This window comes from Manis javanica, chromosome 10, assembly GCF_040802235.1.
Source record: "Manis javanica isolate MJ-LG chromosome 10, MJ_LKY, whole genome shotgun sequence".
NCBI lineage: Eukaryota > Metazoa > Chordata > Mammalia > Pholidota > Manidae > Manis > Manis javanica.
The window spans coordinates 30,066,863-30,190,283 of record NC_133165.1 but is presented as its reverse complement, the minus strand read 5'-3'; the positions used below and the strand labels follow the sequence as shown (position 1 = coordinate 30,190,283).

The following is a 123,421-nucleotide window of genomic DNA, read 5'->3' as shown; positions in this document are numbered from 1 at the left end:
CATGACACTTACACTTGCCAAGTTTCTTTCCGCATTCCGTAGGACGTAACACTTGGTTTCCTGAGAGACGCTTGGCAAGGCCTGTCAGTCTAGTAGCTGACAGCAGCAGGCCTCTTGCTAGAGAAATGCAATTGCATTCCGTGGGAGGATAGTCCACACGTGATTTCCCCACACCCAGAGAATTGCAGAGCAACTCATCACTTTGAGAGGAGGAAGGGGGCAGGTGCAGACAGGCTCAGTGACTTGCTCAAGACCATTCAGTTAATGGCACAGCTAGAAATTCTTTGTACCATGAGATGAGGTGAGGTTTCTGACCCAGTATTCACTTAGCTACACATGCTATTTTTACCTAAGGACATGTAATTTCAGAATGGCTTGAAGACCTCTGTGGATAAAATGAGAGTTCCTGTGGCCAGGATTCTCACCTGGCCGTGGTTGACTAGCTCACTGCACACCTGTGGGCAATACATGGCTGTTGACTCTATAAAAAGAGCTCCACCCAGTGCTCTGAGTGCAATACGCTGGCAGGGCTGCAAGGCTGCAGGAGAGCAGAGCAGAGCAGAGGACAGAGGCCCAGAGGACGGCTGTGCAGGACGACTGTGCAGGCAGAGAGGCCCAGAGGCATAGACCAGCTTGCTGCATGCAGACTCGCTCTGAGTGAATGGGATTCTAGTGACTGACCTGCCACCTCGAAATAAAGTTGGGTATAACTCTTTCACCCCAAGAGTGTTTTGCTGTCATTTTCTTTGGTCATATTGAATCCATAGCGAACTTGCCTGGGGCTGAAACCCATTGGCAAGACAACCTCAAAGATTATGGCCTTGCAAAACAGTAACACTAGCTAGTGTCCATGATGATTGAAATCAGGGCACTGGTACCATGTTCTACAGAGTAAATGGAGCAAAGACCATTTAAATAATTTTGCTAAATGTTTTGAGCTGACTTTGAAGGCCGCTAATATCTGTATCACTAATTGTATTAACTGTATTTTATTTTCTGTATTCTTGATGCTCCAGCACCTGGGGGCCTCCCTGACTAAGGAGATACTGCCTCTTCCAGGGCTAGCCAATTCTTAAAAAGATTAGAAACAGCTTTCACACACAGACTAACCAAACTGGAGGCCACACTCCTAATCACCTCTGTCTAGCTCTCATACTCTAGGAGGCAATTCTCACCTGCCCTAATTATCCCAGGGCCAAATACCAAGGCAGGTAGGGACAGCCCCTATATACCTCAGAGCCTGATGAAATTATCCAAACTAGCCAATTCTAAACCTGCTTACCCTGCCTCACCTGGTCCTTCCCAAGAAAGCCACAGTAAAGGTTTGTGCCCATGCTTTCTCCTCATGCATTCTGCCTCCTGACCAGCCCTGGTGCTTCCCGACGTGGCCCTCAGTGGCATGCCATGCTGTGCCTCCTGCTTCCAGGGATGGGTCTGTGAGCATAAAAACTTCTTCCCTCAAGACAATAATTTCCATGTCTGTCTTACCTACCTGAGTAAAACAAATCCAAGGTACATTTAAAAACACTAATTGCCTTCCTCCTCCTTTCACACGTGAAGCAATCTTGGGTCCTTGTGGGGAAACCAGCAAGTTTAGGGTCTGCCCCACGGACCCTGTGGAGTACACCTTTAGGTGTGACAAAATTGTCACAAAGATTCCCTGACCCTTTCACCTACAAACTACCAGGAACTGGGGTTGGAGATCTGCTGTGAACTCAAGGCCAACTTTGAGTTATCACAGAATCACAAGGCTGAAACGGAACCTGCTGGCTATTATAAGGGACCGTTTTCCCCTACTTCCTGAACCAGCCTCATGAAAAATGTATCCTGTGACTCTAAAGCAGTGATTCCATAAAACTTTCTCTAGACATTTTAAAAAACAACCTGTAAAAATAGGTAGCAAAATAGTAGCAAAATAGTAAACAGATGTTTAGACCAGGGGAAACCTGTATTATGAGAATTAGTTTAGCAATTAGGAAAGCTACTGTGGGGTAGGTACAAGATGCTACAGGGGAGGCACTAAGCCCAGTCCTGAAAGATAAAGGGAGGTGTTATGGAGGAAATCATGTTTGCCAAAGTCTAAGGATGAGTACGAGTTAGGCATAAAGGGGAGGAAGAGTATGTGGGGACAGAAGGTGGGAGTAGGACCAGCTAATAGGGTACTCGGTGGCAGGAAATAGCACACAAACCAAGAGTGGCACAGCCACAGAGGCACTTGGTGGTCTTACACTCTGTGGGGAAGTTGGGGTTCCTATGGCCAGGATCCTCACTGAACTTAAACCACCTGATGATGTAACTGGCCTGTCACTAGGCTACCGCTTCCACACCTTTAGGCAATAAGCTCTTATTGCACTACATAGAGAGCTCAGCCCAGTGCTGTAGGTGGAGGCAGAGATGCTAGTGCTTGACCTACTGCCAGGAGAACATGCCGGGTAATAAACCCTTTCACCCCAAAGAAACATTCTACTGTCATTTCTTGCCAGGGGCAAGACACACTCCAAACCCTACAGTCAGTTTCAGAGTTAGTGCAAGTCAAGGACTCCAGTTTCCATCCTCCCGCATCACTTTATTCTTGAGTTTGTCAGTACAGCTGCCACAGCTCTAAGCATCATATCTTCCCACAACCATTTTCAAGACAGGAAAAAGATAAGACTTCCTCACCATCCTTTTTATCAGGGAGCATATTTTCCCCACAGAAGCTCCCCAGGAGACTTCCTCTTAAGTCCTGATTGACAGAAATGAGTCACATGCCCATTCCTAATCAGCAGCAAGTGGTAGTGGGGTTGGACCGAATGTGGTTCATTCCCTGGACTAGGAAAGGGCCTGACTTCCCTGAGGGCCACCTGAACAAAAGTGGGGATGCCAAGGGAGGAAAGGTGATGTGTGGATAGCCAGAGTGTGTGTCTGCCACAAAAAAGACATGGTGAAAGTCCTTGGTGACCTATTATGAAGTGTGGACTTTATGCAGAAGGCAAGGGAGGTTTGTCATGATTCGATTCAGGTCATGTATTTTTGGCAGGAATACTATGGAAAGCAGAGCTGTTTTCCACCACCACATCGCTGGATGACACATGATGTCAGTGGGTGCTGTTGTTAGTGATGTCAGCTGTGATCTCTCAGTGAAGGTGGTGTCCACCCCAGTTGAAGAACACCTATAACAGGTGTGAGCTCTTTAAGACTATTTGTGTCCTGAAAGGCAAAGAAGAAAAGGCTGAGAAACTGTTTCAAATAAGACTGAAGAAACATGCACGACATGCAACAAACGATCTTGGATTGGCTTTAAGATCAAGAAAAAAATTTCTCAAAAGGATATTATTGGAACAATCAGTGAAATTTGAATGTGAACTTATAATTATGTGTTATATAATTAAGTTATGCAGTTAGCTTATGTTAATTATTGTTATACTAAATAATACTGAAATAATGTTAAATGTCCTGAATTTGACCATTGTGTTGCGGTTACATAAGAGAAGGTCCTTGTTGTTCAGTTACATACTGAAAAATTTAGGGATGAAGAGTCATGATGTCTTTGACTTTCAAATGGTTCAATGAATAATAAAAATAATAACCATTGTTGTTATTTACATATATGTATACATATAAGATAGAATGATAAAGCAGATGCGACAAAATGTTAACTGGTGAATCTAAGTAAACAGGTATACTGATATTCATTATACTATTTCTGCAACTTTTCTGTAGGTTTGAAAGCTTTTTTAGGGGGAAATGAAAGAAATACATAGGTGGTAGATGTGATGTGATATGACTTGGTGACTGACTGCCTGGGAGGCAGTAACCAATCTATGGTAGGGGATGACACCTTGAAGTGGGAGGTAAAGAAGAGAGTAGACCCTGAGGTGGGAAGGAGAGGAGAAATAATGGGTCTTAAACATATTGAACTGAAGTGGGAGCTGATGAGACACCAGGCAGAGCAGCTCAGTGGCAGTCAGAACTATCAGGAGTCAGGAGTGAAATGACATGAGGATCAGCAACCTAAGGGTGATGGTTGAAGCCAAGAGCTTGTGTGATCACTTAGGGTGTGTGCGGGGGGAGGCGGAACTTGGGTTCATATGCATTATCGTTCAGGCTCACAGCAGGACCAAACACGAACAGCTATGCTCAGGAGCAAACCAGCTGTTTCACTCAGCACTCTTGCCAAATAATCACTATCCTGATTATAGGTAGTTTTCTGCTACCTCAAAACTTGTTCCTGAAGAGACACTCTGTGTTGGTTAACTTCCCCTCAGGTGTGGAATTACTCAGCATTTGCCAACATCTTCATTTGGGAGTGTGACATAAGAAGCCTACAAATACATGCACATAAAATCAGAGGCATGCTATATGCTACAGAACTACAGTCATCCCAGGTTAATGTATTCCTGAAAGCAACTCTAAAATCAAAGGAACCTATTTTACATTATATTAAATAAGAAATTAAGAATGCATTCACCGCCTGTCCAAAAACTCCAACCAATTTCTCTAAATATCACTAAAACCCTCAACACCTATAAAAAATTCTTCAACCATTTCTGCACAATATAAACATTTTAAAACACCAATTACCTAATTATTTAACACTTAATGAACTCCATAGTGATCACATTTGTGAGCAGTACACAGTGATATGCACCATATCAGATAAGAATTAAACTTCTCTTTTAACAATCACTATACATATACTGCAAAGCAAACAATGTAATAATGTGTTAAAGACATATAATTCATGCAATCAAATCTGGCAAAATAAAATAGACAAATACAGTAATTTTTTTAAATGGTTACTTACCAAATAATTTTGGTAACGGAGGACTAGGACAACAGACAACTCTCCCACTAATGGTAACTAGAAAAGTGGACAGAATATACAAAACATCTACTCAAAGATAAGAAAGAACTAATAAGTAGTAAATACAAATCAATACCCAAGAAGAAAAAGAACATCAGAGAGTGAGCGCAGCATTTTAGGAATGCTTTACCTAAATGGCTATTTGCTGATTTCAGAACAAATGGTTGAGAGGCTGAGCAATACTTTTTAACAGCTTATCATATCTACAGACACAAAAGGTATAGAGTCCAGAGCTCTGCAAGAACAAGGGTCCAGCTAAGTATGTGTTACATTAGTCAGGGTTTTCCAGAGAAATTGAACCAATAGGAGAGAAAGCAAGAGTGAGAGGGAGAGGAGGAGATAGATATAAAGAGATTTATTATAAAGAATTGGCTTAAGTGATTATGGAGGCAGGTAAGTAAAAAATCTGCAGAGCTGATGTCCCAGTTCAAGTCCAAAGGTCAGAAGCTGCTGTAGAACTAGAAAGAGACAATGTTCCAGTTTAAAGGCTGTCAGGCAGGAGGACAGTCTTTTGTTCTATTCAGACCTTCAACTAATTGGGTGAGGCCCACCCACATTAGGGAGAGCAATCTGCTTTATTCAGTCTACCAATCTAAATGCCAGTCTCATCCCAAAACACCCTCACAGAAACACCGAGAATAGCCTTTCACCAAATATCTGGGTATCCCATGGCTCAGTCAAATTGAAAAATAAAATTAACCATCACACCTGTTGGTTGGGACACTAGGAGTAAGGGTGAATTAGAAGATGAATATTCTTCCAAGGATTGGAGCTTAGCTTTGACTCATCTGGATGACCCAGAAAATCTCAAATCCTAAAATTAGGTAAGGGTGACCCCAGGTTGCTGACATACTCAGGCACCTTGCAAAATGAAAATGGAAATCTTATCTGGGCAAAGATAAAATCATTTTAGGTCTCAAATTATTCCTACACAATTATGTTAGACACAATGCTGGCAACCAAGCATAGGAGAAGACAAGAACATAAATGAGAACTAGTCAAAACAACATGTTGGTAACAAAAACAATCCCACAGGACCTCAAGAAAATGGTAAATATATAGTATTTACTATAGAATTAAAATACATGAGAAGAATAGCATATAACTGTGGGGAAGGATAATAATGAAGTGAAGATACTCTAAGACCTTTGCATAAAGTACTAACCATGGGTATGCTGGTAAATGTTGAACAACCAGCTCTCTGTAGGACAAAAGTCCTATAGCCTTTGCCACTCTCCATGGTGTAAATGCTCCCACCATGGCCAATTTCAACAAGTGGTTGTTGAACATGGAGTTGGGAAGAGATGGGCACAATCAGCTGTCCTGAGTCAGTGTGAGCTGGCTCCAGCACACCTTTAAATTAGTCCTTGTAAATGGAATAATTTTAAAAAATCCAAAAGAAGGCAAGAAAGGAGAGAAGACAAGAAAGAAGAATAGGCAGGACAAAAATAAAGCATATAATAAGACGGTAGAGTTAAACTCAAATATATCAGTAATTACTTTAAATGTAAATAGACTAGATATTTCAGTTAAAAAATATACAATAAAAATAAAAAGCAACTATACATTGTTTATGAGCAATACATTCAAAAACATAAGGTAATAGAAAAGTTGAAAGTTTAAAAAGAGAAAAAAATATACTAGGCAAATACTAACCAAAAGAAAGCTGGTATAGCTGTATTAATATCAGAGGAGTAAACATTAAGACAAAAAACACTGTTAGAAAGGAATATTTCATGATAAAATATTTATCAGAAGACACAGAAGCATCTATAATATAGCCTCAAAATACATAAAGAAAAAATGATAGAATTAGAGTAGACAGAGAAATCCACAATCATTTGGGAGACACACCTTTCTTAGTAACTGAAAGAAAAGCAAGCAAAAATAAGTCAGTAATTAAGCTAGAAATTATGCAATTAAGGCAGAAATCAGTAACAAAACGTAACGTAAAACTTCCATGCTTAGATATTAAGAAATGGCAATCCTACACAAACTCTTCCTAAAAATTTAAGAGAAAGTAATACTTTTGAATGCTAAAATGCCAGAATTATTCTTATACCAAAACTAGAAATTACAAGTAAACTACAAAATAATATCCTTCATGAGAAAAAAAGTTAAATAGGATTTAAAATTGTTAGTTTCTTACCAAATCGTAGCAACTGAATACAATAATGTGTAAGAAGAATAATACATCAAGACCAAGTAGGACTTTTCCCAACAAAAGTTTAGTTTAACACTGTAAATCAATCAATGTAAAAACTATAAAACCTCTAGAAAACAATAGGAGAAAACCTACCTGACCTTGGGTTAGGCAAAGATTTCTTGGGCATGATACCTGATAAATGGACTTCCTCAAAACTCAGAACTTCTGCTCCCTGAAAGATATTAAGAGAATGCCTGGAGAGAAGCCACAATTGGAAAATAATTGTGACAATCAACTTGGTACAGTATGTTTAGATAATAATTGCCACAATTTTTTGACTGCTTCTAATGTCCCAAGAACTGTCAGGCACTATATATACATTTCTCCATCTTAATCCGTAGAACAACCCTAAGCAGTGGAATCTATTATCCTCATTTGACAGGTAAATTTTGAGTTGATTGACTTGCCCAAACTCACTGAAGCTGGTAATCTGCAGTCAGAATTTGAACCCAGTTTTAGTTCTTTCTAAAGAACTCTCTTAAGCACTCCATCACACCACCTTTTTATTAAAGTAATCTAAAATTGCATAACAACATGAAAAAAGTGTTAGAAACAAAACGTTTAAGTGGGCCTTCCTTCCAGGAGATTTACAGGCTAGTGCACTACAGACTTCACTTCCCAATTTAAAAAAACAATACCTGGCATTCAGATGTATGCATATGTGCCTGTCTTATAAGTACGGTATTTGTAATAGTGTGCTATTTATATACCATCAGGACTACCTTATGCTCCTACACCCCATAAACTGGTCCCATCCCTGTGCTATGGAAATGAACTGGGTAAACATCTTAGAGTGGAAAACTGCATCCATTCTTCAGTCCCTCTGCACTGAATTGTACAAGATCCTTCCTGCAGGAAACTTACCCTCCTTGGGATCATATTGGGACAATATCTAAAGCTTAAGGATTATTAAGTTTTAATACAGAGTATGCATTTTATATTTTTGGCCTTTTGTTTACTTATAGCTTTTATAGGCATTGATTCAATAATATTTCCAACAGTCTTTGTGGTAAGTAGGTGGTAGACATCAACCCATGTAAGGGACAGGAGTCAGATTGGCAGTAACTATTCACTATTGTTCAGCTGGTAGCACAAGCAAGATCCTCTCTTCTAAATCAAAGCTCTCCTGAGCAGAAGGAAATCCTTAGGCCTTTACAAACACACCACTTTTCCAACCCTTGAGTAATTTTGTTCCTGATGGGTCTATACAAGCTCCTCCCATTTACAACTGATTGTAATCTCTGTTCTTTGAAATTCCATTATTTCATTTATACGTAGTTTCATTCAACAAACATTAATTAAGACCTTCCAGATTCAAGGAACTGCGCATATCTTTGTATTAAAATTATGTGAACTGGTCATATTCTAGTCTCTAAGTTCCCGACAGAAGGATCCTACCCAACTCTCCTGTAAATTGCATAATGCTTAAAACATACTTGGCACTTGGTGAGTACTCCTTAAATATTGATGACTTCAAGTTTGACAAATTCCAGTTCAACCCTGCTCCAATGCCAATAAAATCAATAAAGCAAACAAAATCCTGCTCCGACAGTCTCCAACCCTTCTTCTTCCCATTTCCCATTGCTAAGTATGTTCCCTAGTACTAATTGTTTTAAGGAGCCCTCATTTTGGATGTGAAATCAGTGTCATTATGCAAGTCTGAAAATCGAAACACTAAAAATAACTCACCATCCTTGGAACTCCAATGGTTCTTATACCAGGGCATCATGGTATAATGGGAAATGCTCTGGGATAGGCGTCAGGAGATCAGCCCTGGCACTGACCTGTATTAGACTTTCATCAGGTCTCAAAATCCTATGGTCCTGTTTCCTCAGTTACAAATAAAGCGGTTTCACTTAAACCACTCATTTAGAGCTAAGATTCTACCAACTGGAATGACTCAAAATACGAAATGAAATGTATCTAATGACAAGTTCTGTTTGAGCTAAAATGCAAAATACCAATCGAAAAATAGAACTGGAGATTAGTATTAAATGTCTTACTGTTACTTTCCTGGGGCTAAATTACTTTTCTTGTTACTTACATACAGAGTCTGGCATTATTGATTTGTATGTGTTATTCTCACCTACCCAAACACAAACGCCTTCAAAGGAACTGTCCTTTGTAAAGAGGTGGGATGTAAAAAAAAAACTGTTGGTATTTTGACTCTAGGTGCCAACTCAACACTTCTGGCTTACTTTCCGTTAACTTGCAGGCACACAAGGAATTCTTGCTTCCATGGGTGCTGCTGCCTCTGGAAAGGAGTAATCAATTCAACATTATCCTTTTCGGCTCTCAAACTGTCCTCCATCTCCCTAGGGTCAAAAACTTTGCGGCCATGGGTTTTCCGGTGCATTAGTGCTCCATGAACAGCTGGATAACTACCCCCAGAGAACACAGTGTGGCTCTGGACTGGAAAATCTTGACAGGTTCATGACCTTAGAGCCAAGCACTGGGGTCAAACTCATAAACCAGGAAAGGGAACGAAATAAGGGCTCAGTTAGCGACCTGCAGTGGCCCCGAGGACCTAAGTGCTGCTCCAGAATTTCTACTGGCTTGAGGGCGACTGGAATTGGGGTTCAGGACAGTTGGTGGAAGCTGCATCGGTACGGCGAGCACGGTCTTCACACGTTTGCGGGTAACTGCTGGATTCCCCCAACTCCTCCGTCCTGTGGCGCCATCTTGGGAGCAGAGAACAAGCGATTCTGACTAAGGGTCGACAAAGTTCCTCGAAGACAGCCTTTAGGAGACTGGCTCTGACGGGAGCTCCCTGAGGGGAGAAAAACATAGTAGTTGGTTGGGTCCTTGTGGCTCGAGAGGCCCCAGTTCTCATTCATTTCCTGACAAGCACTTGTGAAAGCGCCAAGGTTCTACACTTCTGTCCGCGAGTCTGGGAAGTTTTTCGAAGAAAGCAGTAAGACCGCTTGGCCACCACCATTAGCTGTTTTGTAACGCCGCCCCACAGATCGGCCGCACCCGCCTGAACGCTCAACCTTCCTTCCCAACGGCTCCGGATATCGGCCGCGCGCCCATGGCGCGCGTGCGCAGATAGCCCGCGCAACCGTGCTGCGCAGGCGCCGTGGCCATTTCCGGGATATGTCAGCCGCTCCCTCTGGGCCTCGGTCCTCGCCCGCGCCCGCCGGAGCCTGTTCGCGTCGACTGACCAGAGTCCGCGAATTCTCCGCTCCGAGCCTGTCCGGACCGCCCCGATCCCAGGTAAGGAGCGGCAGGGGTGAGCTTCTGGCCTTGCCGGCCTCCACGGGGTCGGCCTCGCACAGGGCTTGAGCCCGTGGGGGCGATCAGGCAGGGACTTGGGCCTCGGGGCCCGGAGGCTAAGGGGCGGCGGTCTCCTTGCCCGGCCTCTGCAGGGGAGATCCCTGTTCTTCTTGGGGTTCCGCCGAGCCCCTGCTGTCTCCGCGCGCACAGGTTGCTTCTCTCAAAGACCTTGGAACTCCGAGCTTCCTCCGGTGCCAGAATTAACGGCCCCTTCTGCACTTCCATAGCCCCATTTCCACTTGTATTAGTGGGCGTTTGTCACGATCTGTAAAATTTTGATAAACAGACGATCTCCCCCTAATCAAATGTCACTAGGAACATTTTTTTCTTTAGTACTTAGAATAGGTCCCTGCATACAGTAGGCGCCATGGGATGTTTGTCTCCAGCCTAGCGCAGCCCCCAGCCCTTCAGTTGTTGGGGATGGGGAGGCCTCCTGAGCTCGGGAAAAACCTGTCCCCGAGTTCTTTTAAGATTTCCCCTGCTCGAGCCGTTTTCCCCTAAGTCAGAATTGCCCGTATTCGCCTCCGATCGCTCCGTGGAACCTTTTATGTAGCGACTTTTCGTGTTCAACCCTCCAGTAGGGATGCCAAAATTCTAATCCTGGCACCGTCACTTCATTAGGTGGCCCTGGAAAGGTGGCTTCTTTGAGGCCCCGTTTGCTCATCTGCAGCAAGACGATTCTTAGGACTTTTCTGAGGACTAACTGAGTTTATTTGCATAAATTTTTAGGAATAATTCCTGGCCCCGAGTAGGTGCTCAGTAAATATTAGGTATTATTGCTGCTTTTGGACATTCTGTGCTTGTAATTTCCTACCCCCCTACCCCCACCCCGAGATTTGAGGACCAGAAAAGTAGCAGATTTATTTGTTTCTGGCCCCAACCTGGTACTTGACTACACTGTTGGGAACATGGCAGGACTTAATAAATTGTAGCTTAGAATCCTTGAGTTATAAAGCCATCTGTTGTCATACTGTGCCTTTGGAACCTGAAGGAAATGCTAACCTACTTTTTTTACCTCAATTCATTGCCTAAATTACTAAATTATACTAGTTCTGCCCTCTTTCATCAATTTTATCTAACTTTTTGGTTTAGAGGAGGCCCTGGCATTTTTAGGTAAAAGAAAAGAAAAGAGGAGAGATCAATCAGGAGGGTGTTTCTGCTCTGTTAGGAAGTGGGTGTAACTGGCTGTTTCTTACCACAAAATATTAGGGTACCTTCCAAGGTTACTTTATCTACTTATCACAGTTAAAGGAGGGGATTGTCTAATATGGGTGAATGTTGAACCGCTGTGTTGTGTATGTGAAACCATCATAAGTTTGTATATCAATGATACTTTAATTTTAAAAATAAAGGAGGAGATCACCTTGGAATATTAAAACTCCTGCTTGGAGGGAGAGTAGCAGTATTTTGATCTAGTTAACTAATCCTATGCTGATACAAATTCTGCATAAAAGGTCTGCTGGTGAGGTGCCTGGTATCGGAACCTTGTCTTTGGACGCTGTGGAGGGTGTGGTGACCTTGTTGGAATACCTGGTATTGCTGGGTTGAGTAATCATGCAACTAGAAACTGGGTGAATCACAGTCTTGAAAATTAACCCTCAACAGGGAACTGAAATTCCCAGTGTACAAAATACTTTAAAGCTCCAGGGCCAAGAATTTAAAGCATATGTAGACATTTCCAAGTTCAGATAGACTAACTGGTGTGTACTTCTAGGGATGATTCAAAAGCCTTGGGTCAAGGAAGAATGGGAACTAACTTACTGAGTATCTGTTTTGGGCTTTTTCACATGTTACTGCTTCCTGCCAACAGCCTTGAGATGTCAGCCTTCTGATGTGTCCATTTGACATGCAAAAAATGAGATTTAGAGATACTGGGTGATCTGCCTGGGTCTCATAGCTAGTATGTGTCAAAGCCAGGGTTCAAACTAGGCGCCATTGGCTTCAGAGCCCATTGCTAACCAAACATCAGAATAACTGTATTCAAAGTGATAGGTTCAAAAAAGGAGTTGGGAGGTGCAGGGAGTTCCTGGAATCAGACTATGCTATAAATCATTCTCTCAGTGCTGGACAATAAAAGGTCATCATTAGAAACTCAATAAATTTAATGTCACCACCTTTTTGCCTGTCTCTTTTTCTTCTCTCTACCCTTGCTAAGACAAAGATTTTCAGATTTCACTTAAATATGAATCAGACTTTCGAAATGGTAATTATTATCCTATGACAGAAGGTATCTTTTTCTTGGTACAAAATTCAAGCTTTTATTCTGCATTCAGTGAGTTTGATGAATACAGGCTGTGTTCCCTGGGTGCCTTATAAATTTGACAAATGTTGAGTGTTGTCTTGCCCAAGAGACTTAACCACATGGTTATAAAAAAAGTACAGGTCCGACTGTATGTCCACATAGGGAACTTGAATGAACTTAGCAATGCAATTTTGGGAGTAATTATGCCAATGTGTAAATGTTTACATCTTTTGAAGGCTTTGCTACATTGCTGATAAAAATGAGTTAAAGAATGAGAAAGCCTTTGTCTGCAACTGTTCTTTTTTAACTGTATATGAAATATGTGCTTTTATTACATGTAGATATTCACATACTATTAACTTGCAGATCAGTTTTGTTTCATTTAACAAGTGTACCTATATAGTGTGGCTTTTGAACTAAATTGCTTGTACTTAAGGAGATATCTGTGACACAAATGTGTTATTTTGAGTAACTATGAATCAATCCTTTTGTGATGGGTGAACATTTTGATACCAGAAAATTATGCAGTGAGCATAATTATCTGGAAGTTTATTTTTTAAAAAAACAAATTAAGTGGTCTCATTTGAATTTATTTTTTTTAAGTGTTTAAAATTTCCAGTTAATGGGTTTTTCTTCATTTGTGAGTTGCAGTTTGCTTTCTAGAACACATAAAAGTAAAAGATTAATGACCAAAATACCTTGACTCAGAATAGAATGTGAAACACTGACATTTCTCTCTGCCAGTTCAAGATATCAGACGTTTTATTTAAGGGTGCACTTTTCTCTTTCTGACCCTTGGGTTTCTTTACAACAGCAGAGACATGTCTTCTGCTTTCCACTGAGATTGGTTTCTGCTCTATCTGCTGAACTTCATTGTTCACTTCACAACCTTCTGGTGGCCCTTCCATTCATTTCGTGTTTGCATCAGCTTCCTATCTCACATTTCAGTCTCCACCCTATGATTAACATGACTTGTCCTGAAGTGTATTGAAACTTCAGCGTGTTAGGAGAGCTAGGAGAGCAATGAAAAAGGGATGGTAGGGGTGCCAGGGCTGGCTGCTTTTTGAACAATTTCTCCTATTTCAGGTAATGGTTGCTGCTTTAGTGGGTCTAGGTTTGGGTACAAAACAGAATTGTATTTGATTTTTAATTTAATGATGTTTCACAGATCCCTGCTTTTCATTAGTTACAATAAAATGTTTAAAGAGTAATACAACAAACCCTGCATACTCTGCCTAGATTCACCAGTTATTAAATTTTTGCCCCATTTACTCTTTACATATTTGCTTGTCCTGAATGATTGAAAATAAGTTACAGAAGACATCATGGCACTTCATCCCTAAACACTGTCATGTTTATCTCCTAACAGGGCATTCTCCTATCTAATGGCAAGCCATTATCATAGTTAAGAAATTGACAATAATACCATACAGTTATGTAATAATGTAGTCCAAAATCAGATTTTCCTTATTGTACAAAATACATCTTTTATGGCTATTTTTAAAATACAGATTACAATCAAGTTTCACTTACTAAGTTTGGTTTTCATAGTTTTTAAATCTAGAACAGTGCTTCCTCAACCCTGCCCCAACCCCCTTGCCTTCTTTGAGTAGTCCAGGCCAATTGTAACAGTTTATTTCCCTTTGTGTTATTTAACTCATCGCATCCCCCTTCATTTCCTGTAAACTGGAAATTTGGTCTGGATCTTGATTGGATTTAGGGTAAATATGTTTGGCATAGATACCTCATAGGTAGCTTGGCCATATTACCAGGTTTCTCCACAGTAGTCCTGTGACTTGTACAGCATAATTATTTAGAGTGCCCCTTTTCACTTGCTTAAAATTATTCTGGGCTGGATGGTAAATTCATTGGTTGCCATTTAAAAGCGATGATGGGCACTTCTTGCCATCCATTAGGAGGCCCATCAGATTGGATTGTTTCACTATCTGTGATTCTAAGTTTGATTATTTGGTTAAGGAGGTGACTGCCAGATTTTCTTTTTACCATAAAGGCATGTTTTTTCTCTTTATAATTAGTAAGTAGTTTGTGGGATGATAATTCAAGACTGTGAGTATCCTATACCCCAACAATCATTAAACCATGGTTTTAGGGCCCCTCTGTGATGCTTGACAGACTGAATTATGCATTGGTAGTTACAATGCCAGTCATATTTAAACATTGTGATTGATTCTTTCTTAATGGGAGAATGCTGTTTTATTGATCTCCAGACAACTTAAATATGGGTTGCCTGCCATTTTTTAATTTTTTTTTCTGTTGCCTTTTGCAGCTTTCTATCCTTGGAAAACACTAATAATAATGGCCCTGCATCAGTTTTTACTTGAGCCAATCACCTGTCATGCCTGGAACAGGGATCGTACCCGTAAGTCTGCTCTTAACTTGGCCCTTTTACTTCAGTGCCTGTGATACTTTCAGATGAAGGCACTTTCAGGGATCACTTACTTCAGTGTCACTTATGAAAGGACATAGACATAGACTCAGAAGGGAACTAGGTCAGCCCTTTGGCTTACAGATGGAGAAACCAAGGCCTCAGGTGTTTGAAAGACTTCCCAGCGGCTGCACACCAAGCCAGTGTCATTGCCATTGGTAAGCACCTTGCCTTCTGGCTCCTCGTACACTTCTTTTTCTGCAGCATTGCTTGGACGACAGACACCTTGTACTGCCCTAAGAGCCCAGTGTATGAAATAATTGTGCAATAACACCACACTCATTCAGCATTTAGTCAGCTTACCAGGACCTAGAAATAAGCTGTTACAAGACATACGGTTACTCCTGAGGCACTGAGAGCAGCATCAACTAGCATTTACTGTGTTATTTGTAATAAGCTTGAGTTTCTAGTTTTCTAGCTCCAGCAAACTAGAAAGGGATGGACAAGATTCTTAGAAGTAGGCACAGAACAACAAGCAGAGTAACAGGATGACAAGGAAGAGGCAAAAAACATTAAAAAAAACAGAAGTGTAGTATTTTGTCCATGAGTTACTTTAAAAAGTTAAATTATATTCACTGTCTTTTATTCAGTTCAGCAGGTTTTAGTATGGTCCCAGAGTTATGCAGAATCACCACTCTCTAGTTTCAGAATTTTGCATCATTCCAGAAAGAAGCTCTATACCCATTAGCAGTCACTCCCAGTTTTCTTCAAAACTTTCAGTCCTAGGCACCTACTAATCTACTTTCTGTCTCCATGGATTTGCCTATTCTGAACATTTTATATCAATGGAATCATAAAATATGTGGCTTTTTACATCTGAGAATAATGTTTTCAAGGTTCATCCACATTGTAGCATATATCAGTACTTCTATTCCTTTGTATGGCTGAACAATATTGTATAGACATACCGTATTTTGTTTATTCTTCAGTTGGTGGATATTCCCCTTTTTGGCTAATTGTGAATAATGCTGCCATGAACATTCACATACGAGTTGTTTTTTGTCTTTTTCTCCCCTGCCGGACTGAACGCCTACAATGTAGGGACCATATCACAGTCTGTTTTCTATCTTGGCCTTTGACACAGCACTTGGTGTGTATCACCAGACTTGCTACATACAAGTTTTTATGTGCACACGTTTTCACTTCTTGAGTATATACCTAGGAGTTGAACTGCTAGATCATATGGTATCTATGTTGAGCATTTTGAGGAACTGCCAGACAATTTTCCAAAGTGGCCACACCATTTTACATTCTCAATAGTACTGTATGAGTGCTCCAACTTCTCCACATACTCATCAACACTTGTTATTATCTGTCTTTGTTATAATAGCCTCCTATCACTATGCTAGTGAGTATAAAGTACTATCACATTATAGTTTTGATTTGCATTTCCCTGATGACTAATGATATTAAGCATCTTTTCACATACTTATTGGCTATTTGTATATCTTTGGAGAAATGTCTTTTCAGATCTTTTGCCCATTTTTAAAATTGGTTTAGCTGTCTTTTTATTGTTGAGTTGTAAGAGTTCTTTATATATTCTGGATACAGGTCCCTTATCAGATATATGGTTTACAAAATCTTCTCCCAGTCTGTGGGTTGTCTTTTTTATTTTCTTGATGGTGTTCTTTGAAGCACAAAAGTTCTTAATTTTGAAAAAGTCCAAAATACTTGTTTATTTTGTTGCTTATGCAACAGATAATTGGAGTATTTCTAATCATTTTTAATAGAAATGCAAGTTACTGTTGTATCTAAGAAACTGTTGCCTAATTCAAGGTCACAAAGATGTGTAACTATGTTTCCTTTGAAGAGTCTTATAGTTTTAGCTCTTACATTTAGGTCTTGGATCCATTTTAAGTTAGTTTTTGTATAAGTTGGGAGGTAGGGGCCCAGCTTCATCCTTTTACTTGTAGATACCCAGTTGTCACAACACCATTTGTTGAAGACTATTCTATTCCCATTGAATTATTTTGGCATCCTCATCAATAATCAATTGACTGTAAATGTGAAGGTTTATTGGACTCTTTAATCCAATTTCATTGATCTTTATCCTAATGCCAGGACCACACTGTCTTGATTCCTGTAGCTTTGTAATAAGTTTTGAAATTGGAAAGTGTGAGTTCCAACTTTATACTTCTTTCTTAAGATTGTTTTGACTCTTCTGGGTCCCTTGCATTTCCATATGAATTTTAGAATCAACTTACTAATTTCTGCAAAGCAACCAGCCGGGATTTTGGTAGGATTGCTTTTAATCTATAGATTCACTTTCTTTTTTAAAACAGTTCAGATATGGTTCACTCTTTTACTTAAATCCTTGGTATATAAACAGTACACTCCCAAGTTACTGCTGGGCAGAGAGACAACCTAGATACAAGCATCTCTATTGTGTATTTCAAAATATGTAACTTGGCAGGGTGGTGAACCTAGAGCTGCTGTTGCATGATCATCTCAGCTTCATAACTGAGTTTCCTACATCTCTTGTCTCTACTTTCCCATCTAAAAATAAGTTTTTGGTATATTTCCAATTATTTTTAAAAGAGGTGCAAGTTATTGTCCTCAGTTAAACTATTTGATAAATTCAATATACTAAGTCAAATTTTTTGTTATGTCACATTATAACTTGAAGTTTATGTTATTTTCCAGGTTTAAATTTGGATTTGGCTTTTGAAATCCCTGTAGGCATCTTAGAAATTTAGAGAAAAATGTAACTGGTTTCCAGAAATAACTTAAAATCTTAGGATTTTAGAGCTAAATATTTATCTAGTTCCACAGTTTCACCTGTAAAACAGATGTAGCTTTCCTAAGGAGGGGAGGAAAGGTGATAAAACAGAAGGGGGAATGATTGGCCTAAAGTTTGCATCATAGATCCTAATTTTAATTTTAAGAAATCAATGGTTTTTTTTTTCAAATGGATGAACTAGAAAGGGGAAAAAAATCAATATTTAAGTTTTTAAAATCCATCATACATATGTATATTCTTAATATTTCAGATTAGTCCAAGAGGTTTCTCTTAAAAACAGAACTTTATTTTGTGATTTATATTGGCTTTATAAAGGAAATTTTTGATACATTTTACCAGCAGAATCAAGTGTTTTGGATAAACTAGTGGTTGCATCCTGGGTCCATGATAGCAATAATGAGAACCTATGAGCTTTTTTCAGTGTTTGAGGAATTCTAACAAATTAAATATTTATCACTATTGATGTATAATAAGTGAAGTAAAATGTCAAATATCCTTACTGTGAGCTACAAGTATGTCAGCTAAATATAGCAGCATTGTTTATTTCTAAATGGTTAGAATCTTTGACAGTTGTATATGTCTCTGATAAAATGAATTTTTAAATTTAGTTTTTCTATAAAACATTTAAAAATAACAGCGTCCAAGGAGAGGTAAAAATAGTAGAAAGAATTCTTCAGGGGTGAATATTGGGAACCATTCTTTTGAAACACTTTTCCTGTTCCTTCCTTCAATTCTTTTTTAATGCCAACAGTAACATTCCCCTTTTTTGGTGACAATCTCAAGTTTAGGTATTAACCATTGACTTTTTTCCCCAGAGATTGCCCTTAGCCCCAATAATCATGAAGTCCACATCTATAAGAAGAATGGGAGCCAGTGGGTGAAAGCTCATGAACTCAAGGAGCACAATGGACACATCACAGGTAAAGAAGATAACTGTGAGCTTATGTGTGGTATTTCCAAATGTAGCCCTCTTGTATTTAATTAAAGAGCCTTTAATTAAATTTAATTAACGTAAGTCAGCCATAATATTTAAAGTTTAGCCATTTACTGAGTTTTCTTTAGAAAACTGGAGACAGTCGTAATGGTGATCTCAATTAGTAAGTGTTTCCTTTAGCCCAGTGGGTACCCAGTGCTCTACGTACTCCAGGGACTGATGTCCTAGTGCTGTATGTCAGGAGATGAAGCACGGGGGCCGACACACTAGGCAGGACATCAGCGGTGTGGGAAGGTACCACATGCAGTATTCCCGGCTGCTGAGGGAGCACAAAGTCTTCCAGGCTTCCTGTCAGTTTTTGGGGCACAGAAGACATTCCAAAATATTAAAAAGGACACAGAGTAATATAAGGAAAGCCCAAATTCCCAACACCCAGAATCAACAGCTATGTATCTCTTTTCCTGTGCAAGAACATTTAGGAAACAAAGGTTTAACAATAGTGAAGATTATTCCAGATAATGGTAACATCCCCTCTCAGCACTAGTCCTACTCCTGTCCCCAGGAAGTAGTCTAATTTGGTATGACCGTGTCCCAGTTCATTTTTAAGCCTCTCACACACATGTGTATACCCAAGCCACCCTTAGGACTATTGGCTAGTGGTTTTAATGATGCTACATGAATGGCTCCATATCATGCCTCTGCTACAGCTTGCTTTTGCACTCTACATAGTTTCTGAACTCTCTGTTGGTGTGTCTAGGTCAGGCTTATTCCTTTGAACTACTGTTTCACATTTTAGACCTCATTTATTTACTCTTTCTCCATTGGAGGACTTGAGATTGTTTCTGGCTTTTTCTTGTTACATTGAGACGCTAAATCCAGCATCACCTGTGCATATTGTTTGTGCATATGTGAATGCTCATCTGTGGTAGACTTGTGCCACAGTGTGTGCACATTTTCAGCTTAGGCATCATCCCATCGCCCACGTCCCTCTAGCTGTGTGGGGTGCTTATTCTCCCACACCTTGTGTGTCCTTCAAGTGGTCAAACTGATGAATGGAAGGCAGTGTCTCTGTGGGTTGCATTTTCCTGCTTAGCAGAAAGGTTGAGCATATTTTCAGATGTTTACTAGCCTTCTGGATTTTCTCTTTTGCGACTTTACTGTTCATAATTCCTGACCATTTTTCCATTGAGTTTTTGTCTTTTTCTTGTTGATTTGTAGAAGACTGGGTCTTAAAGCTTTGGCTCTGAGGCAGATTACTGAGTATACATTAACTTTTGTCTCTGACAAAAACTCTCCTGAATAGATAGAGGTGGCCAGCAGACCAGTGCTGAGTTTTATTAAGCAAGTGTCAAAGGAGAAGGAAGAGGCAAAAGCAGAGAATTTTTACAGTGGTTTTCAGAATTTAGTGAACCAAATTCTTATACCAAATTTCAAGACAATGTATTGCTTTGCTGTTAAGTCATATCTGGCTATGTAAAAAAAACAAAAACAAAAAAATTCATGTATTCCTGTGTTCACAAAGAACTCCTTTCTTTGAGCCTTACTAGTATAGTCTCTTTTCTATCCTGTTTTCTAACAGAGTTGATCCAGCTTTCCAATCACAAACTTCTCACTGCAGTCTCAGGTTTGCTTTTTCCTGACAGTGACATTTGCACTTAAGTGGGTAGCAAAGGGACTGCTAGTGAAGTTTTTTTTATTGGACCCTGGAATTTTGCCTCTAATTCCCTAATTCACTGATTAGCTTAAAGATATTCTTCCCCCAAATGAGAGAAAAACCACGTTTGACCCTCTGCACTCTCTACATTGTCTTTCCCAACAAACCCTGGTGACCATCCCATCTCACATTTAGGAGGGACTTGTTTGTGATGCTCGTGTGCACGGGGAGCCAGCTGACTGTATAACCCAGCAGGCACAAAGACATAACGTATCACTTCTATTTTTGTTGCTATTGCTTTCCCACAACTTTATTTCTATTAGGTTTGGCCTATTTAAGTTCCTTTACCCATGGCCTTATGGCCTAAAAATAAGAGCACTCATATTTTAAATTGGAATTTTAGCATTGGGAAATAACTTTTAAATGAGAAGGAGCTAAGATAAAAAGATCAAATAACCAAAAGAGTGAAATATTTAGTTACATCTTTTTTTCTCCCCTGCTTCTCTCTTGGAATCTTTTGAACTTTGGCCTGTTTTCTGTCCAAATGCTTAAGTGACATTTTTTTAGATCTGAAAAAAAACTTGTTGGAAAAATTTAAATACAAGTATATGGCAAGAGATCAAGGATCAAAGGTATTTTCTCATAAAGTTCTAACTATAGAGAAAAAAGTTATCTTCTGAAGCTTACTGGAAGAAAAGACTGGCCAGCACTACAGGGTAAGGCAAACATCAAAGGGATATCAGAGTTTTAGGGTTTTTCTCTCTGAGTTTATTTTTCTGTGTTAAGTGATCACTGTCTCTTTTTAAAAAACATTTTACTATGTACAGTTTTAAACAGATAACATAAAAAGGCAGAATAATGTAATGAGCCCCTATATAAATCCATCATTCAGATGCATCAATTATCAACTCACAGCCAACCTTGTTCCCAGCTCACTTTCCTCCTTCTGGTATTATTTGGAAACACATTCCAGACATTGTATCATTTCATATGTCAGTTTGCATGTCAAAAATGTAAGAACTTTTTTTTTTATAATAACCAATAGTTGGTTTTAATGGGGATCCTATAGGGTGCACACATGATTGTGACTAGTTGATATAGTTCAGGTCTTTTGTTCTATTTTGTTTATAGGTTCCTTCTCTTTTTCTTTTCCGTTGCAATTTATTTGTTTAAAAAATTGAGAAATCATGTTGTTTGTCTTTGAGGAGGTGTTTTCGAGAACGTACGTTTTACTGATTGAAAGCCCATGGTACTTTACATATTTCTCTGTCTTCTGTATTTCCTGTAAATTGCTAATGGAAAGTTAGGTGGTGGTAGATTCTTTCATCAAGGGGGCACATAATGTCTAGTTGTCATTCTTTCTGTGATATTAGCAACTGTTGATGATCAGTGCCCATTAACTTCATAGTGGCTGCAACATGGTTACATTCTAAATCTATTATTTCTTCTCTGTTAGCTGGAATACATTTATAAAAGTGGTGCTTACCTTTACTGTTTGGCTCCCCTGAGATGTAGTTAGTACAGGAAACACAGGATAGATGCTTGAGTCTTTTCCTTTAAAGTCTTTTGATAGCAGGAAAACAGAAAAAAGATGCAAAATTAAATTAGGAAGAGACAAGAACTTGCCTTTTACTGATTATTTGTGCTTCTCATTGCTCTTTAACAAGTATGTGTTTAAAAAGATTTAAAAGCTAATGCCACCTAAAATATTTGAGGCTCTATCTGGTTTTACAGCTTCTGTATTCAAATGAAAGTTTCAGCTACAGAAGCAGACTTAGAACTGTAAAACCAAGCAGAAGACAGCTCTTGTGTTTTTCTTAGAGAATAAGCATCTGTTGATTTTTTTTAAGTCCTTCATGCTTAAGCACCACAGGAACTCTTATAAAACACACATGTATTTAATCAGGGTGGTAGTCATAGGGAAAAGGGGGTGAAACTTTAGATTGTCAAATCATCACAACATCACTGAGCTTGCTCATTACAAGGCAGTATTCTGGATTAGAGGATGGGTTGGCTTTCTGTTGCTGTGTAACAGATACTAGAAACTTAGCAGCTTAAACCAAAATACACTGATTAACTCACAGTTTTTGTGGGTCAAGAGTCTGGGCATGGCTTATCTGGGACCTCTCTGAAGAATATGACAAGCTATAAGCAAGGTTTCAGCCGGGTATGAGTTCTTATCAGAGGCTCAACCAAGGAAGGATCCACTTCCAAGCTCTTTCAGGTTATTGGTGGTAGAGTTGATTTCCTTGCAGCTGCAGGATTGGTGGCAGCTTGCTTCTTCAAAGCCGTCAGCGGAGAAACAGCATGAGAGTTTCCAGCAAGAGGAGCCCCACCCTCCCATGTCACCTTGGACACTGATCGTTATATCTTACCACCCTTACAGCACTCCATGGGTTAGAAGCGCCACACAGATGGGGAGGGAGTCACATGGAGGCATGAATATGCCGTGTCATGGGGCCACCCAAGATCTACCCATCACAGTAGTTTCAGAGATTTGATTCCTATTGTCAAGAAGCTTGTAATCAAGTTAGGAAAACAAAGCATTCATAAAAAATAAGTATTTTGCATCACACTTCTGGGGATTTATCAAAGATCATTTTAATCAGAGCAAATAGGTGCTTGAACATTTATTCCAATTTTGTCTATTCTAATAAATGATTGGAAACTAACAAAACATTCAACAATGGGATATTTTGGATAATTGTGCTAAGATCAATGGTCTGATATAATGTATAACCACCATGAATTTATAAAAAGCAGGAGAAAATGTTTGCCGTAATAGTAATATCATTTTCAGGGAGGGACGTGGAGAACAGGGCATTCTGCGTGTCCCTTTGTGATGTCTGTCTTATAACAAAGTGTGGAGATTGCGTTTGTAATTAAAAATAAATTTTAAATCTAATAAAGAGGGCTGCAAAATTACCTTGTAATGAATAGACTTACAATCAAAATACATATCACTTAGAATATACTCCCCATATCTTTTTCCCCTCATTGGTACAAATAATTGAGCTGACTATTCCTGTCGGTGAATGAATAAACTCTTCATGCTACTAAAGTCACAGTGACTTGTGAATAATAGAGACTTTGATTGATATTCATCTTACTTTTTTCCATGTATGTGTTAAGAATGTTAATGATTAATTTAGGGGGATATACCTATAAAATAAAAGCTTATTAGTAATATTTCTATACCTTTAAAATTATATTTATAGAAAATACCTCATCAGATAACTATAAAATGACTAAGTCATAGCAGATTTTACTCTTGGTATATAACAAACTGACGTTGACTTGGGATCCTTCACAGACGCACCAAATAAGTAGAAGTCTGGTCAAATAAGAAAAAAACCTACATTCAGATATATATTTAGGTCTCTTCCTAGTTTAGATCCAAAGATAATTCAAGGATGCTTTCATGGAAACTGTATCATATAGAGAAGTTATTTAGGTTAGTTTAAATGATAGTGACCTCACAATTTATATTTTCCCCTATATATCCTGAAGGTTATTTACCATGTATGTTGTTTTATTTGAATGTATACAGCAAATATGGAATGAGATCTGTTAATGAATGAATAAAGGTGTTTTCAGAAAAAAGTCTAATAAAGAGGGAAGAAAAAAGAAATCTAATAAAAGAGGGAAGGAAAGGTTTTATGACCAGATCTCTTACGAAGCCTGTGAAGGGGTGGAAAGAATGCGTTTACTTGGTTTTGTAACCTCCACGATTACAAAACAGCATTATAAAACATTTGTGTTCTACCTGGCCTCATGGAGGACCCTTAGTACCCCAATTTGCAGAGAGACTTCCTCACCTCTGTGTGTGAGGTGGTGAGGACCATGATGGGGGACAGAAAGGCTGGGCAGGAAGGCACCAAGCCCACTTCAAGCCCCACCGTGCCAGCCCTCCTGCCTGTGCCATGCAGTCGGTCACTGGCCGGGCAAAGCAGGTGACACCGTGTCTCACTTGCAGGTATTGACTGGGCTCCCAAGAGCGACCGCATCGTCACTTGTGGGGCAGACCGCAATGCCTACGTCTGGAGTCAGAAAGATGGTGTCTGGAAGCCAACCCTGGTGATCCTGAGAATTAACCGTGCAGCCACTTTTGTCAAGTGGTCCCCACTAGAGAACAAATTTGCAGTGGGAAGTGGAGCACGACTCATTTCTGTTTGTTACTTTGAGTCTGAAAATGACTGGTGAGCAACATCTGAACATTTTTTATCTCTGCAGAATCATGCATTTGGACCACTGTGTTACTGGTGATGTTTTGAGGCACTGGGGGAAGACTTAACAATAACTTCAGTTTTTCCTCGTCTAGAGATTTTTTTCCCTCTGGAATTCTCCCTTGTCTCTGGACATTTTCCCTCCTTACATGCCCATGGAGTCAAATCTGGCATCTTTACCATATTAACATAGTTAGAGTTTCCATGTCCTGCTCTCCTAACTTGTTTGTTCTTTAAGAAGCTGTTACTTTTCTCACTCTACTGTCCAGATTGCTGTTTACTTACTCTGATACATAAATTATAAACTTGAAAGATTTCCAGTACCCTGGGGAATAACTGTTTCCCTTCTCTATCTTTATCCACTTAAAATATCTAGGATTCTTACAGGTAACAGTGGTCTCCTTTCTTTAAAGTTTGTTAACCAAATCTGTGTCTTGGTATAACGTTTTTGTTTGTTTAAGCTGTTGAAGTAAAAATTGACTAGAATCTTAGAAATATAATCAGCCTGTATTACCTTTTTTTATAAATCACTTGCAGCTGAGCCACTCAAAATAGCAGATTTATTTTATGGCCAAGTCTTATTTTAACTACTCCTTCCTGCTTGCTCTGATAAGAAAAGGAGTCTATTCTGTCTGGCATGCATTCGGAAAGGGTGGTAAATACCTATCAACATGGAATTATCATTTAGTATGAAACTGGCAGTGTTTGTGTTTGCAGTAAAAATAGCAAAGTACACATTGTTTGTTTAGTGTTACAGTTTCTGCTGAAACAGTGAAAGGAAGGGATTACCATCTACGTTTTGTAATTAAGTAAAATCTCAGAAAGTTTTATCCTTCGAAAAGAAAGTGAATTTGCAACAAGATTGAATTATGAATTTAAGACATGCATTTTTCTTTTAATAGGGTGGGCAAAACGTTGCCTGCCAAAAATAATTTAGAAGGCTCAGTGTAATGAACAAATGATAAACAGCTTTTCTTCCTAGATAAACCTTCAACCTCAGTGATTGTTGACATTTTTTATTTGTTGAAAAGAAGTCTCAAATATAGGCAAATTGGGCTTTACTGTAGTACAAAATATTGTCATTTGAACAAGCTGTATGTTCAGGGGAGTTTCTCAGCTATGGAACAGTATTTTATTGGTATGATGTGAGTGCTTTAAAACAACCTCCAAAAGCCTTTCATTTAAAATAACTGCATTATAAAACAAGTCAGAATACGCCTATTTTTTCAGAATGAAATTTTAGAGTCCTAAAAAAAACATTCTATAGAGAAGTAATTTAACATTCAAAGAAAGCTGTTTGGCTTGATATTAAGTCTCTGAGCTCTTGAACAGCAAAATATGATTGGTTTTTAAGCTGCAGTTTAGGGGCAGAAATTAAATTAGTCAAGCTAGAATAATAACTGATCTTAGAAACATAAACTTTTTGGGTGGCTCTAGAGAATAAGTTAAACCCTCCAACAAGAGGGTCTGCTGATTTCTTAGCTGTAATTCTCTGTGAAAAAAAATAAAAAAGAATTTGTAGCTCTATGGAGATAGAAAGCTAAGTCATCTTACAAACCAAACCCTCCCCCAAAATGAAGTAAATCACTGAGTATTCAGAGTTAGAAATTCAAGTAATTTCAGACCTCAATTTTTACTTCAAAGGTTAAAGTCACATGTAATCAGAAACTCTATGGACAGTACCAGAGTTAATCCGTAAACACATTTACTAAGGAGGATCCCCCTGGTAGCAGGAAAGTACAGAACCAGCCGCTCTGAACGTCAAAGCCTGAAAGATGGGAGAATAGAAAGGACCTCTGCTGGCTCTGGTTCCTTCTGTCCTCTAGAAGTGTACCTTCTCTGGCAGGAGACGCGTAGCTGCGTAGGAACCCTGCGGAGGTGTGTTGGCCTGACACACAGTAGGTCACCTGGGGACCACTACTTGATGTGTGGATAAACTGAAATGGATTTTTCCTTTTGCAGGTGGGTAAGCAAGCACATTAAAAAGCCAATTCGCTCCACAGTGCTCAGCTTGGACTGGCACCCCAACAATGTCTTGCTGGCAGCAGGATCGTGCGATTTCAAATGCAGGTGGGAACAAATGAGAGTTGGCAGACAGGCTTGAGCTGTTCATTGTTCATCTTTCAACAGATACTTTAAGGTTCCTTTTATCTCCCAGGTTCTATGCTAGGCACGGCAAGCCCTTAGAGATGAAAGGAGCTTATCATCTAGGAAAAGAGCTAAAACCACATAAATTATTGAGATGGAAAGAAGTGGCCTTGGAGGGGCACTGGGAGGGAGCCCCATGGCAGCCAGGAAGTTTCCCTCAGGCAGAACATCCGGGGTTTAGAGTGGAGGTTTCCTGCTCTCTCCTGCTCCCCTACTACAGTATTTCCCATTTGATGACCCAGGCAGCAGTCTTGGCAAATTCCAGAGAGAAACAAAGATTAACAAAACATAGCTGAACAGCGCACTGCAGGGCTGTTATAGTGCAGCTCCTTTTCAGTTAAAAGCTTTTGTCATTAGCTTGAGGCTAGAAGAAACACTTAGCCACTTTGCTAAGAGCTTTAAGGGTCATACAGTGTAATTGCTTTTTAAAATTGTTCGAATCAAGAAGGCATTTTTCTCCTTAGCCAAAAGAAAAGCCAGTAAATGTTGCTTCCTGTTGGCTCTGTGGTGGGTTGGAAGATGGGATGCATCTTTCCTTACTAGGCTATGTGGAGAATTTCCAGAAAACCTGGCTAGTGATTTATATCTGAGAATACCCCAGGGTTTTGTTTTGTTTTTTTGCATTTTCTTTTCCTATTTATTTTTCAATACCTCTGTTTTCCCCCCAAATGATATATATATATATATATTTTTACATGAAGAACATTATGTTTACTAGGCTTCCCCCTTCACCAAGTCCCCCCCACAAACCCCATTACAGTCACTGTCCATCAGCATAGTAAGATGCTGTAGAATCACTACTTGCCTTCTCTGTGTTGCACAGCCCTCCCCTTACCCCCCCGTCACACATGCTAATCGTCATGCCCCCTTTCTTTTTCCCTGCCCTTATCCATCCCTTCCCACCCATCCTCCCCAGTCCCTTTCCCTTTCCCTTTGGTAACTGTTAGTCCATTCTTGGGTTCTGTGATTGTGCTGCTGTTTTGTTCCTTCAGTTTTTCTTTGTTCTTATACTCCATATATGAGTGAAATCATTTGGTACTTGTCTTTCTCCACCTGGCTTATTTCACTGAGCATAATACCCTCTAGCTCCATCCATGTTGTTGAAAATGTTTTCTTCTTATGGCTGAATAATATTCCATTGTGTATACATACTACATCTTCTTTATCCATTCATCTACTGATGGACATTTAGGTTGCTTCCGTTTCTTGGCTATTGTAAATAGTGCTGTGATAAACATAGGGGTGTATCTGTCTGTTTCAAACTGGGCTGCTACATTCTTAGGGTAAATTCCTAGAAGTGGAATTCCTGGGTCAAATGGTGTTTCTATTTTGAGCATTTTGAGGAATCTCCATACTGCTTTCCACAATGGTTGAACTGATTTACATTCCCACCAGCAGTGTAGGAGGGTTCCCTTTTCTCCACAACCTCACCAACATTTGTTGTTGTTTGTCTTTTGGATGTTGGCCATCCTAACTGGTGTTAGGTGATATCTCATTGTGGTTTTAATTTTCATTTCTCTGATGATTAGCGATGTGGAGCATCTTTTCATGTATCTGTTGGCTATCTGAATTTCTTCTTTAGAGAACTGTCTATTCAGCTCCTCTGCCCATTTTTTAATTGGATTGTTTTCTTTTTGTTTGTTGAGGTGCATGAGCTCTTTATATATTTTGGATGTCAGCCCTTTATCGAATCTGTCATTTATGAATATATTATCCCATACTGTAGGATACCTTTTTGTTCTATTGGTGGTGTCCTTTGCTGTACAGAAGCTTTTCATTTGTTCATTTTTGCTTTTGTTTCCCTTGCCCCAGGGTTCTTTATTTGGGGTTGCTATTTTTCTTTTTAAGATGTGTGAAGGAATTTGGCTGTGCATTGGGAGTGCAGTAGCATCAGAGCACTTTTTGGGAAAAGTGTGGTTCTTCTGCTGAAGAACCAGTATAACATTAAAAATACATAAGCATTCTTTAGATTTTTTTTTCATATTTTCAGTTTTGTATGTGATGTGTTATCCAGTCATTCTAGCTACCTTTGAAAATGGAACTAAGTGATCCATACCATCATCAGGCTGTGTCAAAACATCTGGTTGTGAAGACAGGTTACAATTCTTTTGTTAACATAAATTTCCAGAAATAAACTGCTTTGACTTGTGGTCCTGTGGGTGTGGGTCTGTTCCGTTCACACACTTGAGTTGGCTGAGAGCCACCGTTCTTGGCTGGCTCCCGGTAACTCAAGCAGGAGCCATCCTGACACTGATGTAGAGCACGGCGATTCTCAGGTCACATCCTCTAACGCATACGTAACTTGTGCCCTTTGCACACGTAACTCGTGCCCTTCACCTCCAGCACCCTACCCTTCCAGCGCGGCTGCCACTGCACTTTGGAGGGAATGTACCCAGCATCGTTCAGGGAGTCTTTAGGTTCAAAAGTTTTTGAAGAGAAGCTGTACAAAGTAGAAACAGCATTGGAGGGCAGAGGGAACTATAAGGAGAGATTCCCAGCTGTTTGTTATCCTTTCTGCTTCCCAAATCTGGGTCAAACATCCACACACAGCTTCATAGAATTAGAGAAGGAGGCTGATGACCCCAGGCTGTAAAGGACCTGCCTTCAGCCCAGATTGTACCCAGAGGCCAGACAGTGGGCCCAGCCCTCCAGCTAACGCTGCAGGGAGAGCCTGTAAGCTTTTCTCACTGGCCTGCCTTGGCATTCTCTCTGGAAGTCCCTGTCTGTAGGTGGGTTAGTGCTGTAGGTTTATGGCAGGGCGGCAGACAGTCCCCTGTTCCCAACCATTCAGCTATGCAGGCCCCTGGATACTGAGGCCGAAGTAGACTGGAAGGGCTGCTGGGCTCCTTTAGCAAGGTTTGCCGCAGGCCAGGGAGGACCGGGACAGCGTGCTTCTCGCCCAGCCTGTGCTCTCCGGAGAGAGGGCTTCATGCTCATGACTTCTAGAACTGTGCCCCCAGAGCAGTGCCTGACTCCTCCTAAACCCTCTGTGATGATCCATTGATTGAATATAAATTTGCCAAACTTCAATCAGCTTGCAAGCAGCCCTGAGGATCATTCTGTATCCTAAGAGGTTGGTACATCTGAACTTGCCCATCGTGTTTGGCTTTATATGAGTCATGTTTTATGAGTCATTATGGGCATTCTGGGACACCTATGGAGCTGCCTGTGGCCTATTTCAATATACATATATTTTCATACACTTTTTCTTTCATTGCCCCTTAAACTACAGAGTATTTTCTGCCTACATTAAAGAAGTAGATGAAAAACCAGCCAGTACGCCGTGGGGCAGCAAGATGCCTTTTGGTCAGCTGATGTCAGAATTTGGTGGCAGTGGCACTGGTGGCTGGGTACATGGGGTCAGCTTCTCTGCCAGCGGGAGCCGCCTGGCTTGGGTCAGCCACGACAGCACCGTGTCCGTCGCCGATGCCTCTAAAAGCGTGCAGTGAGTATTGCCTTCGGGTGGAGTTTGGGCTCGGGGTGACCTCTCGTGAACTCGGCTAAGGCTGCCCTTGCCTGGGCATCAGTGCAGGACAGGGGTGGACAGATCCCACCCAGAGCTGCAAGGCTACCTTTAAAGTTACAGACACATGTGTAGATTTTCCATTTGAGCAAATTTTAAAGAGTTAGGTTTCAATTCTGGGAACACTTCTTAATGGAAATAGTGATTCCTTTGAAAGCCCCCTGGTTTGCTACTGGAAAGAGTTCCTTCAAGTCATTGGTCTATTACTGTGAATCTCTCACGATACATAAATGCCATCTACTGGCCTTAAATAGGAGATAAATTCTTGTTCTGGGTAGGCAGTGAACAATGACTCCATGAACTTGGGCTCCATTCAGTAATACTTAACCCGTCGATGGCAGTTCCTCTTGCGGCTGCTGGAAGAACTTGAATGTGATGCCTCGCTTGTGAGTGAGCTGCCTGCTGCCCTTGGGGAGAGCAGTAGGCATCTGGTCCAGCGTGAGAGGATTTGCTCATCATGTGTTGGAGGAAGAGAAAAGATGTTGGCATCCTTTTCCTCGTAAGAGTCTTTATTGTCCTGGTGGATCCTTTTCTGAAAATTGGCAGCTGAGAGTAATGTACCTTTGAAGGTTTCCTGACTTGCCAACCTCAATGCCAAGAACCGCTCACACCCGGTGATTCTGCCTGCGCTGCACAGTGACAACAAAGAGACATTTCAGAGAGGATTTTCCTTCCCTAGCTGGACTGAATTTTTCTTTTCTTACCCCTTCCCCCATTATAGATGTAGTCTTCCAGAGGATTTCTGTACATATAAGAGGCAATTCTGTTGCCTTTTCATTGTTACCACAAATGGGATTATGGTATACATTTTGTACAGTAATTTGCCTTTTGTCATTCAATAATGTTTTGATGTCACAGTTCTTTGATTTGTGTAGTTTATTGTAGCACATAATAAGCTCTTAGCATATGCTTATTATAAGCCCCTGTCTGTTCTTATCTTGATTTGTTATTTAGCATTTCCAATCCTGCCCCTTCCCCTTCTCAAACATAGATACTTCACATAGTAACAGCCAGGAGTGCCACAGTAAGTCCGTAAGGTGAGGTGTTCGGACTTTCATCCAGTACCAGTGTTGGGTAAAGAGGTCTCCTGAGACCTAGTTGGTTCAGAGTGCATCATCTCTCGCGTGAAGCTCTGTGACCCTCATCCCTACCTGTGTAACCACTTGGCCAGGTGCTGGAGCAGATTACTTAGTAGACGCATACACACACACACAAACCCCCGGCCCATTTGCCTGTGAACTCCCAGCTAGCTAAGACTGTCTTGTTCATCAGTGGCCTGGCTCCTACCCCAGGGCCTGGCAGAGGAGCGAGAATAGGCTCTCCCCAGTGTCTCTGGGAGCCCATGGTGAGCACAGGCGCAGAGAAGGTAACAGAGGAAGGCGTCTGTCCCGAGTGACAGCAGCGGCAAGAACTCTAGGTCAGAGGAGGAAGGCTGAAGGAAAGCATCATGGAGGTGATCAAATTACAGCTTCAAAGACTAGGGTGGACTTTGGATAAGCAGGAGCAGAGGCAGCACATGGGAGCAAAGGCAGATACAGGAAAGAGCGGGCTCGCTGGTGACCACGCTATAGGCCATTTTGTCATGGGGAGGGACTCAGAAGCAGATGGAGCGCAGACCAGAGAGGGCCAAAGGCCTCTGCTTCTGCAGGCTACCTCAGGGCTGGCTCATGCTTGAGATTCCTGAAAGTCTAGGTCATGGAGTGCCTTTAAACAAGAGTGCTCGTTTACATTGCCAGAGTCCCTGGGAGAATGGTCCTTTGTCATCTGTGTCCATTTCATCTCCATTTAACAAGTGTTCTTGTGTTCAGGGTCTCAACTCTGAAAACTGAGTTCCTGCCCCTCCTGAGTGTGTCGTTTGTCTCGGAGAATAGCGTTGTAGCTGCTGTGAGTATCTCTCTGCACTGTTCCCTGTAGTACTCTGTGTTCGGTCCTCCAGAACAGCAACACTGCGTGCTCTGTGGCTGGGCACTAGCTGGGAGCTGGTGGGCAGGCCATGTACCCTCCGGGGCTGACTGGTATCTGGTTGCAGGGCCACGACTGCTGCCCAATGCTCTTTAACTACGATGACCGTGGCTGCTTGACCTTCGTCTCCAAGCTAGACATTCCAAAACAGAGCATCCAACGCAACATGTCTGCCATGGAACGCTTCCGCAACATGGACAAGAGGGCCACGACCGAGGACCGCAATACAGCCCTGGAGACACTGCACCAGAACAGCATCACGTAGGTGCCAGCCCGCCCCTGGGGCCCCTGGACTGGGATCTGAGTCCCTGGGCACCCCCTATAGCCAGGGCCCTGACCATGTGCAGAGAATTTTTAAGTAACCAAGATGCCTTTCTTCCCCTTTGTTCCCTTGACTGAGGCCCTATGAAAGCTCTGTGCACTCTGGGCCCAGACATCTCTTCAGGAACAAGAGCATCAGTGAGAAGCCTGTTTTTTTCCAACTGTGGCTCTTATTTTCATCGTGTGACAGAGAGTGAGCCACCCCCACCCGTCACTCTGTCCTTCAAAGTGCAGGTGGTACAGGGCAGCCCGCATGAGGGCTTGGAGCCACTGCGGCCTCTTATGGGGCTTGCTTTCTCTAAAACTTGGTCCAAGAACAAAAGGAGAACTTCCTGAATGTCATGTTCCTCTGGCTATGAACCAGGAAGATTAGTTGTAACCTGTTTGAAAGGGTAATTCTAGGTGTCATTCCAACCATGGATTTCAGGTAATGTGTACAAGTAAGATCATTCAACTGGAGAGGTAGGATCCCTTAGCATCAATAGGATGGAGCTGAGGCACTTGTTGATATATTTTTCATCAGGCTTATATGATTATAACAGAGAGCAGAACTGTGAGAACTGTGTTTTGTCCAAAAAGATTTTTTTTCTTGTTAATCTAGAGGAGAAACGGCAATATATTCTTGATCTTTTGAATTATTGTGTTGAGAGTTGGGTACCGTAGGATTTTGTTTCTGACCTTCTGTGTTGAGAGACCTGTGTCACGGTGCTGATGGCAGGATGAATAATGGACACCTCTAGCCCTTATCTTGGCGAGAGTTTTTAAGTGCAGGTTGTGCTTCTCCTCATGTTCAGTGGGAAGGGCCACTGGATCTAAAGCGGGCTGAGAGTGCCTGCACGCTGTTGAAAAGCAAGAACTTGAAGGCACAGCACACTGGTCTCCACGCTTATCAAGCTTCTGTGTCTTGAATGACTTTCAAAATTATTTCTTAGGAATTTCTTTTCAGCTTCTATGCAGACTATGTATCAGGAAGGAAACAGCTCTCTACTTGGAGACTTCTAGGTTAAAAATAAAAAGACAAACCCTTACAGATTGGCGTGTCTACTTGTATTTGCAGATACTAAACTCTTTACAACAAAGGGGTCAGCGTACTTTTTCTATAAAGGATCAGAAAGTAAAGCTCTGAGGGGCCATACAATCTCCGTCACAGCTACTCTACTCTGCTATCATGGCATGCACGCAGCCATGGACAACATGTAAATAAATGAGCATGGATGGATTTCAGTAAAACTTTATGGACACTGAAATTTGAAATGCACATAATTTTCAGGTCATGAAATAATACTCTAAATTTTTTTATCCCCATTTAAAATTGTAAAAGCTATTCTCAGCTCACAGGCTGTACAGAAACAGTATGTGCTCTAGTTTGCCATTTCTTTCCCTAGAAGGAATGTTCTAGACATTTCAGAGGAGAAAGAAAAATATTGTCTAAGCTATGGAATTGATTTCTTTAAAGCTTTTCAGGCTAAGGCAAATTATTGCATTAATCTGTCCCTCTGCTTTGCCTGGTTGGAATCCTGTGGTGTGTCTGAATGTTGCCAACATTTATAATGATTAATCTCAAATGCAAGGAGAGGTTTTGGCCTATATGCCTCTCTGTCTCAGGGGGTGATTTGGGTTTTTTTTGGAGCCAGTTATGTTTCAGGCATGCTTCATGATGCCTCTAGTTATTTTTTAAAAACTGGTTTCCATTTCAGTCATTGCTGTGGGCCTGCCCATGCCCTGCGCCCAGGCAGTTCGCATGCTGCATGGCCTGGACTGTCCTGCTTCCCCATGTCACTAACTAATGCAGCTTCTCGACTCTTCCCTCTTTTCAGTCTTCTCTTTTCTGGACGTCTAGTAAGGAAATGCATTTGGGTATTTTCTGGGTCAGATTGCTGCAGTCTAATATCGATGGTCAACTTAATATTCAGTAGCTGCCGGTTCAGTTCCTTAAGACACTGTTATTCTCTGAGTCTTGCCTCACCATATACCTTACACTGTCTTGTTTTTGCTTTTTTTCAGTCAAGTGTCTGTCTATGAAGTGGACAAGCAAGATTGTCGCAAATTTTGCACTACTGGCATTGATGGAGCCATGACTATCTGGGATTTCAAGGTATTGTGTACTTTTCAGAGCAAGTCCTGTTTATGCTAAAACTCTTCCTAGAGAAGGATATTTCTCATTTCTTAAAACAAAATTTCAAATACAGTGCTCATCAGAAATATGGTACATTGAACTATAGTTCTCTTTGAAACCTAAAAGTCATTGGGAGAAAACCATTATTCTCTCAGGGTGATGGAGCCCATGCTTCCAGGCGCCCCTTTATTCACTGAGGACAGACTGAATGACGGGCTCTTAGTTGAGCTCTAGTGGTTTTAATCATATAGATATCTTTTTATGGTTTATACAAATTAATCTAATATTGTGGCCATGCCCAGGACATAACGCTCGTGAAGGTAAAAAGGGGCAGGGGGAAAGGGAAATGGAACTTTTAGAGAGTTTTCGCAAGGCTTTTCCATACTATGTGTTTCACCCAAGGAGGTGGGAAATCAAGCATCAGGAAGATGCACAGGCAGTGCCAAAATTCTGTACATCCACTAAGTGCCTGCTGGCTGCCAGGCCTGTGCTGGGCCCTGAGGACGCTGAGGGGAAGGAGCCTTGAGGGGCTTGTCTGGTGGAAGGTGGGGGTCAGTGGAGCCCGCCCAAGAAGACAAGCCAGTGCCTCTCCTACACTGAGGAATTTGGGGGGTGCATGGACCACCCACGCCACAGGGGAGAGACTGTACCTGATCTGCATTTCCAGGTGCACGGGGGCAGGGCTGCAGTGAGTGTCAAAGCTACAAGAGCAGCAGCGTGCTCAGAGTGTGGGCTGTGTTCGAGGCACTGCCAGGGTTTGGGTTGTGGTGTGGGTCCTACAAAAGCCCAAGCTGTACCTAGAGAGAGGAGCCAGCACAGTCGGGAAGGGGAAGCTGGGCCTTGTCTGCAGAGAGCTAGGAGCTGTTCTGAGCTGAAGCAGAGAAGCACCAGGCTGTGAGGTGCGGATGGCTTGACAGCCGTGGCTCTAGGCAGAGGCTGCTGAGTCCAGTGAACAGGTGAGCCCAGCAGTGGCCAGGAGGTTGTGGACTCGAAAGAGATTTAGAAAGCCAGATGGAAGGGCATTGTGACAGTGAGGGACACAGCCAGGAGGACTGTGTGCATCCTTGGGGATTAGGTAGACAGTGGGTGAGATGAGGGGCCAGGGAGGAGGAACAGGGGGAGGGGGAGGGGATGGCTCCTGTGTGTGATCCTGGGAATTTAATTTCTCCTGGGTGTTAGTCTCCAAAAAGGTAAATATTTATAGAATTTTGCTACTGCCTGTGCATTTCCATGATGTTTGATTTTCCCCCTCCTTGGGTCAAACACATAGTATGGAAAAGCCTTCAGAATACTCTGGGCAAACTGTCTTCCTCTAAAAGCCCCATTCCCCTCGCCCTGTTCTACCTTCACGAGCTTTACATCCCAGGCACAGCAACACTGTGTGGTCGGCTGCGCCTGGGCAGCAGGCTCTGCCCTTTATCCTTTGATCCCTCAGGATATCACCCATCTCTCCTTTTGTCCTCACGTAAGCCAGGAGGTCCCAGTGCAGTGTTCTGTTTACCCATCCACCTTGGAGCATATGCTGGGTGCTGTGCAGCAGGCTGGCTGCTGTGCTGCCTGAACATAGGGGTAGCTGCCACTGAGGCATCTGGAGTGTGGTGAAGAGGCAGGGGACATGCTCCAGATGGCCCTCACCAGTAAGGGCCAGTAACACAGACAGATGTGTTCCCTGCAGGCACAGGACTATGCCCAGAGCCTGTGGGCGGGGGCTGTGGAACAGAGTGCATGGCATGGTGGGGCCAGCAGGGGCTGTCCTGGGGCCTCCACAAGGCAGAGACCTGGGAGCGTGGGTCCCAGAGATGAGGTGGGGCCAGACTAGGGTGCAGGAGACTGTGCCTCAGCAGAGGGGGCGGGGCTGCAGTGCCCTGGGGAGACCACCAGCATGGACAGTCCGCAGTAATGATCTGTGTGCTTCCTGCCACCTTCAAGACCTTAGAGTCTTCTATCCAGGGCCTTCGGATAATGTGAAGCTGCGTGAGCCTCCCAGGTCCAGCCTGACAAACTGACAAGCTGCACCTACTCCAGCCCCGCCACTTGCATGTTGGTGCGGAGAGCCAGCTGCCAGGAAACACTGAAGACACGTATCGCAACTATTGTGTGTGTGTTTTTGTTTGAATATAATTGGTGAAAGTGTTGGTTTTTTTAAAGCAGAAGTGATGTAGGTTGTTTTCTGTTTTGTTTTTTGTTTTTGCTATTTTATTCCATTCTTGACCAAAGCTTCTCTTTAAGTAGTTTATTATGGAAAATTGTCACACTAACTTAAAGGAAAGGGTGGGGAGGTATATAAATTGTCTGCTAAAAAATAAAAATACTGAATATGTTTTTGGTTTTGTTTCCTTGTACTGTTCCTAATTTTAGTAAAGAAATACGGGTAAATTCTTCATTAGGCTAGTTTTTAGGGTAAAATCTTAGTTTCTTAAGTTGAGCCATCCTATACATCCTTTAGCCAAATGAACCATTTATTGAATGTCATCCTGTAGCGTCGCAATACTTCTGCAAAGTAGGCGTCCTGTTAGCATATCGCATGCAGAGCACCAGAGACACCCACCACCCTGGCATCCAGGCCCAAACTGGAACCTGCTGAGACCCAAGGTCCGGCCTCTGTGCCCTCAACACACCCGTGAGGGCGTGTGCAATGGGAAGAGGAAAGGGACACGTTATCGTTTGGGTTGACAGATTATTGTGCCCAAGCTAGGTATTTTCATCATGATTAGGCATGAAGTGTCACATTCCAAGGCTGAGAATCTTGAGAGGTGCAAATATAAGTGGATAGCAAATTTCCTAAGTACAGAGTAGCCTTGAGCATGGCCATGCCCTTGATCCTGCTGACCAAGGAGAGAGCAGTCATTCGGACCGACTCTAGTTCTAGGACTGGTAGCAGGGCTTCTCAGAGGACATTGTGATACTATCAGCCAAATAATTTTGCCCTTTCAGTGAGTCAAGGAAAGTATTACATCCCCCCATGTAAGAACCCCAGCGCCTGGGCTTCCAGCTCAGTGGGCCTGCCCCCTTCCTGTTTGCTGCAGGGAGGGGACAAAGGCAAGCCAAAATACAAGTCAGCCGGAAATGGCTTTTTAGTGTGATTAAACCACATAGTTTGGCTGGCAAGCCCAGAGACTTTTAGAGAAACAATGTATTCCATGAAAGAACAGCAACGGAGGCAAAATTTACATACTGCCCCCAGAATTCAGCCAGAGTTACCTTTCCTGACAAAAGCCCATCCCCGTCAGGGCAGCAAAAGGCCTGGGTCGCGGTTTCTCCTGCAGCAGTGGACGCGTCCCTTCCCTGAGACTCAGCGAGGCTCGGGGTCACAGCGACTACCACGCCTGGACAGGGTCCTCGTCCCTGGGGTTCCAGGCTTTGGGCTTTGATGTCAGACTACTTCTGCCAAATTGTGTGGCTTTGAGCAGTATAGTTGGCCTCTCAGCCTCGGTCCTCACCTGTGAAGTGGGGCCAGGATTAGTAATTTCAGCTACTCAGCAGAGCTGCAGTTTGCCTTCAGGCATGACACTGGCCCTGTACTAGGCCCTGAAGACCCTTACACTGGGCTAGCATAGGAAGCGGTGTATGAAGGATTTTGCTAACCAAAAATACTCAGTAGTTCTTTCCAGAATATGGTAAAAAAAAAAAAAAAAAAGAATATTATGTTGAGAAAATGGTCCAGCCTCAGAACCTGGACGAACTGCTCAGGCCTGACTCCTCAGTTTGTCCCAATAGTCATTGCATACATGGTTTAGTTCCCAGGTGTGCGCAACTCTAGCAGCAGTGATGCCAAGGGCCTGGGTTCCACCAGGTGCCTGCATTGTCGCTGAGGCAGTGGGGCCACCCCATGTGGAACAGTCAGGGCAAATCAGGACATGAATCACAGGGTGTGACATTTAGGGTATGTGTGTGTTTAGCTTCAACACTAGCTGTGGTGGGTAGAGTACTGACCCCCCAAAGATGTCCAGGTCTGGAACCCCAGAACCTGTGAACTTGGCAGCTGTGATTGAACTGAAGCCCTTTGAGATGGGGAGGAAGCCTCGGTCACCCGATGGAACCACAAGCAACCTTTTAAGAGGAAGACAGGAGGGTGAAGGTGAAGTGACCATGGAGTCAGGCTGGGCTGCCCAGAAGCCTCTAAAGGTTGGAACAGGCAAGAAGCCATGTTCTCCCCAGAGCCTCCAAGAGGAACGCCACCCTGAACACTGGGACTGTGGAACTTCTGGCCTGCAGACGGTGAGAGAACACATCTGTGCCATTTTAAGCCACCCTGTTTGTGGTAAATTGCTACAGCAGCAATGAGAAATGAATACACTAGGTCGATTCAGGAGCAGGAATATGGTCCAGAGCAGTTTTCCAAGTGGAGGATTAGAGCCCATTAGTGGTTGTAAAAATCAATTTAGTAGATCATGACTAGCATTAAAAAAAAATATTAAACAGGAAAGAAAACATTTTGTGATCCATGTAGTAAGTATTGTTTCATGATAGTGATGGTTTCAGGTGTATGTGGGTGTGTACCAGGTTGCAATGTGTATCACTGCAGGTGGGGACCAAAAACAGTTTGAAAGCCACTAAGATCGAGCCAGCCACCTGAGGGAGCCCATGAAGAGGGAGGGGTGTTAGCCTTGCTGCACATGGTTACCTGAAGAACAGCTGGGAGGGTGACAGGTAAGAGATCCACAGGCATTAACTACTCAAAACAACCCTGTAGGGGTGGAACTGTTACCGCCACATTTTAAAGATGACAGAACTCATGTCCAGAGGGGACTGACAGCCTATGTTGGAATCATGGCAGCCTCTCCAGAGCCCCAGTGAGCGGTGGCCACTCAGCATGCTCCCTTCTGGGCACGGGGTGGAACAGCGATGCTGAGTGACCACGCCCACCCAGTTCAGTCCACCCAAGCTCTGGGGCAGGGTGCTGGCACTGGAACTGGTGGGAGGGGCCCCTCTGCGGATACCTGGGGGGGTTCACTGTAGACCTCAGTTTACAGGGTGCCACTCCCATAGGACCTGCATCCTGTAGCAGGGCCCTGCTGTGGGATGCTGAGCACCTGCTGGGCCTCAGCTGTGGTGAACATCCTCCCTTTGGGGTTTGGCTGCTTCACATGTATGTGTGGCTGGGGACAGCAATCAGTTGGCAATCCCTTGATCTCAGGCAGACCCAAGGCCCACATTCTGAGGTAGGCACATGCTGAGGCCGAAGGAGATCATCATGCTGGGTCTTCTGGGAGGTCTCCCTTCTCTCCTGCTGCCTTGTCAGCCCCATTGGCTGAGTCCAGACTTCTGGGGCTTGGCTGCCCTCTTGTGACCAGGAGGCAGAAAGGCTAATGTAGTGAGGAGGAAGGAGCAGAAAGAACTGTGCCAACCTGGAGAGGTCGCACAAGCCCCCAGTGACACCTCTTCCAACTCGGGCAGCCCTGGGGAGTCAGCCTGGTGTGTGGCTGCATTTCCTGGAAACCTGAGCACGCAGAGCTCAGCATCTTCATCCCATTCACCGGGAGGCGGGCCCAGAAGAAATGGCTTCCTGAGATGTTCTCAGAACTCCTAATGAAATTGTGCCACCCTCACGCTCCCCTCACCCAAGAGTTGGCTTCACTTAAAATCAGGAACTTTGTGCATTGAGGGAGCCATTTCAAAGAACACCTCCTGCAGCTGGCCAGTTTAAGGTATTCCTTCGCATCCATCCTGTATTCCCACAGTGACTATGGGACTTAGCAGACACAAGGCCAGGCCCTGCAGGAAGGGTGATTGCCTGAAGTTATGCTACAGGTCAAGTGCAGAGCCAGGGTTGAATTCAGTTTCTAACACCACTTGTTCGCACTTGTTCATTCACTCATTTGAGTGCCTCCTCTGCCAGGCGCTGTCGTAGGCCCCAGGGCAATACAAACTATGGTTCTGCTGGTACTGAGCTTGTGAGCTCAGTTTTCATAATGAGGAAAAAGAAGTCCTCAAATGTGTTTGTCAGGATGCTCTTTGCCATGGGGATCAAAAACTCAAATGAGCTTAAGATCCTTGGCTCACGTATCCGGCACTGTGGAAGCAGGCGGGTCCTCAGCTGGAGGCTGACCAGGGCACCAGTCATTTCTCTGGGATTCTCTCCATGTAAGCCATGACTGCATCGTCTGGCTTCCCTTGTAGTTGTACTCAGGGTCAAACCACTCCCCTGGGAAGGGGCTTCCTCCCCTCCATCATCATCCAGAGTCCTGGGCTTTGCCTTGGCCTGGTCCTTTTAGGTCACACGTGCAGGACAGGACAGCAGAACCTGACTGGGCTAGAGGATTCAGGGCCTTCCATCAGAGTGGAGGGTCAGTCCTACCTGGGGTCACTGCTCAGGCATCTACAAAGCTGGTGAGGGTAGAATGAAGCCAGAGACACAACAGGTGTCACCTCAGTGTTAAAACTGCACTTGTTTGGTGATGCGGAGAGTTTAGTAAACATAATATTCCTCATGTAACTGTAGAGTAATGATACCAAAAAAAAAAAAACTGCACTTGTGCCCACAAGGAGGAGGTTGCTGACAGACTGTGGGAAACTTTCTGGTTAGATGCAAGCTGTCGCAGGGCTTTGCCAAGACTCGGTGGGAGCCCTGGTGACACCCCCGCAGGCTCCTCAGCCAGGAAGGCTCATGGTCCAACAGACCATAGCTAAAGTTAACTGGGCACTCGAGATGTGCCCCCTGCTTGAAGTGCTCCCCGTGTTTGGACATTTAATCCCCCCACCCGCCCCACAGGACCTGAAACTGGTGAGCACAGGGTCCTGTTGAGAGTCCAGTAGACACCTCTAATGGGGGGTGAGGGGGTCGTGGATAGTGACCCAAGAGACAAGCTCTGCAGGACGAACCCAAGTTGGCCAAGTGGGGACACGGTGGGAAACGGGGTCTAGGCAAAAAGAACAGCCCCCTAGACCTGACAGGGTGGGTCAGGCCCCCAGTCTCCTGGGACCGTGAAGACCCCACCCGGCCACGTCTCCTGCTGCTTGCTGCCTGGAGCTTAGGCGGAGAGGAGTCCTAGGGAGGGGTCCTGGTGAACTGAGGGGGTGCAGGGCTTCCCAGGGTCTCCATCTGCCGGGCCACCTGGCCACATCTCCCTGGATGGGGCCGAGAGTAGCGCTGGGAAGACCCGTGAGGCCCAGCTGGCCCAAGCCCCAGAGTCAGGCGGCAAGGCCTCCAGCACTGAGAGAAGGTGCTGGGCCAGCCAGGCAGCCGGGGACCAGCGGCCGCGCTCCGTAGCAGGGACACCGAGGGCGGGGACGCCCTGCGGCGGTCGGCTTGCGCGAACGAAGGGACGGTCCCCGAGCGGCAGCAGAGCTTCGCTAAGCGGCTCGGGCCCCAGCCCGTGCGCGCCGAGCCCGCCGGCCAGGGCTCTCCTACCCCGCCCTGCCGATCCCCGGGCCCGCCCAGCGGCTGCTCGGGCTGCGCGCCTGTCTCGGAGCCTCAGTTTCCCCATCCTAAAAGTAGGGAGGGCCGGTCGTGGACGATTCCAGGGTGCTTTGGGTCGGTGCGGCCCTCAAAGTGGGGGTGCGCGGGGGTGGGCGGGGCCCTGATCTCCGACCGCGGCCCCAGGTCGCCGCCCCCGTCCCCGCGGGGCTGAGCTGCGAGGCCCCGCCCCCGCCCACGAGGAAGTGGCTGCGGCGCAGCGCGGAGCCCAGAGCCGGTGCGGCGCGTCGACTGCCCAGAGTCCGCGGCCGGGGACCCAGGTGAGGGACGCGCGCAAGTGGGGGGCGCGCAGGTGGGACCGCTGGGGACGTGGCGGCGCCTGGGGGACGGGGCACCTCGCCGGGGGCTGCCGGGAGGTGAGGGGACGCGGGGGAAGCGCAGCTCCCCGCGCCCTCGGTGCGTCCCCGGGTCCCTCCCGCCTTCCCCTGCCCCCGCCCCGCGGTCCGCGCCCCCGTTGTTTCGGGCGCGAGGGCCCCGCGCCCAGTCACTTCCCCTCCGCCCGCCAGCCTTCCGGGTCGCTCCAGCCGGGAAATGAGCTGGCGCCCCCGCCCGCCTTCCCCCTGCCTCCCCGGTAAGGGGCCGGGGGGCCGGGACAGGGTCTATTGGCCCCGCTCCGGGACGCCACCGGGCGCGGAGCGCGAGCGGCCCCTTCGTGGCGGTGCGGGCTGGCCGCCGGCGGCCAGGGCGGGCCCGGGGCAGGGACAGCGACGCGGTGATGACCAGCGCGGCGAGCCGGCGCGGGCGCGAGCTGCGGACCCCCCTCGGGTGGTTCCCGCCGTCCCGGGCTCCTCCGCCTGGTGGGCAGTGCTGCCCGGCACGCATCCCTGCGGGCTTCGGAGACTGGTGTGAGTGCCAGGTTCTCCCTTCACTGGCGGTGACTTAAGCAAGCCACCCAACCTCTGAGCCTCGATTTTCCTTTCCCGGAAAAGGGGGACCTTTTAAGTTGGGAGGCGCTAACGGGATAATGTGTGTAAGACACTTGGCCCTGTGCCAGGCGCAAACGGCGTATCAGCGTGTTTTTCTCGTTGCATTACCATTATAAAGCCTGCCCACCGGAACCTAACCTCTGAGATTTGGAGTCCGAATCCCCAGCTGTGCCATTTAGGAGCTCTGTGACTTTGGGAAAATCTTGGTTTTGTCTGAGTCTTTTTCTTCCTGAGGTTAAAAGAAAAAAAAATCTTAGATTTGCTTTACGCGGTAAAAGAGAGTATATATCAAAGTGCAGCGCAAATCCTGGGCATTTAATGAAGTTTGGTTTATTACATATGTCTTAGTACATAATCCGTATAGGTTCTTTCAATAAATAGCATTCCAACCTATTAATATCACAATTCACCCTTTTCATATTTGTAGTCACCCGGATATTTCCACTCTGTCACCATCATAAAGAGGGTTATTATGAACATGTTTGGTTTAAAAAAGTCAGTGGCTATTTTCTTGGCACCAAAAAGAATTTATGCCACCACAGAGTGTTCAGTCTTTAAGTTCCTGCTCATGTTGTTCTGTTCTGTTTGTTCCTACCCAGTCGTTGAATTGTTATCACGTTGCTCTTCAGAAAAGGCTGAAGAAATTAGCAACAAATGATAATTTCTCCACAACCCTGCTAGCACTGAGCTTTATGGATTTTTAGATTTAGTTTTGTTTGGATTACTTTAACTGCTTCACGGTGCCTTATGATTAGTCTATGTTAAATCTTGCCTTGATTTTGCCTGGTTTGTGAGACTTCAAAAGCACAGTTAGGGAGGGGGGATGGGCTTGTCTGTTAGGGGTGGCAAAAGCTGTTACAGGAAGTTGAGTAACAGCTTAGCCCCAGTGCAAAATGGCTCCCTGGCAGCTCCCTTGAGCAGTGTGAGCTGGGTGGGGACTTCCCTGAGTGCCTGTAGGGCTGAGATCCTTGCTCCAGGCAGCTCCTGCCTGATTTAGCCTCAAGTATACAGCCAAACCTCTGGAATCAGAGAAGATTAGCAAAGCTTCTCTGAAAGCAAGAAAGAACCTACAGTGGGTGCCTCATCCAGCCCCAGCCCTTTCTGGATGGGAATGTGAGGGAAACATTGGCTGAGGGTGCCCAGCCAGAGTGGAGCGAGCCAGAATTTGACTCCAGCACCATTAGGCAGAAGTGCTGAAGCCCAGGAGCCTTGGCCATCCCAGGGCCCCCTCCTCTGTCTTCAAATGGACCCAGGGTGCTGCCTCCCAGGGCCATGGTGACTGGGGGCTGGGTGTCCAGAGCCTGCCTTTGTCTCCACCAGGAGCTGTAGCTGAAGCATCCAGCTGTGAACGCAGAGCAATCCTAATTGCATCTTCCTTGGCCACTGCCGCCTAGGGCAGAGGCTGTCCTGGGATCACTAAGTCAAAGGTCCTGTGGCAGGTTGGTCCGGTGTGAAGGCTGCTTGGAGGTTACATCCCTGAGGCCACAGTGGCTGGAGAAACCACTCCCTCCTCGGCTGGGCTCCCGCTTCCTCATTTGTAACCTGGGGGTTGGGAGTACTCGCTGAGGCCCTGCTAGTTTCAGTTGCTTTGCATAAGTTATGAAAAGGGGGAAATGTGTCTTCCTCTCTCCCTCTTCCTTCAACCCTTCCCCGTACTCCCTTTAAGGTGTTAGTTTAGTGGACTACGAAGTATTCTGTCTGAATTCATGCTAGAGACTAGCTGCTAGGTGTGGTCAGAACCTCCCTCCCCTGCCTGTCCCACTGTGCCTGTGGCCATCTTCACCCACTCCTCCCTCTTCTACTCAGGAATCTTTGTGTCCCAGGAAACAATGGTCAGGGTGCCCCAGGTCCTCTCAGCTGCATTCTTTGCTAGTATGGGGGCCACTGTCTTCAGCCGACTGACCCTTCCGCTCACAGCCTAGAACTTAAGAACATCACACTAGACAGGCTTTTCTGCCTGGCCCCGTATCTGGACACTTTTACAAAAGACCCTACAATAGGCAGAGTTGCCCGGCTACATGGCCAGTCTGTGATAGTTGGAGCTGGGGGCTCTGTTCTGCTAACTAGCTCAAGGCCCCAGTCTAGGGTCCAGGGACCCTTCCCTGGGCTGCAGCCAGAGGGCCTCTCCTTTCTGGGCCACATGGAGCTGAAGGGGTCAGGGGTGGCTGGCCTCAGCTAGAGTCCAGGGGCCAATAAGAGCCCAACTAGGGTTTGGAATTGGGCTTCTGGCCTTAACCCTGCCCCTGCCCCATTGGTGACCTGGGAAAACGGGATGGGCCAATTAGCACCATATAGTGGTCACACAGGCCTGGTGCTTCCACTCCTGAGACTGTGGTTTAGACGGTGATGACACCCCACCTCAGCCACACTGGACACCAGTGCTGGCCCAGCACAAACTCACGGGAAGTGCTGGGGGAAATCACCATCAGGCCTACTGACCTGGGCTGCTGGCTCTGGGGCAGGTGCCACTTTCAGGAGCCTTAGCCTTACAAGGAGAGGGAGGCAATAAGAGCCGTGGTAAGAGCAGCATGCTTGTATTTGTGTGCAAGGTTGAACAGGCATGTGCATGTGGGAACAGGTACTTGTATACATGTGCAAGGCTGAACCCACTTGTGTGTGTGGAAGCAGGTTGTGTGTGCATGCAAGGCTGACAACGCATGAAAACGCCCAGCCTGAGCCTGGGGTGTGTGTGGGTGTGCTTCTCTTTCTCAGCACATGTTGCCTGAGGAGCCACTTGGTGCCTTGCTCTAGGCTTGGGAGCCCAGATGTGGTCCCTGCCCTGTACACTCACCCAGAAACTCCCCAGGACTTCCTGCTGTGAATGAAAGCTGGAGGTAGGCAAGCCAGGCAGGGCCACCAAGTGGTGGGCTGGGAGGCATGAAGCCAGGCCCAGGAGGGTTTGTGGTGTGACCTCGGGCAAGTTGGTCACAGAGCCCCACACTCCTCCACTGTACCATGGATTGCGCTGCATGTCCCTCATGCCTGGGCCCAACTCCATGCTGTCCCTCCCAGAGTGGCCTTGGCAGAGACCCCAGCAGAAGGAGGAAGAGACCTCAGGGCTCCAGCAGGGCTCCCCATCAGCCAGCCTTCCCAGGGTGTTAAGGGCTCAGGCCCAGAGCTGGGGAGCAACCTTCCTGTGCCAGTCCATGGACGCAAACCTACCAGTCTGGTGGGGGGGGGGGGGGCGGACAGCCACGTTCCTGGTGACACCCACATGGGGGATGTGTGCTGCTGGGCAGGTGGCTTCCGCTTGCCAAACCCCAGACTCCCCATCTGTCACCTGGGGCTGTGGCATCTAAGCACCAAAGTCAAGACTACGTTGCCTGCTTAGAGCTGGGAAGCAAGGAAATGCTGGGTGGTGCTGTTGTTCATTTTTTAATAAAGAACTTACTCTGTGGGGCACTAATGGCAGTAAACAACTGTGTTCATCAAATATCTATGGAGCACCTAGTATATGCCAAGCATTTAGGCACAGGGGAAAGAAATGTGAACCAGATAGTCAAAATTGTCTGTCTCCACCAAGCTTGTTAAGCCCAGCCGGCAGAGAAAAATAAAAGAAATGCTTCAGTATAAGGGACATTCTGTAGGGATTGTGGAGATCATTCCAATTGGGAACAGGGCTGCTGGGTGGGGGCTGCAGCGAGGTAAGGGAGGGCCTCCTTGTGAGGATGACGTTTGAGCACAGACTTGAATGGTAGCTGCAAGGGCAGGGAGGGATCTGGGGGAAGAGACTCAAAGGCCAAAGTAACGGCCAGTGCGAAGGCCTGAGGCCCACTGCTCCAGGATGGGCTGCTGGTCTGGCTGAGGAGGGTGACTCCTAAACAGTAGGGTGGTGGCTAAGTGCCACACCCCATCTGGTGTGGACGAAGAGCTGCTGTTTCATGAACACCTACTATATATCTTATAAAACCTTCTTAAGACCTCTGGGGCAGGATTCCTGAGTTCCCAGAGTTCCCATTTTGCAGATGTGGAAATCAAGGCTGAGAGGGAGTGCATGCTGTGCCTGGGGTCCCAGAGCTGGGGAATGGGTGCTGCCGCCCGCCCCCTCCTGCCCCTGCCCAGTGCCTGCGACTCCTGGAGCTGAGTCCGGCAGAATGGGTTTGAGGAAGTGACATTCACTTCAGGTCTTTACGGAGGAGTAGGCCTTTGCCGCACAGAACAAGGGCAGGCATTTGGTGGCACAAGATCCCTGCACACCCCATTCACGGTGGCAGTTTCACCCACATCTTGCACTCCCCACCCCATCCTTTATGTTCATTGCCTGGAGCCTCGGGGACCTCCGTGAGAGCTCTCATTTCATGAGGTTAACTGAAGCCGTGGAAGGAAGCAGTGCACCAGGCCAGGGTCTGGAGCCCAGGGTGGCCCTGCTGCCCTCTCACCAGGCTGACTGGGGTCTGGTCTGGGGCAGGGGTAGGGCTGACATAGGGTCCCTCCCCTCTCTTGGGCACAGGAACCAAGCAGCCATGGCCTACCACAGCTTCCTGGTGGAGCCCATCAGCTGCCATGCTTGGAACAAGGACCGCACCCGTGAGTGCCCTCTGCCGGCTGAGTGACAGGGAGGGTAAAGCCGTAGGCGCCTGGCCTTGGGGCTCTGTCAGGCCACCATCCCCCTCCTTCACCCCTGGTCCTGAGTTTAGGAGGGAATGCATGAACAGCTCGGGGAACGAGCAGGGGCCACCAGCCAAGTGGGCCATGAGGGTTGAGGTGACAGCATAGCCCCACCCCACACCAGCCCTGCTGTGGGCGCTGGACCCAGGTGGGCAAGGGGCTCATAGGTTGGGGCAGCAGTTGGGGGTGACAAATGAAGGCAGAACCTGCCATGGCCAGTAGGGGAGGGAGCCTGAGGTGCCGTGGGAGGGGAGGGCAGGGCAGGTGCGGAGGCCGGGTGGGAACGGGGAGCCTGGCAGCATCAGGGACACCAAGAAGACCAGGGGCAGCAAGGAGCCAGGCTGGAGGTGGGAAGCAGAGGGCAGTAGTGGGAGAAGAGCAGAGCTACCAGAATTTCAATGCACCTCTGCGGGGGCATCTGGGAGTGGTGGGTGCAGGTGAGGGGTGGCCATCCCTGGCGAGGTGTCCCATTGGGGGCCCAGCAGGGCCTGAGAGCCTTCAGGGGATCCCTCCTAGGAGGAAGAAAGCATCTCGTAGGACATGTTGCTTGTGCAGGGTGTTCCTGGAAGACAGTCAAGCCAGAAATGGGCAACCTGGGCACACATGCTTCCCACCCCCATTCCCTGCCTGTGTCTTCCGCAGAGATCGCCATCTGCCCCAACAACCATGAGGTGCACATCTATGAGAAGAGCGGTGCCAAGTGGGTCAAGGTGCATGAGCTCAAGGAGCACAACGGGCAGGTGACAGGTGGGTTAGGCTGGCTGGGATCTCCCTCCTTTGAGGCCAGGGCAGGGCCAACCAGGCCACCCACCCACTCACTGTGCTGGGTAGGAGAGCTTGGGTTCCAAGTAACACCGCCATGATTCAAACTGGCTTAAGCTATAGAGGATTTGTCTGTCCCTGTTCCTGAAAAACTCAGATTTGTGGGCTTCAGAAAAGGCTGGATCCAGCAGCTCAGCATTACCAAGAACCCATTTTTCTTTTCCTTGCATGGCTTTCCACTATGCTTGGTAGCAGATGGGAGGGTGTGACACTCCCAGTAAGCTCTCGTGGCTTATTATCACCCCCTTGAGCAGCTTTCACCCATACTGGCCTCTAAACCTCTCCTATGTGGACACTAGAGCTGCCTCTGCTTGGATGGCCTCAGCCTGGTGTCCTCCCCCCACCCCACAGGCATCGACTGGGCCCCTGAAAGTAACCGCATCGTGACCTGCGGCACAGACCGCAATGCCTACGTGTGGACACTGAAGGGCCGCACGTGGAAGCCCATGCTTGTCATTCTGCGCATCAACCGGGCAGCTCGCTGTGTGCGCTGGGCTCCCCAGGAGAACAAATTTGCTGTGGGCAGCGGCTCCCGTGTCATCTCCATCTGCTATTTTGAGCGAGAAAATGACTGGTGGGTGCCTAAGTAGGGCCAGATGGGCTGGGAGGGACTGAGGCTACAGACCAACAGGCAGTGGCCTAGAGTTCCAGAGGGCAGGAGGTGGGACGTTAGGCCCCTGTTCACATAACCCCAGGGATGTGTCATAACCCCAGGGAAGTGTGTCCACTCACCCTCATAGAGGAGGCGAGGGGCTCTCTACACAGACTTGTCCCAGTAACAAGGGCACACACCACACCAGGCCACCTCTGCAGGCATCCACTAAGCCCTGCACATGTCCTGGTATCGACACCCCCACCATCTCGACTGGGGGTCAGCTGGTGTCCCCACTTTACAGTGGAGCAGAGTAAGGCCCAGTCCCTTACCCGAGGCACCCAGCTTGTGACATTCCAGGACCCACGCACAAGCTCTCAGCCACATCCTCTCTCCCCTGGGTCTCTGAAGGCAGAGGCCAGGCAGGAGCCCAGGCTCAAGTCTGGGAGACCCGAGTTCAGATTCCACCCTGCCAGTCAGTAGCTGTGATTTTCCTCGCTGAGCCTGCCCAAGGCTCGTGGTGAGGTGTAAAGGAGACCAGGGGTAGAGCTCCCACCTAAGAGGCCTCAGCACATCTCTTGCCTGAACCAGGGCCTGACACACCCCTGGGCTAGCAGTGCCCAGGCCCCTCATTCCTGGGACTTCAGCTGTCTGCAGTGGGAGCCTGGAGACCTGGGCGCTGAGGTGGGTGGGTGGCCACCCGTCTGTCCCTGTCCCCCAACCTGTCTGCCCATTGTATCCAGGTGGGTGTGCAAACACATCAAGAAGCCTATTCGCTCCACAGTCCTCAGCCTGGACTGGCACCCCAACAACGTGCTCCTGGCTGCCGGCTCCTGTGACTTCAAGTGCCGGTGAGAGGAGGGGCCCTGACAGCACAGGAACTAGGATTGGGGGGTGGGGGGGAGCCTATCCTGGGTACCCCATGCCCCGCCTTCCAGACCAGCTCTGCTGCTGGCAGGGGAGCCTGGGGCCTTGGCTGAGCACCTGTGAGGTTTTGCTCTTTGAAGGGTCCGTCACTGGGTCCTGTCTCCAGCCCAGGGAGAGTTGTAGCAGGATGTGCCACTTGCCATCTCTTAATGTCAGCAAAGTTTCTTTCCTAAGCCATCTTCTCCTGCCTCCTTGGAACCCACATCCCTTCAGTTTCCTGGCTTCTGTCTGAGGGAAAACGAGTGGGTGTACTTTTTCACACTAAAGTATAAATGACTGATATGCTGGGACAAACTTGGCCTTACTCGCTTAAGCACCTCCAGTTGTCACTGGCTGTTTTTCACTTCTGGGCCCAGTACCCCTGAGTCTCTCACCCAACGCCTCCAGCTCCAGGCAGAAGGCCTGGATCTCTGAATCTCTGAGACTCGAGGCTCCAGCAGGCACTGGAGGCCCAGGCAGGGAGAGGATGGTGTTTCTATGAGGCTCTGTTGCAGGGCGGTGGTGGGGTGTGGGGGACACCCAGGTTTACTGGCACCCAGATCTGTTGGGTGACCCCACACCGGCACTGGGATGGGGAGGAGTGGGAGAGCAGTGTGCAGGGCAGAGCTGGTAGGACGGGGGCAGATTTGGTTCAAGGTGCAGAAGCAGGAGGGAGGAGAGGCTTCCAGGGCCTGGCTGGGGAGTGGCCAGCATGATGGGCTCAGGGCACCGCTGGGGGCGCCACATCAGCTCTGGATGCTCTTCACGTGAGGCCCCGGGAGTTATCAGGACTCTGAGCTGAAAGATGTCCTGGCCTCACTGCATCACCCAAAGAGAGCGCTGAGGCCCAGACCTATCCAGTCATGAAGATGCAGGTCCTGCAAAGTGGGCTTTGGTCCCCATGAGCTCCTAGTTGGGTGCTCTGACCTTGCCAGGCGGGTATGAGAAAGGGAGTTCCTTGTTAGGCCTCTCCCGGGTCCCAGGCACCCCCCAATCCCTTGTTTTTTTTTTGCCTCTCCTTTCTAGGATCTTCTCCGCCTACATCAAGGAAGTGGAGGAGCGGCCAGCACCTACCCCATGGGGCTCCAAGATGCCCTTCGGAGAGCTGATGTTCGAGTCCAGCAGCAGCTGTGGCTGGGTGCATGGTGTTTGCTTTTCAGCCAGTGGCAGCCGAGTGGCCTGGGTCAGTCATGACAGCACTGTGTGCCTGGCCGATGCCAACAAGAAGATGGCGTGAGTACAGGTCATGAGAGGGGGGCAACCGAGGCACAGAGTGTGGGGGGCCCCTGTGGCTGATATCTCTCTCTCACTCAGGGTTGCAACTCTGGCCTCTGAAACGCTGCCGCTGCTGGCCCTGACCTTCATCACGGAAAACAGTCTGGTGGCAGCGGTGAGGAGGAGGGAGGGCGGGGAGCAGTGGCCAGTTAGAGCAGGTTCCCCAGTGAGCCCAGAGATGCCCAGGCAGCTCTCTGCTTGTCCCTGGCCTCGCTCCTGTTCTTCCTCCCTCCCATCCACCCACCCATCCATCATCCATCCTTCTGTTCTGGTCGGAATAGGTAGGGCTTTGCTGCAGAAACAAAATCCCAACTGCCGAGGCTTAACACAGTAAACAGTTAACTTTTCGCTCACTTTTTCTGTCTAGCATGGGCATGGTGAGGGGACCTCTGCTCAACACAGATGCTTTGTCTCCACCATGGTCCTCAGCTGCCATGGATGGAGAGGGGGAAGTGGAGAATCATGCCCCGATGCTTAGATTAATGTTTCCGCCTAGATTTTGTTGGCCAGTGGGAAGGACGGGGCCTCAGGGAACTCGAGTGAGTGTGTGTAGGGAATGCATTTCTATCGTGTGTCCAGAAAGGTGCTACTCCTTATCTCTTGCCCACCTTTCGCCCCTGTAACAGCCACACTGGGAGTCCTTAGGGGGATCAGGCCTGTTTTTCCTAGAGAAGTATCCAGCTGTGGGGGCCTTCGCAGAGCAGGTGTCAGCAGAAGGCCGCCCCTAGATGCTCACCCTCAACATCTGGTCCCTATTTGGTATTCCTGGGTTCCTGAGGTCCCTGTTGATACACCTGGGGTCAGCCCGGGTGTGCCCCTAGCTGGAATCAGCTTCTCGGTAGCTCCACCGAAGTCCCGCATCCTGCCTCCCGGGCCTCCAGACTCGAGGCCAGAAGCCCCTTGCTGTCGTGCCTCGCTCCGGCCTCGGTTTCCCGCGCGAAAGAAGGGGGCTCTGCACCTGCTCTTGGCCTGCGCTCCAATGGCACCCCCGCCCCGCCGCAGGGCCACGATTGCTTCCCGGTGCTATTTACCTACGACGGCGCCACGGGGACGCTGAGCTTCGGCGGGCGGCTGGACGTGCCCAAGCAGAGCTCGCAGCGCGGCTTGACGGCCCGCGAGCGCTTCCAGAACCTGGACAAGAAAGCGAGCTCGGAGGGCGGCCCGGCCGCGGGCGCCGGCGTGGACTCTCTGCACAAGAACAGCGTCAGGTGAGGGGCGGGGCCGGAATGGGCGGGGCCCGGCGCGGCGCAGTAAAGCGGCGGCCCTGTGGCTTAGGGAGCCTCTCGCCCTCCCAGGTGGCACGTAAGTTGCGTCAGGTGGGGTAGTCAGGCTGGCACCGCACTTTTAGGGCGCGGCTGCGGGGATGCCGCCATGGGCGGGGCGGGCACTGACCAGCCGGCTGCTCGCGGGCGCGGCCACAGCCGACGGGCAGCGCTGGAGCCTGGTGAGTTGGAGCGGAACCGCGGGGTCCGCCGCAGCCGCCGTGGGTATCTCCGCGGATAGGAGGGAGCAGAAGCCTGCCACAACCCCAAGCCCCACCAGCCACGGGCGTCCCCGCCGCAAATCAGGGCAGTGTGACGACTTCTGACCGAGCCCCTCGGCCAGTTAAGCCCTCCTCCGCCTGCCCTGTCTTCAGACTAAACACCTTAGCCCCCTTTCAAGGCACTTCAGAACCAGTCCCCGGCTTCTGCCTTTTTTTCTTCATCCTGCTAAATTGCTGTCGCTCTGTATTCCCAGACACACGCCCTTCACATCCTGCTCATGCCTTTGTATGAACTGTTCGATTTGCCTGGGCTGCCCATTATTCCTTGCTCCATACACACCACTGCTGGTCCCTAAAGCAGACTCAGAAGCCCCATACCCTGGGGACCTTCCTAGCCCACCTCCCAGGCTGTCCCTGCTGCGCATCCAGCAGTACACCTCAGCATTTCTCACTGGGGTCAGCTCCCCATGGAGTGTGGGATCTCCTGGAGGGCAGGGTGGCCCGAGTCCAGCATGATTATAGCTGGGATCCCTAACGCCCTCATCCTTTCTGCAGCCAGATTTCAGTGCTTACCGGGGGAAAGGACAAGTGCTCACAGTTCTGCACCACGGGCATGGACGGCGGCATGAGCATCTGGGATGTGAAGGTGAGCCTGGCCCACCCTGGCTCCTGCCAGGCCCTTGGGCCCCTTCCCAAACCCCTCCTCCGTCAGACACCCTAGATGCCCCTATCCTTCATTCCTATAGGAAAAAAGCAGTTGGCTAAGATGAGGTGGGGGAATAAGGGGTGGTCCCTTGACATCTAGGCCTTAGTATGCTCTGGGATACCTCTCTTTGGGGCTGGGAGTCAAACTCTTGTCTGCCAGGCCCTCCCTGCAGGTAGCATTTCTACAAGACAGCTGAGAACCAGCCTCTGTTCTGCTCTCCTTCCAGAGCTTGGAATCGGCCTTGAAGGACCTCAAGATCAAATGACCTGTGAGGAGTGCGCTGCCCTCATCCCAGCTGCTGGGGGAAGAGGTCAGGGACGCTAAGGTTGCTTTGCTGTTTCTAGGGTACCAGTTTGGGTCGCATAGGGACTGCTCCCTCTGCAGGGGAGGGGAGGGATGGGAAGCTTTTCTTACCTATTGAAGGAATATGTGCCTTTTTCTTAAGAAGAAAAAAAACTTTCATTTATGGTGAAAAACATTCCCAAAGCACTCTGCTGGTTATGAACTGCCTCAAACGGAGGTAATAAAAATGCAATTGTAGACATGCTTGCCTGTCTGGAAGAGGAGGTTGGTTTTTGCTGGGCAAAGAGAACTTTAATTTTTCTTGCCATCAAAATGTATCCCTAAACCCAGGAGCCTCCCTCCCACCTGCAAATTAACAGGCTTAGAGTCTTTTGCTTCCCTTTAGGAAAAGGTATTACTTGGCACCATTGGGTAAGGCTGGGTTCCTCCAAGGGTGGCTGAAGCACCTGTGGCAGGCAGGAATCCCATCAGGAAAGGCAGGGACACTGGCCCCTGCTTCATGATGCACACATCACCAGTCAACACGAGGACCCCTGGCTGGGCTTTCCTCTGTGCCAGGCCCCTCTGTATGTTGAGGTAGTTGAGGAGAGGCAGCTCAATCTGATGCAGGAAGCAGGTGACAACATCCCAGTGTCCCAGTGGGGCAAGGAAAAAGAGGGACTGAAGGGAAGGTCCCAGGCAAGTAACAGCATGCAGGAAGGGCTATAAGTAAGAGTCTGGACTTCCCAGGAGCGGAAGGACTCATGGAGTACAAGATGGAGATGAGTTTGGCAAGGTCCCCAGGGACCAGCTCCTGGAGGCCCTTGCCTTTGGGAGTCAGGCCACTAAAGGAGAGACGTGGCTAGGCTTGCATCTAGAGGCCCATGAGGTTGTGGCTACAGTTGTGCGGGTGGGAGGACATGAGCAGCACATATTCTGGGGACCAATAGGATATAGGAGGTGAGGGGCAGGGATTTGCTGGGATGGCCTGGGTGACTCAGGTGAATGGTGGGCACCTGGAGGAGTCCCAACATTTAAGAGCCAATGTGTCCCCACCCTGGGAAGCAGGGCTTATCCCCACTTTTAAGAACAGAAAACTGAATGGGAGATAAAGAAGTTACTTTCCCCAAGTCACAGGCACAAGGTGGCAGAGCCAGGATCCAAACCCAAGTCTAACTTTCAAGCCTTGCTGGAGGGGCATCTGCTCACATACACACAGTGTGAGCCCAGGTCTCCAGCTAAGCAAGCAGGGAAAGGCTCCAAGCCCCCAGGAACCCTTACTGCCACATCACCATGTACACAGGTGAGGTCTGCAGAACCCACCCACAGGCCTACAGACACTAAGGAAGTCTTTGCCTCTGGCCTTGCCCCCAGGTCAAACAAGGACTGTCCTGGGTACAAACATGGCCTCTACGTGCCAGCCATTCATGGGGACCTCTGGCTTCCAGCAAGTGTGTTACAATACACCCCATTACTCCCCGTGTGGCTCTAGTTCTGCTGGCTGGCGGCCTCTGGAGTCAATGATGGGGCACTCTGTCAGTGAAACATCTTGTACCTTCCTCCACCTTATCGTCCCCACCATAAAGGGTGGTGAGGACTGCATGCATGAAGTAATGCCTGGCAGTCTGCTGGGTGTGGGGATGCTTCCTCCCAGCACTGCAACCTTGAGGCTGTTACCAGGGGGCACCTGGAGGACAGGACAAGGAGGGTCAGGGGCTGCTGTCAGCTTGGGCCCTGGACAGACCCTGGCCACTCTGAATGTCCCTACTCAGGGGAGGGGACTGGCTCCGGTAACTTGAGCTCTCCCCCAGCTCAAATGCCTGAGGTCCAGCCCCCAAATCTGCTCCATGTTACCTGAACCTTGTGGGTTGGGCCTGAGAGTGACACCATGTCCTGCTAGGTGAAAATGGCCCACGCATGGGGGTCCAATGACAGAACACGGAACCAGGTTACGATAATGTCAAGTTTAATCTGCCAAATATACAAGTTGGATTTTTGGAGCATGTTTTGCCTGGGTGCTGCACAGTAAACAGAGGTTTCTTTCAATGATCAATGGTTGGAGCTAAGAATGGGCCTGGGCCCTGGCCAGACAGATGGGAATCGGGTGGGGAGCGCAGAGGGAGGCTTCTGCCGGGGGGGATTGGCCAGGGATAAGCCATGACCCTCACGGCCCCAGGGCCCCAGGCTACCAGCCTGCAGACAGCCCTGTGAGCAAGCACCCAGGCAATATTCAGCTGCGGCCACCGAGCACAACTACCTCCGCTGTGCAATCCACTGGACAAATGCAAGCTCTTCTTACCCTGCCTAACAAGTACCCTCAACAAGGGTTCTGAATTCTAAAAACAGCAAAAACATCTGAATGGTTACATATGAAATGCTGTCCCATGTCTTTCTGTCTCAAAGAGAGCGGCTGCCCCTCCCCCCAGCCCTCCCACCATCCCCCCCAAAACTATTTCTGTGTGCCAAAATGAAAAGGAGGCCCCAGTTTGTGGGGGGCTCCTTGCCGTGGGGGCTGCTGCAGCGGTGCCAGGGCACAGGGTGGGCAAGACACGGCAGAGGTCCTGGCAGCCTGGCCCTGCTCCCTGGAATCTCCTCCCACAGGCCGGGCTACTTGTTGAGGGAGAGTGACTGCATTCGTTTTCCTGACAAAGTTGCATCATCTTTTGCTGAGGGGTGGGAAAAGAAGGAATTAAAACCACCCTCCTAGTTACACCCCACACCCCCCAAATCATAGCACTGTAGGTCTGAAAGGCCTCAGAAAATAACCTGCAGCTGGCACAGCTGGCAGATGAGGAAAGACCCAGAAGGGCGCAGCCTAACACTCTCCCATAGGAGCGAGTTCCTGCTGGAACCACTGGTCCAGACATTCCCATGTCGCCTCCACAAAGACCCACCAACTTGCAACCCACTGGGCAAATGGTAACTTCCCACCCCACCCCCAGGCAAAACCCCATAATCCAAATCTTCCCTGGGTTCTGACACCTAAAATCAGCAGCAATACTCAAATAGTTACACGTGAGGTCCTTTCCTACTTGGGGTTTGTGAAGCAAGAGCTACTAGTGGGGAGCTGGGATAACTGGTATATCCAGTGTGGTGACAATGCACCAGGGCACTCATTTCCATTCTCTAGGCCTTGGTTTCCATGAGTTGGTGAGGAGGCAGGCAGGACAGCAGGATCCCTAAGGGCTCTTGTAGTCCTGCATGTGGACAGAGTGCGTGAGGCCAGCAGACAAGAGTCATGAGTTAAATGCTCCTGTAAACCAGACCAACTGCCCACAGACAACCTGGCCTAGAGGAACCCCCTACCACCTTTGGCCCTTCTGGAAGGATGGCACAGCGAAGAGGGACACCTGGGCCAGATTTCCTCTGGGTCTGCGCTGTGAATTCCCTCTCACTCCTACCCCATCTCCCAAGCTTCTGGGATGGACAGCATTAACCCTGGGCCATCCTCCCAGCTCTACCAAGCAACAGAACCCTGTGGGACCTCCCAGCCTCAAATGTCTGCACTAGATGCATTCCTGAGGCCTCCCCGAGAGGCCACAGACAGTACTCTGCTGAGATTCCAGCCCATATCTGACTTCATGCTGCTGCTGGACCCTCCCAGCACTCTGGGAGGTGGTGAGCATGAACACCCACCTCCTCCCTTGACAGCAAGGAAGGTACGTGCGTGCATACATGCTGGGTGGGCCTCTACTGAATAATCTGACCCCATCTCATTTTACAACAAAGACACTGAAATGCAGGGTTTGATAGCCTGCCCAAAATCAGAACGAGGCAGCCACATTGTGACTCAGGACTTACCTTTTCTCTCTTCTTCTTTCTTCCTGGCGGCTTCCTCCCTCTGTTTCCGGATGATGGCCAGCCGGGCAAGGTCAGCCTTGGCTTGCTCTGTCTTGCCAGCTAAGTGCATTTTCATGTAACGCTCTTTTGCTTTCTGCTTCTCAATTTCTTCTCTGTTTGGATAAAACAGTGTCACAGGGGATGTCTTCCCTACCATTATCAACTGAGCTGGACATGGGAGCTAGAATAAAGGCCAAGAACTCATGTGGAGGAGGACACTCTGGCTGAGGGAAGGGCTCTGGCTCTGTGTGCCCTCACCTTAATGGACACTCACCAAACGAGCAAGCAGAGGGACAGGCCTGGACCTCTGCACAGAGGGGTTTCAGTGGCTAGGGAGAGTTCAAGCAGTGCACTTGGCTTCCCCAGATGGAAAAGACAGGATGGGAGTGAGCTCAGCACCAGTGGCCTTTGGAAAGCCTTAGCATGGAGTAAACATGTCTGACTTGGTGAGGGGGTGAATGACTAGGGTCTGGTGTCCACAGTGAGAAAGGGAGAACAAAACCAAGTGAACTAACTATATGTCAGAGAAGATGACCAGGAGAAAGCAGGCATGGGAAGCCACTTTCTATATGGAGTGGACTGAGTGGCCATGGTTGGGAGCCAGACACACCCCATCTCAGGTCAATATGATGTGGCACATACTTGGTCAGAGCAGCTCAGATGACTAAGAGGCTGCCACCAAGGGGGTGGGAGTAAGAGCTGGACTCTCATGGGACAAAGGCACCAGTCACCAACTCACTGATACAGAGAGAGGTGAGGGTCCACAGTTCCCTTTGAGGATCTCCCTCCTAAGCCTGAGATTCTGAGTGTGGCTGGGTGCCCTTCAGGGTGAGACTGGAAGGGCTCATTTGCACCAGGTTCCTGGAAAAGCCAAATATTGGAAGAGGGGCAAGGAGAACCCTGTCTAGCAGAAGCCTGGGGAGGGACTCAGCCTGCTGGAGACCTTCACAGCACCTAAGGCTGAGGAGTAATGAGAAATGAGGCCTGGGGCCTGGCCAGAAGGGAGGGAGAAACCCAGCTAGAGGAAGTCAGCTGAGCAGACCTTGCCCAGGAGACTCTGCACAAGATACTTGCTACAGTGGCAAGAATGGAACAGCTATCAGCCCAGCAGATCCTATACTGGGAGGTGCAGAGTCAGGAGCCTGTAAGCAGAGCACTAGAGCTCCAAACCTAGGGTAGCCACAGGCACAACTGGAATGAGCAACGCTGCTGGAAGGCTCTGTAGGGCCGCCTCAGGCTGAGTGTCAGACAGAATGCTGGCCTTTATGACTCACTGTAACCTCAGAGGGCAGGGATAGCAACAGGATCCCTTTTGACTAATCAGAAAGAAGGAAGCTACTGGAGGGGTAGAGTCCTTAGCAACCTCCAATTACACCCCAAGTGTTTGGGTCTTCCTTATGTGGTTTTCATGGTGCCCTTAGCCATCACAGGGTCAGCACAGGAAGGTGGACTTCCATCCTAGCAGCCCAGTCAGGAGACAAACCAGGGCGGCTTTCCCTTAGCAGCTTTCAACCTCTTGTGAGCCCCCTGATGTCACCTGGCAGCTGTCAAAAGTCAGGGCTGGCCCATGCAGGGCACTCAAGTACCTGATCACCATTCAGGCTCCACTCTCACCTGGCCTCAGGGATAGCTATGCCGCCTTCCGGATGGCACAGGCCCCAAATCCCCTCCCAATCCCTGTGGCCAGGACATGAGATGTGGCTGCTGGCCAGGAATGGTCAGATCAGGCCAGAGAAGGGGTTTCCCTAGAGTGGGGTGCTCTGGAGGAAGGGATGGTAGTATAACCCTCTATCCCTGGGCCTTACTTCAAGTGTAATGCTCAGGTCTGAGTCTGCTGTTTATTTTCCTTGCTATGTTTCTACTCGTAAAACATACTGGTTTTTGTTTTGTTTTGTTTTGTTTTGTTTTGGAGAAGCTTCTATTGAGCCTTTGGGGAATGAAATGACACAGAAATAAACATCACAGCCAGGGCTCCTACCCAGTCACCGAGGACCCCAGAGCCCAGGAAGCAAGGGCAGAGGAGCTGGGTGCCTAAGCCGCCGCAGGTCAGCTCCTGGCCTGTGCGCCCAGGTCACAAGGCCCTCAGCAGAGGTTACCGTTCTCTCCGAGAAAGCTCCTTGGGCCCGTCCAGGTCCAGCTGTGTGACCTTCTTGGCTGTCTGTGCCACCCGGTTGGGGTTCTCGATGTCGATGAGCCCTTCCACACCTTTGCGCTTTTGCTAAGACAGGACAAGATGCTGGCTGTTGGGGAGATTTGGCTCTGCAGAGCCCCTGAAGGCCATTCCCACCCATCTCCCAACAGCCCATCTGGATGGGGACAGATCCCTGCTCTGCTGCCAGCCTCACAGAGGAATAGCAGGATTCCAGCCACTCAGCAGGATTGTCACCAGCCTGGGAGAACGAGTGCGCGTGACAAGAGCCCACCCTCTGCCAAGGTCCAGCTCCAGGGACCATCACGCTGGGTTCAGAGGCGAGAAGAGAGGCACAGGGTTAAATAATCTGTCAAACGCCAGCCAGGAAGCAGGCAGTAGATGAAATGGGAACCCAAGCCCAGCTTACAAACTCTCAACACAGAGCACCTCTCCCCCATTTCAAGCTCAGCCCCTGAAAGCCCTTTCCAGGGAATCTCATGCCTGACTGCACATGCAGCACTGGACCCCCAGAGCAGGGGCGCCAAGGATGTTCTCAGGACCAACTCCAATTCTGGGCATCTCAGTTCACAGGGGTGGACATGCGACTTGAGAGTGAGCCATCAGATCACAGTCTGTGGGTTTGGGGAGCTGGCCTGAGAACTTGGGAGCCTGCACCTGCCACCTCCCCCTGGGGGAGTGCAAAAAGAATGGGAGCACAAGTTCTCAATGTAACAGGTTTGGCCAAAGTTTCAGGCCCTGTCAGCCTCTTTATGCGACCAAGAGATGGCTTCCCAACACCAGTCACTGGTCACCATACAGAGCTCCAGACATCAGCACCTGCCCCAGCTACATACACACCTCCAGCTAATACCTGACATCACAAACTGAATGTGGCTAAAATACAACTCAAGATTCACCCCTCACCCACCTACCTGCTCCTTCCCACAATCCTAAGCATGGCCTCATTCCCCTTTCCCTCCACCCCTGCACCCAACCCTCAGCACACCCCAATGAGTCTGTCTCTAAAATATGGCTTGAATTTGCCTATTTCTCCATGGCCACTGCCACCACCCAAACACAAGCCACAGTTTCCTGTCTGGATACATGCTGCCTTCTCCCTGTTTTACCATCAACACTGTACAATTCACTTTTTGCAGTGAATTGTCCAAATTTGGTCATCTCTCTCCCCAACTTCACGGCCTCCACCAGCTGCCCACCATCCACTGCAGTGAACCCCAAACCCTTGACAGCCATAAGGAGCCACCCTTGACAACCTCTCCCCCTCAGCCCTAGCCACTTTTCTCCTTACCCACCAGCTTCTTCTGGTTCTTGAACATGCCCAGGTCATTCCCACCCCAGGACCTTTGCATTTCCTTATCTGGCTGCCTCAACTGCTCTGTATGACAATTTTTCACATGGCTGGCTCCACTGTTTTTCAGAACTCAGTTTAAAAGTCACCCCCTGGAGAACATATTTGTAAATGACTTATCTGATAAGGGGTTGACATCCAAAACACATCAAGAGCTCAGACGCCTCAACACCCAAAACACAAATAACCTGATTAAAAATTGGGTGGAGGATCTGAACAGACACTTCTCCAAAGGAGAAATTCAGATGGCCAACAGACACATGAAAAGATGCTCCACATCACTAATCATCAGGGAAATGCAAATTAAAACCACGATGAGATACCACCTCACACCAGTAAGGATGGTCAGCATCAAAAAGACTAAAAACAACAAATGCTGGCAAAAGGATGTGGAGAAAGGGGAACCCTCCACACTGCTGGTGGGAATGTGAGCTAGTTCAACCATTGTGGAAAGCAATATGGAGGTTCCTCAAAAAACTAAAAATAGAAATACCATTTGACCGAGGAATCCCACTCCTTAGAATTTACCCAAAGAATACAACTCAGATTCAAAAAGACATACGCACCCCTATGTTTATCGCAGCACTTTTTACAATAGCCAAGATATGGAAGCAACCTAAGTGTCCATCAGTAGATGAATGGATAAAGATGTGGTACATATACACAGTGGAATACTATTTGGCCATAAGAAAGAAACAAATCCTACTATTTGCAACAACATGGAATGGAGCTGGAGGTCATTATGCTCAGTGAAATAAGCCAGGGGGAGAAAGACAAGTGCCAAATGATTCCCCTCATTTGTCAAGTATAACAATGAAGCAAAACTGAAGGAACAAAATGGCAGCAGACTCAGAAATTCCAAGAATGAACTAGTGGTTACCAAAGGGGAGGGGTGTGGGAAGGGAAGGAGAAGGAGATTGAGGGGTATTATGTTTAGCACGCATGGTGTATCACAGGGAGAACAGTGTAGCACAGAGAAGGCACATAGTGGATCTCTGGCATCTTACTACACTGATGGACAGTGACTGCATTGGGGTATGGGTGGGGACTTGATAATATGGGTAAATGTAGTAACCACATTGTGTTTTCATGTGAAACCTTCATAAGACTGTATATCAATCATACCTTAATAAAAAAAAAAAGTCACCTCCTCACCCAACAGTACTCCAAGTACCCTCAATCACAGTCCATTTTATTCATTACTTCTCAACACTAAGAATTACACTGCTCCTTTACTTCATTATTTATATCTTCCCATAGAACATAAACCCTTAAAAGCAAGAACTCTGCTTCAACCATTGGGACTGGTAATCAATAGGCTCTTGATAAATGTTGAATGAGTGAGTCTAGGTCCCAGGCCCACATGCACCTCAGCACCTGGTAATCATCCTCTTCATCCTCACTCTCATCTGAGTCTAGGGATTTCTTCTCCTTTTTGGGATCACCTGCAGCCCCATCTCCACCTTCTTCTCCCTGTTCCTCTTCTTCCTGTTTCAGAAATGGACAACCTGCAGAATCAAAAATGCAAAACAAACCCCCAAGACTGTGACCCTGTCCCCACCACCCCAAACTGTGGACCTTGAGAAACTAAGCACCCAGAAGGCTGGGTCCTACTCTGCTACTCTGGCCCCAGTGGGAAACCTGGCTCAGAGGCAGATTATCCACTCAGCTTCATGGCCTGGAACCTGTTACCAAAATCCACCAAGCCTCTCACACAGCCATGAAAGGCCCTGCTCCCCTTCTAAGCCCAGAAATCTCAGGCAGTGTGGGTCAGAAGGACTCAGCCATGGAACTGAGCACTACAGTCCTGCTCAGCTCTCCTCCTGCTTCCCCAGCTGTCACATGCAGCTGCCAAATTGTTCTCACTTTCCTGGGCAAGCCCTCCCCTATTTTCTACACGCATGGTCAATGGCAGGCCAGCCCCTCCAACCTGCCCAAGCAGACACCCTGTTATGCTGGCTTCCCAGCATACCACTTCCCTCCACCTTTCTTGCCTCCCCACTAAAAATATCACCTACAAAAATTGTATATCCTTTTCCCCATAGCACTTGCCCACACATTCTCCAAGGTCCTGCTCAGCTACCAGCAGCTCCACCAAGCCCACCTCCCCTCTCCCCTGGTTAGATGTGACCTTCCCTCCTCAGGGTGCTCAGACACTTCAGTTATGCCACTCATCTGGCCTGATCATGCTCCCTTTGGCCCTTATCCATGTGATGATCTAACAGTGTGGGGGTGAATGTGAACACCAACAATGTGGAAACATATTCTACTTCCTGACAAGGGGGCTGGAAAAAACACTGTGGTAACAGAGTAGAGGGAATTACTAAGCTTGGACTGGAAGGGGAAGGGTGGTGGCATCAGTAAGTCATGGAGGAGGTAACACTGGGCAAGGTCTAGACTGAATGGTACTTTGCTTGCTGGAGGTGTAAGAAGGCAGAGTGTCGTGTCATGCTGGGTTTGGCAAGCAGTCCTGCATGGCTGGAGCAGACAAGTGGAAGGTGCTCCAGCTGTGGAAACTCAAGCTGTGGATGGGCAGAGGCTGGCAGAGTGAGCCCCAGGAGGGCAGGAACACAGGACCAAGAACGGAGACCCACTAAGGCAACTACTGCTGAGTGAGCAAAGTTCTAACTGAGCCAGTCAGAGGATGGCCCCCTCCTGACTGTCACTGTTGGTCTGGAACTCCCCTCTACTGCCCACTGACCCCACTACCCCAAACAAACCTCATGCTGGCTTCTGAGAATGGGTAGTCCTTGCCTGGCCTCTCCAGGGCACCACCTTGGGCCACAGGAGTGGCCTGGACAGGCACGTACTCACCCTGGCTTTCTGCTTTTCAGCCTGGAGCTGTGCATCGATCTCCTCAGGACTCGTGTACTGCCTTGCCCGGCCCTTGTGGCCTCCCTTTCTCCCTGTACAGAGATTGGAGTTTAGGGAGGCAGGAGGGAAGCAGCTTCTATGATTGCTCTGAGCCCCAGAGGGCCGTGCTCTGCTCAAGATACTCTTACCAGAAGCTACAAGACCCCACCTACCCCTCAACAAGCACCACCCAAACCAATACTCCCCCAACCTGAGGCGTTCAAAGGGAAAAAAGAGGCAACACATGAGCACGTGATGCAGTACCATGCTGTGTCCCAGAAGCAGGCTCCCATAAGTAAGACCTGTGGGGAAGATATGGGGGAGGGTGTACCACATCGAGTGACTGGCTAAATCCCCTGGTCCCTTAGAATCCAAACACAGATAACTCAGATGCAATCACAAGAATGTGTAACACTTAAGCCCCTGTCACTACAGTGCTTTTTTTACTTGCAATGTTCTGTCACAGCCAGGGGCTCATTTGATCCTCAGAACAAAGCTGTGGTGCAGTAATCATGGCAGGTCCTGTTCTATAGACAAGGAGAACTTCAGATAAAAGCAGAGTGGTTAAGAGCACCATTGCTGGTGTCTGACCCTCAGGTTCAAATCTCAGCTCAACAACTTACTAGCTTTGTGACTTTGGGCAGGTATTTAACCTCTCAAGAGTCTCTTTCTGTACTAGAGTCCCTGCCTCACAGGATTGTCATGAAAATTGATTTATTAATACATGTAAAGCTGTTGGAACAGTGCCTGGCACTGGATAAGCACTACAAAAATGTGTGTTTTGACTCTTACTTTTCTTTCTGATACAGTATTTAGTGGGGAGATAAAAACAAAGCCACTGGCTACATCCGCAGTTCACTACAGATGTGAGGGAATGTAATACTTCATGTTTGCCTAGGTTTGTGTATGGTAAAATAAAGCTTCAAATCTATAGGAGAAAACTTTCTTGATATTTGGAAAAGAAACACAACTAGCAAACAAAGTTGAAGTTAGAAATAAACCCGACTACCATGTAGGAGTTAAAAATGTGACTAGCAATTAGAGTTCATCTAAGAGTATCAATTTTATAGTCTTGAGCCAGGATACTAGACTGCCCCCTGGGAAAGCCACCTGCCAGTTTAATAGCAGGGTGGCACACCCTCTGCTGGTCCTGGAAGACACTGGGGAGGCTGTTGCCTCAATCCATTCACACCTCTCCTAGAAGCAGGGGCCGACCTGATTTCCAGTCTCTCACTGAGAGCACAAAAAATATGTAATTAACCAGAGATGCTTCAGACTGCAGAGTAACAGAGATACTGGCCTGCCCTCCTGATTTCTTGGATAGCAGCTGCAGAGCCATAATTGCATTGCTAGACCACACCACCCATTTTTAATGACTACTTGGGTTCCCAGGGGTGTCTCCATCTACGCTCATGAAAGTCCTATTGTGAGAGATCAAGCTTGCCATTAAAAAAAGCCAACACCCTTTCTTGCCCTCTTAATATTCCAGGCAATAGTTAACAACTCAAAATTGGCTAATACAGGCCTTCACCCTGCACATTTGTTTATGGGATACTGACCTTAGCTTGGTCTATGTAACCTGTATCAGAAGCTCTTCATTCCTCTAAAAATGCTTCACAGATAACACAGAGTTGTTTGTTTGCTCTTGGGGAATTTTATACCTTTTCTTTAAAAAAAAATCTTTTTTTTGATTTTGAACCAAATTAACACAAGAAGTGTAAACCTTGTCTGCCCACACACTTAACAAGCCAAAAGGCCAAATAATTTAACCAAGAATTCTTATTTTGGATTTTCTCATTGTAACCTCCAACCTTGGTTCAAGGTATCCATTAAGTAGGATTCTTAGAGCCAGGATTCTGGAGCAGAAAAAGCTCATTTAGCACTGTCCTTTTGCAGAACATAGAGCATGGCTCTTCCTACATAGAATAAATCAGTAGAGAGCTAGGTTTAAATGGATTCAGCTCTGTAAACTCCAATATCTTTAGATGCAGAGAGGAAGTCATGCAGGTTTGAGGCTGATGCATCTTAACCAACATAAGAGCTACCAATATTAACCGAACATCTATCTACCTGTTCTGTCCCAGAAGCTAGCCAGGCACGTCGAGTGCTCTGTCATTCTATGACCCCTATACCTAACTCTCCAAGCCAAGCAGTATTAGCCAGGTGTTCCAGATGGCTGGAAGAAGTTAAATGACTTGTTCAAGACTTCAAGGTTAGGCAGTGACACAGCTGGGCTTAAAATTTAGAACTACTGACTCTGAGGAAGGAGGATTGAGGACAGTCTCCAGTATACTAGGAAGCTATGGATTATTTACCTTCTTGCCCAAGGGACTGGCAGTCTTACAACAGTTAATGCTTACTGGGCACTTAATGACTGCTCTGAACTGTACAGCGTACTCCACGTGTATCACCTAGTGTAAGCCTCCCATCAGTACTGTGAAGTAGGTACTGCTATAACGCTATTTGCAAATAAGGAAACTGACACAAGGCTAAGCGGCTGGCTCAAAAGAACACATCGAGCCGCTAACCCAATACGGCAAAGCTAGGTCTTCCAGGCTCAAAAGCATCAATTTACGTCTCACTAGGCACATCTGGTTCGCACAGAGCCCGAGAGGGCCCAAGTTTTACGCACGAGGCAGGCGGGCCCGGCATTGGCGCGGGACGCGGTGACTCAGTCCCCGGCGAGCCCAAAAGTAGGAGGCAACTCCAGGCCACCCCACCACCACCACCACAAGCCAGGAGAAGCGCGCCCTAGATCCGACCTCCCAAGTGGGCAAGGACCCCGAGCCTCCGCGTCTCCCCAGACCCCCGAGGGAGTGGCTCGAGACCATTACGGTCCTCAGTTTCCCCAGGACAATTGGGCGTCAAAGACCAGCGCTAGCCCTTAGCCGGCGCGAATGTCCTTCCTCTGCGCCTTTCTCCGAGACGCCCGCGGACTGAGAGGGCAACAAGAGCCGCACTCGGGCCGCCCCTCGAGGCCCACGGGCCACGCGCTCCCGCCCCTCACCTCCTTTAGGCATCGCGGCTCCGGCGGCTCCGGCGGCTGCGGCGGCGGGGCCTCGGCCTGACACCGGAACCGGAAGTGCGTCGGGCTAGACTTCTTCCGCCCAGGCCAGTCCCCTCAGCGGGCCGCCGCCGCCGTCGCCGCGAGCACCGGAACCTCAGGGAGGCCTGAGCACGAAGCTGGACTGTCCCGCGCGCCGCCTGAGTCCTGGCATGCCCGTTCGTTGCCGGGCAACAGCGCCCCCAGTCTCCTCGCCCGAGGAGACGCGTGAGCCTGCCGGCCATCCCTAGGGAAGTGAACGCAAAAGGCAACCTTAGCTGTGGAATTCTATACAGGCAGAGCTACAGACACCTCAGATGGCGGCACTGTACGCGCGAGAGGGAGAGGCTCAGCGAGGACCTCATCCTGAAGACATCACCTGGGAAGCGGAAGCCGCGCATTGGCTAAGCGGCGGCAGACGGCGCTGTGGGTTCGAGTGAGTGTATTTCTTCTGTTCTCCAGGACTTTGGTAACGGCTGGGGTCAGGGATCGGCGGTCTGCACTGGCACAGAGGGCGATCTGAGCAGCTGGACAACGACGGGTGCGGGCCTCTGGACCGGGAGGAGGCGGTGCCTCGCTCGTTCTGCCCAGGGGGCGGGAAACTTGGGGTCTCGGGCTTCTGGCTTCCCCTCGGGCCCCACGCTATTTTTTCTGCCGATAACGTTTTTTGTCTAAATACTGCTTTTTCTTGAGAATCCGGTGCAGATGCCGTCCTCTGTATGAGCCTTTTCCCCAGTACCAGCTGTAAAGTCTTCCCTCTTCTTCTGAACGCCGTTCCACTCGCCGTCTTTCCCGAGCGCTACCACCTCTCTTAAGCGCCCGACACCCCTTTCGTATTGACCTTGTTATCATCCCTGGGAGGCCTTCTGTGACTCCCAGACTTGGGCGAGGGCCCTCGAATTTCCCCTGATTATAGAGAAGTGGTCAGTCCCGTGTCTTTGTCCTCCCAGCCCTTGCGCGATGGGACAGGGACTATATCTAGACATTTCTAGCTTCAGTGCAGAGGGTACAAGTGCAAAGACCATTGACCTGGGAGTCAGGACCTCCCCAGTCAGAGTCGGGCGTTGCCAATTTCCAGCAGTGCGGTCCTGATTTTACCGCTTCGAGTTTGATTCCTCATCTGTAAGGTTGTTATGGAGGATTTATGAAAGGAGTGTGTGTGTGGGGGGGTGGTAGGAGGTGGGCCTTGTAAAGTCAAACCGTACAAAAGGGAGGAACTGATGAATTTGGGGTAGAGGAGTCTGCTGTGCCTAAAGGTACGAGTTCTGGGAAATGCTGTGTGGCTTGGAAATGCTTTGCTGTTTAGATTTGGACGTGCCTTGATGTACCTTGCTTGTTGAGTTTAAAAGAGGCTTTGACAATTGACTAATCCACTGCTCTCATTTTTACAGGAGATTGAGGACCAAAGAGGGAATGTGACCTCCCCCAAATCACAGAGTAATTGGTAGAGCTGGACAAGAACCAAACCAAATTGTGTAACTGAAGAGACCAGAGATCTTTCTGTTACACTCTTGGGAAGCAGACCCAAAGGTACTTTGGTTTTATATTGTTTTTTTCCCTTTTAAACACTCATCTTCTCCCCCACACTGTCTTTTCATTTCCTTTCTTCTTGCTTAGAATGTCACCTTCTTAGGGACAGAGGTTGTGTCTTATTCTTTATCCTATGTTCTCAACATCCAGCATGGGGTCAGGCTCATAGTTGCTGTCAGTTAATGATAACAGCCATAAATCTATTAAGCACATATTAAACACCAGGCATGTTACATATAATTAAGTCTTCATGACGACCCTGTAAGGTAGGTTCTATTACTCCCATTTTAGAGATGAGGAAACAGATTTAGGAAAGTAAATGTGCACCAAAATGGTGGCTGATGAAGGCCTTTGGGGATGAGTTTCAGAAACCAATTCATTTAATTTTTCCTCCCAGATCTTTGCAAATTATCTTGTGGGGAAATAATGCCCAAAGTCAAAAGAAGCCGGAAAGCGCCTCCAGATGGCTGGGAGTTGATTGAGCCAACACTGGATGAATTAGATCAAAAGATGAGAGAAGGTGAGTTGGGTGGGCTCAGTCCCAGGGTCACAGGCTTAGAACCCTCTAGGGGCCAGGCATAAAGGCGAGCAGACCGTACCACTGTGGCCTCCTGATGCTGACATGTTTTGTTTGCTTATTACTTAACTCATAGGAATACTGTAACTTCAGGAAAAGCAACAAAGCCCTAATGTAACCATCCTCAAAGTATTTGGGGGCCAGTTTGAAAGTAAAAGCCTTATGGCATGTAAATCAAAGTCTACATATAATGATTTCCTATTGTGGTTAAAGTCACACAAAATACATTTACTTGGAAAATCCTGTTTTCACTTTTACATTTTCTGAAACATTTTCCTTCAGATTTTTTTTTTTGTGTGTGTGATTCTCTGGCACTGCACTGTAACCATCGTCTTGTTTTTGCACCATCTACCAACCAGTTTTCTAGAACATACCATCTTCACTTCCTCTGAATGTTGTGTAGTCTTGTAGTTTGTGAATCAGTGTAGGGTACTGTTTTTGGAAATTCTCTCTGAAGCCATTAGCGTCTGTTGGTCTTAGAAGATCCATGACCAGTTACTGAACTATTTTTTAAAGCAGGCTTGTTTTTTTCCTTTTTAAAGCTTTTTGGTAGCTAATCTAACTCTTGTCATTATGAAGTCATATACCTACAGCAATAATTACAAAGTCAGTGTTGAATTAGACTGCCTTTTTTCAAAACAGATTGTTATCAGGTAACCTGTTCAATACCCAGAACTTGTTGTAATCAGGGTTATTTCGGGCTGAGAGATTTCTTCCCCAAGCAGATCTTTGTTCAAAATAAAGGAACTTGGAAAGTGCTTTAATAGAAAAGATTCTGTGACTCCTTATAAACAGAACTTTCTTCCTCTTTTAGGGGATGACTTTTTGGGGGAGAGTGTAAGGACATATGTGATTCCTTACCTCCCATTGTGTATTCTTTCTCCCATTTTTATTTAACCATATAGCTCTTCAGCATTTCTTTGCTTTCCCATTTTTGATACAATACACAGGTTTAAGATGTAGTTTGATGTTGCTCTTACTTCCACTGTCAAGAAAACCCTGGGTGGTGGGTGATACCAGACTTGGCTTCAGTGTCAGGAACAATAGGGAGCTCAGGATAGGGGCAGACTGGGCAGGGGCGGAAGCTGCTCGCCACCAGAACCCGTTGTATCATGTGGGATAAGAATCAGCATTGCCAGGATTGCTGCAGGTTTTTTTCCCTCCAAGACAAGCCAGAAATCCAGCTGTTGTATGTGAACTCTTCTAACTTAGAAGTATTTGAGAGAGGAGCCAAACAAAGCTGCCTTTCAGGCTGGCTAGGGCTGCCAGCTTCATTGGCGGCCTTCAGTGCAAGTTTTACCTGTTTTGGGGTCTGTGGCCACACTCCTATACCATGGAGGACCGCGTTTGGCCTTTGGCACAGGGAGGCCACAGCGAGTGGCATTCCCAGGCCGCTTTTGAGCTGAGGACCATTTACAGGACGCTCACTACCGAAGTGCTTGGTGCTGTTATCTTAGGAAGGGAGGTTCCTGTCTTCTTGAGTTTGTCCCCAGTATTCCCTGGCTCAGCACACCATTCAGCTCTTTGTATCTGTTAGCTCGTTACTCAGGTTTTGTACAGTCACTGTTGTCCTTCAAGTTCCCAAACAAAAGGAGCCTGGTTATAGGGACTGAGAGGCAGAGATAGGGGAAATTATGTGTGGCAGAGGGTATAAGGGGGACTGATAAAGGTACTATCTCTGTAGACTGTAACCAGGACTTGTAAATAACTTTGCTTTTGTCAGAACTAGTTGAAATCAAACATAGTAAACATTTGCATAATGAACATTTATATGGACTTTTTAAGAACAGGACTTTAAAAGAATTGTTGCTCAGGTTTCAAAGTTACTGTGCAGTTTTTGGCATTAGCAGAGGCAAAAACCTTGGTCTGTACCATGATGCCCGCCACTTCTGGCCTCTTCATTCTCAAGCGTAGGCAACCACTAATCTACTTTCTGTCTCTATACATAGAATCAAACAATAGGTGGGCTTTGGGGCCGAGTTCCTTTCACTTGGCATAATGTCTTCAGGGTTCATCCAGCTTGTAGCTGGTATCAGTACTTCATTCCTTTTTAACAACTGACCAGTATTGCAGCATGTGATAATGTGGGTACATTACCTTTTGTTTATCCATCACTTGATGGACAGAGTTGTTTCTGTTTTGCCTGTTGTGACTAATGCTGCTGTGAATGTGCATATATGCGTTTCTGTGCACACATTATGTGCGTTTAGTTCTCCTGAGTGGCTACCTAGGAGGAGAATTGCTGGGTCCTAGGGTAACTAACTTCCTGAGGAACTAGCAGGCTGTCCCACAGCAGCTGCACCATTTCACACTCACCAGTAGTGCATGCGGTTCCAGTTTCTCCACATCCTTACCACTTGTCATTTTGATTGTAACTACCCTTGTGGGTATAAAGTAGGATTCGTTTTTTTATTCCTAGTTATTAAAAAATAACGCTATATCCTGTGCAGATCAGCCCTACCTGCCAAGACAAAAACACACACACTTGTTTCTCCCTAGCTGAGACAGAGCCTCATGAGGGAAAGAGGAAAGTAGAATCTCTGTGGCCCATCTTCAGGATCCACCACCAGAAAACCCGCTATATTTTTGACCTCTTCTACAAACGGAAAGCCATAAGCAGAGGTAATCAGCCAAATTCTGTTCTGCCCTTTTTAACTTGAGTAGCTTTCAGATTTGTTTACATAATGGCTCCATTCTTGCAACCTCAGCGTCATGGTTTCTCTTGCCACTAAAGGGAAAAGGGACAATGTTGGCCACATTTTCTTTTTGATTAAAGAAAGTGATTCAAGTGATGGACCAGGGGTGGGGAAGCTTTTTTAAGCCATGGACTGATGCCTTTTCCCCATCTTTTTGACAGAACTGTATGAATACTGTATTAAAGAAGGCTATGCAGATAAAAACCTGATTGCAAAATGGAAAAAGCAGGGTTATGAGAATTTGTGCTGCCTGCGGTGCATTCAGACAAGGGACACCAATTTTGGGACAAACTGTATCTGCCGGGTCCCCAAAAGCAAGCTGGAAGTGGTAATTTCTCCACCCCATAATGTCTGATGATTTACTTGCAGTTCAGAATTCTGCCCTAGTTGATGCCAAGGGATTTTTTTTGTTTGGTAGGAATATAGTGTGGTCTCTGTATATCACTCCCCCAGGGAAAGAGTCCCTCTGTTGAGGTCTCCATGGCTGTAGTCATGTCTGCAGACCAATTTCAACTCCAACTTCGGACAAGTTACTGAGATCCTCTTTATTCACAAAGTGGGGGCAGCGACACCCCACACAGGGTTGCACGGGCTAAGCCAAGGAAGGGTGGCCTGGTCAGCAGGAGTTCCCATCCCTTTCTGTTACAAAACAAGGCTGAGCAGCTCAGGAGTAGTGCAGACCTCTCCGAAGTAGAGCCATAGAAGGGATGCTGGCCATTCGTGGCCTGTATGTGGCCCCTTGGCTGACTGCTGTGGGCCTAGCTAGGAGGTCCTGCCAGATTGCCTACCTATCAGCTTGGCCTTCTTACACACAAGTGCCTCATCACAGGGTCCCTTCACTCTGTAGACTAATTTGTAGAGCTTGGGCTCAGGGCCAAGGGCTTTAGCTCAGCAGGTAGCCCTGTCTCCCTGAATCATCTGGAAGGTCAGGATGGGCATGAGGGAGTGAGGGCTGCCTTGAAGGCTCTGGTTGCTGCTTTTCTAGTGGGGGCACAGAGGATGGCAGAGCAGCAGAAGCTTCCCTCCTTTGAGGACCCCAGGGTTCTGTGGTGGCTTTTGGTCAGGGGTGCTTCAAGTCAGACTCACCACCAGATCTTGCAAGTTTAGATAAGGGTCTTGTTCTTCTAAGAAAGAGGAAAAAGTAATCACAGATCACTACTCTAGGCCTGTCTGCCTGTTGGACAGGCCCCCTGGGTGGACACTGGGCCATGTGTGGCCTGGGGACAGGACTGTTAGGCTGCCAGATTAAAGTTCAAACCCTTCTTTCCCCAGACTCCCACTAGAAAGTTCCCCAGCCCAGAGGAGGCTCTGAAGGCCCTGGTGCTGAGCCTCCTAGCAGTAGGGGACCCACAACCAGCTCAACGCAGAGTATGTCTTATTTACTTCCTGGAATAACAAGCATCATCCACACAGCTCTTGCTTTTTGGGGGGCAAGTGTGCACACTGCGTTTGCATAAATTAAATAAATGCACATACATAACTTCAGTGTCAATAGCAGCCGTTTTATCTTCACGAGGGAACCAAATTTCCCATCCAGAACTGTTAGGGGTTTCCAAGAAGTGTCCTGTAGGGAGTGAAATGTCCCATTGCCACCCTTCATGGGGGAGGATTACTGCATGTGGCGTGTGGGTGGTGTGGGGCACGAGGTGGTGGCACCATCCATCTCAGCTCTCCTCTATTGCAGGGCCGGATCATCGAGTGCACGCACTGCGGCTGCCGGGGCTGCTCTGGCTGAGGCCTACTGGCCCTGGCTTCTCTCCACTGTGGACTTTCTCTGCCTGTTGTGCCACCCACTTTCCTGGGAGCAGCTCCTCTCATAGGGTAGTGCCCCAGGCCTGAATTGGACCATAGTCTCTACATCTGAAGGCTTTGGTGTTTATTGGCTGTGATTTGTAGAAATAAAACTTTGAAACCTCTGGGCATTGTGTTCATTCTTTCAGAGTGAGCAGTCTGTGGAGCCCAGTGGGAAGAGACTGGAGAGCACTTGCCCTTGAGACTCAGTCCTGACCTGACCTCATAGGTGCTGTGTGACTAAGCAAGTTCACTTTCCCCATCAGTGATGGGGATGATAACATCTCAGGCAAGGATGGTGTAAAAGGATGTGTCAGGCATCCTGGACCCAGCATTTGTCATTCCAGTGCCTATAGAATGGTGTAGCTGTTAGTCTGTGCTAGACCTTTTCCCGGTGCTTGAGGCTATACCAGCATATTCACCTGGCTTTAACAGGAAAGGGACTCCTGGGGCTCCCACAATGCACTGTGAAGGTGTGTGCTTTGTTCCAGTCCTGCTGAAGGTCCCCAGGGGCCTCACTGTCACCTGCTCCCAAGGCCTCCATCCACATCAGCCTTGGTGACAGTGTCTCGGTCCCCCTTGGGCTTGGTCCGGAACTTCTGCCATGGGTGGGGAGTCTCCTCTGCTGGCATCACTTTCAACCACTGCTTGTAATAAGCTCGGAAGCCATCAATCTTCTCCAAGTAGGTATTCTTCCCTTTGTACTGTAATTGGAAAAGCATGGGGTTCAGGGGAGCCATGATGAGCATCACACTACCTATAGCAAGTGCTGAACCATGGCAGCTGGCTTAAGCCTCAGGGAAGCTGTTCTTCCAGGTGGCTGAGCGGGGAGGGCACAAAAGCCATGGAATACCTGAGGAGCTTACTGGAGAGAAACAAAAGTGGCTGCACCATGGAGCAGACAGAGTCCCATCTGCTCACAACACTTCCTAAATACGTGCTGCTGTGCTCCTACACCCAGGGATGTCACCCCAGCCCCCCAAGCTAGAATCGCTGGGTGCCACCAACCCATAGTCTGCTGAGTGCCTCCCCCTGGGCACAGCCACTGCCTTCCTTCTGTCATCTCAGCACTGCTGTTATGGTCTCTAGAGAAGAGGAAGAAAAGGAAGAAACAAGATGGACCAGGCAGATAGCAAAAGAAAGCTGGTAGAAGAATACAGAGGAAAAAACAGACAAAAATTATCCAAGATGAAGACTGTCACCACATGAAGATAAAAGGATTAATTCAGAAGACTTAACAATTCTAAACTTGGATGTACCTGATGTAGCCTGAAAGTATGTAAATCAAAAACTTCGTAATCACAAAGAGAAACAAGTCCACTGTTGTAAGGGAGTATGAATGTATGATATGAATACAGTAAGCTTTAGGCCTGCGTTGTCTGGTGACTTGATTAAACCTGAAAAGACCCCTAATGGGTGCTACACTATAATGTGAAGAGACAATCCACTAACTGGAAGATACTTGCAATATGCAACCACCAAAAGACTAGTATCCAGAATACATAAAGAACTCTTGAGAAATCAGTAAGATAAAACTAACCACTAACTGTTCAAAGGTACACAGCTATGCCCTCTGCCTGGCATGTGCTCCACTGCTAATTCTTACTGAACCTTCAAAATGATGCTCAAGGCTGTACCTGCACAGCTGCCCAGACCCCTGCCCACACGGCATGGCGTGTCCTTGTCGACTTGCCTCCCTCCCCGTCAGGATTGTGCTCCTCCAGGCCATAGCTGCTCTGGAGGTACTCAGCACAGGGTCTGACTCAGTAACTAACAACCAAACCACCAGAGCCTGATAGCCTCAGAATGGCAGGAAGTGGCCATTACAAAACAGATTCTATCACTGCGCGGCAGCCATCCCAGTTCACTCAACAGTGTTGAGCACCTCTAGGCCAGCAAGACAGTCTCCATCTCTAGGGCCTTACAGTTCATGAGGGCCAGAGTCACACATGCACATGTAATTACAGGCTGTGTAATGTGTGAAAGGAACAGTGCTGTATGTAACAGCAGGGCATTTCTGCAGAAAAGCCACATAGGTGGAGACCTGTAGGATGAGAGAGCCTTCACAGTTATGTGAAAAGCAGGGGAGCTTATTGAAGGCACAGGGAATACAAAACCCTGATACAGGAAAGAGTCTGGCGGTATCTAGAAATGACAGAAGGCCAATGGGACTAACAGAGTGAACAAAGGGAAGAGTGGCCTGAGATGACCATGCCACATAGAGAGGGATTTGCAGACCTTGGTCTAAGGAGTTTGGGATTCCTCCAGAGGGAAGCCACTAAGAATTTAAAGCAAGAGAATGCCAATCCCAGAAGGCCAGAACCACAGAAAGGGGTATGGAGAGGGGGTGCTGGTTAAGGTGGTGGTGGGCATGTTAGATGTGGTGCACCTACCCGGTCAAAGGTGGGTGGGTACTGGGCTGCAAACTCCAGCTGGCGGATGACCACTTCATTCACCGGGACGCTGTTCTGCCTCATGTCCTTCAGAATGTCGATGAGATAGGTGTAGTTCAGCCTCTTGAGGGCCGCATTGATGAGGGTGCTATAGATGTGGGTATTGGGAGTCATCTGGCAATTCTGGAACATCACAAATACAATCAAGGGGATGGTGACATAGGACACAGTGTGAAGAAAGGTGGCCCAGTGTGGCACGTCCCCAATTTCTTGGGGAGTTCTGGCCAGTCACATCTGCTCTGTAGACCAGCAGCCAGAGATAAGGCAGAACCTTGTAGTAATGGTAACCTTACTCTCTCCTCCAAAAGGAAAGCCTATGTGCCCCTGTGGGCCCGTCCCAAGCAAGGCCTACCCTCTCAGCCCCAAAGAACTCAAGAGAAAAAGAAGTGCTGCTCACAGAGATCAATGGACTCAGGCAGTAAACTCTAGCACAGACTACACGCCACATCAGTGAGGTGTAGGTGGCTGACTGGCGAGGACACTAGGTGCCATCAGCCTGTGTGCCTTGTGCCCGTCGTCAGACCACCTCCTTGGCTCTTGGCTGTGGGTTTACTGCTCCCCTGCCCCCAAGAATTCTGAAACAGCCCTGCTCTGGTCATTCTCTGAATCCTTTCAGTGTTGGGGCCAAGACCTGTCTCCACTCCTCAGTCTCACCCCACTGCCACCACCTTCAAGATGGTAACACTGCTTGCTCTCAATGCCCACTCCTACAGCAGCTCCCTTTCCCCTTTTCCCCACATCAGGGCAATCACCATTCATTCTACACGTGGAGCCGGAGCGAACCCGCTCCCCCTGCTCCCACACACACAGTTTATGCTGCCTGCGTATACAGGCTTGCCTCCTAGCCAGCTCTCCTCCTGAACAGCCCCAGCTTGTCCCCCGGAGCCGTGGGTCCTGCCCAGGCCTGGGCCTGCTCACCTTCATGTCTGCAAGCAGCTGCAGACCATCCCGTCGCCTGTGGCACCCGATGGCCAGGTTGCAGAATGTCTGCAGGTTGGGGGTGATTCCCCTCTTTGCCAGAACTGGCAGCAGTGCCTGCAGGGGAGGATATGGCATCACCAAAAGCTGTAACCTACCAGCCCTGGCAAGAACCTTTTCTGGAAAAGCCTGTGGCACAGCTCTGCTCCAGGGCCTCATGACTCCCTCTGCTGACCACAGTGGGCACTGAACTCAGACAGGCGTTCAAGGGTCCAGCGTCCTGTCCAGCCACCTCTCAGAACCCAGTGCCCAGAATTCAGCCACTCTGCAAATACACCCTGCCTTCCAGTCTGCCTGTCTACATGCTATCCCTCCTCCCCAATGCCCCTTCTATTCCTACCATTTCAGCCATCTATCCCTGCACTCAGGCCTTATGTCCATCGAGCACCAGGGGTGTCGGGGACTCTCAGTCCTGTGGTCCAAGGCTGTGGCAAGTGTGGGAAGTGCTCAAGGAAGCCTGGACTGGGGCTGAGGAAGAGGATGCCTGCTTGGCCCAGCTGGGTCGGGGGAGCCCCAGGGAGGGTTCCCCCATGCTCAGTTGGTCTAGAGAAAGGTGTGCTCTGCACTGGGGGCCTGCAGGCAGGGGCTGTGCTATGGTCATCTTTAACACTCACGAGTGCCCAGGTCAGTATTTCTGGCAAAAAAAGGCAGGCACCACATAGAAGGTGCTGGATGAAGGGATAAAATCCCGTGAGGGCCCTGATGATTCTTATCTGTGAAATAGAGAAAGCCACACACCAGCAGGGCTTCTACTGTGGTTGGTAAAGAAACAGCAGGTGTGAAGCTCTTAGGACAGCATCTAGCACAGAGTACACGCCACATCAGTGAGGTGCAGGTGGCTGACTGCGAGGACACTAGGTACCATCAGCCTGTGTGCCTTGTGCCCCTCGTCAGTAAGGATGTGTTTGGTGTCTGCCGCCCAACCTGTGAGCTCCTCGGGGCAGGCAGAGCAGCTGGCTGGCTCACCAAGAGCTCCAGAGTGTCTGCCCACCCACTGCAGGAATGGCTGACACACCTGACAGGGGAGCCAGGTCTGCAGCCAGAGGGGCAGAGGAGTACAGGGGCAGAGGCCCAGGAGAAAGCCCAGGGCCTGCCTCAGAGCTGCTCACCTTTGCCCCCTCCAAGTCACCCTGCTTGCTCTTCTTCCTCATCAGTGTATTGAAGAATGTCACATCAGCCTCCACCTGGTGTGTGTCCAGAATGGTCAGCAGTGAGGAGTCTTCAGGGCCCCCAGGCTCAACCACTTCCGCCAGCAGTGTGAGGGTTTTGATGTCGGGGCGGAGCCCGTGCTCTGCCATCTTGCCCAGGAAGCCCTCCAGGCCCCCCATCAAGGCCAGCCTGTCAGCTGGTGTGGTCACGGTCCCAAAGGAGACAACTGTCGGTGGGACAGCCTCCAGGCCCAGGAGGCTGGCCTCCAACCCCCAGGAAGGCAGTTCCGGGGCCATGGGGGTGACAGCCACCATGCGGCCAGGTTCTACCTTGGTTTCCACTTCTGACAGGGCTTTGCCAGGGACTTTGGCCTCTTGAGATTCTGCAGGTCCCTCAAATGCCTGAGAAGGCTCCAGAAACAGCTGCCTCTCCAGGGCCTCAACATGCAGCTTGGCTGACCCACTGTTACCCACACTGGCCCGAGCTCTCCGCCTTGCCCACCGTCCATGTGCTGGGGACTGGAGCAGAACCATCTCCTCCCTTGGCCTCAGGAGCAGAGCTGAGGCCACTTCTGGGTCCCCCAGGCCACAGTCTCGAGCTGCCCCCAACAGCAGATTGTAGCCATGCCGGCTTGGCTGGAGCCCCAGACTCAGCATCTGCCTCCACACCTGCCCAAGAGAAACAAGCGTCAGCTCTGTGCTCTGTGAGAAGAGTCTCTGGCGCTGCAGGCCCTGGGTCACCCAGCCAGCAGATGCACAAGCCGTGGAAAGGACCACAGGCAGCCAGCACCATGCTCTGGATGGCAAAGAATGCTGAGAACCTGGGAACACTCCAGGACACTCCACAGGGGCACCATGCCTTCCCTCCCTCTAGTTCACCCCAACTGTTCTATAGTATCACCCCTCAGCCCTCTCCCCAGGCCCTGGTACCAAGAAGCAGACTTTGCCCTGGGTCTCTGCCTGCCTTCTCTGTATCCCCCTGGGGAGGGACAACCAGAGGCTAGGATCTGGAAGAGTCTAGGCTGATTTAAGGACTGAATTAGCTGTACTTCCTGAGTGTCTACTGAAGCCCTTCTCAGGCTTCCTTGAGACATGGAACAGGTATGAATGAAGGGAACTCGGCCAGGAAGAATGCCTCTCAGGCTCTGGGCCCAGCAGCCCTGTTTGCTGCTGCTCCTCTCGATATGAGATTGTGTTCACCCTGCAGCACAGTGTCTGGTTTACTTGCTGTGTTCTCCCCAAAGGGCCACTCTAATCATGTCTGGGTCACTCTGACACCCGGACTGTGCTGCTTCTAAGATGCCACACAAGGCTCAATGGTCTCTCTGGCCCCTCCGCCTGTAGGCTCAAAGGCAGACCACATTCACTGGGGCTGAGCGCTCCCACCTGACGAGTGTGCAGATGAGGCATGGGCTGGTCAGGCCCAGGTGGTGCAGCACACAAGAGGGCCACTGCCCAGTGGACAGGGTCTTGAGGAGGGAAGCATCTTGGCAGCAACCTCCATGGGGAACACGGACAGAACTGAGGATTGGCAGGACACAGCAGCAGGGATTCAGGCTCTGGAATCAGATGGACCTTGGTTCAAATCTCACCTATAGTGCTCAGTAGCTGTGGGACCATAGGTGAGTTACTTAACTTCTATGAGCCTCAGTTTCCTCCTCTGTAAAAGAGGACTCATGGTGCCTTGCTCAAGCAGATTAGCAAGTATGCAGCACAAACTGATTGTTAGTATCAAAGGCTGTTTCTAAATAGAACAGATCTAGGCCAAGGAAAGGGAGGAACCAGACCTTGGCCAGAGGATGGCCAGTAGCCACTGCTTCTAGGGAGTCTGCAGAGGGGAGGCAAGCATTTGGTCCAGGGTTGTCCCAGATCCCTGGAGCTCAGATTCTGAGTGGACCAACTATCTGGTGGTCTTGCTGACATGCCAGTCTGGATGCAATAGGCCAGGGTGGGACAGAGAGCCTACATTCTGACAAGCTTCCAAGTGAGGCTGATGCTGCTAGTATGTGGGCCCCACCTTAAGTGGGAGGCCCAAGGTGAGCTCCAGTCCTTCCCAACTCAGAGGAGCTAGGAAAGCAGCCGTGGTGCCACTGCTTGGCCTGCCTCCCGCCTGACCGGGGGGTTCCCTCTGGGGATCTGAGGTGGAGTCAGAACAGCGTGAGAGTCTTTCAGGACCAAAGGCAGACTCCAGGGTCCCACCTGCAGAGATGCTGAGTGGGAGCCCACGGGGCTTGGCTTGAACATGCACCACAGGTGAGTATGCTGTAGGCATTCAGAGACCGGAAGCTTGGCAGATCTGGGCTGCTGCACAAAGGGCCACCCAGCAGAGTTGGAGAATATGAGCTGGCTGTGCCCCCACTCACAGGGTAGCCATGTCACCTCCAAAGGCTCCTTTCCCTGCCATCTGTAAAATGGGAAGAGCAGTGCGCTCTGGGAAGGCTGAAAGATCTCAACTGTAAAAACACCCAGCACAGGGCAGTAGCAGTGTTCAAGAAAAGCACACAGGATCATCACCTACACCCCACACAGCATGCAGGGTAAGGGCTGCAGGAGAGGCAGGGAGGCAGAGCGGGAGGGACAGACCTGCAGGGCATATCGGAAACCCGTCTTCTTGTCCTGGATGCAGCCCATGAGCAGGAAACTGAAGGTCTCCTCTGTGACCACGTGCCCTTTACGGACGATTTCCTGGGAGAAGGAACACGGCGGTTTGTTGAGAACGCACGGCAGAGCCAAGGCCCAGCCTGATGGGTCTGACTTGGGCAGAACCACGGAGGCAGGCCCAGGTGTGCACATCTTGAAGAGGCGGGCCTGCATCTGCTATGTGGCTGGTTCAGAACCAGCCCTGGAGCACAGCTGTCCTACTGTGGCCTGCGCTTCTCTCCTGCCCAGACCTTTCTTCCTGGCTGCTACAATTGTTTCTGTGCAGCCCCTCTGCAAAGACCACCCAGCAGCCACTTTTAGCTGCTGTACTGAAGGCACTGGGACTGCACAGAGCTGACTTCCAGGCCCAGCTTCACCCCAGGCCAGCTGTGGGAGCAGGCAAGGCGTCAAATCTGTTTCCTCATCTGCCGCGGGATCACGAGCAGGACTTGCCCTGGAGAATCCTTGGAATGACCCTGAGGGGTGGTGCCTGCACAGGGCAAGTGCTCATGGCACCAGCTACAGCCAGCCAGGGTTAGCTGCTGCTTGGAGATGCTCCTGGCACCTCTCAGCCCTGCTAGGTCTCTTCCTCAGGCCCGTCTTCTGTCCCTCTCATCAGGTGAGTGCTCCCGCTTCACCCCTGCTGCTCTCCTGCCTCTCCTCTGTCGCCCACCCTTCCACCTCAGGCAGCCTGCAGACTGGGCTCTCCTCCTGGACAATCGCAGCTGTCTCCCATCAGCCAGAGCAACCTGCCTAAAAACACCCATCTGATGTCTCTGGACAAGTCAGGCCAGAGGCCTATAAGCCACACTGCCCTATTCCAAAAGCCTCAGGTACCTGCCTTGCACACAGCACCCCGTGAACGGAACTGTCACTCACAGGGAGGTCTCCAGGCTCAAGGCCCTGTGGCCCTGCCTTTCTGGCAGGGTAGGTCAGCTGAAGGCAGCCAAAGGCTGCCCTGCTCTATGTGGTGCCCATACAGTCCATTGGGCACTCCTTCCTGGGATGGGCAGGTGGGACCTCATGAGTAGGTCAGAGATGGAAGGAGCAAGACAGGCAGAACATCAAGCAGAGAGAGCCCTGCCTGCCAGGCCTAGGATAGGGCTGCGGAGGGCATGCTGTGCCAACACTTCCTGGATCTCCTGAGGTTTGGTGTGGGGCCCTAGGACCTTCCCTGCTGGCCATAAGCCTTTGGTTAGGTGTAACTAGTCTGTCTCACTTAGCTGCAACCTGAGAAGGCAGAATCGCCACACTGCTCACAGTCCTCCCAACTTCACCTCCTTATTCTCCTTGTTCTCTGTGAACTGGGAATAAAAATCCTTCTTGTGGGTGGCTAGGGAGCAGGAGGAGGTGATAGAGATGGGCCCCCGCTCAATACCCCCACACCTCCACAGCTGCTCCCTCAAGCCCGGCTCCCCTACCACTGGACTCCACAGCTGCTGGACACTGGGGCTCTTGCCCTGCTGCTCCTTCTAAGCAGGAGGGCCTCCCTGGTGAGCACGGGCTCACCTTTAGCACTGTGCAGACCACCCTCCCCGCAGGACCACCAAGTCCTACATAGCAGGATACCACTCTTGGCACTGCATACAACCCACTGCCCTCACAGGGGCCTTTCTATCAGACAGGCCTCAGAGCCAGAGTCCTCTGTGAACCCAAGCCCAGTCTGGGTCTGGACCCCTCATCGGCCCAAGCCGTCCTGCGTGAGGGATGCAGATGGCCACAGCCTCACACCTGCCCCAGAACCAGCAGGAAGGGGCACCCCCCACCTTGAACACATCGAGGCACATTCTGAGGTCTGCACACATAGCAGCCATCTTCAGCAGGGCATGATACGTTTTCAAGTTGAGCTGGAAGTTTCTGGCCTGGAGCTGCTGCCGTAGTTTCAGGGCGCTCTGCAGAGCGGAGTCCTTCCAGGGGGACTCAGCACAGACGTTGAACAGGGCTGTGTACGTAGCATCTGAGGGCTCCAGGTCCCACTTTTTCATCTGTAGAGATGGGGAGAAACTTGGAGATGGCTTTTGATCAGCTGGAAACAGGTGAGAGGCTCACCGGGTGGAAGCTAGAGACTGTTACTGCATTAAACAGGTGTGGGAGCTGCGCCCGTGTTCAGGCAGAGCCATGTAACATGTCAAAGCCCAGCCCTCCAAATCAACTCAGCCAGAGGGAGTCTGAAAACTGAGTCCACAGCCCCGACGCACAAAGCAAGAAGCCACCCATGCCCTGAGGCTCGTCCACCTCCCTCTGGGCCTGAGGTGCTGGCAGCAGGCTCCTCCCAATGCTAACACCCTCTGGCTGATCAGGCCGCCATGATTGTTAAGGTCCACTGGGTGGATCTGGTCTGGAAAAGGGCGGGAGGGGGCAATCAAATGTTAGCTCTAGTGTTCACTGAAGGGCCAGGGGCACGTTAGCTCCTCATTGGAAAAATGGGGATGATATCATCACCTTGAAAGTCTGTTGCACGGGTCAGGTGGGAGAGGGGCTCCTGGAGCAGCAGCAGGAGCGTGTGAAGGCAGCCCTTTTCAGGCCCCAGCCATGTGAAGCCACAGACCTGGGGCGAGGCCAACACTCGAGTGGGAGAAGCTGCTGGGAAAGCCAAGCACCGTTTCCCAGAGAAGGGCCACCTGACTGAGAGGGCAGGCGACAAGCTGCTGCGGAGGAGTGTAAAAAGCTTTGGGCTTCCTTAAAGTCAGGCCATTTGGGGTGCAAATTCAGCCCCAATGTTCCTAAGCAAGGCAACCTTGGACATGGCACTTCATCTCTCTGGGCCTCCATTTCCTCATATGAAAAATGAGGACAGGGATCCCAGCTTCAGGGAGGACATGCGCTCTGTGCATTCACATGCTCGGCAGATGTGTCCTAAGGACCTGCTCGGAGCCAGGTACTGGCCACCACCTACCAGGACAGGCACAGCCTGGCTTCAGTGAGCTTCTGCTCTAGACAGCAAAGCACCCAGCAGACAAATAACTCAACAGTAACAACAGCTATGGAGGACACGCCCAAAGCAGAGGATGGAAAGGGAAAGCAGCACAGGTGGAGAAACCTGGCAACCACCACTTTCCACAAGTGACAAAGGTAAATGTCACCTGTGATGAGTCGCGCTGACACTGTATACTCCCTGATATGAGAAAGGTGCTTGACCTCTGTGATCTCCTTTCCCAAACCCATAATCCCAGTCTGGTCATGAGAAACTCCAACTGAAGGACATTCTACAAACTCCGTGACCAGTGCTCCTTAAATCTGTCAAGGTCATGAAAAACAAGGAAACTCAGAAAACATCACCAAGTGGAGGAGCCAGGATGGGGAGCCAAACTAGATACAGGACTGGAAAGAGCATATTAGTGGGAAAACTGGTGAAACCCAAATAAAGTCTGGATTTAGTTAAGAGTGATGTACCGAAGGTGGTTTCTGAATTTTGACAAATGAACCATCTTAATGTAGGAAGTTAACATGGGGGTTAGCTGGGTGAGGGGCATCTGGGAACTTACTATACTAACCTTTGCAACTTTTCTATAAATCTAAAATTACTCCAAAATAAAAGGTTTATTGAAAAAAAAAACAGCAAAGTGACAGAGCAACTAAGGTTAAAGAGAGTGGCCTGGGCTTCTCTGAGCAGATGACATGTGGGAAGTCACTTAAGGATCCTCCAAGTGTAAGAAAGTGCTGCTGCTGGTCTGTTAACCAAGAACTGCAATAAACAACCCCCTCACTTAGCACCCTGAAGCTTTTCTGCCGGCTACTCAGTCAGGGAAGCCTCTTATCTTTTTATGCCATGACACTGAATTAGGTCTTTCAAAGAACATGTTATTATATCTTTTGTACCTGCGATTTCTCCCTGTTGCTTCCAGCTAGAAATTAGGCCTGGAGCAGGAATATCTCAAGTGGCAAGACCAGGGTTCCCAAAATCTCTTGCTGGGATAAAGGATGTTCCCAAGTTCTGGCTGCAGGAGAAGGTGGGGCCACTTCTGCTGGAGCCTACGGTCCTCCCAGGCAAAGCTCTTTCCTGACTCAAGAAGGAAACAGCTTCCTGGCTCTAGGAATGACAAATATAACCCCAGAGGTGGGTGACTATAAAGTAGAACTATCTCCCAAGAGGAATAGAAGACCTTTTTCAAAGGACCAGCTTTGGAAGAAAGGTGAGTGTGCGTGTCCATGGTGTTGGGGTGAAGGGGGACATGAAGAAACTGGAAGTAGCAGGGGAGAAGGAGGTGGGATGGGTGGGGCCTGCCAAGGTCCCCAGGCAGGTGTTGGAGGTCTTTCCATGCCATCTCATGTAATTACCCAAGGTCGCCTCCACTTCAGAGATGAGGAAACTGAGACTGAGGAGATAAAATCATCTGCCCAAGGGAACACACTAGCAGGTGACATTTCAGGATCTGCACCCCACTCTTTTTGGTCCCAAAGCCAATGCTCTTTGGGGCCTCGCCCCACGCCCACACTCACGTCGTTGTAGAGCCTGAAGGCCTTCTTCAGGTAGCCAGCCCTCCCACAGCCACCAATCAGCACAGTGTAGTTGCACTCGAGGGGCTGGAGGCGCTCCTCCTTCAGCATCTGCCTCTCAAACAGGTCCAGGGCCTCAGCCAGCTGGGGTGGGAAAGGGAGGGGCTCAGGGTGGCCTCAGAGGCCCTGAGCAGTGGGAGGGACCCTGGGGCTGAGGGACCCTCCCTAGGACCAAGACCAGGCCTGCCCAGGAGCCAAACACCCAGCCTAGGTTTTTGGAACCAGACTCTTGGTCCCTGTGCTCTGCACCAAGGGAGCTTCATGGTAGCCAGGAAGAAAAGCCCCCCTGACTCCTACCTACGAAAACTCTCAGCCCCACTGCCATGGCTGCCTTCCTTCCAGAGGAAAGGTGGATTCAAGGGTGGGGCCATGTCTTTGCATACCCATGGGCCTCAAGTGGAGAGTGGAGCCAGGGCCTGGCACTCATGAAAACGTGAATTCCGTGAATCCTAGGGTCTGCCCTACCCCGTTTCCTTGGTGATCTCACCCATGCCAGCCCATGGGTCCGAGATGGATGGCAGGCCACTGTGCCACACTTGTCACAGGGGGTCACTCACAGCATGTGTGTCCTAAGATGTAACAGGACAGCAGCCCTGGGTGACCAGCTCCCTCCAAATGCGAATTCCGTTGGCCCGCTGCCACCTGTGTCCTGTCCCTACTCCTACACCATCTCTTTTAAATCTTTAGTTCATTCCTTTACCATTTTGTTTTTTCTATCCATTCATTTAACCAGAAATTACTGAGTCCTACTCCGTGCCAGGCAGGGTGTATTTGCTGGGGATACAGCTGTGAATCAAGAGAAGCTCCCTCACAGGACGCATCTTCTAGGGTGGAAAGACAGATGCCAAATGAGATAACTAGAAAAACATACGGTACTTCAAATGGTGATTGATGTTATGGACCAAAATAAAGACGTGCCATAAGAAGGGCGTAGGAGATTCAGTTTTAGATACAACAGCCAAACATGGCCTCCTCCAGGTGAGAGGTGAACACATCTATGAAGGAGGTGCAGAAAGGAGCCTCAAGGCCACTTGAGGGAGCAGTCAGTACAAAGGCCCTGAGGCAGGAGTGTGCTTGGGAGCTGGAGGAGCAGAGAGGAGGCTGGGGCAGCTGCAGCAGAGTCAGTGAGGGAGGGGAAGATGAGAGCCAAGAGGTAAATGGGAGGGGTATGGAGGGCAGATCTTGCAGGCTTCTTAAGCCATTGTCAGAACTTTGGCTTCTCTGTTTATTTCTCAAGTCTTCATTATGGGAAAGTTTGAATAACACAAAAGTAAAGAGAACATTATTACCATAATGATTATTAACGTTTGGCCAATCTTGTTTCATCCATACTCTGCACTCCCCAAACTGAATTTTTTAAAGCAAATTCCAGACATACTATCATTTCATTCACAAAGTCTTCCAACACGTTCCTCTAAGAGACTTAAATGCCAACGACCTTATCAGTACCTAAGGAAACGAACACCAATGTCACTGAATACAGCAACAGTTCTGGAGAGAGGAGCGACGTGATCTGCTTTTTGCTTTGACAAGACAGCTCTGTGCTGCAAGCAGACATGGGCAAGAGGCGGCAAGAAAGCAGGACAAGTGCTGGAACAGCTGAAAGGGACAAGGAGAAGGCTAGGCGCAGGGGTGCAGGGCTCGGGTTTCAGGAAGTGTTAGCACTGGTGACATTTTGAGGCTAGAGCTGGTGAGAGAAAAAGGAGTTAGGAATGACTGAAGGCATCTGGCCTGGTATATGGAATAACAGGGTTGCCATTTAGTAAGAAGAACAAAGTGTAAGGTTGGGAACAAATATTCCAGGCGAATGTGTAGGGGAGATGGTGAGGAGATCCCTGGATATGCAGATCAGGAGTCCACGGACATGAGAACTGCGGCAAGGAGGGGACCCTGGAAGTCTCCAGGAGGTGAGTCAAGACAGAGAAGAGCCCTAAGCATCCCAACATTTAGAGACTGGGAAGGTAGGGGCTCCTCACAAATACTGAGCAACTAGGGAAGCGGGATCCTCACCTTTCCTTCCTTGATCAGGTGTTTGCACTGAAAGAAGTACCAGTAAGGGGTGTTTCTCCGGCCCTGCCACGATTTTGGCTCCAGCTCCCTTTCCTCATCTTCAACACTCTGTTCTCTGAGCCGTAGGTTATACAACTGGGCTGTCGATTTGCGGAACAATCTCCAGGAGGAGTATTTGGTGGAAATTGTCCCAAAGCTCTCCTCCTCCTCCTCTTCCTCCTGAGTGGCGGTGGGGCCGGACTGGCTCTCCGAGCTGAGGCTGCCCATGTTCTTCTGGCTCCCTTGGCCGAGAGGCAGCTGAGAGACAGAGCTGTTGAAGGCTGCTGGCGCTGGCCAGGTCAGCCCCATGGCCCTCAGCCACGCAGGTCCCTCTCTGCCTCTTCCCCACCTGGATTTGAGAGGGCCAAGGCATTGCAGGGCACACAGGCTCACAGGACGGGGGCCAGAGAAGAGCCGGGCAATTCTCATGAAGTCCATCTCCAGCTTTCCCCTCCTGGGCCTGGCATGGATCCAAAAAAAATAATGAAGTCAACTTAGGTTCATAATCACAAAAGGCAGAAAGAAGACAGAGATGTGGTTACAAGTCCCAGCCCTACGATTAGAAAGCCCAGGTTCAGATTTCAGCTTTGCCAAACAACCATCCATGAGTTCCAGGGCACTCACTGCTCTGGCCTCAGTCTCCTCACCTGTAAAATGGGATTAACCTTTGCCCACACTGCACTGTAACAATGATCAAATGAGGTCTCAGATAATACAACATGTAGCACAGTGCTGGCACTGTAAGCCCTTGATAGATACAAGTGAATGATATTATCAAGCCATGATCCAAGAGATGGGGCACTGAAGCCAGAGCCGAGTTTGAGTTCTGGCCAGAGCTGTGTAACTGGGCCCATTACTTGACCCTCCTGCACCTGGATTTCTTCAGCTGCAGGAGAATAATCTCTCTCACCTCACCACAACATTATGAAAGTTATGTGAGATGTCCTTAGCACAGTTCCTGATTTTTAGCAGGTGCTGAAAAATTTGTAGCTATTATTTATTATTAGGAAAAGCATTCTGGGCCTCTAATGCAAGCATTTCTTTCCTGCAAAATTCGTGGACAAATGGGCCACAGCTATAATATCCAATGTAATAGCCACTGGCCACCTGTGGCTGCTTGAACACTTGAAACATGGCTAGTCTGAACAGAGAGGTACTTCAAGTGTAAATCAGACATCCAATGTTACAGAATTTGTACAAAAAAAAGACGGCGAAATACAGAATAATTTTTTTACACGTTGAAATGACAGTATTTTGGCTATACCTGGCTAAAGAAAATTTAACATTCATTTCACAACTGTTTAACTTAATGGGGATACTTGAAAATTTTAAATGACTTACATACTCCCATTGTATTTTTATTGGACAGTTAGAGATCCTGGTCTGTATACCAGCAACTTTTTTTTGAATTTTTGAATTAAAGTATCATTGATATATAATCTTATGAAGGTTTCAAATGAACATTGTGGTTTCAACATTCACCCATAATATCTATCCTCACTCCCTCATTGCAGTCACTGTCCATCAACATAGTAAGATGCTATATAGAGAGCTGTGACCTATCTTCTCCGTGCTGTACTGCCTTATACTGGATACTCTTTTATACAAAATGTCAGAACAGCCAGCATGAAAATACGTTAAGGTCCAGTTATATTAGATGGTCACCACTGAGAAGACCCCAGAAGTGACGGCAGATTGAAGAGATTAGTAACTGTTCCTGGGAGTCCTGCAGCAGGATGGTAGGCCAGACCGGCCGCTGCTTTGAAGCCAGGTCCACATAATAGACACCCTCTTCTGGCCAGCACCCTAGTGACACTAGGGCAGAGAGCCTTTACCAGTCCCTAACTGGCGATGCTTGTGACTCCAACAGAAATATAATGACAGCACCTAAGTAATTTAAAATTTTCAAGTAACCATGTTAAATAAAGTGTTTGCATCATTACATGAAATACACAGGATTACAAAAAAATACAATACCCAATAATGTCAATAGTGAAAAAAAATTTTTTTTAACTTACACTATACCAGTATATACGCCTCTTTTTCTGCACACTAAAAAAATGAGACCCTGTCATCTTGTGAAAGTGTTATGGAACATGGACTGGATCGCCCGAAAGAAGAACCAAATGGCACTTGGAGGTCAAGGAGGGTAGGAGGTTTATTTCACACCGGTGGGCTCAGAGGAGAGTGCTCTCCAAAGGTCTGAGCCCCCAAAACACAAGCAAGGAAAGCAATTTATACTTTTCTACTTCCTTACACGTGGCAGTTTGGGGCATGTGGCAAGCAGGGTAGGAAGAACCCAGAAGAGCCCTGGGGGAGAAGGGAGGGACTGGAATTCCCCTGTTGGCTCTATTGGCCATTTTGAAGCAATATCCTCACCATTCATGTTTTCCTCATCATTCCCCCCTCTGATGCCCCTCTAAACATTTTGTTTTTAGGGGGCATCATCTTGATTTATGATAGACTGGTAGCTTTGCAAAGCCAGTACACGAGCGGTGGCTCAATTTACGACAGAGTTTTCTATGAATTTTGTACGGGCATTTAGTATGCAGGGGCCCAGAGTGAGGAGGAGGAGGATGGAGACAAAGGGCCCAGCCAATGGGAGCAACCAGGAGGACCACTGGCTGAGCCCCCATATGCCCTGTTTCTAATTCATTTCTCCTCTTTAATATTTTTTCTTTTAGTTCTTTGATTTTTTTTAAGGATATAAACTAACAAACTTTACTATGAAATATGTTAAAGTTCAATTTCAAAAGAACAAAAAGGGCAGAAACAGAAAATGTAACAATGACGAGACACACTCTCTTGATAAGCTGCTCTTACAAATCAGCTGAAAGATGAACATCCAACATGCAATAAACAGAAAAAGAATATCCTACTGCAGATTTTCATCCAATCTAGAATGCACTGGATGCCAGATGCCTCAAAATTTTATTTACTACTGCAAAAGAAAATAATAGTCATTTAAACTATGACATGCCATTTACTTTAGGATGCATTACAAGATGCAATTTCACAGCTGTTAAAGTATGAAAAAAATGTGTGTCTTAGAAATATTGAAATGCAGTTAGTTCTTTGATTTTTGTGGTTACTCTTTCTGATTGGTTTACATAGTAACAGCATTCTTCTCCTAGGACAACAGGTTACTTCCTTTTCAGCCATGAGCAGGTCTAGGGCTTGCAGGCCGCAAGTGAATTGATCTGACCTTGTAAGGAAAGGAGTCTGCAACCTTTTCCATGTCCTCGTTTAGCTCTTGGGAAAGTTTGTGATAAAAATGGAGTGAGGAGCCTAGGCCGGCTGCCCCTGCTCCGATTTCTGCGAGTGTTCCTGCACCCAACAGAGCCCCAATTACAAGTGCCTGCTTTTGTATCTTTGGAAGGGGGTCAAGGGCCCACTCAATTTCTTGGTCAGACTGGACAGACATGTCGGGTGTGAGGTGGTGGTGGTGAGGAAGACCAGCATACACAAACCTGTCCAATTGACTTGGAGACATCGGAAGATGGTACTTCGACACAGGAGGAAACTCCTGGGGGAGGCACAATAAGTTTCTGACTGGTTGGTGGTTTGGTTTTTGGAACACAGCTGGGCCGGTACAGAGCCACAGCTAATGTTGCCCACCCCTGGGTCGGTCAGGAATGTTATATTGCCTGCATTGAGGAGGAACTGAATGTTGTAAACCACTGGACCAATTAGTTCAGTCTGGTTATTACCTTTGACTGTTCGGGTGGAATTCCGGTATGAGGGCACGGGGGTGCCAATATAGGCCCTGCAAGTTAAGCGTAAGCATAGCCAACAGGCTTGCGTACTATTGCTGATATTTTGAATTGACTCGTGTGTTACATTAAAGAGTTGGGTGACCTGATGGATGAGGGCTAGGGTCTGAGTCACTTGTTGGATTCCTGAGGTCAATACTGCAGTAGGTTTATCCCTCAGTCAGTGCCTTAAGGACCTCCTTGACCTTCTTGTCCCTGTTCCTTCGTGCCTGATCTTGGACTCCCCCTCCATCAGACATCCCAGTGTGGGTGAGGTAGGTCCAACAGACAGTGGCCCCCTTTGTTCCCCTAATTATGCAGTCTGAGTCTTGTTTAGTTACCATCCCAGTCCAATACCTTTTCCCATCTTGGAGGCAAAGGGTGGCCTTGTTTTTATCATAACATTTGGCAGGCATGAAGGTGTAGGCACTGAACCCAGTTCCCCACTTGTCTGTCTTTAGGCACTGACACTGAGGTTCCCCAGAAGCAAGGGGGAGAAAGGGGAGGGAAAGAAGACATATAAGCAAGTAAGCACAGCAACGCATCCTACAGTCACCCAATAGGCAGCAGTAATTGCAAGTTTGTGGAGAAAGATACAATCAGAAGGGGTGGCAGGGGAGAGTCCAGTCCCCAGGAGGAGGGATCCTACACCGACGAGGGCCAGGAACCACACGTGCAGATGTCCACTGACAGGTCCTCGTCGGATGTGAAGGTGGAGGGGAGCCTGTGGTTTGGCTGGACTTCCCACTGGCGCAGCCCCTCCTTAGAACAATGGGCCTTCTTCACTCTGGAGTGGTGGACCCACAAGGTGATGCCTGAGACCTTGAGGGCAGTAGAGGTGGTTAGAACAACAATGTGGGGCCCAGTCTACTGAGGTTTGAGGGGGTCTTTTCTCCCATCTTTGACCCAGACTGAGTCCCCTACCTGGAAGGAATGTACTGGGGCCCTTAAGGAGATCAGGGCTCTCTTTATAGTGTATTGTTGTAGCTCATTTAGGGTGGCTCCTAAGGCTTGGAGCTGTTCTCTTATTCCCTCATCCCCTATTTGGTGTAGGTTCCCTGGAAGGCTCCTCAGACATGGGTGGAGGGGGGAAGTCCATATACTAGTTCAAAAGGGGAGAACCCTTGTATTCTGGCTGTGCAATGGGCATGCAGAAGGGCCGGGGGTAGTAGGTCCAGCCACAGGAGGCTGGTTTCCGGACAAAACTTGGCTAGGTTTCCCTTGAGGATATGATTCATTTGCTCCACTTTCCCTGAACTCTGGGGCCTATAGGCAGTGTGGAAATTTCAGGCGACGCTGAGAGATTTGGTTAAAATCTGTACAGCATCTGCTACAAATGCAGGTCCATCATCACTGTGGATTGTGGACAGTAGGTCAAACCGGTGTACGATCTTCCTCAGGAGAACTTTGGCTACTTCTCAGCTCCATTCTGTCCTGGTCAAGAAGTCTTCGACCCACCCAGAGTATGTACACACCATTACTAGGAGGTATCTGAACCTTCTGCTTGGCTGGACATCTGTGAAGTCTATTTCTAGGTCTTCAAAGGGGGCAGCTCCTGCCCTTTGGACACCTAGCGGGGGTTGCAGCACAGATGGAGCATTATTTCTGGCACAAGTCACGCACTTCCTCTGACGTGTTGCCCGACACAATGCTGTCAACTGGCTGATGTAGTATTGCTTTTTGAGGAGGGCTTCCATTGCAGTCTTTCCTAGGTGGGTGAGCTGGTGGTACTCACTAACTAGATGCCCTCGGTTGCAGTTTGGACAAAGATGCGTCTGTTGGGCAGCATCCACCACCCTTTCTTGATTAGGGTGGCTCCTTCAGCCACAGCCCAGTCATTTTCCTTTTCAGTGTATTTGGGTGGAGAGGCCTCCACTGGGGGCGTCAGGGCCATGGTGAGGGAAGGAGCTTCACCTATCTCTTTACTGGCTGCTGCTTTAGCTGCTTCATCTGCCAGGTGATTTCCCTGCACAGTAGGGTTGTTTCCCTTTGCAATGTAGAATTGCCACTTCTTTTGGGAGCCAGATGGCCTCGAGGAGTCTCAGTATCTTTTCCTTGTTTTTGATTGCTTTCAATGCTGCAGTGAGGAGACATCTTTTCTTATAGATTGCCCGATGTATGTAATGTGTACAGTGGCAAAGGCATATCAGGAGTCAGTGTAGATATTGACTTGCTTGCCCTCAGTGATGGTGAGGGCTCAGATTAATGCATGCAATTTGGTCCATTGTGCTGACCATCCGGCCGGTAGGGCTTTAGCTTCTAAGACCTCAGTGGCAGTGGTCACTGCATAAACTGCTCTCTGGATACCTTCCTGTAGGTAACGGCTGCCATCACTGAATAGTGTGAGCGCTGGATTCTATATTGTTTGGTCCCGCAGATCCGGACAGCTCATGCAGACTTCATCAGTTACCTCAGAACAGTCATGATCTGGTTTCCCTTCTTCGGTGGGAAGGAAGGTTGCTGGATTCAGTGTCTGTACTGTTCCAAGACTGACCCGCATGTTTTCACAGAGCAGCCCTTGGTATTACGCTTGCCGAGAGTTGGAGAGGAAGTGGTGTCCCTGTGTGTTCATGAGGGACACAACAGCATGGGGAACCTTGACATTTAGTTCTTGTCCCAGGGTAAGTTTGTCCACCTCCTTAATGAGTAGAACTGTGGCCGCCTGTGCCCCAAGGCATGGTGGCCATCCTGCCGCAACCACTTTCCTCAGTCTCTTTGACAGACATGTGACCAGCCACTGCCAGGGGCCAACAGTCTGTGTGAGAACCCCAGGGGCTACCCTTTCCTTTTCATGTATGCAAAGATTGAAGGGCTTTTCTATATCTGGCAGGCCTAGGGCTGGTGCCTGTCCTAACGCAGCCTTTATTCCTAGGAAGGCAGCTTTTGCCTCTTCTGTCCAGACAGGGAGCTCTCAGTCTGACCTCCCTAAGAGACTGTAGGGGGAATCTCACTATCACTGAGAATCCAGGAATCCAGATTCAGCAGAACCCGCAGCCCCCAGGAAGTCTGGTAGGCCCTTCTTTGCCTGGGGGTGGGGTAAGGAGGTGATGACACTTTTCCTCTCCGGCCCTAGTGCCCTCTTTCCCTGGCTGAGGAGGAAGCCAAGTGCTGGACTTCTTGCTGGCAGATTTGTGCCTTTTTCCATGAGACTTGGTATCCCAAGTCTGACAGGAGTTGCAGGAGGGCCTTTGTGCCCTCTGTACAGTTCTCTTGGGTGTCGCTGGCAAGGAAGAAGTCATCTACGTACTGGAGGAGGGCACAGTGCATGGCTTCCCTCGGAAAGCTGGCAAGGTCTGTGGCCAATGTCTCTCCAAAGAGAGTGGGTGAGTTCTTGAACCCTTGTGGAAGCCACATCCATGTTAGCTGCATTTACTGCCCCATGTCCGGTTCAGTCCCCTAAAAAGCAAACAAGGGCAGGCTCTGGGGGGCAAGCCGGAGGCAGAAAAAAACATCCTTTAGGTCTAGGCAAGTGAAGGATTTGGTGGACCCCAGGATCTGGCTGAGGAGGGTATATGGGTTTGGGACCACCAGGTACAAAAAGAGTCACCCTATTGATGGCCCATAGGTCTTGAACTGGTCAGTACCCTCCTTCTTGAAAGGGGGGTACTGCCGCTGTCTCTGTGGCTGGGCCCGTGGAGATAATTCTACAATGACAGGGGGCAGGTTATGGGCAAGTCCAGGAGGGCTGTCTTCAGCCCATACCAAGGGGAAGGCAGCTCTGAATTCAAGTGGGCTACTTGATGGGGCCTGGACAGAATAGCCTCCATTCCTCTTCCCAGGGTGTGGTTATTGTGGTTATTGCCAGTGTGAGGGACCCTGACTCTTCTTGCCCCGGATTTAGCTTGAGGCTGGTGAGTCCAGTTGGTTCAAAAGTTATTCAGGCTCTGAGTTTTGAGAGCGTATCTTGGCCGAGGAGAATGGGGCACTAGGGTAAGTAAAGAAATTCATGCTGGACCTTGTGGCCCCCAAGTTCACATCGATGGGCCTGGAAAAAGAGTGTTGTATTGCCCATGTCCCTGTGGCCCCAAGGACAGTTGCAGTCCTTTTGCTGAAGGGGGCCACAGGGGAGGTAACCACAGAATGCTCAGCCCCAGTGTTGACTATAAAGGTCAGTTTGGTTCCCTACTTTTACTATGACTGTGGGCTTGTGGGGGACGAGAGTGAGAGGGCCCAGTCCTTGTCAATCTGACTCTGCCCCTCCCAGGCCAATGAGTCCCCTTTCATGAGGTTCTTTTAGGTACCGGCTGGGCCTCGGGACTTTTCCTCAGTTGGTACATTCATTTTTCCAGTGCCCCTTTTCTTTGCAGTAGGTGTACTGATCCTGTGCTAGAGGGATTTGAGGCTTCCCCCTCTCTTGGCTGCCGGTTTCTCTCTACCTTTTGATCATCCTTTAGGGCTACTGCAAGGAGACTCACTTTTCTTTTCATCCGTTTCTCAGCCTCCCTCTCAGTCTGGACTTCTCTTTTCATGTACACTTTGTTAACAATTTCTATCAACTGGGTGATGTTCATTACAGCAAAGCCTTCAAGTTTCTGGAGCTTTCATCTGATGTCCAGAGCAGCTTGGGCCACAAACGAGGTATTGACCATTTGTTGGCTCTCTTGTGACTCAGGGTCAAAGGGAGTATAGATACAGTAAGTTTCACACAGCCTTTCATAGTAGTTCCCAGGGGAATCTTCCGATTGTTGGGTGACTGAAGATATCTTGGTCATGTTCATGGGCTTTTTGACCCAGCCTTGATTCCCGGGAGGAGGGCTTCCTGATACCGACAGATCTGGGTTGTCCTTCAGTTGTGGTGAAGTCCCATACAGGACGTTCCTGCAACCTCATATCCTCCCGTGATCCAGAGGAAGAGCCCATCTTACCTCTGTCCTATGCACCACCAAGGCCATCAGCACCTGACCCCACCGACCCTGAACACGCTGCCCCCATCGGACATGACAATTTTGGCCCATGCACCTCAGTCAAGGACCCTCACTGGTGCGTGCTCTTTGAGGTATTGGCGGGCTCCTTTAATAATTCGCCTTCTCTCTTCTGTGTTGAACAAGGTGCGGAGAAGCTGTTGGCAGTCTTCCCAGGTTGGCTGATGGGTTTGGAAGAGGGACTCCATGAGATCAACTAGGGCTTGTGGCTTTTCTGAGTATGATGGGGTGTTGTGTTTCCAATTGAGGTCAGTCGTGGAGAAGGGTTGGTAGTAGAGCATGGACTGACCAGGCTGGGTGGTCCCATCTTCATCACGCCTCTTGGGCTCTCATGTCTCTCAGACCAGCATCTGGAGGGCACTTGAATTCTGATGTGAGCATAAATGGGCTGCCAGACCTGGGGCAGGTGGGCTTGGCAGAGGCAGGGAGGCTGATGGAGGCAGCGTGTCCAGGGTCGGTGGGGTCAGGTGCTGATGGCCTTGGTGGTGCATAGGACAGAGGAAGATGGGCTCTTCCTCTGGATCACTGGGGAGGATGTGAGGTTGCACGATCTTCTGGAAGTGTCCTGTTGACTGCTTGGCTGAAGTGACTAGAACCTTAGCCTATCCCTGCCTATTACAGGAGAATCGTACCCAAGGGGGAAGGGTTTGGGCTATTTCAAGCCAGGGGTCTATATAGGGAAACTGGTCTGGGTGCCCTGGCTTTCCAGTGACTACCTGCCAAACACAGCAGACCACCTGGACGTCTAGGGTCCCTTCAGGTGGCCACCCCACTTCAAAGCAGGGCCACTCTAACTCACATAGGGTCCTGAGCCTTCCGGGAGTCATTTTGAATCCGTAATCCCTGGAAAAGCCCTTTTTGAAATTCTTGACCCCAGTTTCAAGGACTGTCATATTACTGTATTACTGTGGCCCATCCCCATTTTTGTATAGCGGTGTTGCAAGGACAAACAAAGGGGGAATGTCTCCCTCAGAGAGGATACCAGTCAGATGTGCCCATCTGGCCGTGTCCCCAAGGAACTTAGATGACGCTTAGCCGTAGCAGTCTCAGCAGTGTGATTTATGATCGAAAGCTATTCCGCTACCACCACAGACTTTATGCCGTTCACCACGGAGTTGCAGACGGGCCCACTAAGGCTCTGTAGGCTTCGGGGAACCTTAAAGGCGCCCCCCTGTGGAGCCACAGAATCAGTCCTGACTGGACAAGTCAAGTCGGTCTGCATACTCACTCACACAGTCAGACCAGATTTTAAACATTCCCTCCCTGGGAATCCCTACCTGTGACACCTCTAAAAGGTCTCTGGGAGGTTATCAGGCTCTCCCTGCACCCTGTCAACGGCCCCAGGCCTTACCGTGTAATCCGACGTCAGGACCAGGTCCTCACCTTCCAAGCCTCGAGTCTGGCGGTGACAGCGGAACGGGACTGGTCCAAGGCAACCGGGTGGGAGACTGATGAAAGATCAGGCGCGGCGCGCCTTCTCCGTTACGACGGTCCCTTCCGTCACCGCCCCACGGTTGCCCCAAACAGGTGGCAACAACGGGCCAGCGCGGTTGGGTTTCCCGGTCAGGGGACCAAATGTCACGGAACCTGGACTGGATCGCCCGACGGAAGAACCAAGCGGCACTCGGAGGTCTAGGAAGATAGGTTTATTTCACACTGGCGGGCTCAGAGGAAAGCGACCTCTAAAATTCTGAGCCCAGAGCACAAGCAAGGGGAGCAATTCATACTTTTCTACTTCTTTCTATGTGGCAGTTTGGCGCGCCTGCGGCAAGCAGGGCAGGAAGAAGAACCCGGAAGGGCCTCCGGGGGAGAAGGGGGGCACTGGAATTCCCTGTTGGCTCTACCAGCCATTTTGAAGCGATATCCTTCTCACCATTCCATGTTTTCCTCATCAAAAGCAGTGCTGAGTGTACATGCCAGCCTGGGGTGGCTGCAGATACTCCAACTACTATTTACACTCATTCTCTACCTGAAATCACAACCTAGTTTCAGGTAGTGCTAACGCTACTCGGTCAGTCACGGAAGGAAATGCTCGGTTTCGCACAGCGACAATAAAGGTGTAATTTTCTTCCTACCTGAGCCCATGAAACCGTCCAGGCTAATAACCCCTGAATTAGAGCCACGCTGCCGCCGCCCTCTCTAGAGCAGACCCGCTGGTCTCCAGATCCTCCCCGGGACCGACTGGCCAACCCGACCCCGCCACTTGGGCTTAAAGCCTCGGTTTTCTCACCGGACACCCCTGACCCTGAGCATGGCTAAGACATTCGCTGCCCCTCTGGCCTGTCTCCGCCTGGGACCCGGGCTCCTGAGGGTCAAATAGGAACTTTCTGGAAAAAAAGACTTCCCCTCACCGGGCCCCGCGTCCTTCCGGCCGGGTCTCCGCCTCACCGCGCCGCGCACCCACCTGCACTCCGCAGCTTCCTTCTCAGCGCGCACCCGAGACGGCCTTGCGCACGCGCAGTTCGCGAAGCCAGCTACTCGCGCGCGTGGGCTCACGTTACCCGCGACAGCGAGGCGTTCGGCTGGCGGCTAGCCGGGCCTGCCAGAGCGGCCCATTCTCCGCGCTCTATTGGTCCAGTCTGGAAGGAGAAGGGCCTCACAGGCTCCGGGCGCTCCCGGCAACCCTCGCGCGGCGGCGGGGGCGGCAGCGACCGCAGCAAGACAAGGCGAATCGAGGCGAGGCGGACAAGGACCTTGTGCGGTGGGGCCGGCGGCGGGGAGAGGTGTGAGGGCGGCGAGGGACCTAAGGGGGAGTCGGGCCGGTGGGCCGCCGCCGCCGCCATGCAGGAAATCATCGCCAGCGTGGACCACATCAAGTTTGACTTGGAGATCGCGGTGGAGCAGCAGCTCGGGGCGCAGCCGCTGCCCTTCCCCGGCATGGACAGTGAGCGCGGGTCTGGGGCCGGGGACGAGGGGTGCGACCGACTCAGCCCGGGACTCCTGCCCCTCGGCGCGGGACACCCTCCCTCTCGGTGCCGGGGCTCCTTTCTCCCCGATCCTGGAACTCCACTCACTCGGACTCGGGAGCCCCGCTTCCTCGGATTTTTTATCCCTTGCGGCCGTTCTGAGACAGTCTGCAGAAGGGCAGGACCATGTCCGGTAGTTCAAATAATTCTTTAACGAAGGCGGGTATCCTGGATTAGGAATTAGTCTCCTCCGCCAACTACAGGAAATACTGATGGCCCCTTCCCTACCTTCAGCCCCCAAACTTTGAGCGCCCTCTCTTTGCTTTCATCAGCACTGGGCCGTTGGAGGGGTCCTGCTGAGGGAACGACCATCATTCTCTCCTGTAGGAGACCCCAAGTTAGACTCTCAAGCTCCATTCTTCAACTGGGACTCACACCGCCGGGGAGAGACTATCCCTCACGTTTTCTCTGGACCCCCATCTCTGGGTCACTCATCACACTCAGGCAGCTGCTGAGCTCCTTTCATTCTCCCCTTTTGCACCCCACAACTTAGTTGGATGTCTAGCACTTTGAAAGAAACCAGCAGTTTTCTCCTCTCCTTTCTGGACACACTTGAAATCTAATGCTGTCACATCAAAGCTTAGGGGTCACTGAGTTCAATTCACAGATGGGGCAGCTCAGTCCTGGATCAGGGAAGGGACTTGCTGAAGACCCCTCAGTGCATGGCCGAGAGCCTGGTGAACTCTCCAGCGCTCTTGACCCATTCTGTCTGACCTTCCTGTGCTGTCTCCCAGAACCACCAGAGGACTGCAGCCTGAGTTCTCCCACTGACCACTGGGCTAGAAGAGCCTCCCTGCAGCCTCCTCCCCCTCGAGCGGCCACACTTCTCTTGCACACATGATCTCTGAGTTATCCCACTCATGCTGACACTTCTGTACAAGATATTATACCCAAGAGACACATCTCAGGCAACCCTATTTTTTTTATATCATTAATCTACAATTACATGAGCGACATTGTGGTTACTAGACTCGCCCAACCACATACCCCATTACAGTCACTGTCCATCAGTGTAGTTAAGATGCTGTAGAATCACTACTTGTCTTCTCTGTGTTGTACAGATCTCCCTGTGCCCCCCACCCCCTATATTATGTCTACTAATCATAATACCCCTTTTTCTCCCCTTGTCCCTCCCTTCACACCCATCCTCCCCAGTCCCTTTCCCTTTGGTAACTGTTAGTCCATTTCAAGCAATCCTATTTTATACACACACAAGCGCCATCTCTAGGGTACACATCCAAAAGCAGCTGCCTAATGTCAGATATACATACTCTATTACCTATCCCTCAACATATGGTCATTTCATGCTAGTGCACAGACATCCACCTTTGCACACATGGCCTTGTCCTGTATTGATGGCACTGACTTGAGGCCATGGAACGATCCTCCTGGGCAGCTCTTTCCCTCCCGACTCTTCTCCAGCCTGGAACCAGAGATACTTGAGTCTGTGAAAGCAGGCACAGTGATGAGGGCCCACATACCTGTTTTTAGTGATGGTCAATGACATGTCTAGCCATGGTGCTGCCCTGGTGCAGGTAGGTGCCCTCAGTACTCACTGCTTCCCGTGATCAAGTTCAGTGTGTTAATGTCCAGGGAATCCACACACCTTTCTTCCTTGTCCCCACACTTCATTCCCATCTTAGTTCTGCCCTGAAGGCATACTCTTTTATTCTGTCTGCCTGAGACCCAGTCCTTAGGACTATGGACTGGCTTTAAGGAATGAAGCAGACTTAACCTCTGAAAAGAGTGAAGGTCCAGACATACTCTTCAGTGATACTTTTTTTTTAAGGCTTTTTGAAAGGCAAAACTCCCATGACTCCCAGTTCTACAACCTGCTACCAAGAAGCCAAGGAATCTTGCAAGTTAGGAAGGAGAAACACAAAAGTGGCCTTCAGAGATGCTGTCAGTGGATTTTCAGCAGTTCTAAGATGCCTGATGATAGAGAAAACAGTTGATGAAACCCTGAATGATTTATTCTGGTAACCATGCCTGTGCATTCCTGGCTCATTGGGCCAGCTTGCCTGGGGAGCCCACGGACTCCCATTGTACTCTCCCTTTATTCTCTTGCTCCCCTCAACTGGACTCGTTGCCTCTGTGAGAGCCAAAGACTGTGTTCCTTTAATTGTGTATCCATATTGAATTTTAAGAGTAGTCCTCCTCCTGTCATCTCCAGAAGAGCATCTCCAGTACACCCAACCTCTTCTCTGGAGCCGCCTCCCCACAGTTCCCTTCACTTATTTGTGCTTCCTGTGAGATCCCTCTGCTTCATGTTAAAGTGCCGCTGAATTGGCCCTCTGGAACTTCCGAGCTGGGGTACTAATTTCTGTGATCCTGTGCTCCATCCTCCCTTCTCCCACCCACTCCTAACTCCTTGAAAGCAACCTGCTTATGGGAGGCTCTCAGCACTGAGTAATGTCTGGTCTTAACATAAGCATCTCATTCTGCAGAGTGACTAAAATCCACAGTTCTTTCCTCTCTTAGTCAGGCTTTGCATTTTTTTGCCACCTGTTTTCTGGGTTTGCCCCAAATCCTTTGTGGGTTAAAGGCCAGAAGGGCCCCTCCCATATCTTCAGACATCCCCAGTAGCTCTTGTACCTCACTGTGATGCCTTTTCTCTCTTTTCTGCAGAGTCGGGGGCTGCTGTCTGTGAATTCTTTTTGAAAGCTGCCTGTGGCAAAGGTAAGAGAGCCCCAACTTTCCTCCTAAGATGCCTTCACTGCCACCCTGCCCCCTAGCAGACGCGTGGACCTTCAGGTCTCTGGCTTACGTTTCTCTCTGCAGACTAACAGTGTTCCTAGATGATGTGGTGCTTTCATAGGTGAGGAACATGATGGGTGTTTTACCTGAAATCTAAAACACAGGACTGAACCTGGCTCTGAGTCTGCCTTCTCAACTCACTTTGCCTGTGACCACAAGCCGACCTGTGACATGGACAGAGGCCCCTAGCACTGAGGTGTTCAGGAACTTTCTCAAGGTCACAGAGTTAGTGAGTAGCAGGGCCCAGTGTCTGAACCCAGGCCTTTCTGATTCTACAGACCACACAAACTCAGTGTCCTCTGTGAGCTTCAAATAAACCTCCCAACAGTCTGTCTCATGTTGTCTTGTTCCTGCTAATCAGACCCCAACAGAGGCTGCATGAGCCAGACTATCCTCTAATTCATAAGAAATTATCACTGGAAAGAACCTTTCATGCCATCTATAGGCCTGGGCATTTTTCTTGCTATAGACAAATTTGGAAACTAAATTTTATTGGAAGCTTGAGTAGGGAGCGCAGAATTAGAGCAAGGGAATGGTTTTAATGGATGATTTTGGCAAGTTCTGGTTCTATAACTCAGTCATTTACCTCTGAAGCAGTAGACCTGTCAGGTAGGGTCAACCGTGTTGACCTCAGGCTGTCTGGTCAGAACACTTTACCCTGTGGGCTTCATGGCTCATTCCCACATTTGATCGGTAATGACTGTGTCTGTTAACTAATAGAGTAGCCACCAGCCTCATGTGGCTATTCAAATTTAAATCAATTAAAATCAAATAAAGTTTTAAATGCAAGTCATATTTCAGGTGCTTTGTAGCCACAGGAGGCTAGTAGCTGCCATGTTGGACAGCACAGATATAGAACATTGTTGTTGCAGAAAGTTCTATTGAGCAGGGATGTTCTGGATCTTCCCCAGGCCCATTTTTATTCTGGTTGGGTCTTCCCAGTAGTCCGTCAGGTCACTAGATGGAAACATGACTTTCCCAGGGTGTGGCTTTGTCCCTTGTGGGAAGATAATCTCTCAGGTATTGCTATCGAAGGCAGACCTCCCCCAATTTGTGTACAGTACATTTCTTCGATTCTGAAGTTAATTTTCTTTCCTTATTTTTGGAGGTTGAGTGGACACTTATAACTAGAGATAGAGCCACCTGGAGTCCAGGCTGCTAGTGGTCCTCTATACCTTGTCTTTTGGGGCTGTGTTTCCCAAATCTAGTCTTTTACTACCCCTATAATTTTTGCCATATCTGTGTATCACTGGAACTCTTTAATTAATGAAAAAATAAACTCCCCCCACCCACATACAGTCCTATGTATGTTAAGTTTCCATCTTACAGTGATTATCTGTGAAGTCATGACTTGATGTTTTTAGTTAGATTTTTTCCAAAATATGTTAAAATAAAATATATTGCAATTAAAACTTAAAGTGTGCACCTGTGTACTGACTAAAATCACTGCTTTCTGCTGGGGCAACCACCTTGCAGGCCACTCTGGCTTCAGGAAAGTGTGAGGTGAAGGCACCTTGGCCCCCAGGCCCAGGGCCACCTCTGTGTTCACACCCCTGTCTCCCTGGCAGGGGGCATGTGTCCTTTCCGCCACATCAGCGGCGAGAAGACAGTTGTGTGCAAACACTGGCTGCGGGGGCTGTGCAAGAAGGGGGACCAGTGCGAGTTCCTGCATGAGTACGACATGACCAAGATGCCTGAGTGCTACTTCTACTCCAAGTTCGGTGAGCCTGTGGCCAGGCCCCTCCCTCTGCCCAGACCCCCGGCCTCAGGAGCCTGGGAGGCTCCACCCAGAGCCCAGCCCAGAGGGTGCCTGTGGCATCTGCCGCCTCCCATCTTTCTGGCATCAGAGGGGACCCCTGGGCAGTGCCTGGCCACTTCCTCTGGTTCCCTTCTTTGCGGGGGGGTTGCGGTTACTCACTGATAATTCCGTCTTTGTAGTGCTTCTGTTTTTTGAGCACTTTCAGGTACTTTGGGTAGTTGACAGTAATGGGGGTCTCACGGTGGGTGAGTAAGCAGTGCAGCTGGCTGGAAGTCTTGTTGCTGCTCCAGTCGGCCTTCTACTCTAAATCAGCTTCTTCAGGCCTGGTGACTTATTGCCCTCAGGCTTGAGTGGGTTCTTCTCTTTGGGAACATGATCCCAGGTAATACCTTGTCTGTCCTAAATACCCCTTAAGAAGAGCAGGTCTTGGGGACTGTTTTCTGCTGGCAAAGAACCCAGAGCACTTACTGCAAACAGTTAATCCTCTCCTTTGTTTCCCTGCTGTATTGGGCCTCTAGAGCAGAGCACCAGAGAGCAGGACCAGATCGGTCCTCTTTACAAGTAGCACCCTCACCCGTGTCACCTGTGGTACAGGGGAAGGGCAGCAAGGGAAATGTCATGGAGGCCTGGGGGCTGCCGGGACCAAGGCCTTCACCTTGCAACAGATTGCCTTGATCCCTGCTTAGAGACCATGCAGCTTCCACTGTCCAGAGTGGACCCATTGGAGAGGCAGAGTGGGCTGGGGGGCTGGGGCTGGCACAGGGCTCACTAAACTGTTGTGCTTCCTGATGGAAGTAGGATCCCCCACTCTCTGTCGCCCAGGAAGAAGCCCTGCTGATTGTGACGAGGGCTGGTGCTAGCCCCAGGCCCTCTCTGGGGCCTGGCGGGAGGCAGGAACCCTGCTGTACGATTGGGCCGAAGGGTGCTTGGCATGCTGCAGACTTTCAAAGCACTTTTAGAGGAGACATTTACTATTTCAGCAGGCCGACCGGCTTGGATTGCTGGCTTATTAATAACAGTGTGGCTTTTGTTGTACAGGCAGCATACACTGAGATGTCAAAGCACAAACAGAAACAGGGTCCAAGCTTCCTGAGTCCCCTGTCCGTGCCCCATCCCTCCTTATAGCAGCACTAGAACCAGCACTGGAAGCGGGGCAGCACTGCTCCGTGGGAGCACCTCCCATCTGGCCCAAAACGCAGCAGGCCAGCCCTCCTGGGCAGACTTCCGAGGGCGCCTCTACAGGCTGGCATGGGTTCCCTCCTTCCCACTGATGGCCTTGGTCCCGGCAGCCCCCAGGCCTCCATGACATTTCCCTTGCTGCCCTTCCCCTGTACCACAGGTGACACGGGTGAGGGTGCTACTTGTAAAGAGGACCGATCTGGTCCTGCTCTCTGGTGCTCTGCTCTAGAGGCCCAATACAGCAGGGAAACAAAGGAGAGGATTAACTGTTTGCAGTAAGTGCTCTGAAGGAAAACATCCATGGGGTCAGGATGGTAAGGGGAGGCCTCTCTGAGCACATGAGACTTGAGCTGGGACCTGAAGCTAAGACAGTGCAGGTCCTGGTAGAGGACTGGCCTTAGTACAACAGCTTGTGGGGGCCAGTGTGGCTGAAGGGCAGAGATGGGCTTGACCACCTCAGGGCTTATGGGTCTGGAAGGAGTTTGCACTTCCTCTGGCCAGCAGAGATCAGACTGGCCTTTCGCGTGGACCATGGACAGGAGAGGGCAAGTGTGGCTGTGGCATGGCCACACAGCCAGGTGCTTCCTAAAGTTGGATGACAGATGCCCGTGGCCAGCAGGGCTGATCACTTCTGAGAAGACCTCTCATCCCAAGGCTTTCTGGCATCTGCCACAGGGACCCAGCCTTGAGTTTGCAAATCTTCCCTACTTCTGTTCTCAAAGGTAGAATCCTCAGGCTCTGCCCCTGAGCCAGCTAGTAGATGTGAAGGACTGATCAGAGTAGAACAATGATTTCTCAGTCTCAACTGGTGCATTTGCCTGTCTAGACCTCCCAAAGCCTAGGAGACCCCCTTTGGGTCAGGGATGGGGCCATGAGTTATTTGATGAGTGTCCCTGTGCCCAGCTTTGTCTGTGTCCTTGACCCTCACAGCAACACGGATGTGTGAGGGAAGGACTCACAGCCCATGTACAGGTCAGGAAACAGGCTCTGAGATACTGTGCCCTGGGTCTCAGGGCTCCCAGGCCAGGACTGTTCATGAGAACCGCCTGACCATCCTTGTCACACAGCAGGCCTGGCCTGGGGGGTAGCTGGGGGGCGTCTGGTGCAGCGCGCCTTGGCTTCCCAGGTGACACCTGTGGGTTTCCCCACAGGGGAGTGCAGCAACAAGGAGTGCCCCTTTCTACACATTGACCCTGAGTCCAAGATCAAGGACTGCCCCTGGTATGACCGAGGCTTCTGCAAGCATGGTAGGTGTCGGGGTGGCTGGGCTCCCTGGTATGAGGCCAGTCCACCCTCCCCGGGCTCACGTGACCCTCAGCAACCTCGAGCCTTCTAGAGCTGTTGTGGGGGCCGTGTTCTCAGCTGCACTTGATGAGGAAATGAATGCTTGAGAGGCCACATGCCCTGCCCACTGTCCTGACGAATAAGAGGCAAAGCAAGCATGTGAAGCCCTGCCCTTGCTCTCTGCACCCCAGGGCGTGGTGTGGGCAGAGGAGCTGAGAGCAGCCCCCCTGAAGAGGGGATGGTCTGAGTGACAAGAGGCTTGGCCCCATAGGTCCCCTCTGCCGGCACCGGCACACACGGAGAGTCATCTGTGTAAATTACCTCGTGGGATTCTGCCCGGAGGGGCCCTCGTGTAAATTCATGCAGTGAGTAGCCAGCCCCCGTTCCCCAGCCCTGCTCCCGCCTGGGGCCTGCTGCCATCTGTGTCCTTCCTGGGTCCAGCTGGGCTTTTTTCGCTGGGTGGTATCAGAACAGGGCCTGGGGCCAGGGTGGGAGTTCAGGGAGGGACCACAGCTTCCTGAGCTCAGAGGTGGCTCTGCCTAGACTAGCACTTGACCTTTATTGGGTCATAGGCCATTTGGGAACGTGATGAAAGCCACAGGCCCTGTGCTGCAGAAAAACTCTTGCCGTAGAGCCTTGCACATCGAGGGGCCTCAGGTAAACAATCTGTGCCCTAGAGTAAGAGAACTACAGTTTCAGGCCCATTGTACAGAGGCCCTGAGCTTGGGGTTCCGCAGACTCCTAACTCATGTAACTACAAGTGTGAGAGAGAACATTCCTGTTCCACACACATCATCCCTGAGGCTCAGAGCACAACCACTGGCTGGGGTCACATGGAGGTGGGTGGCAGCGCCTGATCAAAGGCAGGTCTGTGGGCCTCTGGAGCCGGGGTCTCCTTGTCCAGTAGGGCTCATTGCACCTCTCCTGGACCTCGGTTCGTGTCGGTCACTTTGGGTGGTTGGGGGGCCAGACTTCTGCCTGGGGCAGCACTGGAACCAGAGTACAATCTGCCCCCTTCCCACACACCCCCATGCTGCCTGCATCTGCACCCTGACACCTGCTCAGGTGTCCTGGTCACCGCCCCACGGCGGGCAGGTGGCTGATGCTGATCCCACTCCCTAGATGTGAGCCCCGGAGGCTGCGGACAGCCCCACTCATGGGGCGGGCAGGTATGTCCCCCAGGGACTGTGTTGTCAGAGGAGGTCTACACTGCAGTTGGGGAAGAGTGTGTGCCAGGAGGGGCTTCTGTGTACAGGGCCCCTTGTGCCTTCTGACGGCGCAGACTGCCACCAACATCATTTCTCTGGGCAGCACTTGCCTGGGTCTCATTGACATCTGGGCAGAGCTGGGTCTGAGCTCAGGCGTTTCAGTTCTGTTCTCCCCGCTGTCCCTCAGCCTCAGGGCAGGGCAGAGAGCCAGCACCCATCTCGTCCAGGTGGTTCCTGTTGCTCTGTGCTTGTGTAGAGGCTGGCTGGGACATTCCAGAGGCCAGAATTTGAGACCAATGCCTGGCCTGGCCATCTCATCCCTGCCTCTCCTTCTCTTGTTCTGACCTTCTCTGGCTGCGGGGTGACCAGCCCTCGATTTGAACTGCCGATGGGAACCACCGAGCAGCCCCCACTACCACAGCAGACACAGCCTCCAGCAAAGGTACCGTGCTCTGGCCCCTCCCGGGTGCCGTGGTGCTGGCCGCACCCCTCAGCAGAGACCTTGGTGCCCACCCCGGGGCGAGGTCTGCGGGAGACCTCGTGATGGCAGGGGAGGACTTGCGGAGTCACCCAAGTTCCAATGGGGAATTCTGGGAGCAAAGCAGCATGAGGGCTGCCAGAGCCAGAGCTCACCTGGCTTTTCCCTTCATCCTGGCCAGTGTTGTGGCAGCTCCAAGGCTGCACTCAAGGTGCCAGGGTGGGGGGCAGCATAAGTGCCACATGTCTGCTGCTCTTGCCCCTGGTTCAGACCCTTCCCTGTACCAATGGTAAGATAGGTTCCTGGAGGGAGGGACCAGCTGGCAGGAGCAGACCTGGGAGCAGAACCAAGGCAGACCGGTCCTCTGGCCTGTGTGTGAACCGCAGTGCCTGGAGGCTCCTGACCGTGGGAGGGAGAGCTGGGGGCAGAGTGCTGGAGGACCAGTTGACTCGCTTTTAGACAAGTGGGTCCCACCACCCAGCAGTGGGCTGTTCCCTCAGGCATGAGGAGTGCAGGCAGTGCGCTGCCCAGTTAGAACTAAACAAATGGGAATCTGCAGCAGCCCCCCCAAAACCAAGGTCACTCTGATTTGATTACAGGAGTTGGGGGTTGGGGGCCAAGAGGAAGGGCTAGCCAGGTGAGTGAGACAGGGTCTCAACAGGCTGAACAAACCTGCCCACCAATCTTGAAGCCTTACCTCTTAGCTGGTGGGACTCTGAGCCCACTGCCAAAGCCCTGCCCAGCCCTCCTCAGTGCCTGGGGCTGAGCAGCCAGGAGGACATGTGCCGCGCTTGCTGTAGTGACTCCCACCCTCAGGACGTTGTGGGATAAGTCAATAGAACTCCTTGTCGGCAAAGCCAGGAATTCCTGAATGTGGGTGCAGCCATGACACCCTTGGGATTTCTAGCTCAGGGTTCCTGCATTTATGGGGGCCAGAGCCAGGAACCCACTTGGTTGGGAGCCAACCTAGCTGTCCAGTCCCACCCCAGGAGCCCATCTTCCTTGCTCACATGACTCCCTAGCGGAGGGCCCTCTCAGCCCCTAGACAGCAGGTCAGCACGTCAGCCTCCAACTGTTTTTCTGTGACTGTTGCTCGCCGTGTAGGCTGCTAAACATCTGGCTGAACCAAGCGTTCATCCTGACCTGAAGCTAGAACCTCAGAAACAAAAGTAAGGCCTGCTCATGCCCTCACCCTGCTGCCCCAGAGACCTCCTTGTCTCTTTGGTGTTTTGTTTTCTACTTTTATTTTTCGTTTTTGTGTGTCTGCATGGTGTTTTTCGGGCAGCGGCTCCTGCCATCACCACCAGATGTTTCTTTTCCACCTGCTCTCCTGAGCGGGGCCACTGCGGAAGCCCTTCCTGCTGGTCACGCGGGAGCAGTCCCGCTCTCTTTTTTTCCTATCCCTGTTGGTAGTCTGCGTGCACGTGTTTTCCGCAGTAAAACCGTGTTGTGTAACTCTTTCCAGCAAAGTAACAATCCGCCATTACAAAGGTCGTCCTCCTTGATCCAGTTAACGAGTCAGAACTCTTCTCCCAATCAGCAGAGAGCCCCACAGGTCATCGGGGTCATGCAGAGTCAAAACAGCAGTGCAGGCAACCGGGGACCTCGGCCGCTGGAGCAGGTTACCTGCTACAAGGTGATTTCCGGGACTGGGGGGGGTAAGGGGGGTGGTCTTCACAGCCAGTGGCTAGTCCCTCATTCCCCAGATAATTTTGAAAGACTAAAATAGTTTTGTTTTTTCTGATTGTAAGAGTAAAAATGAGCCACTCTGGTGGACTAGAGACCATCCTGCTCCCTTCTATGACACACCGAGGTCAGGTGAACAATTAAACACACACTGTTGGATCAAAGGATTGAGCTTGTATAAAGGGAGGGAAATCTTCCAGAGGCTAGGAACAAAGTGGAAGCACAGTCCAGGGAGGAGGGTGGGCCCGGAAGCTTCTGCATGTTCTCACATCTTCCTGGGCACGCCCAGGGGAGAACAAAGCTTTAGAGAGCAGTCAGATCAGAACCGACCCCCGACCCATACACACGTACACACACAGATAAAATGGGACCCTCAGGGAAAGGATAAACTTTTAAACAACCTGCTCGAAAATTTATCTGCCTCATTCTTGGCTCTAGATGGAAAGGGGAAAGAGTTTGAAGTCCCTGGTGAGCCCTTTCATGACCTTGGGCCTGTGTTCCTGCCTGTGATGAGGGCTAAAAAGCTACAGACTAAGTTTTCTAATCTAAAACCACATGGGTGGGCACCTGGCACCTGACTCTTTGAGGAATTTATTCTCAACCCAGGCTGCACAGAATTTCCACAGCTAGAGTTCTGAAGAATGAGTTCATAAATAAAAGTGACAAAATGAGCAACAAGTGAGTCAGCAGAAACAACTGATAATAGAACTAGATGCATAAAGACTTCATATTTGGGAATTACTAACAAAATATAAATTACTTCATGTTTTTTATTAAAAACTTTTAGATACAGAAGTGTTAGGGTACAAAGTGTTTTCCTTATTACCACCTTTCCTAAAACAGCTACTTTATTCAGTATGTTCTTTTCTTATACTTTTTGATTTTGGTACACGTTTACACTACAAAACTCCTAAAGGGGGCCCCCACCAGGAGAACTGTTCTAAACTTTTATTCCCACAAACACAAGGGTAGTATATACTTTAGCATAAACAGGGCTATAGTGTAACTTTCCATAATCTGTGTTCTTTATAACGTGTGGATCATGCTGTGTCAGCATATATAAATCCAGTCTGTTTTAGTGGCTGCATAACATGACTGCAATTAATTTTACCAGTTCTCTATTGGTAGACAGTTATTTGTAGTTTTTGCTGCTAAAAGCAGGGCTGAACCTGATACTTTGGCATTTGTGAGTTTTTTTCTAATGTCAGTATCATCCATGCCTACAAGTAGAAGGTCCCAGTTGCTCATAGAACTTGCCCTCAGGCAAGGCTGAGTCGCCAGTCACTTTCCACAGCCATCATATGTGATCACTGAGCACCTGCTGGGTCCAGCCCAGCTGAGGACGCAGAGTGCTGTTGCTCTTTCCTGAGAGGCGTTTGTGTACTGGGGGAAAGGGAAGGCACGTGCCCTGAAACACTAACATTGTAAGTGTGGGCAGTTTCAGGGGGCGCCTCAGATTATGAGCCTGAGCCCTAACAGGTGAGGGAAGTACAGAAAGGGGGGTGTGGTGATGAGGCAGGTGGGGGACCTGCCCCATGGAGGGTAGCTAGCTCCTCAAGGGCGATAAGGAAGCTTAGCTTCATCCTGATGCACTCCAGGACTCCTTAGCAGCGCCTCTGTGAAGTGAGCTCTCCTCTGTCCTAGAACCCTGAAAGTAGGGGGGTGGGAGACAGGACCTAACCACCTCTCACTAAGCCAGTGCTTCACAGTTAACATCAGAGATGCCGCAGAGGCCCATGGACATGCCTGCTTAGTCCCTCCCTCTGGTTATCTTATCAGCTCAAGGGCCAACTGGCCGATCCTCCGGCTGCAGGTCACACCTACAGATGAGACAGTCTTGAACACATGGGTCAGTGGGGCTGGGAACTGAGCAGGCAAACATTCTGCCCTGACCGAGTAGAGCCCTGCCTTCCAGGCCAAGGAAGCAGGGGCTGGGAGGCACCAGGTGGTCAGCACAGAGTAGGTGCCCACCTGACTCCTGACCCCTTGTTAATGCTCCAGGCTGTGGTTCCCTTGTAATTCCCCCTCAGCTTTTTAAGGAGTAACAGGAATGAAGGAAGGGAAGGGAAGGGAAGGAAGGGCCTAGATAATCAGAACAGAGACAAGTTAGGGTCAGTGATAAGATTTCATGAGGTGATTCTCTGGGGTCTTTTCACCCACATGCAACCACTGTCCCATCTCTCTGATCCTATGACCAAAACCTGTCCTCGGGTAGCTTAGGCAAGTACGCAGGAGCAGGAGGGAGAACCCTTTAGGTGCAGCCCACCCCCAGGGTCCACAGCCATGAATCCCCAAGTGGGGGGAGAGCCCGGTGGCTTCTCTCACGCTCCGCCTCCTGCCGCCAGGGAATCCCAGAGCGGTGCCTCGAGGTAAGTGACTGGCCAGCAGTGCAGAGGGGCTTGGCCCCCAGACAGGCGGGGAACTCTGCTGTCATGGGCTTCTCTTCATCCTGCCACCCAACGCAAGCCCTTCCGTGTCCTCTACTTGACACGGCCGGCGGGAAGGAGCTCCTTGCTGTGCTCTCAGCTCATCCTCGGGTGCCGCCTGCTGAGTTGCTAGCTGCAGTTTCTGTGCTGCTGTGCCCTTGGAGCTCTTGTTCCCTTGTGTTTGAGAAGTTTCCCTGAGAATTGAGATTCCCCCTTCCCCAATCTGGTGTTTGGTGGGTGCTGTTGTCGTTGAAAATAGCATTTGAAAACTTTTTCTCTCCCCTTCCCGTTCCCAGTGTGGTGAAAAAGGACACTATGCCAACAGATGCACCAAAGGGCACTTGGCCTTCCTCAGTGGACAGTGACAGCGACTGGACCAAGCTCAGAGCAGCCCGAGGGGCCCGGTGGTTGGGGACAACTCTGAGCCATCCTTGGGAGTGTGCACTTTCTAACCCCAGCGTGGTGCAGCTCTGGTTGGAGCTGGCCAGCAGGCACACACTGTGGTTTAATATCTGTGGGGATGTGTCTCCGTTTCCCTGTCATTTTGCTGTAACCTTTTCTTTTTTTAAAGGGGACATGTGCTCCAGTTTGGTTCCTCAAGTAGGCATCAGCACCTGTCTGGGACTCTTTACACTCCACCCCCTGGGGAGGGGAGGACACCAGGGAAGGGCTTATGCTCAGCAGTTCTGTATGGAAAATGGCCCTTCCCCTCAGGGCCTCGTTAAACACCAGCTCTTGGTGACCCCAGGGGCTGGTGGCTCATGTAAAGCTGAGGCCAGGTCATACCTACTTTCTCCACATCCTGCCGAGTTCAGAAGCTGTGCCTTCTCCATGGTGGCAGAAGCTGAGAGGAGGGGTGCAGGACTCTACGTGTGAGGGTTTTTTTCATCTGGACTTATTTTCTTGGGGCACCTGCTGGACAGTGCTTGAGGCACACCTCAGGCTGGAGCTGCAGACCACCCCATAGACAGATGCCGTAGTTTGTGCTCCTACCTCCCACCCCATCAAGCATCTGTATTGTCACTCAAACACTTCTGGCCTGCAGAGACCATCCCGCCTGAGCCTGTAAATGTGAAACTGTCACCTGCACCCTGCTGGGCAAGTGGGCCTATCCAAGTTCAATTACAGGAACAATTTTTATGAAACTGATTAAAGCTTGTTTTTTAAGTGCTTTTTTAAGTGTTGTTTTAAGTGTTTTTTTAAGCTGTATCTTGTTCCTTCTTGGGCTCCATGCTGAGAGGACTCTCTTAATGCTGGCTGCACTAGCTGCCAGGCAAAAAGCTTTGATGTTAGGGCTTGCTTGTCCCCTCTCAACAAATGAAACTCGTGAAAGGAAGTAGCACTGCTGCCAGGGAAAGGCAGGCCTTTGTACTGGCAATGGGCAAGGTCTAGAGGCTTGGCCCTTGGGATAGCCACCTAGCAGGTCTTTATTTCATCTTATGTTGGAGATACTTGATTTAAATCAAATTTGGATCTTTCAGGAGACAATTAACCACCACATCTCACCCCTTTACACTACATGCAGCAATATGTCCACCACATGCCCTATAACAATAACCCAGTTCTGGCTTTCATGTAACTTTACTGAAAATCTTCAATGAAGGGTAAGGAAGGTGCTAGATCCAGGGGCAGTCGTGAGGTCCCATCACGCCTGCTTTCCCTTACCCCTGAATCTTCCACTGAGCTTCCTGCAGGCTCCCACCTACTACAGCCTGGGTGGTTGCACTGCCTGGGTCCCTGACACCCCAGGAAAGTGCAGAAAGATGGCACAAGGGAAGGCATCTTTAGGACCTAGGGCTTCTGCTTTCCACCGAAAAGCATCAGTTGACAAGAGGCCTTCCTAGTTCCACATGTGGCTTAGCACGGGCCTGGGCACATGGGACTGTGTTGTACATTTGAAACCAACATAAGATTGTATATCAATGATACTTCAATTCAAAAAAACATGCCTCCATTGATGCCTCCATTTCCAAATGTGGCAGGACACACCATGCCTCCATTTCCAACATGTGGCAGGACATACCATGTTAGCTGGACATGTGATTGAGCGCCTGGTCACGTTCTCCTTGACTAGACTGGATGCACCTGGCAGGGGCCAAGAGAGTCCAGGAGAATTTTATGGAGCATCTGTCACATGCAGGGCATCTGTCACCTTGGGACCCACAGCGGAAGGAGATCTGAGCATCTGCATCTTTTCAGAGCCCAGGCCTAGTTGGGGAGACAGACATACCAGGTAATTATTGAGAGGAGAGAGAGAGAAGACAGAGGCCACAGTTTCTGAGCGGGACATCAGTGATGCGAGGAGTGAGGACAGACTAGTGGGAGGAAAAGGCCTGAGCACAGCCCAGGGGACAGCGCAGAAAAGGTCCAGCATGATCCAACCGCAGGAAGGAAGGCACGAAAGGGAAGCAGCAGGCCTGTCAGGAACGGGCCCTGCTGTGGGGGACTGGAACCCTCACAGTCATGTCGGAGGGGACGTGGCACTGCTTGTGGTACTTCTACCCACGTGGCTGAGGCTGTTGGTGTCCTTCTTGTATGCCCTCAGACCACCTGCAGTCACCGCCAGCAGCTTCCTATGACTCGCCTGAGGTTGACGTCTGGTTCCAGGTGAGTGCCTGAATGCCCGGAGAAGGACCCTCACCCACTGAGGTGCAGGAGCTGGTGACTGAGCCCCCAGCTGACCCCACTTGGTGGGATGAACCAGGGGCACATTCTCCCCAGCTCTCAGAGTGTCCCCAGCAAGACTGAGTCCCAAAGGTCACCTGCCCACTAACACATTCATCATTGACTTTCTCCACTGTCCCACCCATCACAGGCATCCTGGGGCCACCTTCCAATCCCTCACATCCAAATCCTTGGGGAATCTGAGTGAGGACAGCCAGAATCTCCTGTTTCTCTGGGATCGACTCTTTGGGAAGGAGAACAAGCATCACAGAGAAGGTGGGAGAAGCAGTCTGAGGGTGAAGTTGCAGATGCCGCAGTGAAGGGGGGTGACTGCAGCTATATAGGTTGAGGCACCCTCGAAGTAAGGGTCTGTGTGAAATCCTTTCATTTACTCAGTTATTTGGACTGCCCTTTGTTTCAGAGAGGATTTAAAGCCACTTGTAACCACAGGCATGTAACATTCATGGTAGTTAGTTTAGGGTCATCCTGTGCCTTATGAAGTGACCTTGTCCCATTGTAAGAGCTTAGTCCTTAAAGTCACCACTTCAGCCCCAGCTACGTACTTTGGGCTCAGTGTCACCACTGATGGAAGTAACATGCTGAGTATGGAAGGGCAGAAAGAAGCCTAATTCTTGATATCACTGTGTATCAGTCATACAATTTTTCTGTTTTTTTTCTGTTGCCTGCATCTGGAATGATGATATCCTGAGATAGAAATGATCATAAATAAAAGAGCTAATGTAAGCCACTTATTGCTTAGGGTTTTTCTATTCTATTATACTTCCCTATCCTACATTTTCTTTTCAAAGTTTCACATCTTTACTTTTCAAAGGTAGTTCTTTAGTTCATCTGGAGTTGGGTTTTGCTTACGCGGGAGGTGGGAATCTAATTTTATTCTTTTCCATATGGATAGCTAATTGTCCTAGCATCATGTATTAAATAGTCCAAAACAGAATATAAGGTATTTTGGAGTAGATTTAATGAAAGTTGCTTAAGACCTTTACAGATAACATTGTAAAACTAAATGATGTAAATTTTAAAAACACTTAGATAAATGGACATCTAGCATGCTTACAGGTGGGAAGGTAATTCTCCTCTGAATTCATCTATTAATTCAGTGCCACCCCACCAAATCTTGAAGTGGGGTTTTATATGCCAAGACAAAACAAAACAAAAGTGAGCTAGGAAATTAGGGAAAATAAGACAAAGCCAGAGGTGAGGGCTCAGTAGTGTCAGAGGTGTGCCACACATTTCCCTTTGAAATCTTTGGCAACTGGTACACTGAAGGAAACATGATCCATTTTTATCTAAAAGATAAAAGCACAACATTATCAGGTAATTGCAGTATTTTCTGGAAATGGAGGGATTGGGGGTGATGGCTAAGGGGCACAGGGTTCCCTTTTTGGGGGTGAGAAAAATGTTTTTTTGAATTAAAGTATCATTGATATACAATCTTATGTTGGTTTCAAATGTACAACACAGTGGTTTAACAGTTTACCCATATTATTAAATCCTGGGGTTAAGGAAATGTTTTAAAATTGACTGTGGAGATGGTTGCATAACTTGGTGACTATCGCACTTTAAGCAGGTGAATTGTCTGGTACGTGATTTTATCTCAAGCAGGCTGTTAAAAAATGAAAAGGGAACCAAGATGGACACACAACAGGGCATCTGCTTTGCAGGTGTGAGCCGGGTGACTTCCTAGCAAACCGTCTAGGATCACTTGGCAGAAGTCAGGCCTCAGGAACTCTGCTGGGGACGTGCTCCAATGGCTGGCACCCACCAGTCTGGAGAAGCCTGGAGCATTCATTTCCCAGGGCCGACCTGGGAGGGCAGCCAGAGCCCTCTGCTGGCGACAATTAGCAGGCAGGCTGGACCCTGACCAAGACAAAGCCACATCCTCAGCCCGCAGGAGAATGCCTCCTTTTTTGTTCTTAAAAAAACGTTTGATTGAGATATTACATGCAAAAAAAGCACAGAAATCCCAAGTGAAAGCACGGAAGGTTTCTTTCTTTTTGCATGGTGGATTTCATGAACAGAACGCTTGCATGTGTCCAGCACCCAGGTAAGGCAATTGAAGAAGCCGGGTCCCCAGAAGTCCCCACATACCTCCTGCTAGTCATCACCCTGGAGGAAAACTACCCTGGCTCCCAACAGTGGGGTTCACTGCTGCCTGTCTGGGTCCGTACACACATGAGGTTCTGCAGTCTGTACTTCTTTGTGGGGCGTCTTTCACGGTAACAGATCGACCGCACTCCTCTCTCTCTATTAAACTGTCTGCTACTTTTCTGTTCTTTACAGCTGGTGGGCAGGACTGGGAAGGAGATAAAACAAACCTGAAGCTTGCACATTCATCCCTCGGGCTCCTGGGGGCCGGTGCTGGTCTTGGTGGCAAAGTGCCGGGGCGGGCCTCTGGCTGCCGGCCTGAGTCAGGAGCCCATGTGTAAAGCAATGGTAGGGGATGACCCCAAAGATGGTCCCTATTTGGGATAAACTCTTTAAGAGCCAGCTGCTCCTTGACCCGCAGCCCATTACAGGAGGATCCCACATGGCACTATGTGAACAGCACCCCCTGGAGTTGTGTAACATGGTGGCCCAGTTATCACACAACTTTTTGGAGAACAGGACTGGACTGTTCTTTACGTCAGGGCTGCCTGGTGCAAAGCTGCACCATCGCCCTGGTGCAGACCCTCTCCTGTCCTCCTCCCTTGTGCCAGAGATGAGGACTACGGCATCATGGTGAAGCCCTGGCCCAGCCCCTCTCCAGGGTGTGGCACGCTCCTGGCATAGTCTGCCCTGACGCCAAGGGCTGTGGGTGTCAGAGACCACAGATTCCAACATACGCAGGCCCTCAGAGAAAGGCTGGGCAGCATAAAAGTCTAGGAGACCATGTGCTTCAGTAAACCAAGGGTGGCGTTTGCACTGAGGGGCTTGTAGTCTCTCAAATCCCTTGGACTGAGGATTGGGAAAAGCTGCTGTAAAAGAGCAGGGAGATACACTGGGCAGCCTGAGGGCTCCTGCAGGCACAGCAGGGGATGCATCTTGCCTAAACAGAGAGCGCTGTGGCCTCCCGGATTCAAGTGGAGGTAGGAGCCAGGAGACCAGGAAGCAGTTGGCAAGACTTGGTCAGGTGGCCTGGGTTTGCCCTCCCTCCTGCCACTCACGAGCCGTGGGACCTCCAGCCCATGCTTATCCTCCTTGGGTCTCACTGGCTCAGCTGTAACACAGGATTGACCCCAGCCACAGAACCCCGGTTACATGGCGTTTGTGAGATGTGAACACCTGGAAGGTTGAGAAGACGTAATCAGTGAGAAAAATAAGGATTTTAAACTGAGAAGAAAATCAAAAGCCAGCAAAAACTTAACAATCAAAAATTATTTTTTGATAATGAAAACATTTTAAGAAATAGAGGAAATGTCCCAGATTAAAAGAGACTACAGACTTATAACCACTGATTGCAATAAATAACAACTAAATGCAATAACCCTCAGGCTGGATCCTGAACTGGAGGGAAAGAGCCATGGAAGGAGCCCCCAGGTCAACTGAAGAAAGGGAGCATGGTCAGTGATTAGATAAAAACCTCACACGGATGTTACATTGGCTGCATTGATGACTGCACTGCGGTTATGTAAAACCATGTCCTTTTTCTCAGGAAATATGGACTCTTGAGTATAATTAGATGGCCCTAAATGCTTGAGTCCATATTTCAGGCGGTTTGTAGGTATACACACTGTAATACATTAACATACTATTATTAAGATGTTTACTTGCTATACTTAGTTTACCCATTCCTAACAACCATGCTCACAAAACTTTTACCAAACAATAGACAAAGTCAAGCCTCTCTTTAAGCATTTTTATCTTGAAGGATTTAACAGATCATATCAACTTCAATGACTTTAGATAAACTTAGGCAGCTGATAACCATAAGGACCTGTCCACTTCAGTTTAACTTAAATTAGCATTAATACTTAATATTTTTATTAGAATTTTTTGGAAGTTTTAGAATGCCCAATTTTTACAAGCGCTTGTCTTTAAATCAATTTTTATTAATACCATCTGGAAGTAAAAAATATATATTTTCCATTTACACACTTAGACATACAAACATACAGATTAAGATGCAATGACTACAGTTAGCAACACTTTTCACAAAGGAACATATACACAGACAAACTGACACAAAGATTTGAGTTACTAATATTCAATTGCCTTCTTTCTTTTTAGTTTACTTGATTATAGATACTTTGGAATCTGGAGGCTTTTTAGCTAGTTGAGCAGCACCTATTCCAAAGGGATTATATTGGGCTGCAATTTCTCCTAAATTCTTTTTTTTTTCCTTCTGGCATTAATCTTTCATCATAAGTGGGGGCAGAGGCCAGCATCACTTGAAGTTTTGCTACAGAGAGTAGCGGTGTCATCCATCTATTAGATAAGGCCTCTAACAATATCGAAGTGTAAGGTGCCAAGGGACCAGAGTCTTTGCAGGCAATCTTTAATTCTTTTAATAATTTATATGGGATGGGCTCCCAGGATACACTTTCATCATCAAATTCTCTTCCAAAAATAATTAGGTAACACATAAATTCTGTGTCTCCTTCTAGTTCTGCTTGTTTTAAGGCAGCCCTTACTCCAGTAGGAGTCTTCTGATCAAATCTGGGGGGAGGAGGCTGAAATGGTGGTGGTTTCTGAGTTTCGTTAATAGGAGTAGACTCAGAAGGTCCTACAAAGGGATTCTTGGAAGAAAGATTTTTCCTTAAAACAGAGGCAACTAATTTACATGGATAATTCTTATTATATTTGGCAGCTTCCTCCTCCAAATCTGCCTGATCTATGGGGTCAAGGATGTCATCATCATCTGGGGGAGCTGATGCCAGCATGACTTTAGGTGGTGTTTGTTTCCCCTTTTTGGGAACTAAAGGAGTATCCTCATCAGCATCCTCAGGGGAATTCTCCTTTTTGTCTCTTACTTCATTAGTGCCATATCCTTCCTATTACCTTCTGTCTTTTGCCTATTGCTTGAGATCTGGAGTTGGATAGTTTTTGTGGGAGGGTCTCTACCTGCTCTTTAGGTTCTAAAACCTCTTTGATTAAATTCCACAATGCAAAGGCATCTGTAGGGACCTTCTCGGGTCCATGGCTGGCATAATGTTCCCTTATCTCTTCTCCAACCTTCTGCCAGGTTGCAAGACTCACTGTGCCTTGGTCAGGAAACCAAGGACAACATTCCTGGACAAATGTAAGAATTTTGCTAATTGTTCATTAGTGACTTTTATACTCCTACCTCCAAGCATATGCATTAAAACTTCAATAAAGAGTCCTCTTTCTTTAGACTCAGTATGGTCCATGACTTCTCAAGTTCTGACTTATCCACCCCACTCACCCTGCCTACCTTCTACAAGGGGGTCCACAGCACCCTCAGGTGGAGGCCTATTTGTTCCACGGTGCGACCATAGTTTAATGCTTACCTTCAGGTCCCTGATCGGGCGCCACTTGCTGGAGTCCTGCTCCAGCAAGTCCAGGATGAAGGATGAACGGCATTGGCGACTGAATGAGGACACGGACACTAGCAAAAGCTGAGCCTGGCCATTAATGAAAAGTAGCAGCTTGATTATATACTCTTTGATTACATAAAGTAAAGTACAGATATTAATCATATAATTGACACATAGCACAGTTACATGAGTTTGGAGAATGAGATTACATCATTTGGCAGGTCTTAGCAGTTAACTTGTTTCTAAGTAAACTTGAGTTTTAGTTATTGTGGCTAGAAAATCTTACAAAGGTTAGGTAGGTGCCAGACTCTTGGTTTCTTTACAGATGACTATCTAAAGTTCACTATTCTACTGTTTTTATGTAAGGCTCTCATTCTTTCATAGCTATACTCCCATTCTTCATCTTTGGTAGGAAAGAAGGAGGCTCTCTCTAAAAGAACACAATGATATTTTTTGCAGGCAGGGACAAATTTTATGGACTGTGCCTCGGACCCATTTTCAGTAAGACTTACAATGGAGATTTTTCTGATCTGGAGTTAAGTAATGCCCTATTCTCATTTGTTTTATAATTTGCCAGGTTGTTCTTTGGCAGGCTAGCCAAAGAATATCATTTGTTCTCTGTACCCACCTGTTGCCATTAACCATTGAATATGTCAGTTGGAAGCCATGTAGGGGCAGGATAAGGAACCTCGACCCAGGTAAATTTTCCTTATATTTTTCCCATAAACTTGGGTCCAGTTCTCATGGGGTCTCACTTTCCCATCATCAGGGGTAATCACAAGGGCAGTAGTGGTTTTTTCCAATTTCCTTTAAGACCAGTACCTAAAATTTTCAGGGAGAATTGGACATGGCCTCTTCCCTGAAGGGGCAGCTTGAATTGAAACCAAAATAAGCAAATTTATTAGGAGGGACATTTTGAGCAGGAGGGATATTGGGGTTGCTCCTCTGGGAAGGCCGCTGAGCAGTCCCTGCCCTCCGACTGCCCGGACTGTGTCATCAGGCTGGCGGGTTCGGACCGGCTCCCACCACAGGTTGTTTTATATTTTTTAGATGTACCCTTTCTGGCTTATAATCTAATTATAATGCTTTAAAATTAAGCATGTTTTCACATAGTGTAACCTCAGTCTTGAGCAGTAGTTATGTTTAAATTATTATAAAGTACTTTTGTATCACAACAAAATTACGTTGTCCTCATAGGATTGAAATTCAGTCATACAATGAAGAAGGACTTACAATTGTAAATTATCTTCATTTTAATCAGTAGCGTAATGTACATATAATTTTATTAAAAAGGCTATTCATTGAAAATCATGAGGTATTTATTGTATAGATGCCTTAAACTTGGGTTTTAAATATAGGTTTTGTTTTTTCTTATTCTAGAAATGTTCATTAGTTTATCTTAATTTGAATTACTGCTTAGTCTAACATGTTGCCTGTAACATTACCCTTACGAGGTGATTTGTGTTTTCATGGGGCATGAAGAAAAATTCAGCAGGCAATTGAACGAAAACAGGTCAGGTTGGGTTTCTAAATGTTTGTCTCTTGTGGTAATTTAGACTTAACTATTTTTTTCTTTCCTTAGGTATTTTATTGTATATTAAAGCAAGTATTGATGGTTAATTTACACTGTTACTGCTGAGTGTATTGTTAGCAATGCGGCTAGTGTTCTTAAACTGTTCAATGGCTTACTTAAAGGGTTGCAATGATGTGAAGGGAAGAGGGACACACCATAAAAAGCATGGATTTGGGTTCTGGTAATGACTGAACTTCTGTACCTTTCTACTTTGTTGTATATGATAATTGTTGGAATGTTAAGATAACTTGTGCTTTTTTATATACTTGTTTGTACAGGAAATGTTTTCCTAAAGCACGATTCAGAACCGCGAATTGTTCCTAGAGATTGTGTTGGAAGTTGTTAATATCTGCTATACGGAAACCTATTCTTCAAAATAAATATTATATTGCTGTAATTTGAAATCAGGCATTAAAGTACTGTGAAAACACCAGTAGTTGACAAAATAATGAAAAACAACTCTGTCCTTTGTTTGCTCACACTCTTCATGTGAAGGCAGGCTTGGGTGCCGAGGGTACCGTCTCCACAGATCATAGCCTTTTACCGCTGCCTCTCAGCACAGGCCTGTCATTTGTTCGGGGTAAGTGGGTTCTCCAACTGCGTTTTGTATCTGGAAGATGCTTCTGATGATTCTTTCTGCAAAGTTGCAATCTCCCGGCTGGGGAGCCGCGACCCGGGACGGGCGACGCGGGCGCGGCCGGGGTGCGAGCCCGCCCCGCAAGCCCAGCCCAGTGTCCGCGTCGCCGCCGAGTTTGAAGCATCCAGTGAAAACGCAGAGCGCCGGAGCCCACGCAGCCGGCACCGGCCTGGGCGGAGCGAGGAGACGGAGTCCGCGTTCCCACGGCCGGCCGTGCATCCGTGCAGGAAGGTGCCCCCGCGTCGTGGGCAGCTGCGGGCCCGGCGAGCTCACCGCGAGCCAGCAGCCCTCCGGCCAAGTCGGTGGCAGAACCCCTCCGTGGTCCTGGGGGCGCGCAAGACATACCCCCGGGGCGCGCGGGCCCCGCCTAGATGCAGTCTTCCCGGGTGCCGGGACCCGGCTCCCAGCGCCTCGGCCCGCCCCAGGAGCCGGGCCGCCAGGCGGCAGGTCGCCGGCCTGACAGCGCCCCCTCCCCGGGCTTTCTAGGCCCCCTGCGGCCTCCAGGTGTCAGGCTCCCCCCGCGGGAGCCGAGGGCGCTCTGTCCCTGCGGCCGCTGTCGCCGCAGGCGCGGAGCACGCGGTCTGGGGTGGCGGCCGCGCGCCCTCCCCACCGGCGGGGACGTCGGGCCTCTCTTAGACTCTCAATCTGCGATACTACTACTAAGCTTTTTCTTATACTTTTGAAAAACTGAGTCATTTTGTTCTACAGAATTTACTACGTTCTGGAGTTTGTTTTCATCGTCATGGTGTCATTTTAACATGTATTCTATCCCTATTTTCCCTGTAAATGGGCAGTTGGCTCCTGAGGCTTGATTAGTTTCAAGTTCCGTGATTTGGGCAGAGTCTTTCGTAGGTAGTGCTGTGCACTTCGGACGGCATAACATCGGGAGCACGTGCTATGTGGTTGTCTCCCTTTTGCGATGTTAATGTTGATCCCTGGGCTTAAGTGTCAGTCTGATCCTTCCATTTATTGTTCCTATGAGCTTTTCAGCTGCTGATTTGAGCGGCCATTTATCACCTTTGTCTGTGTCCACTGTGGCAAAATGGTGATGTTCTAAGTCTGTCCATTTGTTAACTGAAGGTCTGTGTAATTCTAGATAGAAGAACATGGCCCTACCTATAGGAATGGCAGGATAATAAGTAGGCACTGATGCCATAGCTAACTCCAAAGGTGACCAGTGAGGTCCTTGCTGTGTTATCTTTATGAACTGATGAAATTTTATAAACATTTCATGATTCTCAATATGTTGTAGTTACTCTTTCTGATGCAACTTTTCCAACTTTGGCCAGTGAGAGCCCTTTCAAACTGATTCCTCTATTCTTTTGTTTGACCACAGTAGTCTTTGATAGATAGCTTCATTGCATTTTTGCCAGAAACAAAGTA

At 48.8% G+C, this 123,421-nt stretch overlaps 6 protein-coding genes and 2 long non-coding RNA genes across 22 annotated transcripts; 4 read left to right on the top strand and 4 right to left on the bottom strand.

The window, feature by feature from the left end:
* Nucleotides 1-2,937: 2,937 nt before the first annotated feature.
* Nucleotides 2,938-10,085, bottom strand: LOC108403146 (uncharacterized). Of its 7 annotated transcripts, XR_012122143.1 has the most exons (7): nucleotides 9,561-10,011; nucleotides 8,742-8,836; nucleotides 7,146-7,224; nucleotides 6,012-6,212; nucleotides 4,787-4,843; nucleotides 4,197-4,304; nucleotides 2,938-3,189 (listed from the first exon to the last, which is right to left on the bottom strand). It is a non-coding gene; the product is annotated as an uncharacterized lncRNA (long non-coding RNA). The 7 variants fall into 7 exon arrangements; XR_005061274.2 differs by lacking the exon at nucleotides 6,012-6,212 and having other exon boundaries at nucleotides 9,561-10,085; XR_012122140.1 differs by lacking the exon at nucleotides 8,742-8,836 and having other exon boundaries at nucleotides 4,787-4,873.
* A 41-nt stretch (nucleotides 10,086-10,126) lies between these two features.
* ARPC1A (actin related protein 2/3 complex subunit 1A) lies at nucleotides 10,127-36,961 on the top strand. Of its 2 annotated transcripts, none has more exons than XM_017670077.3 (10): nucleotides 10,127-10,268; nucleotides 14,858-14,950; nucleotides 18,572-18,676; nucleotides 24,321-24,543; nucleotides 26,533-26,640; nucleotides 29,951-30,163; nucleotides 32,050-32,125; nucleotides 32,271-32,464; nucleotides 34,529-34,619; nucleotides 36,591-36,961. In XM_017670077.3, exons 2-10 carry the CDS (start codon nucleotides 14,887-14,889, stop codon nucleotides 36,606-36,608), a joined length of 1,092 nt encoding a protein of 363 aa, XP_017525566.1. In that variant the 5' UTR covers nucleotides 10,127-10,268; nucleotides 14,858-14,886; the 3' UTR covers nucleotides 36,609-36,961. The 2 variants fall into 2 exon arrangements, with proteins under 2 accessions (XP_017525566.1, XP_017525567.1); XM_017670078.3 differs by having other exon boundaries at nucleotides 10,128-10,268; nucleotides 36,570-36,961.
* LOC118972354 (uncharacterized) lies at nucleotides 18,683-48,223 on the bottom strand. Its single transcript, XR_005061275.2, has 3 exons — nucleotides 43,122-48,223; nucleotides 21,831-21,907; nucleotides 18,683-19,038 (listed from the first exon to the last, which is right to left on the bottom strand). It is a non-coding gene; the product is annotated as an uncharacterized lncRNA (long non-coding RNA).
* On the top strand, nucleotides 42,166-53,921 carry ARPC1B (actin related protein 2/3 complex subunit 1B). The gene is made up of 10 exons (XM_037017985.2): nucleotides 42,166-42,317; nucleotides 47,434-47,510; nucleotides 48,234-48,338; nucleotides 48,765-48,987; nucleotides 49,749-49,856; nucleotides 50,938-51,144; nucleotides 51,226-51,301; nucleotides 52,189-52,394; nucleotides 53,225-53,315; nucleotides 53,602-53,921. Exons 2-10 carry the CDS (start codon nucleotides 47,447-47,449, stop codon nucleotides 53,638-53,640), a joined length of 1,119 nt encoding a protein of 372 aa, XP_036873880.2. The 5' UTR covers nucleotides 42,166-42,317; nucleotides 47,434-47,446; the 3' UTR covers nucleotides 53,641-53,921.
* Nucleotides 53,922-55,606: 1,685 nt separating this feature from the next.
* Nucleotides 55,607-67,010, bottom strand: PDAP1 (PDGFA associated protein 1). The gene is made up of 6 exons (XM_017670079.3): nucleotides 66,858-67,010; nucleotides 63,812-63,903; nucleotides 62,375-62,485; nucleotides 59,594-59,715; nucleotides 57,459-57,610; nucleotides 55,607-56,323 (listed from the first exon to the last, which is right to left on the bottom strand). The coding sequence occupies exons 1-6, from the start codon at nucleotides 66,868-66,870 to the stop codon at nucleotides 56,265-56,267; spliced, it is 549 nt and encodes a 182-aa protein (XP_017525568.1). The 5' UTR covers nucleotides 66,871-67,010; the 3' UTR covers nucleotides 55,607-56,264.
* A 148-nt stretch (nucleotides 67,011-67,158) lies between these two features.
* Nucleotides 67,159-73,612, top strand: BUD31 (BUD31 homolog). 2 transcript variants are annotated; one of them, XM_017670080.3, is made up of 6 exons: nucleotides 67,159-67,329; nucleotides 68,285-68,423; nucleotides 68,821-68,943; nucleotides 71,500-71,622; nucleotides 71,858-72,024; nucleotides 73,381-73,612. In XM_017670080.3, the coding sequence occupies exons 3-6, from the start codon at nucleotides 68,850-68,852 to the stop codon at nucleotides 73,429-73,431; spliced, it is 435 nt and encodes a 144-aa protein (XP_017525569.1). In that variant the 5' UTR covers nucleotides 67,159-67,329; nucleotides 68,285-68,423; nucleotides 68,821-68,849; the 3' UTR covers nucleotides 73,432-73,612. The 2 variants fall into 2 exon arrangements, with proteins under 2 accessions (XP_017525569.1, XP_017525570.1); XM_017670081.3 differs by having other exon boundaries at nucleotides 67,281-67,434.
* Nucleotides 73,178-98,452, bottom strand: PTCD1 (pentatricopeptide repeat domain 1). Of its 5 annotated transcripts, none has more exons than XR_005061273.2 (10): nucleotides 98,278-98,381; nucleotides 97,278-97,558; nucleotides 87,214-87,712; nucleotides 85,147-85,287; nucleotides 82,473-82,691; nucleotides 80,650-80,751; nucleotides 78,028-78,735; nucleotides 76,859-76,975; nucleotides 75,881-76,028; nucleotides 73,178-74,191 (listed from the first exon to the last, which is right to left on the bottom strand). XR_005061273.2 is itself a non-coding variant. In XM_017670071.3 (10 exons), the coding sequence occupies exons 3-10, from the start codon at nucleotides 87,688-87,690 to the stop codon at nucleotides 74,009-74,011; spliced, it is 2,130 nt and encodes a 709-aa protein (XP_017525560.1). In that variant the 5' UTR covers nucleotides 87,691-87,712; nucleotides 97,278-97,558; nucleotides 98,331-98,452; the 3' UTR covers nucleotides 73,178-74,008. The 5 variants fall into 5 exon arrangements, 4 of the variants coding, with proteins under 4 accessions (XP_017525560.1, XP_017525561.1, XP_017525563.1 ...); XM_017670071.3 differs by having other exon boundaries at nucleotides 75,881-76,063; nucleotides 98,331-98,452; XM_017670072.3 differs by having other exon boundaries at nucleotides 75,881-76,063.
* Nucleotides 98,453-98,569: 117 nt separating this feature from the next.
* CPSF4 (cleavage and polyadenylation specific factor 4) lies at nucleotides 98,570-112,244 on the top strand. Of its 3 annotated transcripts, none has more exons than XM_017670084.3 (8): nucleotides 98,570-98,810; nucleotides 101,521-101,571; nucleotides 103,218-103,370; nucleotides 105,739-105,834; nucleotides 106,143-106,236; nucleotides 107,449-107,521; nucleotides 109,101-109,193; nucleotides 111,966-112,244. In XM_017670084.3, exons 1-8 carry the CDS (start codon nucleotides 98,708-98,710, stop codon nucleotides 112,032-112,034), a joined length of 732 nt encoding a protein of 243 aa, XP_017525573.1. In that variant the 5' UTR covers nucleotides 98,570-98,707; the 3' UTR covers nucleotides 112,035-112,244. The 3 variants fall into 3 exon arrangements, with proteins under 3 accessions (XP_017525573.1, XP_017525572.1, XP_017525571.1); XM_017670083.3 differs by having other exon boundaries at nucleotides 109,098-109,193; XM_017670082.3 differs by having other exon boundaries at nucleotides 109,023-109,193.
* The last annotated feature ends 11,177 nt before the right edge of the window (nucleotides 112,245-123,421 follow it).

Excerpts from the sequence above, each read along its gene's own strand:
- ARPC1B (XM_037017985.2), top strand. The coding sequence starts at position 47,447 with ATGGCCTACCACAGCTTCCTGGTGGAGCCCATCAGCTGCCATGCTTGG. Across the intron at positions 51,145-51,225 it reads GATGCCAACAAGAAGATGGC|GGTTGCAACTCTGGCCTCTG; the intron begins GTGAGTACAGGT and ends TCTCTCACTCAG. Across the intron at positions 52,395-53,224 it reads CTGCACAAGAACAGCGTCAG|CCAGATTTCAGTGCTTACCG; the intron begins GTGAGGGGCGGG and ends TCCTTTCTGCAG.
- PDAP1 (XM_017670079.3), bottom strand. Across the intron at positions 57,611-59,593 it reads GAGCTTTCTCGGAGAGAACG|AGAAGAAATTGAGAAGCAGA; the intron begins GTAACCTCTGCT and ends TTATCCAAACAG. Across the intron at positions 56,324-57,458 it reads GAAAGAAGAAGAGAGAAAAG|CAAAAGATGATGCAACTTTG; the intron begins GTAAGTCCTGAG and ends CCCACCCCTCAG.
- BUD31 (XM_017670080.3), top strand. The coding sequence starts at position 68,850 with ATGCCCAAAGTCAAAAGAAGCCGGAAAGCGCCTCCAGATGGCTGGGAG. Across the intron at positions 68,944-71,499 it reads AGATCAAAAGATGAGAGAAG|CTGAGACAGAGCCTCATGAG; the intron begins GTGAGTTGGGTG and ends GTTTCTCCCTAG. Across the intron at positions 72,025-73,380 it reads CCAAAAGCAAGCTGGAAGTG|GGCCGGATCATCGAGTGCAC; the intron begins GTAATTTCTCCA and ends CCTCTATTGCAG.
- PTCD1 (XM_017670071.3), bottom strand. The coding sequence starts at position 87,690 with ATGGACTTCATGAGAATTGCCCGGCTCTTCTCTGGCCCCCGTCCTGTG. Across the intron at positions 80,752-82,472 it reads TGTGCCTCGATGTGTTCAAG|GAAATCGTCCGTAAAGGGCA; the intron begins GTGGGGGGTGCC and ends TCCTTCTCCCAG. Across the intron at positions 78,736-80,649 it reads GTTTCCGATATGCCCTGCAG|GTGTGGAGGCAGATGCTGAG; the intron begins GTCTGTCCCTCC and ends TCTCTTGGGCAG.
- ARPC1A (XM_017670078.3), top strand. The coding sequence starts at position 14,887 with ATGGCCCTGCATCAGTTTTTACTTGAGCCAATCACCTGTCATGCCTGG. Across the intron at positions 26,641-29,950 it reads TCGTGCGATTTCAAATGCAG|AGTATTTTCTGCCTACATTA; the intron begins GTGGGAACAAAT and ends CTTAAACTACAG. Across the intron at positions 34,620-36,569 it reads TGACTATCTGGGATTTCAAG|ACCTTAGAGTCTTCTATCCA; the intron begins GTATTGTGTACT and ends GCCACCTTCAAG.
- CPSF4 (XM_017670082.3), top strand. The coding sequence starts at position 98,708 with ATGCAGGAAATCATCGCCAGCGTGGACCACATCAAGTTTGACTTGGAG. Across the intron at positions 101,572-103,217 it reads GAAAGCTGCCTGTGGCAAAG|GGGGCATGTGTCCTTTCCGC; the intron begins GTAAGAGAGCCC and ends TCTCCCTGGCAG. Across the intron at positions 105,835-106,142 it reads CCGAGGCTTCTGCAAGCATG|GTCCCCTCTGCCGGCACCGG; the intron begins GTAGGTGTCGGG and ends TTGGCCCCATAG.